Source organism: Dendropsophus ebraccatus, chromosome 10, assembly GCF_027789765.1.
Source record: "Dendropsophus ebraccatus isolate aDenEbr1 chromosome 10, aDenEbr1.pat, whole genome shotgun sequence".
NCBI classification, from domain to species: Eukaryota; Metazoa; Chordata; class Amphibia; order Anura; family Hylidae; genus Dendropsophus; species Dendropsophus ebraccatus.
This window is the reverse complement of record NC_091463.1, coordinates 45,577,484-45,686,440: the sequence shown is the minus strand read 5'-3', so window position 1 is coordinate 45,686,440 and position 108,957 is coordinate 45,577,484. Positions and strand designations below refer to the sequence as shown.

At 43.8% G+C, this 108,957-nt stretch overlaps 1 protein-coding gene across 4 annotated transcripts; it reads left to right on the top strand.

The window, feature by feature from the left end:
* Positions 1 to 7,908: 7,908 nt before the first annotated feature.
* SHROOM4 (shroom family member 4) lies at positions 7,909 to 83,054 on the top strand. 4 transcript variants are annotated; one of them, XM_069986622.1, is made up of 10 exons: positions 7,909 to 8,189; positions 36,879 to 37,030; positions 50,095 to 50,226; positions 52,041 to 54,888; positions 61,049 to 61,113; positions 65,545 to 66,132; positions 68,452 to 68,655; positions 70,145 to 70,334; positions 73,322 to 73,594; positions 81,822 to 83,054. In XM_069986622.1, exons 1-10 carry the CDS (start codon positions 8,058 to 8,060, stop codon positions 82,068 to 82,070), a joined length of 4,833 nt encoding a protein of 1,610 aa, XP_069842723.1. In that variant the 5' UTR covers positions 7,909 to 8,057; the 3' UTR covers positions 82,071 to 83,054. The 4 variants fall into 4 exon arrangements, with proteins under 4 accessions (XP_069842723.1, XP_069842722.1, XP_069842725.1 ...); XM_069986621.1 differs by having other exon boundaries at positions 68,449 to 68,655; XM_069986624.1 differs by lacking the exon at positions 36,879 to 37,030 and having other exon boundaries at positions 8,127 to 8,189; positions 68,449 to 68,655.
* The last annotated feature ends 25,903 nt before the right edge of the window (positions 83,055 to 108,957 follow it).

Below are 108,957 nucleotides of genomic sequence, written 5' to 3'. Positions count from 1 at the left end.
TACTCCGGGGACCACGCTGCCAACCTACCGCCATACAGAGACACAGGCCCAGAGGGGTGAAAGCACATGGATTTAGATGCAGCTTTCTATTGACGTTTAGCAGCCTTTTCTGGCACCCACTGAAAGCAATGTGACATTAAAGTGATTACTGTCGGCCGATAATCACTTTGTACAAAGAAAGAAAAAACAAAAAAAATGGCGCTGCATGTACAGATCAATATGACAGAGCATTCGTATCTTTGCAATCACAAATGCACGCTCACCTGTTGTGGTCGTACATGCTCAGGTACGACTCTAATGTGCGCACAATGTATTAAATCAGGGTCTGTTGCTGTCCACCTCCCGAGGGTCCTTTCTGGTTCCCGGTGTAGAAATCACAAATTTGTAGAATAATGCTGGATCACATGTAGGCGCGAAAACCCTTTTTGAAAGCCAGGTTCAGATCTCCCAATTCAGAAGAAGACGATGTCTGGCTTTTTGCAGATTAGTAATCTTCTTTATTGTATAAGGGTGCCTTCACACCTACCGGATCTGCAGCGGATCTCATTTCTGCAGATTCGAAGCGAGATCAGCTGCGGATCCAGTATCATTCACCCCTATGATAGCACATACTCGCAGCAGGATTGACATCCCGCTGTGAATATGTGCTTCAACCCCCCCGCTGTCTGCAGCCCCGCCGCCGCATCCCCCATCCCCGGCCACATCAGCCTATCCCTGGACGCATCCTGCAGCCTGCATCCCCCATCCCCGGCCGCATCCCCGCATCCCCCCATCTCCGGCTGCATCCTGCAGCCCGCCGCCGAGAGCATACACTACCTGCTCGGCGGCGCGGCTGCAGTGAGGCTGCCGGCTCCGATCCCGCTCCCCCTTGAGGAAGGCCCCCTTGCACTTGGCGGCCGAAACGGTTTTCCATGGGGATTCCCATAGAAAATATCTCCTGCTCTGGACAGTTCCTGTCTCAGCCGGAGATGTCAGCAGAGAACACTGTGTCAGACTGAAAATAAAAAAAACAACATTTCCTGCATGACATACAGCAGCTAATAAGTATGGAAAGACTTGAGATTTTTTAATAGAAGTAAATTAAAAATCTATATGACTTTCAGACACCAGTTGATTTGAAAGAAAAATATTTTTACTGGACAACCCCTCTAAAGCCTGAATTACAGATTCACTTTGAGGCTATCTTCACTGACGTCCTTTTCATAGTCAGATGCGTCACACACTGTATTGAACAACGTTAGTTCAATTATTTCAGGCTGTTGTGAATTAATTTCAATGCAATTTAAAATTATTGACACTCAATATAACGCCTGTTAGTTTTGAGTGTCAAACAATGGCAATTGTCACTCTAAGTCTATGTTACTGCACAGTATTTTTGCTCAGTATTTTACAACCAAAACCACAGAAAGGCTATGTTCACACACTGTTGAAATTTAGCGGATGGCCTTATTTAACGGCGAATAACGGCTGTTATTTCAAAAACACAGTTGTTGTTTAAAAATGATGGTAATTATTTTTCATTAAGTGGCGGCCATCCACTAAATTTCAACGGTGTGTGAACATAGCCTTTCTGTGTTTTCAATCCAATCCTAGTTTGGTTGAAAAATACTGAGCAAAAAAACTTTGTGGGAACATAGCCTAAAGTTGCAACAAGTAATTAAGAAGGGTAACTGGAAGGCACAGAAATGGGAGCTGCTGGTGACCAAGGTAGGGAAGTATCCTTTTGTTTTTACTGCTCCCCTAACAAAATCTAAAAATCTTAGGGCACTAGAATATCCCAAATATGTTCCCACACAATTTTTTAAACCTTCTTGTCAACTGTTCAGAATGAGGCTCCCGAAATGGTGTGTGAGTGTGAACATAGCCTAAGGGCCCTATTCCATGGGACGATTATCGTTCGCATAATCGTTAACGATAAACGATCCAAATGACCGCTATTGCGAAAGACCTGAAATCGTTCACCCATTTACATGGAACGATAATCGTTACTTATGATCGTTCTTGCGGTCGTCTTGTCGTCGCTATTGCGTTCGTCACTACTGCGAACGACCGAACAACATCTTATTCAATGCGAATTCAATAAAAATAGGTCCAGGTCTTATTGAACGATCAACAATTTCTCGTTCAGTCATTAATGGTTAACTGCTATTCAAACAAACGATTATCGTTTAGATTCGAACGATTTAACGATAATCTGAACGATAATCGTCCGGTGGAATAGGGCCCTAAGAGTTGTGACTGACAGATATCTGTCTCTTCATCACTCTGCCGCAAAGAAGTTCCTTTTAATATGGAAGTTGAGTCTGATGTCCCTAATGGGAATCCCACAACAGGAGGCGGCCATGTAGCTCTAAGCTTTGCACACTACCCACCTTCAGGGAGAGGTAGCTGGAAACTGAATTTGCTTTCAGGAAGTTCCCTTCTGCAGCTCCAGGAGGCAGCATTTGGGCTGATAGATATTTTACTCCTGCACTTTGTCATCCTCCCCAATTTGTGAAGGGGGGCGCTGTTTCACATCTTCTCTCAGAGGCAAAGGACTGTAAGATGCCTGTTGTAACATCAGACAGAACAAGTGGTTGCCTAGCTGTAACCTCAGAAATGGCTGTACACTTGAGGGAATGTGTGACACCGAGCTCTCAGGCACTCGCCCCTTTCTAAGCTTGTCAGTCTGTATTCACAATAACCAATTAAACATCCTATAAAGCAAGGACACCCCGAGACAATAAGGGTCAGAAGAGCCAGCCATCAGTCTCATGGAGACAACCTGCAGCACGCACGTCCTGGAAGCTGCAAATCTCCATGAAAGTGTATGAAAGACATCATGAGGAAAAGACGCGTCCCGGGTACTGTGCACTATACACATGCCATGTCTATATAAGCGCAGACCTGTTACATTACTCCTATACACCTACATACCTCCGTGGGTGGATTTCTCTACGACTTGCCTCTGTTAGCTCGGAAAGCAGTCGTCCACTATGGATCCCCTTCGCCTCTTGCAGTCTACCACATCCCGCCGTCAACCTTGTGCTCGTCAGGAATCACGCTGCTGCAACAAGCACTGATGACTGTGATAGGGAGCTTCTCATTGATCTGTGCAGGTGTCACTGTCCGCTCCTGGGGTCTGTCTCCTGTGCATTCATGTAGCTGTCACATACAAATCCTCTATTGCATAGGAGAATCCATTATTTGAAGGCAATGCTCCAGGTAAATCCAGCTGTGCTGCTGACTAATCATCAGAGAGCCGCAAGGATTCCCTCATAGATCCATTCTTATATCTAGGGAGATTTACATAAATCGTGTAAATGATTTATGGAGTATGGCCTCTGTGTCTATTTCGTCAAACGAAGCGTTTTCCAGCTGTAGGAGGGAGGGTGGGCAGGCTGACATCAGATGGAGACAGAAAGACCCCCTCCTCCTGCCCTCCTCTTTCTGCTTCCCCAGCACACCCCCTTTCTGTTCCTATTATTGCCATTCCTAGCATCCACTACACCATTTAAACACAATGAGGTCACATGTCAATTTATGGTGAACAAAAAGGAGGGCATACTAAAAGGGAGGGCATACTAAAAGGAAGGGCATCTCCAGTCTGCTAATAGGAATCCCTGCAGAATAGCACCAGGGGAGTGTGGATATTCCCAAAAATATCAGTCCAGTGTATGATTCTTGTATATACTGGAGACTGAAATGATTTGTTATATTATGTACAGTACATGCAAATGAAGTAAAAAAAAAAGTATAGGAGTCCCATAGTGCCCACAGCGATAATGCAATCTCAACGTAAAGAAACCAAATTTATTTAAAAGTCACATATATATATATATATAATGCTTTTCGGAAATGCATTCCCTTTATCAGATAGGTGTGCATACAGATTACAGTACAGGCAAGGTTTACATACAGAAAAAAGGCGCCAACTCGATCCTTTGTGGGGGGGCGGTGGCATATGTTAAATAATAGACAATTAGACAATGCACTATATAAAATAAGGGATAGACAATCGGCAGATCAAAGTGTACAAGTAAAATACATAGACAATGTCATAGATATGTAATATAATCAAAATACTCAAGAGAGAGCACTTCTGGATGAATCCCCATATTGCTGTAGTGTTGTATAAGAGAGGGGGAGACACATCACACTGTTATAGAGGAGATAGCTCAGGACCCAGTGGTCACATGACCATGAGCATTGGGGCGTGTGGTCAGGGGAAAAGCATATACAAGCAGAAAAACAGGCAACATAATAGACAGATAATGCCCATATGAACCCTAGTTTTGCAATAACACAAAACATGATACGATAAAATGTAGACAGTTCATATAAAACTATATATTGCACAAACCCAAAGGTGAAAATGCATAAATGGAAATAAATAACTATTCATTCATGCATAAATTGATAAGTGAACAATCCATATACAAGCATAGCATATATGAAAAATCAATGATCATCATAAAATTAAAAAAGAGTATTATTCATATAAGAATAGTAATAATAATACTAAATACTAATATTACCCCACACTCCTACAAAACACCAGTGACTGTCTGTCTGTGGTCTCTAACATTATGTACTACCTAGTCCTAAAAAAACTCCTAGATAGCAAACTCGCTTGTGGTGTGGTACTACCAGTCACGCACTGAGGTGGTAGCGGTGACGCCACTTCTATGGTGGTTGGTAGTGTAGTACAGCTTAGCTAGTGATGGAAATGGTGTTACATCAGTGCTAGTTCAACACACAGGTTAGGTGGTATACCTGCTTTGATGTTAGGGCTACTATAATCTGCTGGCCCTTACACTCAGCCAGTCACACTGCTGTATATTAAGTTTCTGTCACTGTCCTCCTGCACAGCTCTGTGATTCTCACTTCCTGGTCCATGCTGAACACACAAACCCTTCCCCATTGCTGTCATGTGACCACACAGACCCTGTTTTTCTATTCTAGCCTGTTGTACTACGCTACTGCATTATGGGGATCTGCAGTTCTATCCTGTATCTACAAACTGCTGCTGTTTTTTTCAGGTTTGTGCACTTACTATACTTCACGTGCTGATTGCTATACCATACAGTAACTTTTATTCAGAATAAAAATTTCATTATTTTTGGGGTGTGGAACCAATTGTCTGCATATCAATTTTTTAGGGTTTAAGAGTGATTTGGATTACAAGCATGGTCCCGGAACAAATTATGTTCGTAATCCAAGGCACTACTGCATACTCTCTCAGACCCTGGGGACACAAAGTCTTTAATATGTAAATCCAATAGTTTTCTCTTTTACATAGTGTTTGAAATTTTTGACCCCCATTTTTAGAAATTTATTCAGTTGGTAGCAGATTTATTGCATTCTATGACATATCAAGAAGCAGAAAACCCTTGGTAACATTAGCTTGGTTTATTTATTCTATTGTGGAGTGTCTGGATGGTGCGTCCTACGTTCTGGAGGCCACAGTAGCAGTCCAGCAGGTATATGACATAAGTAGAGCTGCAGCTGACAAAACTCTTGATGAGAAATTGTTCACCAGTGATGTTGGATTTAAAGCTTGCGGTTTGTGTATGTGATGTTATCACAACATTTGCATCCTTTGACTCCTCATTTGAAAGTTGCCAGGATCTCGTATAGGGGGTGTGTGGTTGTTTGGTCCTTATGTTTGAATTTGCGGAGTTAGCTGGGGCCAAGATATTTTTGAGCGAACTGGCTCTTCTAAATGCTACCAGAGGTTTGACCAGAAGAGTATCCCTGAGAAAGTTGGTAGAAGTACCTTTTTTTGCCAATTCGTAAAAGATACCTTGGTCCGGGAGTCATTGACCATAAAAAGGTCCCCATACACCTAAGACTTTGGCCATTCGATCTGTAACCCTACCATTCACCAACAGATGATGTTGGCCGAGATAGGGAATGGGCGAGATGGAAAATCGGCCACGCTGAACTTTCCTCTGTTTGGGGAGGGTCATCATAATAACTGATGGTCAAACGATAGTCAGTTATTAAAGGTGTATGGGGACCTTATATTTCTCATTCCCCCACTTTCCCATTTCCACAAAAAAAACTGTTACTCTATGACTTCTTGTCACAACATGTCGGGAGAAGCACCAATATGGCGCCATTGCCAGGCTCAGCTATGCCGCAGCAGGGAGCACCAAGATGATGCCATACATGTGCACCCCATAGAGAGCCACAAGTGGTGGAAATAAACCACAGAACAATGTCTCCCTTCCTCCATACACTAAATCCGGGGGAATCCTGAACCTGCATCCTAAACCATAAATTGGAAGGAAATTAGCAGGAAAAGAAGAATGTCATCCTGCATCCCAGTTAACACAAAAAACTCACTGGACTCAGGGTTGTATCTATTATACATTTTGTGGGGTAGGCACACAGCAGGTGATATTACAGCAGTATATAGGGCACATAGCAGGGGATATTATGGCATTATGCAGGCACACAACAGGTGATATTATGGCAGTGTACAGTATACAGGCACACAGCAGATGATATTATGGCAGTATACAGGCAGATAGCAAGTGATATTATGGCAGTGTACAGTGCCCCGCCCCCTGCCTGCCCATCTGGTGATCGGGGTATTCAGCTGGCTCGTGCCAGGGTATGTCTTGATATATCCCCCACTTTATTTTTAAAGATTCATGTTAGTTAATTTAAATTTCACCTTTAAAGGGGTATGGGGTATTCCACTCAAATATAACTTTTGATATGTTGCTGCCTACGATTAAATTAACAATTTATTCCATAATTGTTATTATCTGTTCAGTTTTCTCACAGTTCTGAGCTGCTGCTTTCTGCCTAAGACACACAAATCTGTGTGTGAGCTTTTCACTCTGTCTTCCCCTCCTCCCCCTCCCTTCTGAGACTGCTGATGTAAACAAGTCCCTGACTGGCTTTATCTGCAACTTTGCATTCAAGCCCCATTGACTTCTATACGATTTCTCTAGTGGAATCAGCCCAAAGAATTAATATGTCAATTCTTCGGATCTGCAGCGGAAAATTCTGCTTTAAAATTCTGCTGTGTGAACAAAACAGTGGAAATCCCATTGAACACAATGGGACATTTCTCTGTTCATATTTTAGGGGAGCAATATCAAGCAAAATCCGCAGGAAATTAAGCGCGGATTCTGCTTCAAAGTCCTCGCCTATTCCTCATTGTGCACATACCCTAAGAGATTTGTTTACATAAACTGTCTCAGAAGGGAGGAAGGAGACAGATTACAAACAGATTTTTGTGTTTTCAGCAGAAAGCAGCAGCTGAGAACTGGGGGAAGGAAACTGAATAGATAATAACAAGTCTGGGAGGAATTGTTAGTCTCACCATGGGCAGCAACATTTCCAAAGTTATGTCTGAGTGGAGTACCCCTTTACAAGTGTACAAAAAAGTGGGTATGGCTCACTGGCTAAAAGGAAGACATAGTTACAACATACTTTTTTTTAAAGTGATCTTCCAGAAAGCGGTGCCTGAAGAAAAATGATGGCCTCCTTACATAGAAAAGAACATCAACTTACATAATCTGAACCACAAGCAGTAGTTATGACCCTCACAGGCTAATACAGACCATCCAACAGATATCCAGCTCCATGTCATTTCTAGCTGCCTAGTCCCCAATCTGAGGGGCTGCCTGTGACATATCAGTGGGGGGACACTAGTAATTTGGGGGTACATAAATGGCAGCCGTTCTCTCTGATCGCACATGGGTCTAAGCAGTTCTTGGATTGTGACAATTGATTATTGGAAACCAAAGCAAACAAGAGATGTGAAACATTGTTCCATCTTAGAAGTCTGTCTGGAAGGTCCTCTTCTCCCTCAGAGCTGTAATCCCGCCCTCCCCTCCTTAGTGTAGCTCCTGGCAGTGCACTCCCTGCTCCCACCCCCTCCACTTCCCTATTTCCGTGTCATTAGGAAGAAAGTCTATGGACTCCCGGTTGTGGAATGCCGTCTGCTTTGTTTGCATTACCCCGGCACATTTTATTGCTTTTTATCCTTAAGAGCCCGGAGTGGGGAAAGTTCTTCGTGATAAAGTAAACAAGGGCCGGCGCGGAGTACAATCTGTATGGAGCCTGAAGTGGCCAAAGGGCTCCTGGAGCCATTGCAGTATATCCATGTGCAGTTACAGGGGGGAGCACCTTGGGGATTTACCCTTCAAGGGGGTCTGGAGCACGGAGGTCCTCTGATCATCTCCAAGGTATGAAGCTGACCATTACTTAGGGTGTGTTTTGTGTGGTATTTGCTGTATTTTGCCTCTCTGATTTGTATTGTTTTGCAGTATCTACTATCTCCACTTCTCTGGGTATAAATACTATTCTTTCTGTTTAATGATCCATTGATCATAGGTAATATTTATGTGATTGGGTGTTATAGGTGATCTGTATCATGAGAATGATATACAGAGACTTAAAAGTTTTTGCTTTTATACAAAACTAATAGCTACACTTTTCTGTCCAAGAAAAGTGTGAACAATTTTGAAATGTTTTCTGCAGTTTATTTTTTAAGAGAATCCTATTGTTCCTGGTCGTACATAATAGAGCAATGGGACAGAAGAGTTTACCTAGCAGTCTCAAAGAAACGCCATAGCATTGTATATTACCCATAGTTTATTAGTAGTGCCCAGGGAGGAATGATCCTGGGAAACCTTTTGTCCTTTTGGAAGGGGGAAGGGTATTTCTTAACTGTGTTTTTTTTTGTTTTTTTTTTCTTTGGGTCCTAGTTTGCGAAGCTTTATGTTACTAGTTGTAGTAGGAAAGACTTACTTTTTTTCTCCAGGACAAATAAATAAAGGCGATAGACTTGGCACGCTCACAAAGCGTTTTCTGAGGCCATTTATGCTGAATATATGTATTGTACGCTTTGTGTGACCCCCAAATTATCATACACAAATAATTCCTTATACATTGTAAGGCCCCACTTTAAGGGCCCTATATCACAGGGACGATTATCGTTCGCATAATCGTTAACGATAAACGATCCTAAAGACCTGAAATCGTTTACCCATTTACATGGAACGATAATCATTACTTATGATCGTTCTTGCGGTCATCTTGTTGTAGCTATTGTGTTCGTCACTACTGCGAACGACCGAACGACATCTTATTCAATGCGAACGAGCAACGATAAAAATAGGTCCAGGTCTTATTAAAGGGGTTATCCAGCGTGGGGGCACTTTTTTGGGGGGATCGGGGAGGAGGTGGCTGAAATACAAGACGTCCACTTACCTCCCTGGTTCTAGCGGCGGGTCCCGCATCACGGCGCTCCGGTGCCCGGTCCCCGGCCGCTTCCGGGTGTCTGACGCCACCCGAGACGCTACGTCTCAGGGCCGCTCAGCCACTCATTGAAGGAGGCGGGATCCGAACGGACATTAAACGGATCCTACCTCCTTCACTGAGCGGCCCTAAGGCGTAGCGTCTCGGGCTGCGTCAGACACCCCGAAGCGGCTGGGAACCAGGGACTGGAGCGCCGTGATGCGGGACCCGACGCTGGAACCGGGGAGGTAAGTGGACGTCTTTTATTTCAGCCACCTCCTCCCCGGTCCCCCCAAAAAAGTGCCCCCACGCTGGAGCACCCCTTTAAACAATTAACGATTTTTCGTTCGGTCCTTAATCATTAACTGCTATTCAAACGAACGATTATCGTTTAGATTCGAACTATTTAACGATAATCTCAACGATAATCGTCCTGTGGAATAGGGCCCTAAGACGCAGCCTTTCACTAATGGGTATCTAAAATATATATATTTTTATACCATCATACCTTTTAAAGCAGAGGTAGGGAACCGTGGCTCTCCAGCTCTTGCAAAACTACAATTCCCATCATGCTTTTGCTATCCAGGCATGATGGGAGTTGTAGTTTTGCTTTGCAACAGCTGGAGAGCCAAGGTACCCTACCCCTGCTTTAAAGTATTACACTAGTCCAAAAAGGGAAATTAGGGACGCTAGGTGGTTAAAACACTTAGCCCTGTATACAGTATAGCGCACAATTGTGGAGCGAACAGTTCGCATCTAGATGGGTCCCTCTGACAAGTTGTGCCATTAATACAGCATCATTAAGTTTATGGGACACAACAACGGCAAAGGTGGCCGAAATGTCAGGCATTAGAGATTATGTGCCGCCTGCTCTGCATATAAGTCTCAGTACACTACACAGGTACACAGATATGGCACCAGACCCATGGCTTTTGGGGGATGTGTCAGACGTTTTCTGCTACTATATCTGCAGGCAGTGTACAGTAGTGACAGGGACACTGGTTTAAGTGTGGTGTCTCTTTGTTTCTTGCATTCCTTCTCCTATAATCCTGTTTCTGAGCTGCAGGGTGCACTGATCCAACCAATGATATGAATATGCTCTGCAGGCTAGTGTATCTGTGAGCGGCGGCTGCCTGGCCATTATAGGCAGAAAGCCATCAAATGGCAGCTTATGAATAAGTCACACTAGAGAGCATGGGCACATCACTGGTAGAATGAGCAACAAGTTTCCTTTAAGAGACCCAGCAATGCAGCTGGAAGAAGCAAAGGCCAGGGTTGGCGCTGTGTATTTGTACAGAGGTGGAAGAGGGGGGCCTTAAACTCTGCTTTTGTAACAAGGCCCAACTACGTCTCTGATTGCATATACTTTTATATTTATGACATATTGCTTTTAGTTAAAAAGACTTGTGACAGAAACACCTCGGAACTTTTAATTGCTTGGGCTATGTTTTATTTTTTTGTGCCCATTTACTCTATTGTCTGAATTGTTTGTCAGATTATCTGTATGTTTCATGGTTACTATAAAAAGTCAGGTTAATAAATCATTTATTATCAATCTGTTTCTTTCATTTGAAATCCAAAAAAAGAATCTGTTAATAATCTACATGTCTATAATTGTTGTTTTTTTCATACTGTTTCTCTGTTTATTTCCCACCTCAGCTATTGAGTTAAAATAATACTAATGCAAAATACACAAGAAAGCAATAGTAAAATTGAATCTAATGAAACATTTCGAGGATTATAGTTTTGTGGGATTTGCAAGTACTTACTAAAATAGACATGTAAGGACTAGTGATGAGCGGATTCGTGCCCGATCCTGCGTGTTCGGTATTACAATCCTGATCACAAACGGTGAAAAGTTCGCAGTTCGAGCAGTAAAGTTTTTTGAAAGGCTGCTAAGCTGAAAGCTTGGCAGCCAATCAGCAAACTTGAAGAGGATGTACCACCAGAGAATTCCCTCCCCTGTATGACGCGGCTCCATTAGAATGAATGGAGCCGTGTCATAGAGGGGAGGGAATTCCCTCCCACTGGGGGCTGACCAGTGCTTGGGCACCGTCCGGCTCCGGTGCACGGCGCCGTGCACGAGAACTGGGCCGCGGTCCGAGAAACGGACCGCGGCATCGGCTTCCCCGTGACGGCGCTGTTTGATCCGTTGGTTCAGATTAAAGAGGATGTACCTGGTGGTACATCCTCTAACTTCTGCTGTGTTGCTCTAGCAATCAGGTGGAACATATCACCTCGCTGTATAAGGGTCTATGCACACAGAGTAATTCTCACGGAAAACTGCATGCGGAATCTGCCGCTCGCTCCCACTTGATGTTCCCCCATCACATAGGCTCTATTATATGCTCCGGCTGATTCTGTCGTCTGCCCTAAGAAATGACATGTCATTACTTTGGGTGGACAGCGGAATCTGCCCGACCATAGAATGGAGTCTATAAAGCCGTCGTAGAGGGAAGCTGGAGCGCGCAGGGGTGAGCGGTGGATTCTGCATGGAGTTTTCTGTGAGAATTACTCAGTGTGCATATACCCTAACAGGGCTCCAGATGGCGACCAAAATGGTCGCCAATGCGACTGACATTTTGCAAATGGCGCCCAGATTTATTAATCTGGGCGCCATTTGCGACTGGCCCCGGCGGCGGCGCTCTGTCTCTTTAAGTCCGGGCCCCCGGCTGATGCGCGGCTGCCGGGGGTGTCCCGTCCTATCCCCGGCAGCGCGGCGCATCAGTGAGCTGCCTGGGGCCCTGACTTCCGGCACAGGAAGCGCACGTCAGAGACGCTTCCTGTGTCAGAAGTCACAGCCCCGGCGTACAGGGAGCTCACTGACGCGCCGCGCTGCCGGGGATAGGACGGGACACTCCTGGCAGCCGCGCATCAGCCGGGGACAGCGCCTGAAGAAGAAGAGGATCGCCGGGGGAGTCGGTTGTCAGGTGAGTTTGTGTGTTTGTTTTTTTTAAATACTGCTTAGCATAGAGGAAAGGGGGGGGGGCATCTATAATGGGGGGGGGGGAAGAGAAGGGGGGGCATCTATAATGGGGGGAGAAGAGGGGCCATCTTCAAGGGGGAGAGAGGGGGCATCTATAAGGGGAGGGGGTATCTTATAAGGGGGGGAGAAGAGGGGGCATCTATAATGGGGGGGAGGAGGGGGCATCTATAATGGGGGTAGAGGGGGTCATCTATAAGTGTAGGGCAAACTGGCTGCAGACACTGGGAGATAGATATATGCACAATTATTATTATCAGGGCCCCTCAGGTGTCTGTATTGTAGGGGGTCACTTGCATTAGTCACTAGGTGAGAGATATATCTATTTATATACATCTTGTGGGGGGTCACTATGGCTGCAGTCATAAGTCTAGCTCAGTATGTATAGACTATTGCAAGCTTTTAAAGGGAACCTGTCACCCCCGGTGACGGGGTGACAGGCTTCCAACCCCCCGTTAGAACCTATACTCACCTTATCGCGCCGGGTCCCGCTTCTGAAGATGGTCGGGTCACGGAAATCTCAGCCGCTGCAGCCCGACGCGCACACTGAGAGATGAGTCCAACGCTCATAGAGAATGACGGAGCGCTGGACTCTCCCCGTCATTCTCTGAGCGTTGGACTCATCTCTCAGTGTGCACGCCGGGCTGCAGCGGCTGAGATCTCCGTGACCCGGCCATCTTCAGAAGCGGGACCCGGCGCGATGAGGTGAGTATAGGGGGGTTGGGAGCCTGTCACCCCGGCACGGGAGTCGACAGGTTCCCTTTAAGTTCAAGTTCAAAAGAGTAAGCCTCATTAAAAGGCTAGCCAAGTGAAGCTGAAGTACTGAGTCAGACTGTATATGGTTGTCAAGTTGCAAGTTTCCATGTTGAACGTTTTCAAACTAAGAAAAGAAAGAATCTAAAGGAGGAGGATGCTGCCGTGGCCTCTGCACACAGTAAGTCCCATTTAACATAACATTAATTTTACATGGTTTAAAATGTTGGCAACCAAATATTCTATTTGGCGCCTAAATTTTTCAGGTTAGGAGCCAATGGCTCCCAGGTAAATTTTTTAGTCTGGAGCCCTGCCTAATAGTGACTGTTAGGTGTCCTGACGCCATTTTTCTGCTGGTTGGTGTTGCAGGCAAGGAGAGACAGGTAGGCCGGAAAAAATGTACTAACTGCCCTTTTCCGGGCACAACAGTGCAATTGTTTGTGCTGTGGTCAAGGGGGTTTCGTAATGTCTGTGAGAGGGTGGGGGGAAACATCCGTACCCTAACATTCACGTGTCCATAGAATTCCATCTGTACATGGACGGTGTTCTGGACCTGGGAACTCCCACCATCGTGATTAATTATGATGTAGTTTGCAAAACAGGAGTCTGTGGAGCCTCTGTTGCTAGTCTCAAAACACGGGATAGCCAGATATCACTAGCCTGTTGCCACGGGGTGCCTCCATGATAGGGAGAGCACCACACCACCCTGATAAATAGCCCCTTAAGTCCCACTCGGTTGCGAGTATTGGAACATAAATAGGGAAACACCAGGGGCCACCCTGGTGTTTTGTAGGGAGCTCCTCTTATACTGACACAGCCGCACATCTTTATCACTACACTAGTGTGAACTTTAAAACTGTTAAGGAGATCCCAACATCATACATAATTATGATGCTGGGAGTTCTCAGGTTCGGTTCAAAGAACACCGTCAGTGTACAGAGGGAATTCTACGCGACACGTGAATGATTCCTAGAGTGCTGTGCGGGTCACAATGTCCGTTGATCAGCAGTTGCGGGCCTAGAACGTTCATGCATTAGGGGCTTGGGGACCAATAGCTTCTGAGTTACATGCAATCCAAGAGGGAAGGGTGTGGATACAGCACATCCAAAAAATCTAAAATCTGTTAAAATATTAACCTTTATTTCATGTTCCGATTAAAAACATGAGCTCCTGTAACAGGAGTGTGATAGCTAGACTAGCTATCACACTCCTGTTACAGGAGCTCACGTTTTTAGTAGGAACATGAAATAAAGGTTAATATTTTAACAGACTTGATTTTTTGGATGTGCTGTATCCACACCCTTCCCTCTTGGATTGCATGTTACAAGCGGGCTGGCTACCCGGGATCCGTGCACCTACAATAACAATCCGGGACATCAGACAGGTGAGCCGAGACTACCCATGATTTTTGTGTTAGCTCCTGAGTTAGCCAATAATTAGTATGGCCTATGGTGCGTTTACACAGAGATTTATCTGACAGATTTTTGAAGCCAAAGCCAGGAATGGATTTAAAAAGAGGATAGATCCCTGTCTTTCCTGTATGACCTGTTTCATGTTTATAGTCTGTTCCTGGCTTTGGCTTCAAAGATCTGTCAGGTAAATCTGTCTGTGTAAACGCACCATTAGTGCGTGGGTAATGGATAAGGGCCCGTTCACACTACGGAATTGGTGCAGAGATTCGGCTCGGAACCCCTGCCCACACCAAATGCCGTCTGCTATGTCTTTCAATGGAAGGCCTCACGTGCCTCTACTCAAAGAATTGACATGTCAATTCTTTCAGTGGAAAGATGCGGAGAGTGGAGGTGCTCGAGGCCTCCCATTGAAAGACATAGCAGCCACCGTAGCTGTGAGGCTGCCGGCCTCAGGGACGGGGCTATGTTCTTGCTTTGCATAGCCCAGATTATGGACACAAAGAGAACTCTCTCTGTCCTGCCCTATAGATCCTTCGATCGCATTGATTGCAACATCTATAGAGTTAACTGCTGCGATCCAAGCCTGGCTTGGGTCTTCGCAGTTGCAGCAGGTTCTTGACTATCACTGACAGCCAGGACCTGCTGTGAATGGAACGGGAACAGAATCCGCTCCAATTTTATTCAAGGATGGTAGACTAGCGGTAAGGGTTAAAATGGTCATCTTTGCCTAATTGTTTTCTATCATTTTCATCATTCATCATTTAACATGTTTTCACAGACCACTAAAAATATTTTATTATTTTCTGGATCTGGAGTAGTTTTGCCAAATTGTCATTTGTGTCGTACAGCAAGAAGGATGTGTGCTAATGCCACTCCCCATATTGATGTGCTTTATCCTTTTTGTCTGAAAGATTTACCAGTTGACAGTACTGCCTCATCAGTTGCATTCGAGATAAATGTGTCCAAGCATTTTAAAGGCAGCAGATAATTCTATGTGTCTGCATTGAACAACTGGAGTATCTGTGTGCCATTTAGAGGGGTTTGCATGTTATTATCCCCCCCCCCTCCCGTAACAGTGTCTCCTCTGTTACCCTTAAAAATGCCCACACCCCCTCTGGCTGAGGAAGTCATTATTTGTCCAAGCAGGCTTCTCTAAGCCATTCCCCAGCAGGCATCAAAGTCTGTGTCCCCCCTCTCCCCCTCCCCCACATTTTTGGTTTTTTTTAAGGGAAAATTTTAAAATGCTGATTACTGCTGCTTGTGATCCTGTTCTTTCGCTCTCCGGTTCTCTCGCCGTTTGTATCTTTAGGCCCTGCCTCATCCGGCTGTCAATAATTCTGGAGGAGGCGGCAGTGTGAAGCTCCAGCAGTGGCCAGAGGACTGGAGAACCAGAAGATGGATCACAAGCAGCATGGCTAGTATGTATAGACTGCTACTTGTTATCTGGAAACTGACAGCATGGATATACAGTGGTAGCTTGGTTTAAGAGTAACTTGGATTGAGAGCGCTTTGCAAAAAGAGCTCACAGTTTTTCAAAATTTTAACTTGGTTTAAGAGCATTGCTTTGGTTTAAGAGCTCCCTGTACTGGGTAGGAGGAGTAGCGGAGGAGGGGCATGGTTTGCATAGCGGAGTCTACAGCCCTGTACTCCGACCCAGGAAGTCTCCCTCACCTTCCAAATCATGGCAGATCCACTTAAAGGGGTTATCCAGCGCTACAAAAACATGGCCACTTTCTTCCAGAGACAGCCCCACTCTTGTCTCCAACTTGGGTGGGTTTTGCTGCTCCGTTCCATTGAAGTGAATGGAGCTTAATTGCAAACCGCACCTGAACTGAAGACAAGAGTCGTGTTGTCTCTGAAAGAAAGTGGCCATGTTTTTGTAGCACTGGATAACCCCTTTAAGGCTGGGGCTTGCATCACAGGAAAGGACTGTGGAAGTAATCTCTTCATAGCTGTAAGCCCGCTCTGCAGTTATGTGCCCACATCTGCCCTACTAATTCCTTCATGCTCCCTGCAGTCTCTGTCAGCCCTTGTGTTTCCCATCCCCTTATTCCTGCTATAATGTGCCTGCACTCACATTCAGCCATACACACTTCTGCTATAATGTGCCTGCACTTACACCTAGCTATACACATTGCAGCTATAATGTGCCTGCACTCACTCACACTCAGCTAGACACAGTAATGCTAATCTGCCTGCACTCGCACTCCATTCACACTACTGTATAGAAAAGTTTCTGTCACTGTCCTAATGCAGAGCTCTGTGATTCTCATTTCCTGATTGGTCCATGCTGAACACCCCCCCCCCCTTGTGATCATGTGACCACACAGATCTCTGACAGCAGTCCTGCTTCTCTATTCTAGCCTGTTGTACTACGCTACTGCATTATAGGGATCTGCAGCTCCATCCTGTATCTACAAACTGCTGCTGTTTTTTCATTCTTGTGCACTTATACATTATACACAACATGCTGCTTGGCTTAACTCTACAGTAATTTATAATATGAAATATCCAGCTTTCTAAATATTTGTTTTACCTGATATTCAGAACAAAAAAATCATTATTTTGGGGGTGTGGAACCATTTGTCTGCATTTCAATGCTTTGGTTTAAGAGTGGATTTTAATTAGAAGCACGGTCCCAGAACGAATTATGCTCGTAATCCATGTAATCCACTGTGTATCTCCATGCTGCCAGTTTCCCTTTATCTTTCTCGGACGCACAAAACCCTGTCTACACAGGGAGATGTGGAGCTGATAAAGATAACTTTTTGAGCAGGTCATAAGATATAATCAGCATTTACCCGGTCTAAAGCTGATTGCTGCCTTCTTTCTACTAATCGATTATCGGCTGCAGAAGCATCTTTAGTGATGCTCTTTGCCAATAATCAGCCTGTGTAAGAGGACCCTTAGTCTGCCAATGACTATGTTCAGATTTGTACTTTACAAATACACATTTCTTTTATCCTGCCCTCATGGCCTGCTAAAACCTGAGTGGTTTCAATTTCAATTAAAAATTTTTTTTCTAATAAAGTGTACCTGTCATTTGTAAAAACTTTTGACATGTTATAGAGCCTCTCTGACTGTCAATCATGCCCTCCAAGTGCACAGGGGAATAAAACTTCATTTTCTCCTGTATAAAGCTTTAAACGGTACCCGTACGCCCTGGGCCGCCTAGGGGTGTTCAGAGCGGAGCCGCACTACCGCGGTCCCACGTGCCGCTTGTAGCCCGGGACCTCGGCTATTAGCGGGCAAGGTCCAATTGCCGTGACCGCTAATAAAGTAATCAGATGCAGCTGTCAAAGTTGACAGCTGCATCTGATTACTACTTGCAGCCGATTCCCTGGTGTCTAGTGGGGGGAACGCCCCCCGCCATACGATCGTGGAGGGGCGAACCTCGTGTCTTTACCCGTCCGGGGTCTGCGCCGTAATGGCGCTGATCCCAGCTCGGCACTCGGTTGTTTTCGGCTGCAGCAGCCGAAAGCAATAGAGTGCCGATCTCATTGATCTATGCAGTATAACTATACTGCATAGATCTCAATGAGAGATCAGTGTGCTTATACTAGTATAAGTGTAAAAAAGTGTTATTATTAATAAAAAAAAGCCCCCTCCCCTAATAAGTTTGAATCACCCCCCCTTTTCCCATGTTATAAATAAACATGTTTGGTATCCCCGCGTGCGTAATCGCCCAAAATATATTTTATCACATTCCTGATCTCGCACAGTAAAGGGCGTAAGCGCCAAAAAATCCCAAAGTGCAAAATTGCGCATTTTTGGTCGCATCAAATCCAGAAAAATGGTAATAAAAAGCGATCAAAAACTCGCACATGCGCAATCAAGGTACTGATAGAAAGTACATATCATGGCGCAAAAAATGACATCTCACACAGCCCCATACACCAAAGAATAAAAGCATGGGAATAGAGCGATTTTAAGGAACGTATATTTGTTAACAATTGTTTTAATTTTTTTTACAAGCCATCACATAAAATAAAAGTTATACATATTACATATTGTTGTAATCGTAATGACTTGAGGAACTTATATAACAAGTCAGTTTTACCCCAGGGCAAACGGCGTACAAACAAAAACCCCTCAAAATAAAAAAAATGTGGTTTTTTTTGGGTTTTTTTTCAATTTCACCACACATTTAATTTTTTCCTGTTTTTTGCAGTGCACTTTATGAACAAATTCAGCCTGTCATTGCAAAGTACAATTAGTGGAGCAAAAAATAAGGGCTCATGTGGGTTTCTAGGTGAAAAAATGCAACTGCTATGGACTTTTAAGCACAAGGAGGAAAAAATGAAAAAGCAAGAATTGAAATTGGCCCGGTCCTCTAAGGGTTAAAGGGGAACTCTAGGTAGAGGTAAAAAAATAAACCTGCTGCAGAAGCATATAGCATTGCTTACCTGTCAAACCCAGTTTTATAACTACCAAAAATCCATTTGCTTTGGGTGTTTTTATTTTGTAGCTGTACTTCCTGGTTGAGCAGTTGTGCACAGTATGGTTGGGTTCATACTGAGGAATTCTCGCGGATAAACTCCGCGGAATTCCGCAGTATGTCCGCACGCACGGCTGTGCGCCTTTCCGCCGGCTCCATTCTATGGGCCGGTGTATCCCACTATCCACCGAAAGAAGTGACATGTCAGTTTATTTGGCGGATAGCGAAATACGCCGGCCCATAGAATGGTGTCTATGGAGCCAGCGGAAAGGCGCGCAGCCGTACACGCGGACAGCCGACGGAATTCCGCGGAGTTTATCTGCGAGAATTCCGTAGTGTAAACCCACCCTATTGCTGCATTGCATTTCCTTATCAGTCCCCCACCCTGCCTATGCCCGTTTCATTGTGTTGCTGAATTATTTGCAGTATTTTATAATTTCATTGTCCCCCCCCCCTCCGCACAGCATGCTGTATTCTCTACCTGTAACACCATGCATCACTGTATTCTCTACCTGTAACCCCACCGCACACTGTTACTACCTATCACGCTGATATTGGAATAAGGTAAAGAACTTTTTTAATTAATTTTTTTTGATCAAGCATCTTTTGTTTTTGACCTTGAGCCCCACAATAAGGGCTTTATCCAATATTTATTATCTTACAAGGGATATACTATGTATGCCTTGTTTTTTGTCCAGGTGGGATTAGCAGTGCTGGCTCTGACCCTCCTGTGCCGTTTAGCATCATTTCATTGTGTTACTGCACCATTTTTGTGAAGATGCTGTAGTACTGCAATGAAAAATATGTTAATAATTTCACTGAAGACTTTTGCACAGTGAAGTTGCAGCAGTTGCTTCTTTCGCTCCTTGCCTGCTCAGATGTATGCTAAAGGCTAAAGAGGCTGGTCAGAGATGTTGAATTACTTAGAGGATTAGGGGATCCAGCCAAGCCGCCTGTGACATGCCCTGCCCTGTCTGCATTATCAGCCTGTGCTCAGCAAACACACACAATGTGAGACAGAGGTATGTAATCTGTCTCCTAAGGTGGGAGAGCAGTGGTGCAGGAGACAATGTGGATTGGCACAGAGGCCATTTTCTTCACTTCCTGGATTTCTATCAGCTACCAGCGTGGCAGAACCGCACAGATATGGTAATACATTATATAGACACATCCATATAACTTTTAATGTACTTTTAAGAGAAAAAAGTTTTCCTTATCTGGAGTTCCCCCTTTGTGGGGGGGGGGGAAAACATAAAGAATGTATACGCACCCAACCCTGTTCCCCCACAGTTCTGCTTTCCCAATCCCTAACAGTGGCTGTGATATTGCAGCTGCAGGAGCCAGGGCAGTGACATACCAGGAAGCCAGGAGAAAATTCCATCTGGAGGCTGTCAGAGAGTGGAGAGCACGGGGATGGGTAACTATACATTCTTTATGTTCCTGCACCCCATGCCTGCCAGAGATTTTTTTTTTTTAATTATTTTTATTTTCATTGGACTTCTCCTTTAGGCTGTCTGTATAAATCTGACTAAGATTTAATATACAGTGGTGCCTTGGATTACGAGCATAATTTGTTCCGGACCGTGCTTGTAATCCAAATCCACTCTTAAACCAAAGCAAATTTTCCCATAAGAAATCAGTGATATGTAGACAATTGGTTCCACACCCCAAAAATAATGATTTATTATTCTGAATAACATGTAAAACAGTTGAAACAAATATTCAGAAACAGCAAAATATGTGATATTATAAGTTACTGTACAGTAATGGACATGATGGGGAAACACAAGGGCTGACAGAGACTGCAGGGAGCATGAAGGAATGAGCAGGGCAGATGTGGGCACATACATGCAGCACTCTCTGTCCGGGGAGAGAGAGGTAACAGCTATGAAGAGATTACCTCCACAGTCCTGTCCCCTGATGTAAGCCCCAGCCTGAAGTGGATCTGATATGATTTAGAAGGTGAGGAAGACTTCCTGGGTCAGAGTACAGGGCTGTAGACCCCTTTATGCAGACCATGCCCCTCCCTCGCTACCCCTCCCACCCAGTACAGGGAGCTCTTAAACCAAAGCAATGCTCTTAAACCAAGTCACAATTTTGAAAAACTGTGAGCTTTTAAACCAAAACGCTCTTAAACCAAAGTACCACTGTACTCCCTAGAGCCCAGAAAGGAATCTAATTTACCATTCTTTTCAAGTTGCAAAAAAATTTCTTACTCGGCTCTAGCAACGGTTACAGCTGGTAATATCTGATGCGGGGGTAGGTAAAACTTTTCCCTGAGTTAGCCCCAGCCTGCTGCTGCATGAACTGCTATTGATGTCTTTAAATGCCTTTAGATATTTAGATAAGGAGAAGGGTAATTTAAATAGTTTTGTAATGGATTTCCGGGCTGCTATGGTATCTCGTAGAGTCTGACTTTTGCATATACTTCAGGGTAAATGGGCAGTTACCCTGAATGTAGTAATGTAGTAATGCAGAGAGCAGGCTAAGAGCCCTATAACATGGAGACTGAATCTGCCAAATATTGCTGAGTATTGCTCAGAGTAATAAAGACAAAGATCAGCCGAAGAAACAATTGACTGCTGGCCGTACATTGCTGCATGTAATAGTGATGCACGTCCAGCGGCTTAAGCTAGCGTAAAGAAAAAAATAAACTTATCTGTCCTGCTGCCTTGTTCCTGTGTTCTCCCCTCAATGCTGCTGCTTAAGGCACTTCCAAACCCGTCTCTGAAGTGGCAGGCTGCCTTTGCACCTTGGCAGAAGTCCATGAGGTAGCTGCGGTTATTAGAAAACACAGGAACAAGACTGAAGGGCCCCTTGGGATCCTGAACAGGTAAGTACATCTCTTAATTACGACATGGAGAGAAAGGAGCTGCTGCACCTCACACCTATGCACCTATGGCTGACACTAAAGCCTCTCGGCTATTTTTAAAAACCAACGCCAGGATGTTGGTATATAATTTGATCAAACCATATTGCCCCATGTATGTGATGGTCTCCTGGTTCACACAGGTCCCTACGCTAACTCCAAACTGTGTCGGTCAGCGACTGCCAACCCTGCAAAGCGTGCACATGCAGGGAAGGGAGGCCATGGAATGGCCCTGCAACCCCAATGTCACAGGACCAAACCCAAAACCCAGCCAGCACCACCAGCGGAGAAGGCTGACCCCAAACAACACAAGTATGAATGTGGTATTGCACTCACCACCACTGCTGCAGACAGAATGGGAAAGACATGAGGTACTGACATGTGAGCACAGGTATATCCTGCTAATTTGGGTCACATGGGTCTTATGAAGGGGAGTGCCAGCTGCCCAGAAAAGGGAGAAAAATAAAATGTGACATTTCATAATTATTTTACATCTAAACAAGGACTGCACAATTATCAAGCTGTGTATAGCTTGGTAACCAAGATCTAGCACCTTGATGGAAATGCAGATTGCAAAGTCGTGATGTGGACAATATCCAATCTCTAATGTGCCTAAACAATACCATCAAATTATACAAGCTAATATTACGCTGTGTGGGGCCATTCCCCGTGCCACAAAACTTTAGTAATAGCCGCCTGTAATTGGGAAACATCAGCATTTCATAGTAAGTTGGGCATTGTCTGCAAGGGGTACAAGAGGTAAATAGGCCTAGGAAAACTGACGCATTCCACAGCCTCATGGTGACCGCCATCCCTTTTGCCGTTGTGCTGTCCCAGCCTTACACCAGAATGTGACATGTAACATCACCCATGCCCTGAAAAACATAGTTATTTACATATAGTTAGTATGGTTGAAAAAAGACACATGTTTATCAAGATTGAACCCTTTTTCTCCAGGCGGAGGCAGTGCCCTCTTGTCTTTTGAAGGCTTTTTACCTGGAAAATCTTTACCCTGTATTTCTTGTAGGGGCCATTTATATATTTAAATAAATTATATCTCCTCTTATACGTCTTTTCTCCAGACTAAACAAATGTAATTCTTTTAATCTCTCCTCATAACTAAGATCCTCCATTCCCCTTATTAGTTTAGTTGCCCGTCTTTGTACCCTCTCCAGCTCTAGAACATCCTTTTTATGAATCGGGTTCCAGAACTGGACAGCATACTCCAGATGAGGCCACACCAAAGCTTTATAAAGCGGTAATATTATATCCCTGTCCCGAGAGTCCATGCCTGTTTTAATGCATGACAATATCCTGCTGGCCTTAGAAGCAGCTGACTGACATTGTGTGCCATTCTGTAGTCTATTATCTATATAAGTACACCCAGATCCCTCTCTAAGAGCAAATCTACTTGGCAGAACCACTTAACCACCAACACATGGATAAGTGCTTGTGGCCAGGGATGCTGGCCCTGACTCATGCTGGGTGAACATTGTGGAGGCCGGGATCAAGTTTCAGGTGTGGATCCTCTGGCATATCCACCAGGACCTGCGCAGGCTGTTTCAGGTTCTGCTGCTGAGAGATGAGGTTCCAGGGGCAATACACCCGGCCTGGTGATTGCAGCAGCCCAACATCCGCGTGGGGGTGTAGGGGTGTACTCCACCTCCTCACTGGGTACAATCAATGGGACGTTAAAAAAGACTTTTTGCAGTTTTGCATTTAGTCCTACTGTAGTAGCTGCCATCATTAAGGTGTTTCCGTGCGGGTTTTTAAATATTTGCTCCTCTCTCAGTGAAGTTAAAGGCCTAAATAAGAAAGTTATTATTATATATATATATTTTTTTTTTATATATAAGGGTAGCTTCACGTGTAGCGTATCCGCAGCAGATTTCTTGCTGCGGATACTTGCCCATTCACTTCAATGGGCTGACATACCCACTGCGAGTATGTCAAACTCGGTGCCATTAACCCCTGCGGCCTGGGAACATACTGTACCGGGTCCCTGCTCCGGCAGGGTGAACCCAGGGGTTACCGGTGGTATGTTTGACATACTGGCAGCAGGAAGACAATCCCACTGTGCGTATGTCAGCTCACTGAAGTGAATGGGCAAGTATCCGCAGCAGATTTTGCTGCGAAATTATCTGCTGTGGATACGTTTTGTGTGAAGTTACCCCAAGAAACTAAACACAAGAACTTGGGATACAGTCTGAAGTTAGTTGAGGGAAAGATCGGAAAAAAAATTCTTTGCTAAAAAAAGTAGTAAATGCTTGAAATAAACTTTCAGTAAATATGGTTGGTAAATCTACAGTTTCAGTTGAAAAGTGTGATGTAGCAGAAAAGTTGCATCTTTTTGTTTGGCATTTGATGGAATAAATCACAGGTTTTTTTGCCCCATTTTATCTGGGAGTGCAAAAGTGTATTTTTCATTTAGCTGGAGAGTGGACCATGATCAAAATCCCAAGTCTACATGCAAACATCTCTGGAATAAAACTTTATCCTTTGTGTTGTGCTACCCACATTGCTCATTAGATAGATATTCTAAAGTGGCACATCCAAATTCAAGTCAAAAGTAGTGTGTAGCCTTGATCAGAGGCCTATCAGTTAGGTATTGAAAGATTACTGCGGCTCACATCTTGTGTACTGTAAAAAAAAATAAATTAATCCAACAAACCAATGTTTTCAAGATAAGATGTCTCTTTCAAAGAAAGATAGTAAACGTTTACAAATGGCGATCAGTTTATATTTTCCCATCACTTGTCTGCCAAAATCTGCAGGTATGTTAATGCATATTGCATTGCGGATTTCCTACTTTGGATTTGATGCTGTTGATTTAATTAATATTAATACCTAAAATATGCAGAATCAAATCCACAGAGGATTAAAGAGGTTATCCAGGATTAGAAAATGCACAGCTGCTTTCCTGCTAAAACAGCACCTCCCCTGTCTTCAGGCTGTGTGTGATATTACAATTCAACTCTATTCACTTTATACCCTGTTTCCCCGAAAATAAGACAGTGTCTTATATTAATTTTTGCTCGTAGTTACATAGTACCGTTGAAAACCCCCCCACATGTCCTTTATGTTCAACCAAGGAGGGGACGGATGATGGGTAGATTCTATACATATGCATTTATGTTATTTTGTTCTAAGAACATAACCTAAGCCTGTTGTGAAGCCTCCACTGTTTTGCTGTGACCAGATCCAGGGGTAGACTGTTCCACAGATTCACTATTCTCATGGTAAAGAAGGCTTGTCACCTCTGGAGATTAAGCCTTTTTTTCCTCCAGGCGGAGGCAGTGCTCCCTTGTCTTTTAAGGGGGTTTTACTTGGAACATCTTGTCCAGCACCTGGGCAAAAATTTTTGGGCTGGGAGAACATAAAAAAGAAGTCCTATTCACCTATCCCGAACGATATTACAATTTTTCGCACGATAATTATCCAGTGTAATAGGGCCCTTAACCAGAACCTTGGAGGTGACAGCCTGCGGGGTCTGGGAGCTCTTTGAATGCTACTCATCGGTTCGTGCTGTGTGCTTGCCCCCCCCCCCTCCAACAGAAAGGCAAAGATATATAGCATATTCTCGTGTGTGTGTGCGCAGTGGATGTAGCTAGTCTTCAGCCACCATGTCCTAAACAACTCAAAACTAGACTAGATGGTGATTTCAGTGATTTCTTATGGGAAAATTTGCCTTTGTTTAAGAGTGGATTTGGATTTTTCAGTGTTGCCCAGAATACCCCTAAAATACGTCTCTCTTTCTCCTTAACACATATGCATGCAGCTTGCTGCAGCCATAGCGCAGACACACACATTCAGGCTGCTGCGGCCATAGCGCGCACACACACACATTCAGCCTGCTGCAGCCATAGCGCAGAAACATACAGCCTGCTGTAGCCATAGCGCACACACAAACACACACACACAGCCTGCTGCAGTTATAGCACACTGAAGAAAAACACACAATCTTCTCCCAGAGCGAAAACACCACATGGAGGACAGAGTTTCCTGCTACACTAAATATGACTTGTCCTCCTCCTCTATATTACACAGGATATCTTCACATTACACTGCTGCTCATATATAATCATCCAGCATACAGTAAAAAAACAGCACAGATTCTCTACCCCCCCCCCCCCCTTACTGCCAAATAGGGATCGCCAACTTCTCCCCGACCGCTGGCCCAATCTAATAGGGCCAGTGCTTTATTACTGATATATGGAGGAGACTAAATGTATGTGAGAAAATGTTTTTCTGGTTGTTATAAATAAGGGGCTTAGATTGATGGAACATAAGCTACATTAATGAGAAACATATATAAAATTCATATGAAAATTCAATTATAATATTAATTTTTTTAAGGGTGGAGTTAAAGTCGGCGCATTTTGCTAAATCTACGTATGTGTGATTGCAGCCTTAGGCATGTTCACACTACGTAACTTGTGTATTAATCACGGCCGTTGTTGCTGATGTGCAACAACGGCTGTGATTAATATACAACCTATGTGTTTATAAACTAAACATAACTTTTTTTTCCCAACAATTTGTAGGGCAGTGGGGGACTTCTGTGAATAACAACTTGATTGCTTACAGAGATCAATGCAGTACTTATGTACTGCATTGATCCCTCATCTGGGGACTCAATTGCTTTAGTCTGCTGTAGGCAGGCTAAATCAATCACTCGGTCAGACCGCTCCCGTAGGTCTAGCAGAGGCTTTGGGCTGCACTGACAATGGATCCAACCCACAGTACCTGTGTATGATCAAAAACACCTAAACCCACTTTGAGAAATTACACGACTTGCTAAAATATCATAAACTACTCTTTATTAATACATAATAAAGACATAAATAACAACCAATATTAAAACATAGATAAGATATGGGTAGGCACTGGTAAGGAGCAAAAATTGTATGGATGTAGAAAAAGTTTAAGTGCAATGCCTAACTAGCTACAAACATGAGAAATGGTACAATAGCACCACCTAGTGACCAGAAAATGTATGGCCATGCCCAACTACATGTGTTATGCTGCAAAAAACTTCTTACTGTACAATAGACCTAAACCTGCATATTATTCCATCATGTTGTGCAAGTTGGATCCTAAAATTGTTATAGTCAGATGAATCATGTGACATTACTGCTCCTTTAACAGATACAGACTTTGGATCCATTTGGAGACATGATCCATGCTGCAACAAAATGATTAAGCCATTGTGCGTCCGTAATTACAGACAAGGTTACTGATGTGTGACTGGGACCTAAGGATGCATCCACACATACAAGATCTGCTTCAGATTTGCAGATATCGATGTAACTAAATGCATCAATCTGCAGCAGATCCTGGATGTGTGAATGCACCCTTGAATGAAAAAGAAATGTCTGTAAAATTTTCTAGAATAAACCACAAGTGTCCCTCTTTGGCCGTCCAAAATGTTGGGAGGTAAGATTTTGCACCTGCTTCATCAGGAGATGATTGACATACTGTGAAGATGAGATGTATATACACACTACTGAGGCCCTAAAGTCCAATCAGTTACAGTAGGTGGTTGCAGCATGCCAGAAAAAATACTCCTGCCAGATCGTTATCCATGCACCTGCACGGCTGCTTCCCGGGCTAAATGGATGTAGCGCATTGGGTGTGACACAATATCATTGACATATGTGACATGCACAGGATCAAGATACAGAAAGACAGGTGCTAGAGTGCTATGCCTATGCATACAAATATCAAACTTCACCAAACAAAGAGACAGCATATGCACATATCTGTTGCACATCAAAGTGATCTTTCTTGAAAATGATGCAATACAAAAGATACAGTTGGGAGGGAGACAAGACTCCTGAAAAGACCACCAACAGACAATGAAAATTACTTAAAGAGGTTATTCAGCTAAAATAATTTTTCTTTCAAATCAGCTGATTTCAGAAAGTTATATAGATTTGTAACTTACTTCCATTTAAAATTCTCAAATCTTTCCATACTTAGCAGCTGCTGTATGTCCTGCAGGAAGTGGTGTATTCTTTTCAGTCAGAGTACTCTCTGCTGTCACCTCTCCTGCTCTGGACAGTTCCTGTCTCGGACAGGGATGGCAGCAGAGAGCACAGTGTCAGACTGGAAAGAATACACCACTTCCTGCAGGACATACATTAGCTGATAAGTACTGGTAGACTGGAGATTTTTAAATCGTTACAAATCTATATAATTTTCTAAAACCAGTTCATTTGAAAGAAAAAGATTTTTGCTGGAGTACTCTTTTAACCCCTAGACGACCCTGGACGTACAGTTACGTCATGGAAGTCTGTCACCAGACGACCCTGGACGTAACTGTACGTCCTGGGTGTTTCTCCCGCTATGAAGCGCGCTCCGGAGCGGAGCGCACTTCATAGCAGGTGGGGGCCAGCTGCAATCAGCAGCCGGCACCTTACCGTTAATGACAGGCTGCAGCGATCGCGCTGCAGCGTGTCATTAAATCCTTGAACGCCGCGATCGTGGCGCGGCCGCAGCGTTTAAGTGTAAGTGACAGGGGGAGTCCCCTGTCACTTACCGATCGGGACCCCTGCAGTGTGACTGCGGGGGTCCTGATAGTTGAAACAGACCGCCGGAGGTCTCTCACCTTCCTCCGTGTGGTCCGACCAGCGATCTGCTTCACTGAGCCTGCACAACATATAATATACCTTAGCGTGCGTAATTGTCCGATCTATTAAAATATAACAAGCGTTATTGTGAACGGCGTAGACGAAAAGTGGGAACAATGTGCGCGGATTACCGATTTTATGTTACATTATCCATAAAAAAAAAAAATTAATAAGTGATCAAAACGTCCGATATTCACAAATATGGTATTAATAAAAACTAGAGATCATGGCGGAAAAAATGACATCTCATACAGCCCCATAGGTAAAAAATAAAACCATTATAAGCGTCACAATAGGCTCATTTTATTAATAATTGCCAAAAAAAGGGATTTCATAAAAAAAAAAATATAACATTAGAGAATCTGTGTAACCTGCATATGATCACACAGAATGGAAGGGAAAGGAGCGCACTCACCCTGTAAAATCGAATTCTTCTTTATTCTTGCATCACAAATTAAAAGCCATCCATGAATACATCGGGTGGTAGGAACGCCAAAACACTCAAATCACTGAAGACGTGACAGCTGCTTCGCGCCTTACTGGCGTTTCTATCAGACGTCGCGATGTGAGTCATCTTTGAGTCATCTTTCAGGTTGCTTTAGGTGGCCTGTCCTAAAACCATGTCTGGCAGCAGAATAAGTGTCATTGTCAATTAGATTTATTCTGCTGCCAGACACTGTTTAAGGGCCTGTTCACACTACGGAATTGGCACCAAAAATCCTGCTTGGAATCACTGCCTGCAGACTCCGCGCCAAATCCCTCCTGCTATCTCTTTCAATGGGAGGCCTTGCGCGCCTCCGCCCTCTGCGCCTCTTTGCTCAAAGCATTGACATGTCAATTATGTTAATTCATTGAATGGAGACGCACGAGCCCTTCCATTAAAATAGATAGCAGGTGGGATTCCAAATGGAATTTGGAAATGATGAAGAGGGTGGGGAGGAGGGACTGAGGGGTGGTGCAAAGTTAGGGCACCGATATTCTATGGTGCTTTCTCTGGAAGAAAGTGACCATGTTTTTGTGGCACTGGATAACCCTTTAACTTCCTTTTCCTCTTTACAACATGATTTGCTCTTTACAATATGATGTTCCTTTGTCTCTCCTTTGTTCGCATTGGGACTTTGTGTACCAGGATCATCCTCCCTGTTACCCATCTCCTCACTTGTCTTTGTGAACTCTTTTTATTATGGGTGGAGATTTTCTCCTCATGCTCAATGCTGTCAATCTCCTGCTGCAGTGAATGATCTTTTGGCTTCCTCCCAGGTCTGTACACCATAGATATATTTCCTGATGTCTTATATTTGTCTCTAGACTGTAAACACCAGACCCTAGATATATTGATAGATTTCTCGCGAAAGAGTTATTCTTGTAGTGTAATCTACATTACATTGATTTACCGTTGGGTACGGAAAAATTGGCATAATCCTAAAACATGTCTGGACATCTATAAACAGTTTAATTCAGGGGCAGATAACTATTACAGAACATTACTGGATCATCACCTTGCCTAAACTTAGACCTCCTTAAAGGGCTTATCCAGTGCTAAAAAACACGACCACTTTCTTTCAGAGACAACACGACTCTTGTCTCCAGTTCTGGTGCGGTTTGCAATTAAGCTCCATTCACTTCAATGGAACTGAGCAGCAAAATCCTGCCCTAGCTGGAGACAAGAGTGTGGCTGTCTCTGGAAGAAAGTGGCAATGTTTTGTAGCACTGGATAACCCCTTTAAAACATTTTCACCTCTAGTGTCTCGGTCCCCTAAGATATGCTGTAGTTCTTTGATTCTTAATTCTGCACCTTAATAATTGTCATTTATGTATGCCAATATTAACCCCTTAGCGTCCCATGACGTACCTGGTACGTCATGGTGCCGCAGGGGGGGGTTCAGAGCGGGATCCCAGCAGGCCATAGCAATCTATCACCGATTACAATGATCTTTGCTGTGTATATACACAGCATTGATCTCTATGAGAGATCAGTGCTGTCTATATACAAGTCCCCCAGGGGGGATTCTAGTTTATGTAAAAAAAAAAAAAGTAAAAATGTGTTTTAATTAATAAAAAATCCCCTCCCCTAATAAAAGTCCAAATCACCCCCCTTTTCCCATTTTATAAATATAAATTAATAAATAAACATATTTGGTATCGCCGCGCACGTAATCGCCCGAACTATTAATTAATCACATTCCTGATCTCGCACGGTAATCGGCGCCAGCGCAAAAAAATTCCAAAGTGCAAAATTGCGCATTTTTGGTCGCATCAAATCCAGAAAAAATGTAATAAAAAGCGATCAAAAAGTCGTATTTGTGCAATCAAGGTACCAATAGAAAGAGCGCATCATGGCGTAAAAAATGACACCTCACACAGCCCCATAGACCAAAGGATAAAAGCGCTATAAGCCTGGGAATAGAGCGATTTTAAGTAACGTATATTTGTTACCAATGGTTTGAATTTTTTACAGGCCATCACATAATATAAAAGTTATACATGTTACATATCGTTTTAATCGGAACCACTTGAGGAACATGCATAACCAGTCAGTTTTACCATAGGGCGAACGGCGTAAATGCAAAACTCCCCGAAATCAAAACAAATTTGTTTTATTTTTCAATTTGACAGCGCAAATGATTTTTTCCGGTTTCGCTGCATATTTTATGGAAAAATAATGCCTGTCATTACAAAGTACAATTGGTTTCGCAAAAAATAAGCGCTCATATATGTCTCTAGGTGAAAAAATGCAAGCGCTATGGACTTTTAAACATAAAATGGAAAAAGCAAAAGCGCAAAAATGAAAATTGGCTTTGACCTTAAGGGGTTAATAACTGTGCTGTGAGTGGCACTGGGAGCTAAGCTTGGCACAGAGACCAGGAATCTCTGGTATTCAATTGATATTGCTTCACTTCAGAGTGTGATCGATTAGACAAAATTATTGGTGACTTCTTGTAACACTCTCCAATAACTTTGCACAACTGAAGCCTGTCCTGGACAATGAGTGCTGGAGGGCAATCGCATAAAGCCACAGTGTCTATCACACCACCCCCATCAATAGATGAGACCCTGCTGACATTTGTCACTTCACACCTACACTTTATGTGAAGTGAGCGAGCGACAGGATGTGATGCTCCTTTCTAAACCACTGGGATTTTGCCGCTCCAGTTTAGCTGCTCTCTAAATATATTATACTATATGGGCCCTGTTTGAGCCAGCCTTTAGCTCACATCTCTCTACTATTTTAATGAGCATAGATATTTCATTCAATTCAATATCTCTAATTTCTTTGCTAGCTTTGTACAATCCATTTTTTCCATTGTACATTTAGCATTGTGTTAAAGGGGAACTCCAGGTAGAGGTAAAAAAAAATGAACCTGCTACAGAAGCATATAGCATTGCTTAACGGTCTATCCCAGTTTTGAAACTGCCAAAAACCCATTTGTTTTTGGGGTCTTTGTTCTTTATTGTGTTTCTGTACTTCCTGGTTGAGCAGTTGCACTCAGTACTGCAGGTTCCAGAATGCATTGCTTTCCCTCAGCTGTTCATCACAGTCCTCCACCCTTCCCATTCCCTGCCCAAATCTGTTGCAGAACATCTAGGCTGTGTTCACACATTGTAGTTTCATTGTGTTACTGAATTATTTGCAGTAATTTATAATTTCATTGTGGTCCCACCCACACAGCACGCTGTACTCTCTACATGTAACACCACAAGGTGCACTGTATTCTCTACCTGTAACACCACACAGCGCACTGTATTCTCTACCTGTAACACCACACAGCACGCTGTATTCTCTACCTGTAACGCTGATATTGGAATAAAGTAAATAACTTTTTGAATTACATTTTTTTTTCTTTTTATTTCCACGCACAGATTTTGATCAAGCATCTTTTGTCTTTGACATTGAGCCCCATAATAAGGACTTTATCCCATATTATCTTACATGGGCTATACTGTGTATGCCTTGTTTTTTGTCCAGGTGGGATTGGCAGGGCCAGATCGGATACTCTGTGCTGTGTAGCATTATTTAATTGTGTTACTGCACCATTTTTGTGCAGATGCTGCAGTACTGCAATGACACTCCAAGATGTGTGAACATAGCCCTAATTTCAATGCAGACTTTTGCATTAGTGAAGTAGCAGCCGCTGCTTCTGGCTGGTCAGAGATGGTGAATCACTCAGGGGATTGGGGGATCCAGCCAAGCCTCCTGTGACATCACACCCTGCCCCCTGTCTGCATCATCAGCCTGTGCTTAGCAAACACAATGTGAGTCAGAGGCATGGAATCCTGAGGGGGGAGAGCAGAGAGAGCAGGAGACAATGTGGATTGGCACAGAGGCCATTTTTCTTCACTTCCTGGATTTTAATTAGCTACCAGTGTGGCAGAACTGCACAGATAACGGTAATACATTATATAGACACATCTAAATAACTTTTAGGGTAAATTCACACAGGCGGATCCGACGGGAGTCTCACGCACAAAATCCGCAGCTAATCCGCAATACATGTAGTATTCTTATTATTATTAATACGTGTATTGGGGATTAGCTGCGGATTTCGTATGCGAGACTCCCAGTGGATCCGCTCGTGTGAATTTACCCTTAATGTACTTTTAAGAGAAAAACAGTCCATCAGCCCAAGAGCAGTCTCTCAACTGTCAAGCGGCTCAGCCAATCACCGGCCTCAGCTCTGTACTGTCTAATTCATTGATTGGCTGATCAGCCTGTTATTTTAGAGAGGGCCTCAGAAGCTTCAGCGGAGGCTTTCATTAGCGGGGAACATGGGAAAAGGCAGCAGGATACTGGGGTAGCATATACAGGTAAGTATAATCTTTATTATTTTCTTTATAAAGCAAGAGCTGCACAAACATTGTTAACGATTAATGATTCTTGAGCTGTTTAATAGGCTCTGTAAGCGAGCGCCGATCTAGCTTACAATGATCATTGGGCTGTATAATACCACCCAAGACTAGGCGTAACCTAATCAGTATCTGCCCTAGTATGCAGGACACACACAAAACACACCCAACCTATTCAAATGGAAAACTCTTCTAAAGACACAATCTTTCATACAGTACTTCCTCCACCACTATAGGTGACATCCAGCAGTACAGTGTTCATAGCTATAAACAAAGCTTGCTAGGCTTATAACACAAACAACTTGGCACCTTACACTTACCAAAATGTATTTTTATCCAAGATCTAGACTCCTCAACCCCTTGATCTTTGCCTCTTCAGATATTTGGATAAAAGCAGATTAGTTTTTTAATGATTCTCTGTGGAATTTGTGGAAGTGTGCAGCAGGGGGCGCAGTATACATTGAAATTACATGTAAAAAGAAAATGTTTTCATTTTTTACATGAAATTTCTACATATACTGTACCCCTGCTAGACACTTAAGGTACATACACCCGAGTCGTGGCATCACTTTTTTTTTTAGAGAAATTTAAGACTGCCTGATCTACTAAATTGAGGAAAATAGCGATACATGTGTATTTCCCATAATTGGTGTACATTAGGAATTTCTCTAACTTTGCTTATGTAATAACATATTTAAAAATACATTTTGGCCAAGTTGTCTTTGAAGTTTTTTTTTTAAAAATGTATCTTTTAAAAATGTCTTAACATTTTTTATTTCATTATTACACTTTTTAAACCGACTCTGTACCCACAATCTGACCCCTCCAAACCACTTGTACCTTCGGATAGCTGCTTTTAATCCAAGATCTGTCCTGAGGTCCGTTCACCAGGGGATGCAGTTATAGTCATAAAAATAACTTTTAATGCAGCAACGCTGTGTCTAACGGCCGGGGATTACATTTGTATATGCATTCGGCTGGCACCACCTCTGTGTCCCTCCTCCCCACCCTCCTCAGCATTAGGAATGCTCCAGGCAGATTGCTCCCTATAATGGTGCGTTTACACAGACAGATTTATCTGACAGATCTTTGAAGCCAAAACCAGGTACAGACTATAAACAGGGATCAGGTCATAAAGGAAAGAATGGGATCTATCCTCTTTTCAAATCCATTCCTGGCTTTGGCTTCCAAAATCTGTCAGATAAATCTTTCTGTGTAAACGCACCCTTAGGCTGCATTCCCACGTTCCGTGATCCTGACTGATCACGGACGTGGAATGCATGTACCGGAGTCCCCCTGCGCCCGGACAGCATCTGTAATTAGATGCTGGGAGCGGGGGAGACTGTATTCATAAGCGCTGCGCTGTAGTAACAGCACCGCGCGGCTGATTCATTACAGCGCGGCCCTTATTAATACAGTCTCCCCCGCTCCCAGCATCTAATTACAGATGCTGTCCGGGAGCGGGGGGACTCCGATACATGCATTCCACGTCCGTGATCCGTCAGGATCACGGAACGTGGGAATGCAGCCTTACTCACCTGTTTGTATAATGAACATGGGCTGGATCGTTAATACACCTGTGCAAAGCTCAAACAGCAGTAAATGTTGAGGAGGGTGGAAAGGAAGGACAGACAGGGTGTGCCAGCCTAATGCATATACAAATGTAAGCCCCGGCCGTTAGACACAGCCATGGGTGATTCTAGCCTCTCTGCTGCCCGAGGCGAACTATAGGATGACGCCCCCCCCCCCCGTCAATCCGCCCACATTATAATCCACTACTGCGCCCCCCCCCCCCCACTGCTGTCCCCAATAAACATAATGTTTGGTCCCTTGCTGCACAGAGGATGTCAGGAGAGGAGGGGACTGATCGTATAGGGGAGGTCACAGCAGCACAGAGGAGGTCAGGAGAGGAGGGTGCTGATCTTTTAGGAGATGGTCCCCCTCTTCCCCCCCCCCCTTATAGATGTTCCCCCTCTTCCCCCCCTTATAGATGGTCCCCCTCTTCCCTCCCTTATAGATGGTCCCCCCCCTGCACAGCAGATAAAACAAAAACAGCACATAACTCACCTGCCATCCGTTCCCCCGTCGAGCCTCTCTGGTCTGGTCCCGGCTGATGTGCGGCTGCCCGGGGTGTCCCATCCTGTCCCCGGCAGCGCGTGCATCAGAGAGCTCCCCGTGCGACTGTGGCTTTGACTTCCAGCGCACGGGGAGCTCTCTGATGCGCGCGCTGCCGGGGACAGGACGGGACACCCCCGGCAGCCGCACATCAGCCGGGGGACTAAGGCTGCGTTCCCACGTTCCGTGATCCTGACTGATCACGGATGTGGAATGCTGGTACTGGAGACCCCCGCGCCCGGACAGCATCTGTAATTAGATGCTGGGACGGGGGAGACTGTATTCATAAGCGCCGCGCTGTAGTAACAGCACCGCGCGGCTGATTCATTACAGCGCGGCGCTTATGAATACAGTCTCCCCCCGCTCCCAGCATCTAATTACAGATGCTGTCCGGGCGCGGGGGTCTCCGGTAAATGGTACAATCAGTGGCGGATTATAATGTGGGCGGCCGCCCGAACCGCCCATATTATAATCTGCCACTGAATGCCGCCCCAATGATGACATCTGGTGGCGCCGCCTGAGGCAGACGACTCAGGTCGCCTCATCATTGCGGCGCCACTGGACACAGCGCTACTGGATTAAAAGTTATTTTTATGACAATAACTGCATCCCCTGCCGAACGGACCCCAGGACAGATCTTGGATTAAAATCAGCTATCCAAAGGTACAAGTGGTTTGGGGGGGACAGAATGTGGGTACAGAGTCGCTTTAAGTGTCTTTAGGGGACTCTCTGACTGGACTGCTAATGGGATTGCACGCTGTTAAGTATTGTACCTCCTGCAGTCAATGAAAAGGATAGTCACACTGCGGGGGTGCAGATTGGTCAGTGACAGCTCCTGTCACTGACTTTTATATGGCACAATAGCGGTGTTTAAGTAATTAATGGTGGGCAGCAGGGCGATTGCTGCAGATAACAGTCGGTCCTCCAGCTTCTATAAAGCAAGCTCCGCTTCTGAGCACTCTTCATAGAGCCCCTACTTATTATGGTGTACCCGTGTGGCATAATGCAGGAAGTCACTGGTAAACACCATCTGTAAGTAGCATCCTTTGGATAGAATAAATATCCTTTGGATAGTCCTTTCCTTTTGATTACTACATTGGGCCTATTATCCCAAAACAGTAAAACCTGCTCATCTACATGTGGTGGTAAGTATGCTTTGAAGTACACAGCAGGGGCTGGTTTATGTCTAATTTATGGCTCTCCATGCCATTATCTTCAAAGCACATCCTTTAACATTTCTCGATTCATTCATTCATTTACATCTTTTTGCTCTGTCCCATTTGAGTCCATCAATGTTTATCACATTATACGTGGTATTGTCCATGGTGGCTTCCAACAACCACAGCCAGTCTGTGGTGTTTACTAGACGCATAATCGGCTTATCAATTTGAAAAGAAAATATATATGATTTTGTTTGGAACCACATTTACATATATTTGCTTTTCTGTAGTTGACCACTAACTTTTGGGACAATGCACTTTAACAAACCAACTGTGAAATGAATTATATATATATATATATATATATATATATATATATATATATATATATATATATATATATAATTTTTTTTTTTTTTTTTGGACAGGTTGAAGATGGAGGAAAAGCTGAAAAGTGTGAAAAAATCGAAGTGGGTGATGAGTTAGTAAATATTAATGGAATACCTTTACATGGTTCCCGACAAGAAGCTTTGATCTTGATCAAGGGTTCATACAAGATTCTCCGAATGATTGTCAGGAGGTAATTACATTTTTCTTTTTCAAATATTTAATATTAAATGCCACAAATGTCAAAGCAGCATGAACTAATCAAATTTAAATACAGTTTGGGGTCATTGCTGAGGTTCGGATTTGCCTCAAATAATTCGGTCCATGTAAACTAAAAAAAAGTTTGCCTGTCTCTTGTCTTAACCATTCACCTAAGCTTGTTGAACGACACATTGCAAAAAATGGGCAGACTTTTCAAAACTTTAGTTTGGTATGTTTACACAATTTTGACAAAAAGTTTGGTTTGCACCAGATTGTTTGAGGCGAATCTGAACCTCAGCAATAACCCTAAACCTGTGTATGGCACTAATAGCCCTTAAAGCCCCGTATGACACTCACACATCATCAATGAGTCCAGGTACTTTTGAGCGGTTGTTAAGGTTACCATATGTTAATGTAAAAGTTACAGCAACATGTATAGCTAATGGTAAACAGATGGTATCCATGGTAACTAGCCGCTTGTTTGAAAACACACTGGACATCAGAGTTTATATAATTTTTCAAGTTGCAAAATGTCAAAAATGTTTCATTTTTGGTACCAGGTGCCTGCCAGTGGTAATATGCACATGAGGGTATCGGAAGAATTATTCTTTCCAAGTTCTCCCAATTTGGGGAATAACAGAATGGAAGTCCTACAAATTGAATAGGAAAATACTTAATTACAAATGAAAAGCCAAAAAAATTCTCTATCCCAGAAAAGAATCTTATTGTATAGCAAAGATGGTGGACAGGCTGTTGTTCTTAAACCCTTCAAGACAGAGCCCACTGATGCCCAGATATCTGGGTCAAATTAATGCAATGTTCCTCCCCACCTTCTAAGAGCCATAGTACTTTTATTTTTCCACCTACAGGGCTGGTTGGGGTGTAATTTTTTTTTTGCGCCATGATCTCTAGTTTTTATTAATATCATATTGATGTAAAAGAGAAGTTTTGATCGTTTTTTAATAAATTTTTTCTGATTATATAATTTTAAAAAATTAGCAATACTGGTGTTTGTGTGTTGTTTTTTTCCTTTTACGACCTTCACCGTGCGGGAACAATAATGTTCTATTTTAATAGATCAGACAATTCTGCACGCTACGATATACAGTATTATATGTTTCGTTTCTTTTTTTAAATTGTTTTATTTTTATAATGGGCAAGGAGGTAGTTTTAGACTTTTATTGAGGAGGTATAAGGGTTTTTTAATACTTTTAAAAACGTATTACTTTTTTTTTTTTTTACACTATTATTTTTCAGTATAATATGCAATCATTAGACTGCATATACTGATCTGTGGACTGCCGGGACACTGATGTGTGTGAGGCCGCTCTCACTGCAGCAGTCCCGCACACATCAAACTCCTCACAGTCAGGAACGTATATGAACATTCCTTCTGCACGTGAAGGGGTTAATTAGCAAGTAAACAGCAGGGGTGGTGGACTGGTTATGGAAAATAGGTAGGGCACCAATTTATTCTTTAAAATAAATAAATGAAGCATGGGGGTCTCTTCTGTTTTTTTATAACCATCCTGATACAGATGATGTAGTAATAGCCTGACAAATGGTGAGAATAGCCACTTATGTTGGCCCTCCCCAGTCTAATAATAATAGCCTGTTACTGTCCCAGGCACAGACCACTATTTATGAGCTTTGTATCGCGTCAAGGATGATGTTAACAAAGCCTACATCTGTACCCACCATTGCACTATTAGGAGATCACTGTAGTGATGTGTTAGTGACTGCAATGCTACCTTGGGAACTACAGCAGCTTCTTGGTTAAACTACCCAAAGCTGAAGATTCTTCCCTCCCAGGTAGTTCCAGTGGGAGATCAGCTGTCATACTGACAACTTATCCCCTGCGATGCTGGCACAGGAGTGCGTCCAATTCTTATTCTGATCACACCGTAAAAAGGTGTATGTATCCTAATAAGGCCCATTTGTGTCCGATGTGAAAAGTTTTATTGGTGGTCACTAATGGATTAAATTCCGGGCTCTGAAATGTATCCTTCTGTACAATACCTTTCACATTGGAGGAGACTTTAATACCCAACCCAGGATCACTGCAACGTGGCTCAGGCCATGCCCAGTTATGCCAAATTCTTTATGGGTTTAAGTATCAGTACATCAAGTGGTCCCCCTGGTAGGGTGCAGGTGATCAAATGAAGCCTTTGTTTTGTTGCATCTCAACAGGAAAAACTGGGGACGAACTATTAGGCCTGGTGTGGATAAAGACAGAGCCCCCCCCGAGCCACTCCATATGCAGCAGAAGTCTGCTGTATATGGAGCGGCCCCCACTGCTAATGACTGCAGCCCGCGATATTACGGGTGGCAGTTATTTAACTATTCCCCCGCCGCGGCTGCGTCCTTCCAGTCCTGCCCCCCATTGTCAGCCCCGGCAGCCACCTCTGCACCGCCAGTCCAGCCCTTCATCCACCCCTCCCCTCCGTCCCCCGGGACCTGCCGCTGCACTTTGCGGTCCCTCACGCCGGCCAGTCCCCTCCCAGCATACCTGCTTGTGCACAAGAAGGTATGCTAGGAGTTGTAGTGCACGGAGGTATGCTGGGATCGGGAGGCTGCTGCTGCACAACTACAACTCTCACCATACCTTCTAGTGCACTACAACTCTCAGCATACCTCTTTGCACAAAGAGGTATGCTGGGGGTTCTAGTGCACAAGAAGATGTTGGGAGTTGCAGTTGTGCAGCAGCAGCCTTCCGACACAACTCCCAGCATATCTCCTTGTCCACTACAACTCCCAGCATACCTTCTTGTGCACTACAACTCCCAGCATATCTTCTTGTGCACAAGGAGGTATGCTGGGGGTTGTAGTGCACAAGAAGGTATGCTGGGAGTTATAACAAACAAGGAAATATGTTGGGAGTTGTAGTTGTGCAGCAGCAGCCTCCCATCACAACAACTCCCAGCATACCTCTTTGTGCATTACAACCCCCAGCATACCTCTTTGTGCACAAGAAGATATGTTGGGAGTTGTAGTGCACAAGAAGGTATGCTGAGAGTTGCAGTTGTGCAGCAGCAGCCTCCTAACACCACAACAACCCCCAGGATACCTCTGTGCACTACAACTCCCAGCATACCTTCTTGTGCACAAAGATGTATGCTGGGAGTTGTTGTGCTGAGAGGCTGCTGCTGCACCACTGTACCTCCCAGCATACCTTCTTGTGTACTACAACCCCACCATACCTCTTTGTGGACAAGGAGGTATGCTGGGAGTTGTAGTGCACAAGAAGGTATGCTGGGAGGTACAAGGGAATTAAAAAGTGTAAAGAAAAACCTAGGGAAATCCTACTGTGCTGATCCAGGGGAAGGCGAAAACCCCTATGAGGCAGATGACAATTAAAAAAAATTTCAGAATAATCCCCGCCTTTCCCTTTTATTCATGTAAAAAAATAAACATTTGGCATCATTGCATGCGGAATTGTCCGAACCATTAAAAGTAACAAAAAAAGGGATCAAAAAGTCACATAAATAAAAATGTGGTGCATGGGGGCATCATACCCACAGTCTGGGTGAGGGGGGGGGGATGTCATTATATTTGTATTTTAAGTGCTTTTTTTCAAAAGTATCGAAATGGTATTGAGTATCGGAAAAAAAAAGATGGTATCGGTATCGAACTCAAAATTCTGATATCGTGACATCCCTATGGAGGAGTGCATGGAAGAAAGAGGCTGTCGGAACTGATGTAGCTTAATGCATTGAGCCTGCATACTAATCTTCTAGGCCTCTACCTGCCATGTCCTACATGGTTCCATGTAAGCTCAAGTGTCTGTCTGCAGGGAGAGCATTGTGAGGAGCAGCACTGATTAGGAAGACGATGATAGAATCTCGCTCTTGCTCCGCAGACTCACTCACTGTTTTGAATTCCTTCTCTGATGGAACTACTACTGGTCCTGTGAACAGTGGGAGAAGAAAACTGGGGGATTAGTAGTGATCAGTGAGATTCCATTTAAAAAAAAAAGTTTTCCCAAATAAAAAAAAAAATCAGATCCAATTCTTTCTGGGTCATAAGTAAACTATATGTCCCATATGGGGTATACTTGATGCTATTTTTTGGCCCACTTAATGGTTCTGTTCCAAAATAAGGGGATAATATGAAGAGATTTTTGATCTCCATGAGAGTTCCCTTTTGAGACACTCTAATATGACGGACATTCTTGGTAGTGTTTTAGATCTAAAAACTAGTCCACATAACAAATGTAGTAGTGGGAACTCATGTTAGACTTCCACCCTGCCATGACAAGGACACAGTGGTGCTCAGCCCACATTTCTTTTCAGGTTGATGACTGATTGTTTTTTTGTTTTTCATCACTGAGGGATATTGCTTATTATACAGTAAGGGGGCAATACACTGGGGCACATGTGCTATATTATAGTAGAGAAAGTTGTCATCTGTTTCGGCCGATAATTGTAGGATGTAATAGGTCATATTAAATTCACGTTGTCAGCTGATGGTTGTCTTTAAAATATGACCTATCAAAATACCGACAACAATAGTGACGGTCTGCAGGCCATCAGTCCGTGTAACAGTAGGAGCAGCGGCAGCAGACTGCCCATGCTCCTCCCTACTGGGTGACTTTGCATGTAATAGCACAGGCAGCGAGCAGGGAATGAGGAGCAAGCGAGCGCTGTCTTGACAGGTCAGCGCTCGCTCACTTAATACTTAAAGCGAATCTGTACCCACAATCTGTCCACCCCAAACCACTTGTACCTTTCAATAGCTGTTTTTACTCCAAGATCTGTCCTGGGGTCCGTTCGGCAGGTGATGCAGTTATTGTCCTAAAAAAACAAGTTTTAAACTTGCAGCCCTGTTTTAAACAGCCGTGGCCTAGAGTATCCATGCCCTAACTTTGCACCACCCCTCCGTCCCTCCTCCCCACCGTCTTCATCATTAGGAATGCTACTGGCAGGATATTTCCTATTCCTCTTCAGTTAACACTGCACAGGTGCCTTAACGATCCAGCCCATGTGCCGTGCTGACACAGGTGATTAATAGTAGAAAATTTGCCTGCGGCATTCCTAATGATGAGAAGGTCGGGAAGGAGGAGGGACAGAGAGGTTGTGCCAGACTAATGCATAGTCACTCTAGGCCATGGCCAGGGCTGCAAGTTTAAGGGTAGCTTCACATGTACCGTATTGCAGCTTATTTTCTGCTGCAGATCCGCTGCAGATTTGACTAAATGAATGAACACAGCATCGAATCTGCAGCAGATTTTACAGTGCGGATTTAAAGCTGTGTTCATTCATTTAGTCAAATCTGCTGCGGATCTGCAGCAGAAAATGAGCTGTGATACGGTACGTGTAAAGCTACCCTTAGGGTGCGTTCACACCTACAGGATCTGCAGCAGATCTGCAGCAGATTTGATGCTGTGTTCAGTTATTTAAATAAAATCTGCTGCAGAAAATCTGCTGCAGATCCTGTAGGTGTGAACGCACCATTAAAGTTGTTTTTTAGGACAATAACTGCCAAAGGGACCCCAGGACAGATCTTGGATTAAAAGCAGCTATCTGAAGGTACAAGCGATTTTGGGGGGGGGGTTCAGATTGTGGGTACAGAGTCGCTTTAATATCGCTTTATGTGGCATGTCAGGAGTTATTTTTATTTTGTGTAGCCACTGTATTTTCAAGGCATGTTGCTATAAGTTTTTTATCCTGACAATTTGATGAATTCTTAGTGAAGGTGAGGCTTTGAGAATACTGATGGGTATTTGCCAGTGGCAGTTATGGACTATTACAGCTATATTTTGTTTATAGCTTAGCACTGTCCAGGCTCCCACAATCATCTAGGTGTGGTAAGGCTCTGTATTGTTCCATGACTTTTTTCCCCTTAGAGTTCTCTGTAAAAATAAACGTTGTATTATTTGTTGGACTGGCTCGCTTCCTGTCTGCTTGAATAATTGCTAGTGATTTCCTATGCTGGGGAGATGAGGGAGAGCCAATGGAATGTATCCTTTGAAATTGAAGTTTATGGGAATGGAGATCGAATAGGCATAATGCTTTTATCTAGTGGCAAACATATTTATTAGTATATTCTCATCATGTGTATCATATTTTCATGCAAATATATTGCGACTTCCAGTGGATGGATAAAACCTACATGTGTTAGTTAATATCCCACTCTTATCTCTAATTCTCCTTTGTTTCCTTTGCTTTTCCTGAAAGGTTGAGGAATGTCTGGGAGGGGTTTATATGCTTTATAGGCCACATCTTCAGCATCCCTTTTTGTGGAGTTAAACAGAAGCCTACCTCATTCTTCCTCTTAGTCACTGGAAAAATTCCTCTCATAAAAAGGCGTTTTACATTTGTTAGTTGCATATATTATTTCTTTGGAATATTTTTTTATTTAAAATGAAATTGAGTTAATAGCTCTGAATTTCCTACCTTTTTCTTATTTGCTAGGTGAGTAATAAACAAATGTTATGTTTATATCATGCCTGTTGAGAAAACATCTAAGTATTTATGTCATTTCTGTTTTACTTTTTACTGGACTATTCAACTGTTTTTAATGACTGTAACGATGATTTTTTATCGTATTTATATTATTTTATTGTATTATTATATTATATTAGGATCGGTATATTTCATAATATGATAAAGCACCTCTTACAGTCCACTAATGTTTTGTTACAATTTGTTCTCGTAAATTTTTTTGTTTGTAGAAACCAACTCTAAAAGATAGGAACATAGTCCTGTTTGTTGCTATTAGCTGCTTGAGCTACTTTTTTACCCTGAATCCATCTGAGTATTTTCACCCATGGCAGATTTATTATAGAAATTTCTGTGGGCAGAAAGTTTGCTTAAATCTATGCATGTTCTGCATAAGCAACAGGTTTTTGAATGCAATAAAGGTGTGATTATACTGTCTAGAAGACGACAGGCACTGTGTATTGAACAGTATGTTGTTACACAGTTATGGAGGGATTCTATAGCATTATTTTTGTTTTGTATCAATACTAGAGGCATTAGACTGTGTCAGTTTAAAGAATTATGTACATAGAGGGAGATGAATTTATTGGACTTTGGATATAGTCCAGCATAGATTTGTGTGAGTTAGTTTCTCCTGTGCTGCTAATTGTCTGCAGTTTCCATTTGGTGTTTATACAACTTGTGTGACATTTGAGGAACCCAGCTGCCAGCACTGGCACTACCACAGGGGATATCTTTGTAATGCCAAGGACTGTAGAAACGCCCTACAAAGGAAAAGGACTTAAGGATGACTTTGTCATGATGATCTGGTGCAAATAGAATAATGGTAATTGGGAGAATTTATTAAGACTGGTGTGTTATATGTAGTCTTAAAAGGGGTTGTGTCATGAAGCAAAGTTGGTAATATTCAGATATGTACCACATACGTGTATATAAAGGAGTACAAATCAGCTGATTCCAGTAAAGTAACTTACATCCCTTTACTGTTGTTCTCCCCTTGGGTTCAATCGCTTACCGCTTTTCTCTTTAAAGCGACTCTGTCCCCCCCCAAACCACTTGTACCTTCGGATAGTTGCTTTTAATCCAAGATCTGTCCTAGGGTCTGTTCGGCAGGGGATGCAGTTATTTAAAAAACAACAACTTTTAATCCGGCAGCGCTGTGTCTAACGGCCGGGGCTTATATTTGTATATGCATTAGGCTGGCACCACCTCTCCGTCCTTCCTCCTTACCTTTCTCATCATTAGGAATGATCCAGGAACATTTACTGCTGTTTGAGCTTTGCACAGGTGTATTAACGATCCAGCCCATGCATTCATTATGCACACAGGTGGGGAATAGGAAGCAATCTGCCTGGAGCATTCCTAATGATGAGGAGGGTGGGGAGGAAGGACAGAGAGGGTGTGCCAGCCTAATGCATATACAAATGTAAGCCCCGGCCATTAGACACAGCGATGCTGGATTAAAAGTTGTTTTTATGACAATAACTGCATCCCCTGCGGACGGACCCCAGGACAGATCTTAGATTAAAAGCAGCTATCCGAAGGTACAAGTGGTTTGGGGGGTCAGATTGTGGGTACAGAGTCGCTTTAAACCACAGGTGTTAAACTTGAGGCCCTCCAGCTGTTGCAAAACTATAGTTCCCACCATACCTTGACTTCCAAAGCCAGAGATGGAACTGTAAATATGCAACAGCTGGAAGGCCACAAGTGTGACACCACTACTTTAATCCCTGAACGACCCTTGCCATACAGGTATGGCATGGGTACCTGTCACCAGATGACCCATGCTGTACCCATACACCAATAGTTTGTACAGTGCTATGAAGTGACCTCAGAAACTGACTTTAAAAAAAAAAATTTGTGTAATTGGCTGATATATTAAAATAAAACAATGGTGTTCCTGTAGAGTTAACAGTGTAAATGCGAAGGGGGTGGGGGGGGTGGAGGTCAGGATTGCTGGGTTTTTTTTGGTTAAAATTTTTTTATACAAAGTGATCAAAATGTCCGATTTACACATATATGATAGTTATAAAAACTAGAGATCATGGTGCAAAAAAATGACATCCCATATAGCCATACCATAGGTGAAAAAATAAAACTTATAGGATTTTAAAAGTACTCTGCTGGGAACCTAATCAGTACAATTGTGCTGATTTGGTTCCTTTAATGGTCATATTCCTGTTGTTCTCCTTTCTGAGATCATGTCCATTAATGGCAATGTTCTTTTTAACAATGCCAATATGCTGATATAGAGTCAATTGAGCCACGTCACAGGGGGGAGGGGAAATCATCCCACTGGGGTGGCTGGCCTGGACGGTGCATTGCCAAAGAAAAGCCAAGCATGGGAACCAGGTAGAGTTTAAAAAAAAAAAGGAATGCACCTAGGGGATGCTTTCTCCGATCTACTACTGTATTAAAAAAAAATATTGCCTTATGGTACATTGGCTTTAAATTAAGGACAGAGCCAATTTCGATTTTTGCGTTTTCGTTTTTTTTCCTCCTTGTGCATCAAAGGCAATAGCACTTGCATTTTTCCACCTAGAAACCCATATGAGCCCTTATTTTTTGCGTCACTAATTGTACTTTGCAATGACAGGCTGAATTTTTGCATAAAGTATACTGCGAAACCAGAAAAAAATTCAAAGTGTGGTGAAATTGAAAAAAAAAAACGCATTTTGTTTATTTGGGGTAAATGTGTTTTTACGCCATACGCCCTGGGGTAAAATTGACTTGTTATGCACGTTCCTCAAGTCGTTATGATTAAAACGATATATAACATGTATAACTTATATTGTATCGGATGGCCTGTAAAAAATTCAAACCCTTGTCAACAAATATACGTCACTTAAAACCGCTCCATTCCCAGGCTTATAGCGCTTTTATCCTTTGGTCTATGGGGCTGTGTCAGGTGTCATTTTTTGCGCCATGATGTGTTCTTTCTATCGGTACCTTGATTGCGCATATACGACTTTTTGATCTCTCCTCCGGGATAACATCACGGGGGAGCGATCTCCGCCACTAGACACCAGGGAGACGCTGGATCCGGTAATCGGATGCAGCTGTCATGTTTGAAAGCTGCATCTGATTACTGTATTAGCGGGCATGGCGATCAGACCGTGCCCGCTAATGCCTACGGTCCCGTGCTACAAGCGGCACCCGGGACCGCCGCGGTTCAGAGCGCCCTTACCGGCAATAGGGCGTACCTATACGCCCTTTGTCGTTAAGGGGTTAAAGAGGTAGTGCGGCGGTAAAGAATTATTGACAGAATAACACACATTACAAAGTTATACAACTTTGTAATGTATGTTATGTCTGTGAATGACCGCCTTCCCCGTGTCCCTACACCCCCACCCGTGTACCCGGAAGTGTGGTGCGCTATACATACCTGTCACGTGCCGACTCGTCTCCGATCTTCAGTCAGCGATGTCGTCTTCGGGCAGCCGGGCCGAATCCCTCCGAGCGTCCTGAGTGCCGGCTGCCCTCTTCAGCGTCATCAGCTGCTCAGCCGCGATTGGCTGAGCATAACTGTTCTCAGCTAATCACAGTTGAGCAGCTGGTGATGCGGCATGAGGGACGGATGGAGCGTTTCGGCCGGTCTCCCAAAGACAACGTCACTGTCACAAGATGGCGGACGGTGGTCGACACGAATGCGGTAAGTATAATGCACCAACACTTCCAGGTCTAGCGTGGGTGGGGGGAAACACGGGGAAGGGGGCCATTCACATACATAACACACATTACAAAGTTGTATAACTTTGTAATATATGTAATTTTGTGAACAAATGTTTAGCGCCGCACTACCCCTTTAACCCCTTAACCCATAGCTGCACCAGGACGTTACTGAACGTCCTCGTGCCGCTATGGGAGTTCAGAGGGGGGTCGCACGGCGACCCCCCCTCTGAACTGCCGCGATCCCGGGTGCTGCATGTAGCCCGGGATCGCGGCTATTAGTGGGCACGGTCCGATCGCCGTGCCCGCTAATTAAGTACTTAGAAGCAGCTGTCAAAGTTGACAGCTGCTTCTAAATACTTGCTCATATCCATCCCTGGTGGTCTAGTGCGGCGCGATTGCGGGGGGGCCATCCCCGCATCCATCCCGGGCCAGGGTCTGCGCCGTAATGGCGCTGATCCCGGCTCGGCATTCTATTGCTTTTGGCTGCAGCAGCCAAAAGCAATAGAACACCGATCTCATGGATTCATGCAGTATAACTATACTGCATGGATCTCTATGAGAGATCAGAGTGCATATACTAGAAGTCCCCCAGGGGGGCTTCTAGTATATGTGTAAAGTAAAAGAAAAATGTATTTTTAATAACACAAAATCCCCTCCCCTAATAAAAGTCTGAATCACCCCTCTTTCCCAATTTTATAAATAAAAATAAATAAATAAATTAATAAACAAACATGTTTGCTATCGCCGCGTGCGTAATCGGCCGAACTATTAATTAATCACTATCCTGATCTCACACGGTAAACGGCGTCAGCGCAAAAAAATCCCAAAGTGCAAAATTGCGCATTTTTGGTCGCATCAAATCCAGAATAATTGTAATAAAAAGCGATCAAAAAGTCATATATGCGCAATCAAGGTACCGATAGAAAGATCACATCATGGCGCAAAAAATGACACCTCACTCAGACCCATAGACCAAAGGATAAAAGCGCTATAAGCCTGGAAATGGAGCGATTTGAAGGAACATATATTTTCTTTAAAAGGTTTTAATTTCTTACAAGCCATCAAATAAAAGTTATACATGTTACATATCGTTGTAATCGTAACAACTTAAGGTACATATATAACGAGTCAGTTTTACCCCAGGGTGAACGGAGTAAAAACAACCCCCCCCCCCCAAATAAAAAAAAAAAACATTTTTTTTTCAATTTCACCACACATATAATTTTTTTCTGGTTTCCCGGCACATTTTAGCCAAAAATTACATCTGCCATAGCAAAGTACAATTAGTTGCGCAAAAAATAAGGGCTCATTTGGGTCTCTAGGTGGAAAAATGCAGGCGCTATGGCCTTATATACACGAGGAGGGAAAAACGAAAACGCAAAAATGAAAACTGGCTGTGTCCCCTAAGGGTTAAACGCCGCGATATACAGCAATCGCGGCGTTTAAGGTGCTCAGTGACGCCGTGCTGCGGGAGTCCCGATCGCATGTTCCGATAGGCGCGGGTAAGCTCCTACGTCCATCCTGTCGAATTGGCGATCTATGTGTAGAGCCTGCTCTCAGGCAGGCTCTATACATAGATCGCCGATAACACTGATCTATGCTATGCTATGGCATAGCATAGATCAGTATATGCAATCTAATGATTGCATATATTACAGTGTTAAAAGTGTTTTAAAAACTTTTTTTAAGTATTAAAAAAAAAACCCTTATAAACACCCTACCAATAAAAGTTTAAAATACCCCCTTGCCCATTATAAAAATATAAATTAAATAAATATATTACATATCGTAGCGAGCGGAATTGTCGCACCAGGGTTGCTGATTTTATTAAATTATATATCACAAAAAAATTCCTAAAGAGCAATCAAAATTTTTCTGCTTCACCAATATGATATTAATAAAAACTAGAGATCATGGTGCAAAAAATGACACCCCCGACCAGCCCTATAAGTAGAAAAATAAAAGCGCTATGGCTCTTAGAAGGCGAGGCGGAACATTGCATTAATCTGACTTTGTGCATCAAAGGGCTCTGTCTTGAAGGGGTTAAAGAGAATCTGTCAGTAGGTTTATACTGTCCTATCTAAGGGTAGCCTAAACTAGTGACAGAGAATCGCAAAAGAATGATGTATTACCTATTATTCTGTGCAGCTTATTCAGGGATATCCTCCTGAATAACTGTCAACTGTCAATCAGCAGCTGGATGGCGGGGATTTGGGGGGGGGGGGTGTTGTTGTCAGGGCAAGAATCACAGTCTCCTGCATATTAGGAGAACGGCTGAACAAAATGATGGAAGTAATACACTGATCTGTTCAGCATTTCTGTCATTAGTTTTTGCTGCCCTCATTTAAGCCATTTTTGTTTACCTTCAGACGCTTTATGTTATAACTGTAGCAGAGAATATTTATTACCTTCACATGTGTAACTGTCTTGTATTTTATTTTCTCTTTCAAGGTACATTCACTTGAACAGGATCTGAAGCATATTTAAAGTGTCACTGTCGTTACAACTTTCAAAATGTAAATCAACAGCAGATGTATTTAGTATACATTCATTTTTTTTTATTTTTTTTTTGTTATCATGCAGTAAAACAAAGCTGAACTTCCAGAGATCTAGTTTTAGCTTTCTGTAGGCGGCTTTTTAGTCTTCTTGAAAAAAAAGAGACTGAATACATGAAGTCTGACCAATACAGTGTCCCGGCTCAGTGCATCCATCAGTCACATGACTGCATTCTCTGAGAGCTTTATATCACATCTACTGTTGATTTAAAAGTTATAACGACAGGTAGAGTTTTAAAGTTGTAGATTTGATAACAATTTAGTTACATTGATATCTGTAGCATGAAATCTGTATATGTGAATGTAACCTTTTAGGATTTGGCTGATTTTGTTTTTATACGGTAATGGTTTGTATAGTAACCTGTTAATTCAATCTTTGTGTTGTTTAGGAGGCGTACTTTAGTAATCAGGCCCCATTCATGGCACCTTGCCAAGCTCTCCGAGGTCCACCCAGACGTTGCAAACATGCAGTACCCATCAGATGCTTTCAGTATATCCTGGCACTCTGGCAGTGAAATTAGGTGAGTTTATGAGCTCCCAGGTAACTTCAGAAGCCTAGTGATTAATATGCAGGGCCAGGACAAGGTATATTTGTGCCCTAGGTTAGAATTGGCATGCACATGCTTTTAGTCACTGACAAATATATGCTACTACTAGACAAACATCCCTGTAAACTATTATATTGCTGCAAGGCGTTAGGTCTACACATGAGATCTGCAGACAGTATCATTACACAGACAGACTATACAAAAGAATACTGCACTTATCAGATGCAGTCGCAGGTAAAATAGGCAGCATATACCTTTGGTGGCTCACAAGTTGTCTTTTCTAAATTTATATATTCCCTTTTTCCCATCTTCATCATCTGGCCCAGATTCAGGTATGCTATTATGCATTAACGTCCTGGCCTATGCCTGGGATACATTAATGATTGCCCTAGTCCTGCCTATTCTGTAACTTAAATAGAATGTATCACTTAGTCAGTTGCTAAATGTTGGTGTTTTTTTTTTTTTATACCTGTTTTTATTTTCTGACTGTATTTTTTGTACATTGTTATGGGGGTGCCATTTTGCCTGATCTGTTTTTAACAGCATTTAGTGATCTGAACATAGTGGGAAGCCCTGTGGATATAGATGCCTATAGACAGGCTTTGTCCTCTTGAGATAAATGTGAAACATTACTGAGCGTACTCTGTGATGTTTGAAGAGGTAATTCCACAAGGAGCTGGTATTGTCTTAGACCTCCTTCACACTTCAGTAAATTCTATCCAGATTTTTTAACACACAATCTGTATCGATTTCCTGATCCATAGGGTTGTATTGGGCACAGACAAACTTTAGGATTTTTCCTAAAGGGTGTTTGTTCCGGAATTCCATAGTGCATGCCCCATAAAACTCCAGAATTTTGGATACATCGCTTGGCAGCCTGAGCCAGCACCCGGGCACCCACAAGGTGCTGATGCTGGCCCTTTAACATGTACGTGATCCTAATCAGGAGTGCATATAGTTAAATGCAGCACTGTCATAGGGCTTTATTAGAGGGGCCAATGACCGCCCGATCAATAATGTAAACGATCTCCGATGTCCATGCAGCCCATGGCTTAAACTGTTATACATTACCTGTCCACGCTCCCGGTCTTCTCCTGTCCTTGCTTCCTGGTGGCTGCAGTTTCAGAGCGGCTTATGTGAGCTGACAGGCTGCTCAGCCAATCACTGGCCGGGTCTACCGTGGATAGTGATTGGCTGAGCAGCCAGTCAGCTCAGAGCCCATTTAAAAGCTGCAGTCGCCAGGAAGCAACCAGGGGGCAGGAAAAGACCGGGAGCATAGAGAGGTAATGTATAAAAGGGATCGTAGTCACTATTGTTACAAAGAGTGATAATCGGACGGATTCTGGCAATTTATTGCTCTGTATAATAGGGCCCTTAATCACTCTTCTCGCCAGAGACTACTCCAGAGTGAAAAAAATTTATCCATGTTAATTTCATCACAACAAAAATCACAGCATACGTGCTGCACACAAAATACACAATGTTTTGGTTAATGAGAATAGTGATGTGAGATCACCCAAACAACCAAAATGTGTATTTCACTAGCTACAGGCTTGCTGTGATTTGTCGTAATTTTTTTTTCACTTAAACGGAGTGCTGTGGAATATCAGATAGATAGATAGAAATAATAGCTTTTTTGCTCTACTGTGGGTGAGGCCAGAACATGGCAAGTGAGATAGGTAGAGGAGCCTTAGGGCCAGTATATGTGTTTTGGAAAGGGTCAAACTGCTGGGGCAAGAGTGGTTAGATGGAGTCTAAAATCTTGTGCTGTTGTTTTTTTGTTACAGTGAACATCCTTTACAGTGGAATATTCTCTCAAGACACTGTAGTACGGATAAAAGTAGCTCAATAGGTAGCATGGACAGTCTTGATCAGCCAGGACAGAATTACTATGAAGGAACAATTTCACCCCTTGACCCAGGCATGCACCAAAACAAAAGGGATTCTGCATATAGCTCTTTCTCTGCCAGCTCTAACATCTCTGATTATACAGTGTCAGCGAGAATGGATGTATCATCTCCTATCAACTGCTTTCTGGGTTCAAATAAACAAGAAGATAGTCGATATCTCCAAACAGGACAAGGTGCTGTAGAGTCGCAGGTGGATATTTCTGGGCAATCAATAAATGAACATTTTCAAAAAGTTTCAATATTTCCCTATGCAAATTTGGACAATATAAATTCTCCACCTCGACCTCCTATACGCAGGGATAGCTTAAGGGAAAACAAAAATCAATTTTGCAACCATGATAGAAGGGCCTCAGCTCCAGATGACTCATATCATATGCCTGGAATATGGTCAACAAAAGATGGTCAGTTTAATAGTCCTGAAATGACTTTTTGCCACTGTACAAATGGGCGTTGTACTGTACATTTACCAGAGAATGTGTCATCTGACCAATATTATATGCTGAGCTCGCAGACTGATCGGGTCCATGAGATCAATACATGTGCAAAACATGAGGAGAGGCGACCTAACCAGCACAATGAATTAAAAATGAAATGGTCTGAAGATGAAAGGGAAACAAAAGGATTTAATTGCAAAAATATCAGAGCGGTTTCATGTAGCATTGATCACGTGGCAACAGAAACCAATAAAGATTCCGATTGTGAACACTGGAAGCCTTTAGGCCGTTTTTCTACTCAAGCAAATATGTTCAGTTTACAAGCAAGAGATGATGTGCAATTAAAATCTTCTGAAGACTGCTGCCACTTTACTTCAGATAAATCCAAAGACGAGAGTGAAAAAAAATGCAGTGCTAAAAAAACTTTCAAAATACCGCACCAGAAAACAGAGCAGCTCACACATACTAGTGGTGTAGATCTTTGTTCCTCCTCAGACAAATCAGCTAGAATGCCAAATGAAGAAAAAGATGCTCTAATTTCACAGTCAAATAATTATGTAGGTGCAGTGACCTCAAACTGCATTACTAACACATTAATACAGAATGAACCTGGGCAGATAGAATCTGTGGCTCCAATTAAAAAACCTGGTTCATCTCGTAATCGTTCAGCACAGATGAGAAGGAAAAGTGACCGCTTTGCTACAAACCTAAGAAATGAGATCCAGAGGCGAAAAGCTCAGCTTCAGAAGAATAAAGATTCTAAAGTGCTGCTGTCTGTTGAAGACTCTGTTACTGAGGAAGACAAAGTATTTGAAAGTTGTTCTGAGGTAATCCCTCCTCCACCACCACCGAAAAACAAGGCACTTTGTTTAGAAGTGAAAAGATTCAATTCTGGAATGCGTAGAAACTCCAAAGATTACACACACCATAAAGATGAATATACTGATGATAAAAAGGAAACTCACAAACATACAATTAAAGAAAATATAGAGCCTTTTATAGAAGATAGGGAAGTATTGCTTTCAGAAAACAAAACATGCAGTGAATGGCGGAAGTCCAGTGGTCCAGATACACATGAACAAGAATCTGCCTTTCGAAAAAGAAATGAAGGTGATCATAAAAATAAAATTCAACGGAAATACTCTGCAAAAAATATTCAACATTCAATATATAGAGCACCAAAATCTGAAAGATTACTCAATGAGTGGGTACCAGTTTCAACCAGTATGCCTAGTAGTCCAGATAGGTGTAGTACTGAAGATGAACTCAGCATAGGCAGCCTACAAATACCAGTAGAATGCATAGACTCTTCAAGTTTAGAAGATAAACTACCTAGTGAAGTATGCAGTGTCGGTACTTTAGGAAACTCATGTGAGTCACGTCAAACTCCAGCTGAATCTCTTGATAAACAAATCTATGAGGACAATACTTGTTATAATAATTATCAGTCTTTTGATTCCGAAAAGAATTGGAATTCGATGCAGAATATGAGTGACCGTCCTGTTACAGAAAAAGCAAATTTAGGGCAAAATAAAAAAGTTCATGAGGAAAAAAAATTTGATTTTCCTTCTGCCGCCCGTCTGTCTCCACACCAATTTTCAGATTTGGAAAACAATACTTTTAATTACAGTCACAATAGTGGTTCCAAATGGACATGGTCTCCTGAGCACAAACTGAATACAGATTCTTACATTGGGAGGGAGAATGGACGAAAAGGGAATGGAGTGAAGGTGGAAGAAACACTTCCACTTATAACAAAACTGAATAACGAAGATACTCTAATACCTTTTGCAGATAGAAGAATGTTTTTTGAAAATGTAAGTAAAGGGCCCACATCATACTCCACTGTGAATGATAAACCAAATAAAAAAAATTGTCCAAGTATACCTGACAATCCTCTTTCTCAGACCATGGTTCCAGATCTAAGGAGACATTCTGTCGACCATACACACCATTTTGCCTCCGCTAGAAGACAAGACAGCTGTTACAATCATTATGACTTTTGTATGAATCATACAGAAGACCCTCAAATGTGCTGCAATCATGACAAACACCCTGACTACCTACCTTCTTTGACATATGGATGCAGAGCATGTATATTTTGCTCTAATGACTTGTGCCCTGCTTTACTTAAAAGAAACATACCTCCAAGTTGTCACTGCCAACACCTTCACCAGCACTACCATCATAGGTGGACACAATGTGCAGATTGCTTGTGTCCCACCCAGTATAATTTTTCAGAGGAAGGTGGCCCTCTTGACCAATGGCATTTGAGGAAACCCTGTTCACAGGTAAGTAATTCTAATTTAATATATGACATTGTCCTATTTTAAAGAGTTGGGTGTTTTGTTTGTGAAACGTACACACCTATGTATTCATTGCTGTTATTCTTTACCTATGTATTTGCCGCTCAAATTGATCCAAATTTGATGTTTAAAGTTGATTTTTAATGTTAAAAACTTGGCTTGGTTCTGAAGGGGTTATAAAATGAAATAAAAACTAAACTTTGTATTTTCTATTTGATGAGGTTGTGTTTGTAAGGGCTTTTTTTATGGGAGATCATGTCAGGCAGCCTGCTAGTTCTTGCAGTAACTTGTATATCAGTGACTGGTGTCGCCAGGGTGCCCCCCTCAGGAGCCTGATCCAAACTTATACCAGAGGAACATGCCAGAAGATAAAAGCATGGTCAGCACACAGACATATAACAAGCTGATCATGTCTCTTGACTGATTGCCTCCAACTAGAGAGATGCCCCTGGACCCTGGAAACAGGAACAATTCTTTCCAGGGCTAAGAATTTTCAATTCTTTATTTAGTATTCATACAACACCAATGCGTTTCATAGCCCACCGGGCCCTTAGTCATGGTTTCTATACAAACAGAAATAGACAAACGATTATTACCTACACAGCAAGTTAGTTACATATATATACATATATTAGTGACATTATAAACATGAAACACACGTAAATATCCATGTATATACAAGCGAACATATATAGCTACATATACTATTTTCATAATTGCATTATAGTTGTTTATGATGTGGCTAGATAATACACCTTCCATAATGTTAGTAAGAGTAAAATATAACCCTAGTTACTCAGAAAACTCCAAGGCCGGTTGCTCCAAAAACTCATTTAAGTCCATACATAATTACTAGTGCATTAGTTATGTTATTACAGGGCAAAGCAAGTATAATAAATGAAATTACCTTTCAATGATTAAGTCCTCTTAAAATCAATCTATATGAATGGCACAAAACGGCAAAGTGTCAGATTTGTTGATGTAGGAACCTTCAATAACTGCTTCTGTCAAAGGCTTTTTCTGGCCTTATGGCCTCAATGTGTAGCTGGTCGCCACATATTAGACGGAGTGGTGATGATGGCAGTCACTGCTGGTACTGTTGATGGATGCTCTGATTTTTAACTGTTATACTCTGATTTTTACGGTTTCATCCAGGAATCCTGCTGCTGGGATGCACAACAACACAACTACAGGTCTCACATAGCTGTGACAAATAACGTCCAGTGCTCCTCCCCCTCCAACTCGCAGGGAACAGGAGGGGTACGAAGGATGGACATATATGATGCTGTTGTCACATTGTCTGGTCACAGTATTCGCACTGGAGAAAAAAAGGTTCAATCTCCGGAGGCGACAACCCTTCTTTACAACTGTGAATCTGTGAAACAGTCTACCCCAGGATCTGGTCACAGCAAAAACAGTGGAGGGCTTCACAACAGGCTTAGACAAGTCCTTAGACTAAAATAATATAAATGCATATGTATAGAACCATCATCTGTCCCCTTCCCTGCATCCATCCCCTCCTTGGTTGAACTTGATGGACATGTGTTTTTCTTCAAACGTATTAACTATTAAGTGTATATAGTTAATAATATATGTATTTCTAGACTGAGCCCCCCCAGAGCTCTGCTCTCCTAGCGTACAATTGTTGCATATTGAGGTCCTGAACCCCCCTGCCAGCATACCACTACACACTCTGCTATTCGCCATTCGCTGAGGCCCTGCCGGACTGGTACTTAACCCTCCATGACTCTGTCCTGGTCCGTCGATTGGTGCATAGGGAACTTTAGCTTAAAGCTTAAGAACCAGCAAACAACTGATAGGAACACCTTTAAACCCATGTGGCAACTGCTGTGTGCCACGGGGGACGTCTGATAGTAGGATCACTGAGGCTCCGTCCAGGTCCTTGCCTCTTGCCGCCTTTGTGACTTTGTCCTTTTCTTTATAAAAGGGAACTCTGTTTATTACATCTGTAGGTGGTGCATTATCCGGTAGTTTTGCCACTAGTGAGTGATGAATTATGCCTCTTTCTATGGAGGAAGAGTCTTCACAGCCTTGTAGAGTAGAAAAGCTCAACTGAGTGGTTCAATCCAGGTCTTGAGAAAACAGTCTCCGCCATTGGCAAGTCACACCCCTCCAAGATTGCGTTCTTTTTTTCATTTCACCTAACTTTTTCTCCCTGTTTCACAGTACAATTTATGGTAAAATGAAAGGTGTCATTATAAAGTAATGGCAGAAAAAAAATATATATAAAAAAAATGGGTACTTGAATTTACCGTTTGGTCAGCTCTCCTAAAACACCATTCACACATTGCTATGGCTGAAATTGTAAACACAAAAACACAAAAAAAACAGCTCACTGCAGATACAGACATGAAAATAGTTAAAAGCAGCCCCCCCCCAACTGTTAAGCCTCATATCGGGGCAGACCCTACACTGTACTATGGCCTCTCCATGGCATATAATACGCCTATGCTCTGGGCATGCAAGATCCTATACCTGCAAAAATAATTGCACCGCCTGGGTGGGATGGGTGGAGTGCACGACCAAGTAGAGGCAGCCACTCCCCCCATCTGGAACACAGAAAAAAAAGACACTTTTGGTCAGCTCTTCTAGAACACCATTCACACTAGGCAGGAGCACGTTGCTATGGCTGAAGTGGGTCTGTACCTTGCCATTGCGGTGGGCTGTTACAATTTCAGCCATAGAACATGCTCCTGCCTAGTGTGAATTGTGTTCTAGGAGAGCTTATAATAAGCTTGAGAGATCGAAGTCATCTAATTATCTTTTCTGATAACAGTACAATGAAAAATTAAACTGCTATTACAAAGCTGAAGGGAAATAACCCAGGATCCACTATTTACATTAGTTGGTCTACTATCTTGCCATCTTCTACACTCTCAGGGACCTCTGCTTAGGTCACAAAGCATGACTAGAACACTTGCTCACAGAATCTGTTAAAGGGAATCTGTCAGGTTTATACCAAACACAGAGCTGCTGACAGAGGCAATTGCCTTTGCATATAGCCATTTGCAGAATTGTAAAATTCCATTTTACCCTGGAAGCTGAAGTGCCACAGAAGTGATGCTGAGCCACAGCATGCATGCCTCATCCACCTCTTCCTTCATTGACTAATTGACACACAGAGATGGAGGCTGTGCTCTCTACATCAATCAGACAAAACAGGAAGGGTGAGGGAGGAATAGGGCATGCATGCTGTGGCTCATCATCACTTGTATGGCACTTCAGCTTCAAAGGTAAAATGCTTTTTTTATAACTCAAATAGCAATGGCCATGAACAAAGACACAGGCGTCATTTGTTTTATCCCCCTCTCAACTATCTACCTGTGTCTGCAGTAAATATCTTCAGACTATAAATACCTATGGTCCACATGGTTGCTGTAAGGCACATCTCTGAATATTAACAGTAGCAAGATCCTTGCCCACACACTTGTGCAGAAAATAGGTTAGAAATATAAATAAAATGATGCAATAGTATCATAATTACATGTTGTGTGAACATAGCTGTAAAGGGATTCATCCATAATGGCCCTTTGCTCTGAGGATTGTTGCAGATAGCAGCTATCTGGAGTAGAATCATCAGCACACAGACATTTGTGGAAGTACTGTATATTTATTGTGTTCTTTACGCGAGATACACAGTAACCATTACATGCTTAACCTGTGTTCTTACAACATGGAGGATAAAAGTGATAAAGTAACAGAGAGGACATGAAGGCTAACAGAGCAATGCAAATGAAACACATTAACATTAACTGCCTGTATGACATAAGTCCTCCAACATAAGCTGAAGCTGTTGCATATTGCTGGAGGCACGTATGCTAGAACTTGCTCAATGAGGTTGTGTGCGGTTTCCATCAGTCTCATAGACCGGCTAGTGAGGCACCATATGTTCTTTACTGTCCAATTAGAGTGGTGGAATGCATGGACTCCATCCTCCTTTTAAGTAATTGTTGGAGACCCCAGCAAACAGAGTACTCTGACGGAAATCTTTTTCTTTCAAATCAATTGGTTTCAGAAAGTGCCAGAGATTTGTAATTTACATAGTTACATAGTTAATACGGTTTAAAAAAGACACATGTCCATCAAGTTCAACCAAGGAGGGGATGGGTACAGGGAAGGGGATAGATGATGATAGGTTCTATACATATGCATTTAAGTTATTCTGGTCTAAGAACTTCTCTACGCCGGTTTTGAAGCCCTGTACTGTTTTTGCTGTGACCAGATCCTGTGGTAGACTGTTCCACAGATTCACAGTTCTCATGGTAAAGAAGGCTTGTCACCTCCAGAGACTGAACCTTTTTTTCTCCAGGCGGAGGCAGTGCCCCCTTGTCCTTTGAGGGGGTTTTACCTGGAACATCTTTTCCCCATATTTCTTGTAGGGGCCATTTATATATTTAAATAAATTAATCATATCTCCCCTTAAAATTCTCTTCTCCAGACTAAACACATTTCATTCTTTTAATCTTTCCTCATAACTAAGATGCTCCATTCCCCTTATTAGTTTAGTTGCCCGTCTTTGTACCCTCTCCAGCTCTAGAACATCCTTTTTATGAATCTGATTCCAAAACTGGACAGCATACTCCAGATGGGGCCGCACCAAAGCTTTATAAAGCGGTAATATTATATCCCTGTCCCGAGAGGTCATGCCTGTTTTGATGCATGACAATATCCTGCTGGCCTTAGAAGCAGCTGACTGACATTGTGTGCTGTTCTGTAGTCTATTATCTACAAGTACACCCAGATCCTTCTCTACCAGCAACTCTCCCAACATAACTTCACCTAGGACATATGATGTATGTGGGTTATTAGTACCCAAGTGCATAACTTTACATTTATCCACATTGAACCTTATTTGCCAAGTGGACGCCCAAACACTCATGTGTCTAAGTCAGCGTGTAACATCTGCACATCCTCCATAGACTGTACTGTACTACAAAGCTTGGTGTCATCTGCAAAGATAGAAACATTGCTGTTAATTCCATTCTCAATATCATTAATAAACAAGTTAAACAGAAGGGGGCCCAGTACTGACCCTTGAGGTACACCACTTAGTACCGGGGACCTCAGTACTGACCCTTGAGGTACACTACTTAGTACCGGGGACCATTCGGAGTAGGAATCATTGACCACCACTCTCTTGGTACGATTATTAAGCCAGTTTTCAATCCAGTTACAGATTAAACTTCCCAAACCTATAGACTTTAACTTACCCATCAGATGGCCATGAGGGACTGTGTCAAACGCTTTTGCAAAATCCAGGTACACTATATCCATTGCCGCTCCCCTATCCAGGCTTCTACTCACCTCTTCATAGAAACATATTAGGTTGGTTTGACAGCTTCTATCCTTAGTAAAACCATGCTGGTTATCACTTATAATACTATTAGCCACTACATATTCCTGGATGTAGTCCCTTACAAGCCCCTCAAATAGTTTGCCCACAATGGACGTTAAGCTTATGGGTCTATAGTTACCTGGGGAAGTCCTAGAGCCCTTTTTGAAGATCGGCACTACATTTGCCTTATGCCAGTCCCTCGGCACAATACCAGTCAGCAAAGAATCACTGAATATTTCATACAATGGTAAAGAAATTACAGAACTGAGTTCCCTAAGAACTCTGGGGTGCAATCCATCAGGCCCTAGAGCTTTGGTTACATTGAGTTTATTTAAAGGGAATCTGTCAGCGCCTATGGAGGGGGAGTGGTGATGGCTTTGCACTTTGGCCCACCTCAACACTACCTCCTCCTAGCTTGTATTGAATATTCATGGCGCCTGTCCCCCGGCCTCCTGGCGACAGCATCTGATTCGGCGTGATTCGCGCATGTGTCATGCGTCGGAGTGGCAGTGAGCGAAGCCATTGAGGGCATAGGCTTTGGCCCTCAGTGCGTCTGCCCCGCTCCGACACACTACGGCGCATGCGCGAATCACGACGTGGGAGTGTGCGCGCACTACACTGAACTAGGAAGCTACAGATGCTGTCGCTAGGAGGCCGGGGGACAGGCGCAATGTTGCTAGTTCTAGAACTTAGAAAATTAGAAAATGGTTTTACAGTACATGGAAGTCTCTGTATTGACTGAATTTCCTTTTTGTTTTTCTTCATTGTACCATGGAATGTTGAAAACAGGATATATCATTGAAGGAGTGGCAGCAGCACATGAAAATCAACAGGAAGTGCAGCCAGTCTGTGAGGTGAGATGTTTGTATCTTTTAAAGGAGAAGTCCGGCGAAATTGAAACTTGTCCAGCAGGGAGGAACACAATAAACGAGCTCTACTTACCCATGCCTCCACAGTGCTGCCTTCTCACCCCAGGACTCCTGCCAGGCTCCTTTATCTCCTTCTCCAGTGACGTCATAATCCGGCTGAGGGATTGTCCGACCAGCCAGTCAGTGATTGGGGCAGGACACTGGTGCACTCACTAATTGGCTAAGCAGGCAATCTATTAGCTGGGTTGGGTATTTCAATGGGAGGCCTCGCACATCTCCGTTCTTTGAGCCTTTCCGCTCAAAGAATTGACATAATTGACCAAATTGGCGTAAAGGGGCAGAGAGCGGAGGCGCGCAAGACCTCCCATTAAAAGACACAGCAGACAGGATTCCGCGGGCAGGATTTCCGAGCGAAATCTCCATGCCAATTGCATAGTGTGAGTTTTTGCAGCTGATCTTCAGCATAAAACACAATTCATGTGACCTGGTCTGCAGAAAAGTTTAACTGCTTAAAGCGAATGTACCATCAGTAGTTTTGCACATGAATAGAACGGCGCCGGCACGTGGAAGCTGGTCTTGCGGTACTTATTTCGAACCACAGGCTGGTTATTGTGCATGGCGCAGTATTATTACTGGGCACCACCCCGGTTTGAAGCACTGGAGGCAGGCTAGCCCACCCCCAGTGGGAGTAAATCCCAGCCTCTCTTACGCGGATCAATTAGAATCAATGGAGCCGCATCATAGAGGGGCAGACGTTTCCTCACACTGGGGGCAGGCAGGCCTGCCTTCAGTGCTTCAGCCCAGGCCGGTGCCCGGTAATAGACCTTTGCCGTGCTCAGCAACTGGGCCGCGGTTCAAAAAGACCGCGCCACTGGCTTCGATGTGCAAAACTGAAAGCGAATGTACTGATGGTATATTTGCTTTAAAGTGACGCTGTACCCACAATCTGACCCCACCAATACACTTGTACCTTCAGATAGCTGCTTTTAATCCAAGATCTGTCATGCGGTCCGTGCGGCAGGTGATGCAGTTATTATCCTAAAAGATACTTTTAAATTTGAAGCCCATGCCAAACGGGAGTATCTGTGCCCTAACTTTGCACCACCCCTCAGTCCCTCTTCCCCATCCTCTTCATAATTAGGAATCCCACTGAAACATTTTCTCCATGCTGAACATTGCACAGGTCCTTAACGATCCAGCCCATGTGCCGGGCTGCCACAGGTGGGAAATAGGAGGCAATCTGCCTGGAGCATTCCTAATGATGAGGAGGGTGGGGAGGAGGGACAGAGAGGTTGTGCAAAGTTAGGGCACAGATACTCCTGTTTGGCACGGGGCTTCAAGTTTAAAAAGTACTTTTTTAGGACAATAACTGCATCACCTGCCGAACGGACCGCAGGACAGATCTTGGATTAAAAGCAGCTATCCGAAGGTGCAAGTGGTTTGGGGGGGTCAGATTGTGGGTACAGAGTCGCTTTAAGATCTCAATGGGCCTCATCAATGCCATTGCTAAATCTGCAGCTACAAAATGCTACATTGTACAGATACTGAGCACACCCTGCCACCACACATCTGGTATATATGGAAAGGAATGAATTACTCATCCTAAGTGATCTTCACTAATTGCAAAATGTAAATCCTCATCTAAAGAGAAGCCATAATACAACTATTACAAGGCTCTGTTAAATGGTATTCTGAATAGACCAATCTGTTGGGTCAGCTTCACAGTGGTGTACAGTGTCGGAATGGCCCACCAGAGGACTGGAGGATCCTCCAGTGGGCCCCCAGCTTTAGAACCTGCACTAACACTGACTGACATGTTTTTTCTCACTGGTTCTTCATTGGTGAGCCCCAGATACCTCAGTACGACACTGATTGTAATTGTATTATGTCATCAACTGGATCTATCAGTATAGAGCATTACCCAAACTATTTAGAGGGACAGGGACTTCTGTTAAATGTCCCAGCCACCATACTGTACAGTCAGAGTCGGATTGGCCCACAAGGGGACCAGAGGATCCTGCAGTCCAGACTGACATGTCGTTTCTCACTGGTCCTTCATTGGTGGTCTCCCAGGATCATTTCCTGTGGTGGGCCCCTGTGGTATTATCATTTATTTATTTTTATTTTTTTTAATCCTTTTTTTTTTTATATATTATGGAAGTTAATGGAAAAACAAATAGAAATGGATGCATACAAATGCATCCGTTTTTTGCAAAAAAATAAAACAAACTGGTTACAAAAAGGAAGTGTGAACCCAGCCTTATTTGCTCAAAAATTTCCAACTATCTTGTGTTGTACACAAATATTTTAGAGGATTGTGCAAAAATTTGCAACTTTTTAACCCTGGTTATCTGGTGACAAATTTGATAAAGTATCCACTCTACCTCTAAATTATAGTCACGCAGTTACCAAATAATACCAGTATACAGGAAACAAATATTTTCACAATACATGTACCATAATACCACCTATCCTTCCTGTGACACGACCCTCCTCCCTCCATTGCCAACATGCCAATGGAGTAAATGTCTGAATCAGAAATAATCCATGCAGGTAAACAACACTTAAAGAGGTTCTCCACTTTAAACTAATGCTACGTTTACACGGAACGATTATCGGGCGAATTTTTGCGATACCGATCGAATTCGAACGATTATCGTACGTGTAAACGCGGCGAACGATCTATAAATCATTCATTTTGATCTTTTAACATGTTCTTAAATCGTCGTTCGCAAAAAATTCGCCGATCGTTCCGTGTAAACAGTCGTTCACTGATTTTACCTATGTGTGAGATAGGCTTAAGCAATCGCAAAACGAATTTTCTGTACGATATATCGTTCCATCTAAACGCTGATCGTTATAAAAAAAATTGTTACTTTGAAATCGTACAATCGGGCAAATTATCGCTCCGTGTAAACTTAGCATAACTTTAAGAGATTGCAGTGTGTGCGTGTGTGTATTACTTAGTTTTGAATACAGCCATGGGTATTCACTCTCTGTGGAACGCTGGCGGCTCCATACACAGCATATATATATATATAATATTCTGACCAGTAGATGGAGCCAGAGTACTATGTATGACTATACATAATATTGTGAACTAAATTCGGTTACAAGAAACAGTATATGGTTTGATATTGTTGCCTAGCTTCTGTACCAGGATCCAGGGCTTGTTCCCTGGTTCCTTTTCTTGTCTGTGTAGTGTTACCAGTGATGTATGTATTTTATAGGGAGTTTTAATTTTATTTATATCCAATAATAAAGATAATTCTTTTCATGAATTTTGTTTAGTGTTAATTACTTAGGTTGTTTAATTTTGGGTTTTTGATTGACACTGATGTTTTTGTACAGCTATATGTTAGGAGGGTATGCGTTAAAAAAAAAAAAAAAACTTAAAAAAAAAAAATGTTTAAAGTTGCTCTATTCTGATTCATGTAACAATTTTTTTTTGTCTATGGGGCTATTTGAGGTGTCATTTTTTTGTGCCCCCTTAGGGACTCCCATCAGCAATACTACTATTGCTTATAGGCTCAATGCAGTACATCAGTGCCGAACCACAACAGTTCAGCAAGTCTGCCCAACACTAATCAGCATCGGGTAGTGTTTTTTGACAGCCTTAAAATTAGTTAACAGTGCAGCTAGGCGGTAGGAAAAGCAAATTGTGTGCTAGGCTGTATAGATAGAGGTATAACCAGTGGGAATAGAGTAATTGTGATGCTTCTGTATAAAGCATGGGTCCCCAAACTGCTGCCCTCCAGCTGTTGCAAAACTACATTTCCCATCATGGCTGGACAACCAAATCCAAAGCTTTAGCTGTCCAGGCATGATGGGAGTTGTAGTTTCACAACAGCTGGAGGGCCGCAGTTTGGATACCCATGATATAAAGCCTGAGTGAGGCCACATCTGGAATACTGTGTCCAGTTCCTCGCCTACAAAAAGATATTGACAAAATAAAACTGGTCCAAAGATGGGCTATAAAAATGGTTGAGGGTCTGAAGGATCTCAATCTGTATAGTCTGGAAGAAAGAAAAGAAATATGGGGACATAATCAAAACCTTTAAATATGTTTAAAGGTCTAAATAAGGTTCAGGAGAAAAGTGTTTGTTTGTTTTTTTAATAAAAAACTGAACAAGCGGACACAGTCTGAGGTTAATTGGGGGAAAGATCAGAAGCAATATAATTAACTAAAAGAGTAGTAGATAATTGGAACAAACTTCCAACATATGTGGTTGGTAAATGTACAGTAACCAAATTTCAACATGCCTGGGATAAACCTATATCTATCCTATGGTAATAAGAATGGGGAATACTAAGAGGGCAAACTAGATGGACCAAGTGTTATTTTTCTGCCGGCAAACTTCTATGTGAAAACTGTGGACTGCATTTAATTATATGTTCTCTTATTTTATCCTACAGTGACTTATGTCATTATTCATCTGGCATTCAGCACCCTAGCTCATTAAGACTATTCTGTGAGGAGAACAAACATGATTGGTCTCAATGTCACAAGACAACATCTTCGTATGATATTTCTTGCCGAAATTTCCCCAGGCCAGGAGATTTTTCATCATATGAGGATGGTCATCCAGGGCCATCCATATCACGAAATAGAGCTTGCTCTGTAAGTCAACTTAACCTTGAATATTTAGCTCTAAGAGACAGGATAGAGTCTCCTACAACCAAACTAGAAGAAAGAAATCCATCTGTTCGACCAAAGAAACAAGGGCCTCCTCGTCCACCACCTCCTAAATGGGAAAAGTACAAAGAGCACCAAGCATCTAAACAAACTAGTAATTCTGGATTCTTCCATTGCACAGAGTCACAACTTAACAGTGATATCAAGAATGTGATACAAAATTCCCAGAGTCTGCCTGTGGATAGGACCTATTTCAGTAATTTGCCTCCCTGCACCAATCATGGGTTTAATAATAAAGAATTCTCTGAGATGCCATGTACTGCGGAAGGATCTCAGGAGTCTTTATCTGCATGCCAGAATACTTTAGGGTAGGTTTTTTGTTTCATTTGTCTGTCTATATTACTTAACCAAGGTGGTTGTTGTTCCTGATAGTACTGCTCCTATACTGTGTATGTGGCTGTATGTGGTCGATTATTGTGCGTTATGGACTATAATCACCTTGGGTAGTGTTAAAAGGCAATGATTAGCTGACATGCACAATGTCGGCTGATCATTGTCTTTTAACACGTTAAAAGAAAACGATGCTGATAGCAACGGTCTGCTAGCTGATGCTCTGCGTAGTAGTAGTGGCGGCAGCAGACCGCTGCTATTACCTATGGGCCACCTGGGTGATCTAACGATTGATCGGGCAGCCTAGGTGGCCTGTTCTAAAACACTGTCTGGAAGCAGAATAAGTCTCATTGTGATTGATACTTATTTTACTGCTAGACACAGTTGTAGAACAGAGAGATCTACCACAGTTGGTGGTTGGTGTTGGTGCATTGATGGATCTTGTAGTTTCCCTTAGGGTCAGCTCCTTAGTACTGTTGTCTGAGATGACCACAGGGACACCTTTTTGTGTTGGTGAGGTGCAGTATAAATAAGCCAAGAGAGAGACAAGGTATTAGGGTTTAACAGGGACTTCACTTAAACATCAGGTACAATATGTTACAGACTTATAGCCATGGAGTGGCCTCCAACCAGAGATGGGTCACTTAAAATGGCCCATCTCTTGTATACAATCAAGTAAAAATACATCAGCATACACATAAATATGTAACACAGGTTCTATGCTAGGTCCATCCTTAAGAACTTAACTTCAGTATACTGCAAGTACCCCCTCTTGAAATTAGTTGTCCTTAGTGACTGGCTGGAATGACTATGGATCCCGGAACCTAACATATTTTTATAAATAAAAAATATTATACATAAATACTAACAGCAATAAGTGAGAATTTATATCTTAAATGCAACACATATACAGTATGTGTTATAAAATAATATAACTTATAGCTTAAAGCGTAACTGTCATGTTTTTTTTTTAATTGCAGAAATCAGTAGTATAAGCGATTTTAAGAAACTCTGTAATAGGTTTCATCAGCCAAAAAAGCCTCCTTCTGTACTCAAGAAGCAGTTTCCCAGCCTCCCCCCCCCCCCTGACTTCTTATCTGTGCATCAGGCAAACACGTCTTCATTACAGAGAAGCCAGTGAAGACGGGCTCTGCTCTCTCCATTGTAAGCCTATGAAGGGGGGAGGGGCTGAGGAAGATGAGGGAGCAGGAAGAGGTGACATGAAGGTCAGCTGTTTGTAGACTCTCTGGGCACCTAAAAGGCTAAATTCAGGTGTCAGGTCAGTGCTTATCTATGAACTTACTGAGAGAAGATTGCAGGGTGTTGTGCTTTGCAGAAATCCTCGGTGCTCAGTCACTCCTAACAGCCCCTCCCCTCTCCATAGCCACGTAATGGAGACAGAAATCCTGCTTCATCTGATGTAAGGGGGGAGGCTGGGAGATTGCTTTTTCAGTACAGAAGGAAACTCTTTTAGTACATAAAACCTATTACAGAGTTTCTTAAAATCGCTTGTACTGTTGATATTTAATGTTTTCAGAAAAATGACCCTGAAATGACAGTTACGCTTTAAGTGAATATTCAGAAATATATTGCAATAGACCTATATATCACAATAAATAGAAACATAACTTAGTAGGATGATCTGCCTAATGGGGAAACAATCTTTCCTTAATAAGGCACTTGTAATCAGCGCTCATTAGGGTACAGATTACCCCTTTAACTTTTAATAGCCACATGACACAGTGTCTATATTAAGGTTTCCTACAAACACCTGTTAAAAGAATTTGGTGACTGATATAGTGGTGACAAGATAAAATAAGGCTTCTGGCACTGTAAATCTGTATAATGTCCATTGAATAAGAAGTCCCTTTTTGTAGATAGAGATCCTCTAGCACATAGCAGATAGTGTCCATTAGAGTCTCCACATAAAATAGTCAGCAAACATGATTCTTTATGAAAGATGGCAGTAGCTGTCACAGTAGTAGTGTCATCAGAACATGCTGTCCACAGCTCTCCTGGCTGAAGTTAATCCTGTGAGTCACCTGCCAGGTTACTGTGTTTAGCAGCAGAATAAAACGGACCACCTAACGTAACCTGACAGGTGACTCGCTGGGTTAACTTTAACCCGGGAGAGCTGTGGACAGCGTGTACTAACAAACAAAGTGACAGGATAGGAGCCATTTTACATAACAGTATTGTATAACAGTAACATCAGTTTACATATTTTATTACTTTATATTGGTTTTCAAGAGTCAGCACAAACTTTGATCCGCTATGCCACCATATTCTTCCAGCAGTGCGTCCGAATCTAAAGAAGCTGATGAACATGACGTTATTGAGCCTTTATCCTGTTCAGAATCTAAAACAATGGAGCCATTGTCTACATATGTCCAAGGAAGGGAGTGTTCTCCAGCTTTGGAGGACATTTTTGAAGGCGAACATAGATATTCTGAAGATGAATGGTCAACTGACAGAGAATCTGAAGTTTCTATTCCAGAAAGGTTTGTGAATTATCTTTCACTAAATTCTTTTTTTCAGTTAAAGTGCACAGATTTGGGTTACATATTATAGCTCTGTATTCTCATTTTTCTTATTGCCAAAAAATATATCACACAGAGGAAAGACTGTGTGGCTTTTAAGTAAGATTTTGTTTGAAGTGTATTATTACATGGTGTCATGAATTTGGCAGATGGTATGGGTGAGTTAAAAGACAACTCAAATATCAAAAAATATCCCAAACACAATTTGTATACTTACCGTCACTGTTGAGGGTGTCTCCGTTTGAAATCCTGCTAAATCTTGCTAAGAGAAGCACAATATTCTCCTGGCTCTGTGTCACGTGATGGCTCAGTCAGGCTCCTAATAAAAGTCTATGGAGCCTGACTATTTCACCGACACGGAGCGGGGCCCACGGCTGTATTCATAACAAAGAAGCCGGGAGACCAATATGGAGATCGGCAGGGGTACGGAGGTCAGACGCTGGCTTAACCCCCAATGTTTTCCCTAGTATTTTAGTTAACCCCTATAATGCCCCGAGTGTGTACCAAAAGATGTGCACCACCCTGGCATACAGGAGCCATCATGCATGGCACCCTCCTGTGTCTGGTGACTGCCGCAATGACTATTATACTTTACGCATCTCCAGCTAGAGCATTGCACACACATCTGTGGGACGCATCAGAAGATTTGAATGGGCTGGGTTCCCCGTCCCTGTTTTAGGTGATCAAATATCTTTCGCTTTTCCTCCTACAAATGTCAAGCTACCTGGCCTATAGGTACTGCTCTATTTATTCTTCCTATTTTTATAGTTTCTTTTTTCTTTTATTTTTGCAAATTTCTCATACATATATTTGTCTTGGCCTATATGGCAATTTAAAGAAGCAGTTCACAAAAATTTTTTATTGGCCTCCCCGCTAGGCGCTGGCGCGTATACTTACCACAGGTGATCATTGTCCCGCGTCATGGTGCCAATGAAATCCGACGCACACTCACTTCATCCGCTGCTGTGACCCCTCTTCTATCTGCTGTGGGGTCACAGCAGCGATGACGTGAGCGCGCGACGGATTTCAACGGCACCAAGGGACACCGATCACCTGTGGTGAGTAAATGTGCCATCGCCTGGGTGAGGGGTGGGCAATAAACATTTTTTGTGAACTGCTTCTTTAAGTACTTCCCACCTAGCACTCATTGGAGCAGCGATTCCCTTTGGCCATTGAACTCATCTCTGCTCATTTGCATATTAATCAGATCTCCGCGGTGGGACCGCACATCTTCCTCGGTAAATAGGAATGTGCAGCAGACCATGAAGATGTAAAAAGGCCACAAATGATAAAGTAATTAATTGATTGAACTCATTTATGGTAATGAATCGAGCCATATAAAAGGGTCCTAAAATCAGATTTGAAAAATGAGGTTGTGCCCTGAGGGTCACTATATACAGTATATTTTGAAAATTTTTAAGGTTTAATATAATTTATCTTTCTTCTAAAGGCATGATGAATTCCAGCCAATCTCTCCTACTCCTTCGTGTGGGACTGTAAGTCCTACTATGTGTGCTACTTACCAGAATGCATCCTTAGCCAAAGCTGGTCTGCTCAGCAGTATGACAGAAATGACCCAGGAGAAAGCTGGAAATGTGACTGAAGCTGAGCATGAAGAAAATGAATTTACCTTTAAGAAGGTGAGGCTGATATGCATCTGTATACATGTAGTCATATGCACAGGACGTCATTCACACATCATTTTTACTTCTGGGACCCCAGAAATCAAAATCAGTGATGCTGATCCACAAAAACGGTTAGGAAGGTTATAAATGGTCACTGGGAGGGCCTGTCTACGGGATACCAGGCAATGCTTCAGTAAAAAGAGACAGATGGCGAATCTGTATGTCATCCTTTAAAGCGGACACATAGGGGGAGATTTATCAACAATTTACGCATTTTTCTTGGAGTCGCACATGTAGTCACACATGCAATAGTCGCACATGTGTCGCAAACTCACTCCACACTAGAGGTGGTGTATTTCACCACCTATAATGTGGAGCCAGTATGCTCCGTGGGTCGGGTGCAGTGCACCCGGTCCACAGAGTGCAAAGGGTTAAGTAGTGATGCAGCAGCATCACTACTAACCCCCTGGTGCTGTACAGTAAGGAGAGGTGCTTAGCGCACCCCTCCTTGCAGTACAGGAGCAGGGAATCCCTTAATTAAGCCGGGATTCCCTGCCTACAGGGTTTCCCACCCAAAAGCAAAAAGCAGTCTGCTTCTGGGTGGGAAATTTAAAATCCCGGCACAGAAGTTACAGTCTGTCTCCCAGGGCCTTAAGCCCTTGGGAGCTAGACTGTAACTCCCATGCTCATGCTGGAGGTCACCCAGCTTTCCCAGCATCCTGTAAGGTTAACCCTTACAGGATGCTGGGAAAGCTGGGTGACCTCCAATCAGACAAGCAATTGCCTCCTTCAAATATATTTTAGCTTCTTGCTGGTTCAACACAGATAGGAATAGACAAACTCTTTACAAGAATCCCTGAACTGAATACTTGGGTTATGGAGTATGATACTTTCTTTTTACAGCTTTTCCCCTGAAGGATAATGGTTTATTTAGTCTCAGCTTCTTGCTGGAGGGATAATAGTTTATAGTACTTCAAAAGTCTCTGTGTTACATTAGCTTGGATTAGTTGACAGGAATTTGGTTGGATAGGCTGACTTGAGGAGGAGAGAAGTGGGCTGAGGGCTACTTCAGGGTTATTAGGGGCTCTACCTAGACCCTAAGGTACTCAGCTGTGGGGACTTTAGAGGAAAAGTACCTACGCCCACAGGTATGGCCTTCTGCCTATTGCTGTCTATGGGCACGGATTAACATAGAAACGGGAACATAGGCCCCACCTTGTGGGTAGAGCTAGCCGTCAGGGGCAGTAGTGGATCATAATAGGGGCGTTCCGGGTGGCAGCCCGGGGCCCTGAGCTCCTGGGGGGCCCATGACCACCCAAAAAGACTTATACTTTCAGTGGTGTACTGTCTCCTGGCTACACTTCCGCCATGATTTGCAAAAAATCCGTTTTTTTTTATGGCAATTTTGCACAAATCAGGACATCATGACATTATCTATACTGTACTATGACGCCAGGCTAGTGCTGCCATAGTTACAGTGGGGTGGGGGGGCCCAAGCTTGGTGAACAGCCCGGGGCCTATGGTAAAGTTAGGGGGGACCCCTAAGGAAATCTAGCAATAGCAGTGGAGTATTTCTGCTTTCCATGCTTAACTGGGATGATAGGAGGGATCTTGGAATTGGTTGGGGGAAATCACCCCATAGAACAGTAGCATAGACACAAGTAATCATAGGGTCCTATTAAACGGAGCAATTTTTAATGACTAACGATAAACGATCGCAAATGAGATTGTTTATCGTTAACCATATTACACAGAACAATGGTTGTTAGTTATGATCGATACTACCATCGCTTACGCCTTCTGATCACCGCAAAACAATGAACAATGTGCAATTACACTGAACGATTAGTGAACGAATGTGGAATTACAGCGAATGATTTGCAAACAATTAACAATAATTTTCGTTTCAGATCTAAACGATCAACGACACACAAACGATTTTTCGATCAATGCCTGCAATTGCACAGAACGATTATCATTTAAATTAGAACGATATAACGATTTTTCGCATGATAATCATCCCGTGTAATAGGTCTTTGTTTTCCTGGAGCAATGGAATGCAATGTAAATGCATGTCCACTGCAGCCAACCACTGGCCTCAACACTTATAGTATTATGTACTAATGTGGAATGCATGAGTTGTTGGCCATCTTAATTCCACAAATAAACAGTGGTACCTTGGTTTAAGAGTAACTTGGTTTAAGAGCGTTTTGGTTTAAGAGCTCCCTGTACTGGGTGGGAGCGCGAGTGGAGGAGGGGTATGGTCATAGCGGGGTCTACAGCCCTGTACTCTGACCCAGGAAGTCTCCCTCACCTTCCAAATCATAGCAGATCCACTTCAGGCTGGGGCTCACATCAGGGGACAAGACTGTGGAGGTAATCTCTCCATAGCTGTAACCCCTCTCTCCCCGGACAGAGAGTGCTGCGTGTATGTGCCCACATCTGCCTCTGTCAGTCCTTGTGTTTCCCATCCTCTCCATTACTGTACAGTAACTTATAATATCACATATTCTGCTGTTTCTGAATGCTTGTTTCATCTATTTTACATGTTATTCAGAATAATAAATCATTATTTTTGGGGTGTGGAACCAATTGTTTACATTTCTATGATTTCTTATGGGAAAATTTGCTTTGGTTTAAGAGTGGATTTGGATTACAAGCATGGTCCCGGAACGAATTGTGCTCGTAATCAAAGGCACCACTGTATATATATATTTTTTTTTTTTTTCAATGATGCCTACATTTTCTGTAATACCTCTGCGCCCCATGCCACAGGGCCATTTCAAGTTTTGATTTGTTGGGGTGTCAATACAGCAAGGGAAAGCACATGGTAGCATGATAGTATCAATCATCTCTGTTCTGTAGCCCGACAGTCTTAAAAAGATCAGAAGAATTTTCTAAATGTATAGATTTGATTGTCTGTTGTAGTAAACACTGGCTTTAAAATAATTTAGCATTATTCTGTAAATTTATGATTTTGTTTACTTTATTTTTTTTAACAGGTGCAGTTAATAGAAAGCATTAGTAGAAAGCTGTCTGTCCTCCGTGAAGCCCAGCAAGGACTTCAAGAGGACATAAATGCCAATGCAACTCTTGGTAGTGAGTTGGAGAATTTATTAAGAAGTGTTTGCAAACCCAATGAGTATGATAAGTTTCGACTCTTCATTGGGGACCTGGACAAGGTGGTCAGCTTACTGTTATCCCTATCTGGACGGCTGAGTAGAGTGGAAAATGCTTTGAACTGTGAAGACCCAGTGCCCACCATGGAAGAAAAGGTATAGCTAATTTTTAAAAATCACATGCTTTTGGCAAAAAAATTATAAAAAAAATCTGTGTAGTGTTATTTTTTTATTTATTTATTTATTTTACTGCACATTGTATATCTATGACTGAAATGACACACCAGGCCTTAAACCGTATGTGCTTTGAGGAACACATACCGTTAAATGTGGTGCTATGATTGACAGGGCGAAAATCCACTTGCTTCCTGCCCTGCCAATCAATCTTGTCAAAGTTGACAGCTGCATCCGATTACTTGATGCAGTCGTTCCCTGGTGTCTAGTGGGGTGGATCGCTCCTCCAGGACATTGTCCCGGAGGAGCGATCCACACATCCTACTCCTTTCGTGGTCAGTGCCGTAATGGCGCTGATCTCGGCTCGGCACTCGATTGCTTCCGGCTGCAGCAGCCGGAAGCAATCAATGTGCCTATCTCATCGATCTATGCTGCATATCTATGCAGCATAGATCTCAATGAGAGATCAGTGTATTTATACTAGAAGTGCCCCAGTGTCATTATTAATAAAAAGCCCCCTCCCCTAATAAAAGTCAGAATCACCCCCCTTTTCCCATGTCATAATGAAAAATAAATAAATATGTTTGGTATCGCCGCGTGCGTAATCGCTCAAACTATTAATTAATCACATTCCTGATCTCGCACGGTAAATGGCGTAAGCGCAAAAAATCCCAAAGTGCAAAATTCCGCATTTTTGGTCGCATCAAATCCAGAAAAAGTTTAATAAAAAGCGATCAAAAATTGCATATGCGCAATCAAGGTAACGATAGAAAGACCTTATCATGGCGCAAAAAAAATGACACCTCACACAGACCCATAGACCAAATGATAAAAGCTCTATAAGCATGGGAATGGAGCGATTTTAAGGAACATATATTTGTTAACAATGGTTTGAATTTTTTACAGGCCATCAGATACAATTAAACTACTTAAGGAACATATACAGCGGCGCAAAAAATAAGGGCTCATGTGGGTTTCTAGGTGAAAAAAATGCAAGTGCTATGGCCTTTTAAGCACAAGAAGGGAAAAACGAAAATGCAAAAATTTAAATTGGCCTGGTTCTCTAAGGGTTAAAACGCAACTATAATTTTTTTTATTATTTTTTTTTTTAGTTAGCCTAGGCCATGATGATAATTTTTGCAATTTATAGTAATAAGCAAAAGTGAACCATTTTTGAAATACATGCAGATGAATGTCCCCTCAGAGCTGTGTTTGGCTCTGAGTTACTTGTTCAATCCTGTTCAGCACTCCTGGAAATCCGTACACTGCCTAAGCAGCAGCTTTGTACGGATTCTCAAATAGGTCCGCCCATGTCCCGCCCCCCTCCCACTTCACTGGACAGTGGGAACCATAGCAGCATGGGAACGTCTCCTGTCACCTGGTCAGTGTTGTTCTCCTCACTGGCCCTCTGTATTGTGGCTCATATGCAGGCTTCTGTGGGCACATAGTGGGTAGGTAAGTGGGCACATACTTTTTCTGCTCCCACCAGAACCGACCAATCGCTGCCGTCTCCTCATGCCCACTGACAGAGTTGCTGCCGTCACCCCCCCCCCCCCCCCCATCCCCCTTCTAAGATGACTGCTGTCTCATTCCCCGGATCACTGTCCACTTAACTGCCCCTGCTGTTACCCGCCCGCCCTGATCGCTGCCCATGTGTCTGCCCCCAGCTGTTGCCCGCTCGGATGGCTGCAAATGTGTTTCCCCCACTGTTTCCTGCCCGTGTGTCACCTCCGACTTCCCACTTCACAAAACGGCTAGCGGCAGTGACAGGAGGGGGATGGGGCAGAGCGGTCACCTGAGTAGCTGGGGTCCGGTCTGTACTGCGTGCGCTGCCTGGGAGAGAGGCAGCTCTCCCTGGGCTCAGTGTCCGCGTCTTGGGAGACTCCCCCTGGTCATCAGATTAGCTGCAGCCATGTCTTGCCCGGCTCCTCCCCCGACTGACGGGCAAACCTGCGCGGTGCTCGGCACCCTCCTGCACCCTGCAGCTAACCTGTTGACCGGAGTTTCCCCCCTCCTGTCAAGTGGCAGGGATAAGCTCAATAAGACACTACAGCCTGGGGCCCCACCGCCCCCAAGACGCAGACACTGAGCCCAGGGAGCGCTGGCTCTCTCCCGGGCAGCGCATGCAGTACAGACCGGACTCCAGCTACTCAGGTGACCGCTCTGCCCCATCCCTCTTCTGTCACTGCCGGGACCCGTTTTGTGAAGTGGGAGGTTGGAGGTGACACACGGGCAGCGATCATGGCGCGCTCCAGCAGCCTGTGACCCTACCCCGCCCCTTACATACAGCGTCCTGGCCACACTCAGAGGTCCCCGGTCTCTGGAGGAGACATCAGGGACTGCAGGGTGATAGGGTCGTTGCGGGTCCTGAAGCTGTATAGTGGGACTGGATTCCACTGTACAGCTTTAGTAATCACCCAATCCTGCAGTCCCTGCTGCCTCCTTTAGAGACAGAGGACCTCTGTGTGTCTGGTTGAGAGGAGAAGAGCTATGTGCACTCCTGCCAAAGTCACCCGTTGTCTGCCCCAGTTACCCCCAGCTCCCTTCAGTCACCCCCAGCTACCCAAACCCCCCTCAGTCACCCCCAGCTACCCTTAATCACCCCCAGCAATTATTGTTCAAAAAACAACTTTTAAACTTGCAACACTGTGTCAAATTGGCGTGGCCTAGAGTGTGTGTGCCCTAGGCTTGTACCACTTCTCCTTCCCTCCTCCCCGCCCACTTCATCATTAGAAATGCTCCCGGGAAGGATTTTTCCTATACATCAACTGTCAGAACAGTGAACAGGGGCCTCAGCAATCCAGCACATGTGCAGTGTTCAGACAGGTGATGAATAGGAGAAATTGTTCTAGGGGCATTCCTAATGATAAGGAGTGCACAAAGGAGAGCAATGGGCATAGTTCAAAATTCAAATTCCATCTTTTTTATTAGCATGATTTATAAAACATACATGATTAAAATAGTATATATATATTACATATATTACAAACAAATCTATATAAAAGAATGACTGTGAGATAAAATAACAGTAAAAAAAAATTGTGTACACAAATTATGAGTTGGTTTACTGAGGACTAGTATAAACTACATGTATTGCTGTTTGCAAAAATCTCCATTTTGGCAACAATATTGATTTATTTTATACATACTTTATTAGTATATAGAGCTTGGGAGACAGGTGAAAGGTAGCCCTAGCATTATTTTCAGCTTTTAAATGGACTTTCACTGCAGATGGTGAGGCCCAGGCACCCTCTTGGTCAGTCTGGTGAGGCCCAGGCATTGCCTTAGTCTGTTGGGTGAGGCTCCAGCAGAAATAGTTTGAGAAGCGCTGCTTTAGACCTCTAGAGACGGTTAGAATCCCTATATGATTATCCTCCTATGAGCAATACATGTAGTTTATACTAGTCCTCAGTAACCTGTTATTTTATCTCATGGTCATTCTTTTATATAAATTTTTTTGTAATATATGATATACTATTTTATTCATGTATGTTTTATAAATCATGTTCGTAAAAAAGTTGGAATTTGGATTGTGAACTATGCTCATTACTCTCCTTAGTGTTTACAAAGTTTAAGTGGGTCATTCATTTAAAGCAGGGGTCCTAAACTGGCGGACCGCAGTCCGAACCCGGACCGCGGAGGCCAGCTGTCCGGATCCCTGGTCAGACCTCCCAACCTCCCCGGCTCCCATGTGTCCCTCTCCCCACCGCACTGCCTCCCGCCCCATAGGCGTACTGTCCTTAGATGTCAGTACGCCTGTGGGGCTGGGGGCAGTGTCGGTCCGGCCCCCGGCTTATTCGCGCTCTCTGGGGATGTCCCGGGGATTTCCCAGCAGAGCGCGCACCTGTGAGCTCAGTGTATGCCGCCGGCCTGAACTTCCCGGAAGTACAGGCCAGCGGCATACACTGAGGTCTCTAGTGCGCGCTCTGCTGGGGAATCCCCGGGACATCCCCAGAGAGCGCGAATAAGCCGGGGGCCAGACCGACATGAGAAAAGAAGAAGACAGGTGCGACGGGGGAGCAAGGTGCTAGGTGAGTTGTGATTTGTTTGTTTTTTTGCCTCGGGGCTATATACTACTGGGGGGGGGGTCTATATACTACAGGGGAGAGCGCATGGGGGGCTATATACTATAAGGGGGAGAGCGCACTGGGGGGTATATACTACAGGGGGGAGAGGTCACAGGGGGGCTATATACTACAGGGGGGAGAGGTCACAGGTGGGCTATATACTACAGGGGGGAGAGGTCACGGGGGCTATATACTACAGGGGGAGAGCACACAGGTGGGCTATATACTACTGGGGAGAGCACACAGGTGGGCTATATACTCCTAGGGGGATCTCACAGGGGGCTATATACTACTGGGGGGAGCTCACAGGGGGCTATATACTACAGGGGAAGAGGTCACAGGGCGGCTATATACTACAGGGGGAGAGCACACGGGGACTATATACTACTGGGGGGAGCTCAGAGGGGGCTATATACTACAGGAGGAGAGGTCACAGGGGGGCTATATACTACTGGGAGGAGCTCACAGGGGGCTATATACTACAGGGGGAGAGTGCACGGGGCTATATATAACTGGGGGGAGATCACAGGGGGCTATATACTACAGGGGGAGAGGTCACAGGGGGGCTATATACTACAGGGGGAGAGGTCACAGGGGGGCTATATACTACACGGGTGAGCACAGAGGGCTATATACTACAGGGGGAGAGGTCACAGGGGGGCTATATACTACAGGGGTGAGCACAGGGGGCTATATACTATAGGGGGAGAGGTTACAGGGGGGCTATAAACTACAGGGGGACAGCGCACGGGGGCTATATACTACAGGGGGAGAGCTCACAGGGAGGCTATATACTACTGGGGGAGCAACAGGGGGGCCAGTTTTCCCAGTAATAAGCATCAATTCTGTATGTAAATAGTTGAACGTTTGTGAAAAGTAACAAAACACGTTTCTTACTGATGCTCAGCTCAGACCTTTACCTGACAATAGACCCCGGTAAGTGGACCTTCACTAAAAGTTGTTGAGTGCCCCTCATTTAAAGGTTAGGAGGGACACCTAGTGGCGCAGTTTTATACTGCAGCCCAGTTTGTTTGGAACACCCAATTCACCCTATATCTCGAACCTTTTTTGTGTAAATTTAAATGATGTAGATGGCTGGGAGGAAGGGTGTTGAAATCCTATGGCATGGGTACTCTAGGCCACACCAATTTGACACAGGGCTGCAGATTTAAAAGTAGTTTTTAGGACAATAACTGCACCACCTGCCAAACGGACCCCAGGACAGATCTTGGATTAAAAGCAGCTATCTAATGGTACAAGTGGTTTGGGGGGGCAGGTTGTGGGTGCAGAGTTGCTTTAAAGAAAAAGTACTGCTTGTACATTCGCTTTAAGGACCCATGGCAGGTACTTTATGCAGTCACTATGTGTAGTGACATGGTGATCGGGTAAATATGGCTGCTGTTACAACAGAAAACTATCTTTACTAGTCTCCTATGGGGTAGTTTTACTCCCTCCGTAACGACAATCACTGTGATTCGTTGTTTTTGACCAGCCAATTGCAGCATTGCAGGTGGATTCCAAGGCCTGGTGAACCTGGTGACCCCCAAATTGAACAGTGATTGGTGCTGTCCAAGATGGCAACAATAACTATTGTGTCTTAGAGGGAGGTGGCGATGGTGCCACCTGCCCAATTGGCCAGTCGCCACTGACTGGTCAATCACGACCAAAGCGGGCAATTTAAAATAACTATTCCCGCTCATTCCATTTAGGAGGTATCCATGTGCCATCCTGCATGCCAGATTACCCCGTTGGTGATATAGTGAAGTGTGATCCAGCCAGTGACGTTTTGTGTGCCGCCTTGCTGATCCCCTGTCTTGATCCTTTTGCCTCCCTCCATCTGCCTCCAGTGTTGGCAGCGCAGGGTGATCCATCTCGCAGTGCTGCTTGATTGATCCCCTGTGTGGTCTGGTCCTCAGCAGCAGCTGCTGCTCCCTCCACCTCCTACCCTCTGTGCTGATCAGGTACAGATTTGTAGGTAATCATGGATTAGCTAGTGTTTGTTCCACCAGCAACCATAGGCCTCTGTGTGGCTGGACCTGACTGCTAATCAGTCAGTTTTTTTGTGCAGAATTTTTTTTTTTTTTTTAATCTGTGTTCTGCTACCACTGAGCGCTGATCAGGCTTGAGGTTGAATCAAGTAGCACAAAGGGCCACATAAGGCATATTTATATAAACTGCAGAATTGATGCAATAGATATTGTGGTGAAGTTATCTGTTAATAGGTTTAGTGTTATGAAAGTGCATTACAATAGAATATCTGCAAAGAAAATGGAAATTTTCAATTTTCTAACACTTTGTTTTTATTTCTGTGACTACTTTGTGGATGTCATTTTGAACAGTTTAAGGGTTGCAGGTTCTGAAATGTGGTGATTTATAGGGTTTTCTAACATACAGTCCCCACAAATAGACTTCAAACCTTAACTGGTCCCTAAAAAAAAAATTCTGATTTCTGTCAAAATGTAAAAATTTGCTGCTAAACTTTTAAGCTTTTTTGTTTTAAAATCTAAAGCATGTTTAACAAATAGTTCCAAAATAAAGTAGACATATTGTTGTTGCTATTTAATGTCTAATTTATGTGTGATAACTATTTCCCTTGCAGAAAAGTTAGATAAATGCAATTTTTTTGAATGTTTTGCATGATTGGATGTTTTTCATAAAAATCTATATATTGCTATTACTATTGTAAAAAATATTATTTACATACAATACAGGGCTATCTATGAAACAATATATTCCTACAAAAAATCGATGGCTCGCACAACAATTAAATTAATAATGTAAACTTTTTATTGGAAATTGATATAACATAAATAAAAACACATACTTTTAATTAAAAATCTAGAGTGGTATTTACAGATTTGCACGGATGACACAGGCGGGCCACAGAGATCACCAGAACATATGTAAAGTTTTTAAGAAAGCATGGTATAATGGCTCTAGTAGCCAAACAAGAAGTAAATAAAGTGCACAGTGCCGCAGGACTAGTGTCCAGTCTATATATTATAGCAGCAGCCGAGGTCCAGACTAAAGTGCACAGTGCTAGATAAATTCTCAGAGTCCCCAACACAATAGCAGCAAAAATAAGTATGCACAATGCAAGTATACCTAAGATCTGATGACGGCGTGGACCTCCTCCTCCCCCCAACGTACATTTCGCGTTAGCTTGATCACACCCCGTGATCAAGCGAACGTGAAATGTGCGTTGGGGGAGGAGGAGGTCCACGCTGTCATCAGATCTTAGGTATACTTTGTGCATTGTGCATACTTATTTTTCGGAAGCTGGCCCGGCACCTATCCGTTTTTTTGGCATGTTTACAACCTACATTGCTGCTATTGTGTTGGGGACTCTGTACTGAGAATTTATCTAGCACTGTGCACTTTAGTCTGGACCTCGGCTGCTGCTATAATATATAGACTGGACACTAGTCCTGCGGCACTGTGCACTTTATTTACTTCCTGTTTGGCTACTAGAGCCATTATACCATGCTTCCTTAAAAACTGTTAACGTATGTTCTGGTGATCTCTGTGGCCCGCCTGTGTCATCCGTGCAAATCTGTAAATACCACTCTAGATTTTTAATTAAAAGTATGTGTTTTTATGTATGTTATATCAATTTCCAGTAAAGTTTACATTATTAATTTAATAAATGTGCGAGCTATCAATTTTTTGTAGGAATATATTGTAAAAAATATTGTATAGTTTTTTAAAAAGATACCTTAAAAGAGAAGTTCGGCAATTTTTTTAATTAAAGTATTATATTGCCCTCCTAAAGTTATACAAATTACCAATATACACTTATTACGGAAAGTTATTTTTTTCCTGCACTTACTACTGCATCAAGGCTTCACTTCCTGGATAAAATGATGATGTCACAACCCGACTCCCAGAGCTGTGCGGGCTGTGGCTGCTGGAGAGTATGATGGCAGGGGGACACTGAGGGACACAGAGCACTGGAGGGACATATATATATATATATATATATATATATATATATGCTGTGGCTGCTGGAGAGTATGATGGCAGGGGGACACTGAGGGACACAGAGCACTGGAGGGACATATATATATATATATATATATATATATATATATATATATATATATAGGATACATAAATTAATGTATATATTCTTTCATGTACAGCTGAATCTAATGGAAAAGAAAAAACAACTGACTGACCAAATGGAGGACGCTAAAGAACTGAAAGCAAATGTAACACGAAGAGAAAAAAATGTTCTAGAGACATTATCTAAGTATCTAAATGATGAGCAACTTCAAGACTATCAGCACTATGTCAAAATGACTTCTGCACTTATTGTGGAACAGCGAGAACTGGAAGATAAAATCCGATTAGGAGAAGAACAACTGAGGTGCCTGCGAGAAAGTCTTTAAACTCTTTTTAAATTAAGTTGTAGAAGAGGTATCATACTTCAAGGTCTACTACATCAATTTTACCAAAGATTAATTTATAAATTTAGTACATAAGACTTCCTCAAGAATATTTTTATATTCTGAATAATTCTTCCTACATTTTGGTTTTGTTTTTCACTATTCGCTGTCCGTATCTGATGGCTGCACAAATTCCTGTTACTGGATCTTTAAAATCATCCGTGCAATATTAGCCAGCAAATATTGGGCATTTCAGACGTGCCTTTTCTGTTTATTTGTAAGACATGCTTGAAGGGATTTTCTAGGACTTTTTACTTCATGGCCTATCATTAGGATAAGCCATAAATATCTGATCAGTGAGGTGCAGACTTTTTCCATGGTTCAGACAGCATAAAATATTTTAATAGTCATATGGACCAATGTTAATTCTTAAAGGGGACCCATCATTATAATATATACATATATCTCACAATTGCTCTTTTTTTGTGATTTAAATATCAGCATACTTTTATTACTCTGCTGGCATTGTTTATTTGAGGCTGTATAAATTGTAATTTCTCGACATTTCAGCGTTCATATTTTACATATGTACTGTACATTATTATATGCAGCCAAAACTTTTTTAATTTTTACGTCTGTAGTTCAAAAAGTTAGAGCCAGCCCAACAAGTTGGATTATTATAAATAATTTACCTAAAAGTATACAGTTAATACTAACAATCATACATGGTCTTAATATACATGTATTTTGCACATATTAAATTATTTGTAATCGTTTCCATCTGCGTGTGTGTGTGTGTGTGTGTGTGTGTATGTATATGTGTGGATATATATATATATATATATATATATATATATATATATATATATATAATAGTACTGTGCTCTGCAAAACCCTCTTAAAACCCCACTAAAAGGTCTCTTATACTATATAAACCCTCCCCAGTACCTTTAAAGAGAACCTGTCACGTGGTGTGCCGGGGCAGAGACCCCCCAACCCCCCCCCCCGGTAGAGCCCTGGATACTCTGACTGACTCAGAGATCGCCGTCTGAAGCCGTGCGCCCATAGAAAATGAGTGCTATGGACGTTGGAGTCATCTCTGGTAATTAGCATACACCGCGCGCTCAGCTTCTGACGGCAATGTCTCCATCCTGGGACTACGTCCAGGAGCGGGACTTCCAGGAAAGAGTAAGTATCCAGGGCTCCACCAGGGGGTCGGGCGGGCTCTGCCCCGGCACACCACAAGATCGGTTCCCTTTAAGCTGTTGACCACATCCTCCTCCCAGCCACCTAATGTTAAACAGGCAAGGAAAATCAACTAGTCGAATGTCTGGGCAAAAAACTGCAGAGCAAAACTGATGAAAACATTTCAAATGGCCATGCAATTCTTTTGCTGGTAAAGATGGCACTGCTGCCAATATCAAAACTACCGCATGCCATGATAGGGCTTGTTCAAGCAGCAATTGTATAACTACTCCAGGCGGTAATTTACCTTTTAACACAAAAATGGTATGTCAGAATACTGTATGTGAAACCAGCTTAAAGGGGTAGTGCGGCGGTAAACAATTATTCACAGAATAACAAACATTACAAAGTTATACAACTTTGTAATGTATGTTATGTCTATGAATGGCCCCCTTCCCCGTGTCCCACCACCCCCACCCGTGTACCCGGAAGTGTGGTGCACTATACATACCTGTCACGTGCTGACTCGTCTCCCATCTTCAGTCTGCGATGTCGTCTTCGGACGGCCCGGCCGAATCCCTCCCGAGTGTCCTGAGTGCCGGCCGCCCTCTGCTGCGTCATCGGCTGCTCAGCCGCGATTGGCTGAGCATAACTGTGCTCAGCCAATCGCGGCTAAGCAGCCGATGACGCAGCCGCGTCATCAGCTGCTCAGCCAATCGCGGCTGAGCATCTGATGACGCTGAAGAGGGCGGCCGGCACTCAGGACGCTCGGAGGGATTCGGCCGGGCCGTCCGAAGACGACATCGCAGACTGAAGATGGGAGACGAGTCAGCACGTGACAGGTATGTATAGTGCACCACACTTCCGGGTACACGGGTGGGGGTGGTGGGACACAGGGAAGGGGGCCATTCACAGACATAACATACATTACAAAGTTGTATAACTTTGTAATGTGTGTTATTCTGTGAATAATTGTTTACCGCCGCACTACCCCTTTAAGGCTTTAAGTGATTCTTTAAGGGAATCTGTCATCTGCAATGCATGTTCCAAATTGCTGGTGCTTTTTCTATATCATGGAAGGTACCATGATATATATGATATATGAAAGGTACCATATATCTCTGATGTCAATGGGTTGGATCATGAATTGCATCTAAGAAAAATTTCTATTTTTCGTAGGTTTTCTATTGATGGATTGGGGGGAAAAACATCATAACCTCCCTTTTAAAATTCTAAGAGGAAAAAACACCAATGTTTCTGTGGAAAACGCATAGCCTGCTGTGCTTTCACAATGGCATAGCCAATGCAAAATGCCTTATGCATTCATATTTCCCCATAGATTTTTTAGCTAACGTCTGGCCACAGCATTTTGACCCCGTCCCCCATTAAATGTAATGCATCTATTTCAGCATTTTTAGGTTTTTAGTTTTTTTTAAATGTATAGTTTGAGTACAGGTCGTCTGCAATATGGACTAATTCAATAGAGAATTCATGTACTAGGACCTGCCTGGAACGTTTGAACGGGGCCATTTAAATGAATTGGCCCATTGTTCTGTCTGCAATTGAGGGCAACCTAGGGAATGTGTGAATGAGGCCTGAGGCTGGAATTGCACCTGCAACTGTGTCAGTATTTACTTCTGTATTTTTAACCAAATTCATCATATCCAAAAAGAAGGAAAATATGCCACAAAAACAACATGGTTCCAGTCTAAGGAAGAAAGCCTTTTATAGGAGAGGATTAATTTTTTTAGCCAGTACCTTTATCAATTTTCTCATGTTTTTGTCTTGGTTGGGCCTGTATACAATTTATCTAGATCCATGTGCTTGTGTAAAAAACTTGGATTGGTCATGTGATTTGAAAAATACCAATTAATGTAAAAAAACTGACATTTTATAAATAAATATTTATGTCCTAAAAAAATTGCCTAAAGTGAAGACTATGCTGTTGAAAATGAAGGCTTATATAATTTATACTTTTAATAAATGTTCTGGAAAATTTTATCATTAAATGTAATGGTATCTGATTAGTGCTGATTCTGTGTTTTTTCTCTGTTTAATTTACCACCTTCTGCAACCGCTCAGTCCAGGAGCGCCCCAGTCGGCTACCATCCAGACCATTAGCATAATTTTGGACACTCCAAGACTAACGATACCTGGCTCTTCCAGTACCCCTGTCACAGTGGGTACTGGGGTAATAATTGGAGGGTTAGTGTTAGCAATTTTGGATGCCGTCTGTCAGACAGCTTCCACTACTAAGCCTGTAAGGGCATAAAAAAGACAATACACAATTTTTTAGTATTAAAGTGAAAAAACACCCCCACACAACTCATTTTATTAATATCCACTGGTCATTATTGTAGTTTATTGAATCTGACGTAGTCCTCAGGATACTGATATCTGAAAAACAAAATATTTTTTACAGATGCTCTGCTCTTTTACAGTATGCAGCATCTGTAGAGATAGCTGCTTACTGTCTGGCAGTAAGCAGTGATCCACAGTTTAGCTGTCTTCACCAGAAGGTTACTGCTTCAGCCCCGCAGCGCCTGCACTCCTCTTCTCTCCTACATATGACAGTATGCAGCTGACATCACTTGTCTGGAGCCAAGCAAGAGAAAAGAGCTCCAGTGCAGTCAGCTGAGCTGTGTATTGGGCTGCCTGCATCGGAAGCTCTCTGTACTTGCAAGTGGCAACTACAGGGATTGAAGCTTCAGGAGGGGAGAGACACTGCAGTGGAGCGATGTGAGAGCTTTGTATCCTTTTGGTTTTTATTTTTCACATGGAAACTGCTAACACAGGGGGGACTATAGTGTATGTTGGGGTAGTTGTAAAGGTGGGGGGGGCTCTACTATTTTGGGACCGCTGCACAGGATGAGGGCCTATATGATATGGGCGGTGGCTATGCAGGGGCTTATATTATATGGGGACTGCTGCACAGGGGGACCTATGCTATATAAGGGCTGCTATACAGGGGTACCTATACTATATAGAGACTGCTAAACTATAGGGGGACTGCTGCACTATATGAAGGCTAATACTATGGTGGGGGTAGAAAGGAGGCCTATACTAAATGTAAGCACAGAGAGGGCATATAAAGAACAAATGGTGTCAAACTACTGTAGGGAAGCACAAGGTAGGAACTCTCACAAACCTACATGATTCAGGATGGTATGGTGAAAGACTGGGACTCCCTGAAAGTTCAATTTGAGCTTGCTGATTCCAGCTGGTGGGACACATTCCAGCTGGGGATACATTAGGCTTAAAGGACAAGTGCCATGAAAAACTTTTTCCCAGTAATTGAAGCACATTACAAAGTTATATAACTGTGTAATATGCTGCAATCACCTATCTGCCTCCCTTCCGTCTTTTCCCCCCTCCACCCCCCACCAGGAAGTGTCCTAACTCACACAGACCTCGTCACCGTCACCAGGCAGCTCCTTCTTGTGAGGATGAGTCATCAGCAGGAGGGCTGCTCTAGGTCCTGTTACAGCAGCCCCCCCCCTCCCCAGTCCAAGTGATGGCTTGCAGTTGTTTAGCCAATGGGAGCTGAGCAAGCTGAGTCACCTGACAAGGCAGGGGAGGGGGAGGCTGGTGTAACAGGAGAAGGAGCTGAGAGAAGAGCTTGGTGACGGTGACGACAGTAATTAGGTCTGTGTGAGTTTCTTATACTTCCTGGTGGGGGGTGGAGGGGGGAAAAGACAGGGAAGGGAGGCAGATAGGTGATTGAAAAGCACATTACAGAGTTATATAACTTTGTAATGTGCTTCAATTACTGGAAAAAAGTTTTTCATGGCACTTGTCCTTTAAGCATGCCTTAAAATCCAAAGGAGGTTTCTTTCTTCCTAGTAAACCAACCGGTATTACTAAGACAGTAATGGAAGCTAAGGAGAAAGAAACATCTGCAGTATCGGCCAGATCATCCTCATTTGTGCTGACAATACGGACAAGGAGAGAAAGGAGCGCTGCACCTCACACCTATGGCTGACACTAATGCCTCTCGGCTACATTTAAAAACAAACGCCAGGATGTTGGTATATAATTTGATCAAACCATATTGCCCCATGTTAACGCTAACTCACCACCGTGTCAGTCAGCGACCGCCAACGCCGCAAAGTGAGCACAAACAGGGAAGGGAGGCCATAGAACGGCCCTGCAACCCCACTGTCACAGGACCGATCCCCAAGGGCAGCACGGATATCACGAACAATGTCCATGCAGTCCTTGCTAAACGATTATCGGGACGTGTAATAGGTGCTTGTTTACAGTATTGATCGGGCCTTTTTCGGCCTGTGTAATAGGACCCTTAGTCTGCCGCAGCTCCTTTTTTGACAAAATCCAGTCCCCTGCTGATCCCACTGCTGCCTACTTCCAAGACATGCTTACTAAGGACCTGCTCTTTCAATCAATGACTGTCCCAGTTGAAATGGTTATCTGCCAATCACTAAGGCAGTTCACTGCGTCCTGGTTTAGTAATCAACGGATTACATCTTCAACAGTGCAATGTTTAAAGGCGTTGCCTGTTCTGCTCACTTTTGCCACTGCATTGTATTTTCCCAAGGTGGTAGAGGGCCATTCCCAGTTGTGATGATCATGTTTGGGTAAAAGCTTGCTTGCACACGAATGACTACTTTGGCAACATCATGAACTGTTAGTCATTGTGTGTATGGGGGTGTGGGTTTTCCTGCACATGATGATCATGGCTGCACCTATTCCTTCTTTTCTGGAAAGAAATACTTCAAAGAAATGCAGAGGGTTTCAGAAATTACCATTTCTCATCCCAGAATAACCCCTTTAATAATTCAGTTGCTCCTTCAGACGTGAGAGTAGGCAACTGAAGAGTATACCGTTGTTATTCTTTCCCCTCTGCTTTGTACTAAAGTGTTTGTAGCTTCAAGGTTGTATGGAATTGAGTAGTAATCAGTAAAGACTGGGACTTACTGTCTATAGTTAGGACAGTATGCATAAAATATGGTGTAGCATGTAGTTCTTGTTTTATTTTTTTATGGACTTTTTTTTTTTTTTTTTATAGCGTAGAGATTTTAGCCAGAATTGAGTCAGTCTCCTTGTTGCTATGTTTTTTGACCTTCATGCCTAGAGAAGTAAATAATCCTCTTATAAAGGCTTTATGCTCCTCCCATACATATGTAGTTGAAAATACTGTGATTGTTTCTTCCAAAGTAGGTTTTGATCCATTCTGACAGTTGTGTGACATGTGTGATCATTAAGCAAAATGTCATTTAGATGTCCATCTCATTCCCTTTTGGATAGATTAGCCAGGACCAAACAAGCTACAACTGGGGAAATGTGCACAGTTTTGGGATCAAAGGTTAAAGACACCAAGAATATTGTCATGCATAAAGTCTGTGGTAAGACCCCAGGCATAATGCACAAAATTAGGGAGAGCAGAGGGTGGGGGAACATAACAATTAAAGGATTCTTACCCATCCCGATGTCCCTGCAGCGATGTCACAGGACTGGGAGATCCACAAGACCAGTAAGGGCCCTGAGCGTTAGTGCTGCACTGTGGGGGGGCAAGGATGGGTAAATATCCTTTGATTGTTATGTTCCCACCACCCCCTGCCCTCCCTAATTTTGTGCTTTTGTAATTTTTAACAATATGCCCAGAGTTGTTCTTTAAAGATAAAATATAAATATCACAGAGGGGTGAAATGAGTATTCCAGAGAAATATACGTGTATGTATTTTATTTTTAAATCAACTGGGGCCCGAATAATAGCCGTCATCCAAAAAAAACAGCTGTCAAATGGCCGAAAAAGGCGTTTTGTGATTGTGGCCCTTATATCTGCTATATGCCTTGCAGGTAGTCATGTATTTTATGTAGTCTGAGAGTGCTCTCTTGCTGCTATGTCAAGAACTGCACAAAGAAATATCAAATCCCCAGAGTAAGGGTATGTTCACACTGAGTAAATTAGAAGGAATTTACAAAGAAGTGACATGTCACTTCTTTGAGTGAAGAGTTTTGGCACCGTAGGAGCGTGGACTCTCCCATAGACAGGAAAGACATAGACATAGAAAGTTTAGCCACGGAATTCTGCCTAATTTACTCAGTGTGAACATCCCCTAACCTCTTCTGCTGTGAACAATTCCTGATACAAACAGAGGTGGCATCAGGCAGCATTATGACAGACTGGAAATAATAAACTACTTCCTGCAAGGCATTCAGCTTAGGAATAAGTTTTTTTTTTTTAAATAAAATTCACAAATAACCTTCTGGCACCAGTTGTTTTTTCTCTGGAGTGGGGTTGCAGGCCATTCTGTGGCCCCCCGCTCCCTCCCCTCCTGTTGGCATTTGCTTGGCGAGGTTGGTGGTTGCTGACCTGATCAGTGTTGTTTTTAGTGTGGGGACTCATGTGGGCCAGGAGACCTGCATGCATGTTTAATCAAATTATATTCCAACATTCTGGCGTTGCTTTTTTAAATGTAGCCGAGAGGCATTGGTGTCAGCCATGGGTGTGAGGTGCAGCCACTTCTCTTTCTCTCTAGGTTTGCATTTTACATGTTCTCTCTTCTCTATGTGGCTTGCACTTCTCCCTTGTAAGGCCCATGTGACCCCAATCAGCAGGAAGCACCTGTGCACATATGGTAAGTACCTCCTCTTTTTCCCATTCTACCTGCTGGTGCATTGGTGAGTAGTAACTTCTTGTTTACACTTGTGTGGCTTGGCGGCCGCCTTCTCCGGCGGCGTCTGCGGGAAATGGGGAGGCCCATGGGGTTTGGTCCTTTGACAGTGGGGTTGCAGGGCCATTCTGTGGCCCTCCCTGTGGGGTTGGCGGTCGCTCACCGACACAGTGTTGTTTTTAGTGTAGGGACTCATGTGGGCCAGAAGACCTGCACGTGGTACATGAGGCAATATGGTTTGATCAAATTATATACCAACATCTGGCGTTGGTTTTTAAATGTAGCCGAGAGGCATTAGTGTCAGCCATGAGTGTGAGGTACAGCCACTTCTCTTTCTTTCTAGGTTTGCAAAGCTAAGGATATATTTTGCCAGGAAAGAGAAAGCAATGGGGGAGATTTATCAAACTGGTGTAAAATAGAATTGTCTTAGTTGCCCCTAACAATCAATCAGATTCCACCTTTCATTTTTCAGTGAATCTGTGAAGAATGAAAAGTGGAATCTGATTGGTTGCTAGGGGCAACTAAGACAATTCTAGATAACACCAGTTTGATAAATCTCCCCCAATGTTCCTAAGTGAATTTAAAATCTTAAAGGGTATATGTCAGCTGCAATTTATGTTTCAAACTAGTGTTGGTTCAAGGAGACACACTGTACCTTTGATATATCTGTCTGTGCTCCTACAAGGTAGAAAAATGCTTTTATTTTATAGTATAATGTGTCAAAAGGGCTTTTACAAGCTCCTGAATTGCAGCAAGCTGTAATACCTGCTCACAACGCCTCCCATACCTGCTTGGGACTCTAGGTGTCAATCAAACAGGGAGAGGTAATCTGGACAGGCTCTGAGGATTAGCTGATGACTTTCTACCAAAACGGTAACAAGTTCCATTCTGCCTTTAAATTCACCCTCACTTTCTCCCAATCTCAGGTACATTTCCTGGACACCATGTGTCATACAGGACATCAGTGTACCACAAACCTACAGGCCGCCCCACATTCCTGAAATGGAACAGCTTCCACCTGAACCACACAAAGAAATCCATCATATACAGCCAGGTCGGATTAATTCTGCAGTGGAGGATAGAAAACAACACCTGCTATCTCTAAGACACATATTTTTACAACTGGGTTTCCATCCAAGGGTTATTGAGTAACAAATCGAAAGAGCCACCAGGATCCCAAGAAGACACCTTCTGGGGTAGAAACAGAAGGAGAAGGGTAGAGTAGAAGCAGGGTGTCTTTAGTTGTCACATATAACCCTAATATGAACACCTTAAAAGGAACTTTTCATCAGATAATGGCTTATTGTTTAAATAATGGTTTTTATGCTAAGCATATTTTAAAGACTTTTTGTTGATGTTTATTTCAGATTTTCATTTTACTATCTGATAAACTAATCATGAAATCTTACAGTTTCTACTCTCACCACTGGGTCTAAAGATGGCCATACACCTTATACTTTCACGATATTAGGTGTATGGCCGCTTATGGTGGATTCAGCCGTTAGTCTATGGTGTGTGGACCCCTCTGATCAACCACTGACAGATAATGTCACGGTGATTGGCGGTCATCCGTGATGGAAAATCACGACTGATCTTTGTTGAGAAAGAAAGAAGCCACAGCAAGAGCCTTCCCACTACGGCTTACACATCCCAATACAGAACACAAGCCACAATTTTTATAGTGCCTCCATTATATTACTTCTCAAAAATTAGCCAGTATGTTTATGTGCCATGTCACTATAGGCGCCTGCTCTGACACATTTCATGGTGGTTTAGTGTCTAAATAAAATGTGACGATTGCTTTTTTGACTTTTATTTGCACCCAAACCAACCTGACACATAACATGGAATGCACTCTTTGGGACCCTTTGGGACTCTTTCCCCTTAGCCCAAAGCCAACTGTAAGGCTCTGTGCACACAGAGCAAAAGCGGTGGTATTGTCCGCCGCGGAATGATGCCAGCCTCCGTGTCATAATGACACTCTATGGGAGGCACACGCGGCTCCTCTCTCCACGCTGAAGAATGAACATGCGGCACGCAAGCCTCCCATAGAGTGTCATTATGACATGGAGGCTGGCGGCATTGCGCGGCGGACAATTTCGCCGCTCTTGCTCTGTGTGCATGGGGCCTATTGAAACTTTAGTTTAGTTAGGAGAGAGACATTTTGAGATGTATTTTTGCAATTGTTGAGGCTGTAATATCATGGTACAGAGATGTTAAGTGTTCTTAAAGGTAATGTTTTTGCTGTTGCCTGTTACCTTTCTGAATTGCATTCATATCAACAAAGATTGTAGGCCCACATATTACATCTCTCAGTGGTTTTGAGCATGGGCCTTGACCTCAGTTCAGTGACAATTTGTTCTTTATCCAGTAGAGCAGTGTGTTGGGAATAGATGGCTCCTTCTTTACCAATACAGCAAAGCTTACATACAAAAAATTATTACACCAAACCTAATACCTTTCACAAGCAAATACACAAATAATTACATTGTCCTTGATACAACAAAATTCATACCCTTGTGTCCTGTCCCACACCAGATTTATCACCTGGAGGTGTAAATCATGGTCATCCACCCATCAGGTGAGTAGGGTATTGATCGGCTAAAAGTTTTTAGCCCAATTTTTTTTTACTTATTTCTAGAGCATGTTAGGCACAAGGATAATAGATCAAACATCACCATAATGTTCTGGTCTAATTCTAAAGTGATTACTTGAAGGTCCACTGTATAACTTAAAAATCTAAACCAACAGTAGATGTGTAATAAAGCATGTTTGCAGTTTACATTAAGGCAGCTTTTTAGTCTTGTGCCGATTGAAAAAAATAAACTAAACACATTAAGTCTGTCCAGTACAGAGTGTCACAGCTCAATGTGTCCATCAATCAAATCACTGGGTAGATAACCTGGGAAACACAGGACTTTCGTATTTAGGCTCTTTTTCCTTCAAAGAGTCTAAACACAGGAAAGGGTGTGTTTTCTATGATAACCAAAAAATAATTTATATTGCAAACATGGTTTCTTTCACATCTACTGTTGGTTTAGATTTTAAAAGTTATAATGACAGTGACACTTTGGGGGAGATTGATCAACAGGGGATTTTTCTAGGTGTGGTCTATTTCTGCTTTGGCATGAATAGACTGGTCTTTTTAAAGTACAATTTACTATCAGGGATAAGCCTGGTCTATTTTCTGTGGTGCTGATTTATTTGTCTCAGAATTGTCTCTAAATAGTCTCATTGGCCCTGATTTGCCTCCTCGGATTCGTTTGGACTACGTCGATGACCAGCGGACTTTAATGTTCAATAAAATGGTCAACAAGGGGTGTGGGGGTGTTTTTATTTGAATAAAAAAAATTCTAGGTGTGTTTTGTTTTTTTTCATTCATTTACAGGCTTAGAAGTGAAAGCTGTCTGATAGATGGAATCCATATAAGTCGGGACCTAGTGTTAGCTGGTATAAAATGGCTAACACTAACCCCCCCATTATGACCAGAGTATCCAATGCCACCAGGAGTACTGGGAAGAGCCTGGTGCCAGTAGTCCCGGAGAATTGGGGCGGCAGTGATGTAGCAGAGTTAAGATAGAAGGTAGTGACGTAGCAGCGCTGAGGTAGTAAGGTAGTGACGTAGCAGAGTTGGGGTAGTAAGTAGAGATGAGAGAACCGGTTCGGCTTCGGATTTTTGGAAGTTCGCTCCGATTTTTTTTTTCTTGCTTTCTAAAATGGCAGCCACCATTTTAGAAAGCAGAAAGTGTTGCGGGCAGGAAAAGTGCTTTCTTTTGATGCCCGGAACACATGCAATCAGCAGGGATCTTGCACTAACCCACCCCCTGTGACGTCGGTATTAAAGAGGAATGGTCACATGACCGCACGACGCAGTCTGCACAGAGAGAGAGAGAGGAAGCATACTGTTAGCAGTGCACAGAGTTCGTCATTGACAAAACGCTGCTGGTGCTGCTGTACTGACTACTGAGAAGCAATTGTATAAAAGCAAATACCAAAAGATTAGGAAAGCGGAGATGAGAAAGATCTAGTGATTGAGAGAGAAATATAGAGAGGGCGAAAGATAGTTTAGGCATAGGAGAGCAAAGGGTGGACGGAACAAAAACATGCTCTACAGATATATAACTTGTAATACTGTCTATCACATACGTGTTATCCTGAGAGACAAATATACCTGGTGCATGTGTGTAGCATAAAACTCTAAAAAAAAAAAAAAGTGGTATACAAATAGACTTGTCCTATAGTTGGACCCTTGTGATACTGTCTACTACATATGTGTTATCCTGAGAGACAAATTTACTTGGTGCATGTGTGTAGCATAAAAAAAAAATAGTGCTATACAAATAGACTTGTCCTATTGTTGGACCCTTGTGATACTGTCTATCACATATGTGTTATCCTGAGAGACAAATATACCTGGTGCATGTGTGTAGCATAAAACTATAAAAAAAAAGTGCTATACAGATAGACAAGTACTAAAGTGGGACGCCTGCTAGACTGTATTACAGAAAATACTGTTCTCATCTACCAAGTGTACAAATCCTAATTTGAATATAAAGTCATGGCACAGCGGCAGCAGGAAACCTCACAAAGCGTTTCAGGCAGAGGGCAGGGCAGAGAGTCTGGCTCAAGGGGCAGAAGAGAAAGTAGCGCAGAAGGAGGGTCCAGTGGCAAGCCTGAGCTTCCTTTGTCACACCAGGGTCGTGTCCACATGTCTAATTCCACAGTCCTGGAGTGGCTGGCTCACACTTCGACGTCCACAAGGATGAGTAGTGAGACAGACAGCCAGGTATCTGTGGGTACCTCGGACACAACCCTGACTTGGCACGGGCACGCAGCAATTCCCCCACCTCCTCCATCTGACATCATCAGCAACAACCCGCTAACTTTTGACCCGCCTCCTGCAAGGGAACTGGTGGCCCCTGTGTTGCTAGCAGCCTGTGATCATGGAGTCCCTATACCGGAGGCAGACATATGCACCCAGCAATCCTGCAGCAGTCAAGCTGAACGCCCACCTGGCCAAGTTGCTGGTGCTCCAGGCTCTGCCATTTAAAGTTGTCGACTCGACACTACTTTTCCAACACAGCTATACCAGCCATGTATAGGTATGTTCGCGAAAAGGTTGCTGACTCGCTGAGCCATTCATTGAGCAGACATGTACATTTAACCACAGACATCTGGAGCTGTAATTACGGGCAAGGGCAGTATATGTCCATTCAGAATACGTAATAGTAAAAGAGGCGGTCACTCTCCACGGATTATCCGATGCAGTCTTTAATCGTGATCACACTGTGAACATGAGCAGGGAAGGGGGAAGATGGAACAGCGGAAGGTAACAGACAAACGTTTTCTTGCTTCAACAGCGCATCATCAGGTCTTACTATTACGTATTCTGATTTGATTTCTACCTGTTCTGGCGAGGAGCACCTCCACTAACCTACTTGCACACACTGTGTATGTGGACGTATAGACGCTTAGCCCGAATTCCTCATTGCCTGATGTCTGCATTATAGTGCCGACCGCACACCTGTATACTTGCCAGTATATGTCCGTTACTGCTCAGTGGGTAAATGTAATATGGCCGGCGGACCCCCAGCAACTTGGCCAGGGAAGGGCAATGACACCACCCCGTTGTCACAGCAGGGTTCCTGTGTCGCGGCCTTACTCCACCTCCTCCAGTAGGTCCAAAGCCTCCTCAACCGCCAGTGTTCCTCCCTTGTACCACTTGGGTGTAGCACGGAGCCTGGCTGGGGGAAAGGAGACACACAGTGGAAGAGCAGCATAGTGGCTCAGTGGTTAGCACTGTAGCCTTGCAGCGCTTGAGTCAACAACATCTGCAAAAAGTTTTATGTTCTCTCCGTGTTTGCGTGGGTTTCCTCCGGGTACTCCGGTTTCCGCTCACACCCAAAAACATACAGATAGGTGAAGTGCTGCGGAATCTGTGTGCGCTATACAAATGAAAAAAAAAAAAAAGAGCTGCACCGCCTGCTCGAGACATAAATCCTCTCGTGGCTGACTCCTTAAAGTTGGAGCGGTGTGAGTGACAATGGGAGCAACATTCTCTCCGCGCTGTGTCGAGGAGGTATGAGGCACGCCCTGTGTAGGGCACGTTTTAAACCTAATAGTTACACACTTTTTAAAGTCTTCATCCCATTTACAGACTGTGCTGTCAATGGCTCAAAACCTTTGTAACCATTTCAGCCATATAAGTCGCTCTCACCACATCCTCCTAGACCTGCAGCGGAGTAATGGTCTTCCCAACCATCGTCTCATTTGCGATGTAGCCACGTGGTGGAACTCCACCCTCCACATGCTGGACCGGCTCTATGAGCAGAGGAAGGCCTTGACTGATTTCCTCTTGATGGAGGTGGACACGGCGACCCCCCTTTTTAACCTGAAGCTCGGGCAGTGGCAGCTCATGCGTGACACCTGCCGCTTGCTACGACCCTTTGAGGAGGCCACCTTTCTGGTCAGTGGGCAAGACACAGGACTGAGTGCCATCATACCCATGCTTCATGTACTGGAGCTGATGCTGATGCGACTCAGTTGCAAGGGGGAACAGGCCTTGCCACTGTCGCAGCCTGGATTGCTGGAGGAAGGCTTGGCGGAGGAGGAGGACCTGTACGCACAGGAACTCTTAGGGGAGACGGGTGGAGGAGAAGGAGATGAGCCTTCCTGCCAGACCAGAGGGGGGGCCAGAGAAGGATATGCAGGGCTATGTGGAGGATGGAGGCAGTACCCATTGGCAGTATGCTGTGGAGACAGAGACGGGATCTCCTTCCCACTCCCTGGTGGAAATGGCTAAGCGCATGTTGATATGCTTTCGGGCTGACCCACGCTTGCAACGGATTCATCAACAGGCTGGCAACACTACTGGATCTGGGTGCACAGTTAGTGGCAGCCTTTGGAACACGGCGCTCTCATTCACGCCATTCCCACCAGGGCCACACCAATAGAACTGCCTCCTCCACATCCTCCTCTAGCAGATTGGGTGGCATGAGCAGCGGCACCAGTCTAAGCCTGATGTCCATCATACACTCTTTTATGCAGCCACAGGTCGGGGTAACAGGGGAACCCACACAGCAGCAGGACATGGCGGCACACCTCAAACAGCAAGTCCAGGTGTTTTTGGACTCTACATTGCCACCTAACGTCCCTGAATCCCTGGACTACTAGGTGGGAAAATTAGATGTCTGGCCACAACTCGCTGAATTTGCTTTCGACATACTCTCCTGTCCGGCCAGCAGTGTGTCATCCGAGCAAGTTTTCAGCTCAGCAGGTCATATTGTCAGTCCCAGGAGAACCAGATTGTCCTGTGATAGTGTGGAGCGTCTGACTTTCATCAAAATGAATGCCACATGGATAGATAAGGACTTTGTGACACCTGCTCCTGATACCACAGAGTAGGATTTGGTCCTGTTGTCACCAAGATGTAGGACCTTTTCTGCTTCTATTCTGGCCTATATGTGAACTAGACCTTACTGGTCATTCCACCATTCCTGCTGCTGCTGCCCTGCTACCTCTCGCCTGTCCATGGACCTCATTATTCTGCTTCCGCTGTTCATGTCACCCCATTACAACTGCTACTCCTACCCTGGCCTCCATGTTGACTACTGCTGGGAATTCACTGGCCTATATGTTGACTACTGCCGCTCCTGTACTGGCCTCTATGTTGACTACTGCTGCTCCTGCCCTGGCCTCCATGTTGGCTACTGCTGGGCCTTTACTGGCCTCTATGTTGACTACTGCCGCTCCTCTACTGGCCTTTATGTTGACTTCTGCTGCTCCTGCCCTGGCCTCCATGTTGGCCACTGCTGGGCCTTCACTGGCCTCTATGTTGACTACTGCCGCTCCTGTACTGGCCTCTATGTTGACTACTGCTGCTCCTGCCCTGGCCTCCATGTTGGCTACTGCTGGGCCTTCGCTGGCATCCATGTTGACTACTGCTGGGCCTTAACTGGCATCAATGTTGACTACTGCTGTGCCTGCCCTTGCCTCCATGTTGGCTACTGCTGGGCCTTAACTGGCATCCAGGTTGACTACTGCTGGGCCTTAACTGGCATCCATGTTGACTCCTACTGTGCCTGTCCTTGCCTCCATGTTGGCTACTGCTGGGCCTTAACTGGCATCCATGTTGACTACTGCTGTGCCTGCCCTTGCCTCCATGTTGGCTACTGCTGGGACTTAACTGGCATCCATGTTGACTACTGCTGGGCCTTAACTGGCATCAATGTTGACTACTGCTGTGCCTGCCCTTGCCTCCATGTTGGCTACTGCTGGGCCTTAACTGGCATCCATGTTGACTACTGCTGTGCCTGTCCTTGCCTCCATGTTGGCTACTGCTGGGCCTTAACTGGCATCTATGTTGACTACTGCTGGGCCTTAACTGGCATCAATGTTGACTACTGCTGTGCCTGCCCTTGCCTCCATGTTGGCTACTGCTGGGACTTAACTGGCATCCATGTTGACTACTGCTGGGCCTTAACTGGCATCCATGTTGATGACTGCCGTGTCTGCCCTTGCCTCCATGCTGGCTACTGCTGAGCCTTAATTGGCATCCATGTTGACTACTGCTGGGCCTTAACTGGCATACATGTTGACTACTGCTGCACCTGCCTGGCCTCCATGTTGGCTACTGCTGCTCCTGCCTGGCCTCCATGTTGGCTACTGCTGCTCCTGCCTGACCTCCATGTTGGCTACTGCTGCTCCTGCCTGGCCTCCATGTTGGCTACTGCTGCTCCTGCCTGCCCTCCATGTTGACTACTGTTGCTCCTGCCTGGCCTCCATGTTGGCTACTGCTGCTCCTGCCTGGCCTCCATGTTGGCTACTGCTGCTCCTGCCGGACCTCCATGTTGACTACTGCTGCTCCTGCCTGGCCTCCATGTTGGCTACTGCTGCTCCTGCCTGGCCTCCATGTTGGCTACTGCTGCTCCTGCCTGACCTCCATGTTGGCTACTGCTGCTCCTGCCTGGCCTCCATGTTGGCTACTGCTGCTCCTGCCTGCCCTCCATGTTGACTACTGTTGCTCCTGCCTGGCCTCCATGTTGGCTACTGCTGCTCCTGCCTGGCCTCCATGTTGGCTACTGCTGCTCCTGCCGGACCTCCATGTTGGCTACTGCTGATCCAGCCTGCCCTCCATTTTGGCTACTGTTGCTCCTGCCTGGCCTCTATGTTGGCTACTGCTGGTCCTGCCTGGCCTTTATGTTGGCTACTGCTGCTCCTGCCTGGCCTCCATGTTGGCTACTACTGCTCCTGCCTGCCCTCCATGTTGACTAATGTTGCTCCTGCCTGGCCTCCATGTTGGCTGCTGCTGCTCCTGCCTGGCCTCCATGTGTGCTACTGCTGCTCCTGCCTGGCCTCCATGTTGGCTACTGCTGTTCCTGCCTGCCCTCCATGTTGACTACTGTTGCCCCTGCCTGGCCTCCATGTTAGCTACTGCTTCTCCTGCCTGGCCTCCATGTTGGCTGCTGCTGATCCTGCCTGGCCTCCATGTTGGCTGCTGCTGATCCTGCCTGGCCTCCATGTTGGCTACTGCTGCTCCTGCCTGGCCTCCATGTTGGCTACTGCTGCTCCTGTACTGGCCTCAAATTGTATAGTAGTCAGTATAAGGTCACTCAGCTTTGATATGGGAAAGATAGTCTGTTCACAGTGATCAAAAAAGAAAAATGAATGAAAGCCCCATGCTCTCCGCCACCGGAGGTAGCGGAGAGCATGGGGCAGTCATCGGGACCCCCCCTGTGGGGTCCCGGTACAAGCGATCAGCGGTATATACTATATACCGCTGATCGCTTGTGCCATGTGCCGCCGGCACTTTTTATCCCCTGTCACCATGAATGATTGGTGACAGGGGATAAAAAGTGATGTCCCCCCACCCCCCAAGTCGCCCCCCACCCCCCCTTTCAACCCCCCCCCCCCCCCCCCAGTCACCCCCCCCCTTCCCCATATACTCACCTGCTCCTGGAGCTCCTTCCTCTTCCGTGTCCTGGCTGGTTATGAAGTGCGCATGCGCTCCACAACCAGCCAAGCTCTGAAAATTTAAAGTGACAGAGACCAATTTGGTCTCTGTCACTGAACTATGAATACTGTGATAGAAAATATCACAGTAATCATAGTAATACAGTGAACATGAATGTATAAAGTACAAAAATTGCAGTTTACTCCCAAATTACCCCTAACCCCCCCCAGATTACCCGTAACCACCGCAGGTTGCCCGTAACCACCGCACGTTGCCCATAACCACCCCAGGTTGTCCGTAATCACGTCAGATTGCACGTAACCCCCCAGATTACCCGTAACCACCGCACGTTGCCCATAACCACCGCACGTTGCCCGTAACCACCGCACGTTGCCCGTAACCACCGCACGTTGCCAGTAACCACCGCACGTTGCCAGTAACCACCGCACGTTGCCAGTGACCCCCTCCAGATTGTCCGTAATCACCCCAGATTGCCTGTAACCACCCCAAATTACATGTAACCACCCCAGATTAGCTATAAGCACTTCACTCTATCCGTAACAATTCTAGATTGTCTGTAACCCCCCCAGGTTGCCCGTAACCACCCCAGGTTGCCCGTAATCATGCCAGATTACATGTAACCCCCCAGATTGCATGCAACCACCACAGGTTGCCTCTGACCACCGCAGGTTGCCTCTGACCACCCCACGTCGCCTCTGACCACCGCACGTCGCCTCTGACCACCGCACGTCGCCTCTGACCACCGCACGTCGCCTCTGACCACCGCACGTCGCCTTTGACCACCGCACGTCGCCTATGACCACCGCACGTCGCCTATGACCACCGCACCTTGCATCTGACCACCGCACCTTGCCTCTGAACACTGCACCTTGCCTCTAACCACCCCAAATTGCCAGTGACCCCCTCCAGATTGCCCGTAACCACGCCAGATTACAGGTACCCACCTCTGATTACCTATTAGCACTTCAGTTTATCCGTAACCACAGCAGGTTGCCTGTAACCACCCCAGATTGTCTGTAACCACCCCAGATTGTCCGTAACCACCCCAGATTGTCCGTAACCACCCCAGATTGTCCGTAACCACCCCACGCTGCCTGTAACCACAGCAGGTTGCCTGTAACCACCCTAGATTGTCTGTAACCACAGCAGGTTGCCCGTAACCACCCCAGGTTGCCCGTAACCACCCCAGATTGTCCGTAACCACCCCAGATTGTCCGTAACCACCCCAGATTGTCCGCAACCACCCCAGATTGTCCGCAACCACCCCAGATTGTCCGTAACCACAGCAGGTTGCCTGTAACCATACCAGATTGTCTGTAACCACAGCAGGTTGTCCGTATTCACCCCACGTTGCCCGTAACCACCCCAGGTTGCCTCTAACCACCCCAGGTTGCCTCTAACCACACCAGGTTGCCTGTAACCACCCCAGGTTGTCGTAACCACAGCAGGTTGCCTGTGACCACCCCATGTTGACCGTATCCACCCCAGATTATCCGTAACCACCCCAGATTACCCGTAACCACCTCAGACTGCCCGTAACCACCCCAGATTACCCGTGACCACCCCAGACTGCCCGTAACCACCTCAGACTGCCCGTAACCACCTCAGACTGCCCGTAACCACCTCAGACTGCCCGTAACCACCTCTAGATTACCCGGAACCACCCCAGACTGTCCGTAACCACCCCACATTACCTGTAATCTAATTTTTTTTATTGTATTTTAGTAACTGCGCTATTCTAATAACTGTTACTAGCTGCGGTTTTGCTCCAGCAAATTGGCGCTCCTTCCCTTCTGAGCCCTGCTGTGTGCCCATACAGTGGTTTATGCCCACATATGGGGTACTGTTGTACTCAGGAGAACCTGCGTTACAGATTTTGGGGTACATTTTTTCTCCTGTTCCTTGTGAAATTTAGAAATTTCAAACTAAACCAACATATTTTTGGAAAAATTCAAGTTTTTCATTTTTACTGGCCAATTTTGAATACTTTCCTCTAATACCTGTGGGGCCAAAATGCTCATCCTACCCCAAGATGAATTCTTTGAGGGGTGTACTTTCCGAAATGGGGTGACTTATGGGGGGATTCTATTCTGTAGACATTACAGGGGCTCTGCAAACGCACCTGGTGCTCAGAAACTTCTTCAGAAAAATCTGCAGAGGAAATGCTAATTGGCGCTCCTTCCCTTCTGAGCCCCGCTGTGTGCCCATACAGTGGTTTATGCCCACATATGGGGTACCGTTCTACTCAGGAGAACCTGCGTTACAGATTTGGGGGTGAATTTTCTCTCCTGTTCCTTGTGAAATTGAGAAATTTCAAACTAAAGGAACATATTATTGGAAAAATTCGAGTTTTTCATTTTTACTGTCTACTTTTGAATATTTTCTTCTAATACCTGTTGGGTCAAAATGCTCACCACACACCAAGATGAATTCTTTGAGGGGTGCACTTTCAAAAATGGGGTGACTTATGGCGAGATTTTACTCCGCTGGCACTACAGGGGCACTGCAAACCCACCTGGCGCTCAGAAACTTCTTCAGCAAAATCTGCATTGAAAAAGCTAATTGGCGCTCCTTCCCTTCTGAGCCCTGTTGTGTGCCCATACAGTGGTTTATACCGACATATGAGGTACCTTTTTACTCAGGAGAACCTGCGTTACAAATTTTGGGGTACTTTTTTTCTCTTGTTCCTCGTGAAATTGAGAAATTTCAAACTAAAGGAACATATTATTGGAAAAATTCGAGTTTTTCATTTTTACTGTCTAATTTTGAATACTTTCCTCTAATACCTGTGGGGTCAAAATGCTCACCACACCCCAAAATGAATTCTTTGGGGGTGCACTTTCCAAAATGGGGTGACTTATGGCGAGATTTTACTCCGCTGGCACTACAGGGGCTCTGCAAACACACCTGGCGCTCAGAAACTTCTTCAGCAAAATCTGCATTGAAAAAGCTAATTGGCGCTCCTTTCCTTCTGAGCCCTGCTGTGTGCCCATGCAGTGGTTTACGCCCACATATGAGGTACCTTTTTACTCAGGAGAACCTGCGTTACAAATTTTGGGGTACTTTTTTTCTCTTTTTCCTCGTGAAATTGAAAAATTTCAAACTAAACGAACATATTATTGGAAAAAATTTGAGTTTTTCATTTTTACTGTCTAATTTTAAATACTTTCCTCTAACACCTGTGGGGTCAAATTGCTCATCCTACCCGAAGATGAATTCTTTGAGGGGTGTACTTTCCAAAATGGGGTGACTTATGGGGTTTTTTCTCTCTGCTGACACTACAGGGGCTCTGCAAATGCACCTGGCGCTCGGAAACTTCTTCAGCAAAATCTGCAATGGAAAAGCTAATTGGCGCTCCTTCCCTTCTGAGCCCCGCTGTGTGCCCATGCAGTGGTTTACGCCCACATATGGGGTACCGTAGTACTCAAGAGAACCCGTGTTACAAATTTTGGGGTGCTTTTTCTCTCATGTTCCTTTTGAAAATGAGAAACTTTAATCTAAATGTATATATTATTGGAAAATTTTAATTTTTCATTTTTTTCTGCTTAATGGTGAATACTTTCCTCCAGCCCCTGTAGGGTTAAAATGCTCATTATACCCCTAGATTAATTCTTTAAGGTGTCTAGTTTCCAAAATGGGGTCACTTATTGGGGTTTCCAGTATACAAATCTCCTAAATCAACTTAAAATAAGAACTGGTCCCTAAAAAAATCAGTTTTGGAAACTTTCACGAAAATGTGGTAATTTGCTGATAAATTTCTAAGCCCCGTAACACCCTAAAAAAGTAAAATATGTTTATGAAATGAAGCCAGAATAAAGAGGACATATTGGTAATGTGACTTAGTAACTAATTTATGTAATACAACTTTCTTTTTTTAGAAGCAGAGAATTTCAAAGTTCATAAAATGCTAATTTTTTTTTCAATTTTTCATGATATTTTGATGTTTTTCACAAAAAACACACAAAGTAGTGACCAAATTTTGCCACTAATATAAAGTGCCATATGTGACGAAAAAACAATCTCAGAATCGCTAGCATACGTTAAAGCATCACTGAGCTATAAGCGCATAAAATGAGATAGGTCAGATTTTGAAAAATGAGCCTGGTCTTTTAGGTGCAAATAGGCTTGGTCTTGAAGGGGTTAATATTGTATGAAATTAATCACTTGGAATGTTAAGGGACTACGTTCCCCATCTAAGAGGACTTCTATACTGAAACACCTTAAGAGACTTAGGGCCGATATAGTATTATTGCAAGAAACACATTTAACTGAAATGGATTATTTCAGACTCAAACGTTTTTGGGTGGGTGCAGTTTATGGTTCACCAGCTATTAACCGTAAAGGCGGGGTAGTTATTCTTACACATAAAAATTTAGCCTGTACGGTATTATCTCAATATCAAGATGATGAAGGCAGGCTATGTCATCTTCTTATTGACACTCCAGCGGGCAACTATAGCATATATAACGTTTATGGTTGCAACACTCAGAGGCCTGATTTTTTTAAAAAATTGGAAAACCTCATTCTGCAAGATGACAATAATCTTAAAATAGTTGGTGGAGACCTAAATACTGTTCTTAATACAACTGAAGATAGAAAAAGAACTAAGACCCCTACTGTACATACTTCATCAGATAATATTTTATCCAACTTCCTTAATTCTACCTCCCTATCTGATTCTTGGCGTCATCTACACCCAGATGGTAGAGAATACTCTTTTTACTCTCACTCCCAAACTGCCTGGCCAAGAATAGACTACTGTTTAGTGTCACCGGACTCTCTTGGCAGAGTAGAAGACTCTGAAATTCATGATATAGTAATTTCGGATCACTCCCCTGTTAGTTTACAATTAAGAGATATTTTTCAGAAAGGATCCGATATTATTTGGAGATTTCCTTCTCATTTAGCTAATGATGAATAATTTATCAAACTATTAAAAAAATGGTGGTCAGACTATTATTCTAACAATGCTGAACATACACAATCCCCAATACTTTTCTGGGAGACTGCAAAAGCAGTTCTAAGGGGCCAAATAATTTCTTATGTGGCTGCCCAGAAACGTGAAGCACGTAAAAACTATCTTCAACTTTCCCAAGATCTGCGCTCTACATACACTCTTTTCCTGTCTTCCCCTACAGATGACAATAAATCTAAATGGACAGCAGCAAGACAAGCTTTCGAAATTGCACAGGAAAAACTCAATGCTGTATATAGAGATCAATACATATCCCGTTTATTCCGCTATGGTAATAAATCAGGGAAAATGTTAGCTAACCTTGCTAAAGGACGTAGACCTACTACACATATCCCTGCTCTCAAAGATACAGCAGGTAATGTACAAAAAGATCCTAAAGTCATATCACAACTTTTACAAAAATTTTACCGCTCACTATATTCCAAAGATAGGCTTGATCTAGCTGCTGGTAAGAACTTTCTAGAGTCATTAACTCTACCTTCTCTTGATACACCTTCTCTTGATTCTCTCAACGCCCCAGTCACATTGGAGGAAATTACTGCCACTATCTCTACACTTAAAAATAACAAAGCTCCAGGCCCTGATGGCTATAGTGCGGAATTTTATAAATCTATGTCTTCTGTCATCTCCCCTACCCTTCTTTCTACTTTCCAAACTATTCTGACTGACCATCACATGCTCCCCTCGGGAGATACTGCATATATCAAAATACTACATAAACAGGGGAAGGATCCGACATCTCCTAATTCATACAGGCCAATCTCTTTAATAAATGTAGACCTAAAATCGTTGGCAAAGATTATGACCAATAGATTGGCAGACATCCTACCATCACTAATAGGCAGCCATCAAGTTGGCTTTATAAAAGGACGTTCTGGTGTCACTGATATAAGAACGGTACTAGCGGCCCAGTCTGGTGTCCAATCTGGGGGTCGTTCCAGCCACTCTGCAGGTCTGTTGGCAATTGACGCCGAAAAGGCTTTTGATAATATCAGCTGGGAGTGGCTGGACATGACCTTAACAAAATTTGGTATCACAGGTCAATTCAAAGATTTTATTTCCACAATATACACATCTCCGAAAGCTAGAATTCATACCCCGGGTTTCCTTTCAGATAGCTTTCCCTTACAAAAAGGTACCAGACAGATTTGCCCCCTATCCCCTCTATTGTTCAATTTGGCGATGGAGCCTCTTGCTAGATATCTTATTTCTTCTGACTTTTTCTCAGGCATACGGGTTGGTTCCCAAATCATCAAAGTTACATGCTTTGCTGATGATACTTTAATATATTTAGATAACCCAGATCTACATGTTCCGGCAGTATTAGATGCCTTAAAATTTTTTGGTTCCTTTTCTGGGTATAGAATCAATATACATAAAAGTCAACTTCTTTACCTAACTCCACATAAGAGGTCTACTTCGGGTCCTGCAGGGGTCTCCATCGCTAAATCCTATATTACTTATCTTGGAATCCAGATTGGCAGAACTCCCTCCTCACTATATTCCCTGAACTATCGCCCTATAATTAAGAGAATAAAACAAGATCTCCAGAGATGGGAATCTCTACCATTGTCAATTCTAGGACGTACCCACTTAATCAAAATGATGTGTTTTGGAAAACTGTTATATCCAATGCAAACAATACCCCTTTTACGCAAACATTCTGGCGTTTCCCTACTCCAATCATATTTCACTAAATTTATTTGGCAATCAAAGAGACCTCGTATTGCCTATTCCACTCTCTGTCTCCCTACTTCTAAAGGTGGCGCTCAATGCCCAGATATTAGATTATATAATTTAGCCGCTCTCTTTCGCCATGCTAAAGATTGGATTATGGACACGTCATATTTCTCCAATATCTTAATTGAGAAAGCTTTAGCAGCACCTTGGCCTTTACCCACCCTGCTACATGCTAAATTACCAGAACTACCCCCAGAAATTAAGAGAAGTGTTATCTTTTGTCACGGCCGCGGCGGCGTCCCGTGTTCCGGGCCGCCGCCACGACCTCCTCCTGCCCCATGCAGCCGCCGGGGTCCTTGTGCAGGGACCCGGCACTGCTGCTAGTTCGGCCCCTGGGGGCGCCTCACCTCTCCTCCGCTCCTGTCTCCGTCTGTGCCGGCCGGCGCGCGCGTCCCCGCCTCCTGGGGCGCGCGCGCTCCGGCTGTTTCAGATTTAAAGGGCCAGTCCGCCCTTAATTGGTTAGTTGCACCAATCACTCCCTATAAATCCCAGCATGCCCTGTCCCTTGTGTTGGAGCCTCTTCATGCTTCCCATAGCGTTTGGCCCAGCCCCCTGTTGTTCCTGATTCCTATCCGCTACCTGGTCCCAAGTCCTTGTTCCTGATACCTATCCGCTACCTGGTCCCTAGTCCTTGTTCATGGTTCCTGCTCCCCTGTCACTCCATTGCTCCTGTGTTCAGCCTGTCACCTACGCCTACAGACCTCTGCCAGCACTATCTCCTGCCTACTGCTCCTGCCACGCCTCGCCTGCCGTCACTAGCAACCAAGCCAGGGGTAGCGACCTGGGGGTCGCCTGCCGCAGCAAGTCCATCCCGCCTTACGGCGGGCTCTGGTGAATACCAGCGGCCCCTTAGACTCCGCTCCCTGGTGAGGTTAGTGCCATCGCTGGTGACGGTCCAGTGGATCCACTACTCCAGGCGTTATAGTAGGCTCCAACCATGGATCCCGGCGAGGTGCCTGATATCCGTGAAGTAGCCCGAGTGGTCGCCCTACAGGCGCAACAAATCCAGAAACAGTCGCAGCAGATCCAGCAACTCACTGCCGCCTTACAGCAGCATACTACAGCCCAGCGCACACCACCTCCTGCTGCTTTTTCTACACTCCGACTGGCTCTCCCAAGCAAATACTCTGGTGACTCCAAATTGTGTAGAGGATTCCTGACTCCATGCACCATGCATATTGAACTTTTAAGTAGTCAGTTTCCCACCGAGCGCTCTAAAGTGGCTTTCATCATCAGCCTATTGGAGGGTAGAGCTCTGGCCTGGGCCACGCCGCTGTGGGAACAAGATGATCCTGTTGCTGTCAATCTCCGAACCTTCCTAGTCGAGTTTCGCTCCGTCTTTGAGGAACCTGCCCGTGCCTCTTCAGCTGAAACTGCTCTCCTCAACCTCTCTCAAGGGAGCTCCTCTGTTGGTGACTACGCCATCCAGTTCCGCACCCTGGCGGCAGAATTAGACTGGAATGAGGCCGCTCTAATAGCCACCTTCAAGAGGGGCCTGTCCAGTCGGGTGAGAGACGTGCTTTCCGCCCGAGACCTACCTACCTCCCTGAACGAACTCATCCTACTGGCCACCAGGGTCGATACTCGTTTTTCTGAGAGAGAGGAGGAGGTCTGGCATGAACGGCGACTAGGCCTGTCCCGTCGCCATCACCAGCTGGCACCGGTCTTCCAGAATCCTGACGTTCCGGAGTCCCAGTCGACTCCTGAGATTCCTATGCAGGTGGAACGGGCTCACCTGACGCCTGATGAAAGACTTTGTCGTCTGGAGCTGAATCTCTGCCTCTACTGTGGTGGTACGAATCACTTTCGGCTGAGATGTCCCCAACGTCCTCAAGCGTCCGGGAAACTCCAGCACCTAGGTCCGGTGGGAGAGGTCTCCCTTAGTGTGAATGCCACCTCTCCAAGTTTGTCTGTGCCAGTTTCCATCCAGACACCCTCAGGACAAACTCACCAGACTACTGCCTTTCTCGATTCTGGGTCAGCAGGCAATTTTATTGCAGCTACATTGGTCTAGAGATGGCGGCTACCCGTGACCCCACTAGCCAGACCCCTGACTATCTCCTCGGTCACGGGCGAGATTCTTACCGACCATGTGCACTACCAGACCGCACCTCTAGTCCTCCAGGTGGGCACTTCACATCTGGAAAAGATCTCCTTCTACGTCCTGCCCCATTCTTCTTCCACCATCCTCCTGGGACTCCCTTGGCTGCAATTACATGCCCCTAAACTGGACTGGAGAACCGGGAGAATTCTCAGTTGGGGTCAGGACTGTTCCAACCAGTGTCTGAGGTCACCTCAGCCCAAGCACTCTATGTTGTCACCCGAGCCCGCCAAGCCTTTGTCCGGCCTACCGGCGGAATACCAAGATTTGCCTGATGCCTC

What these genes read in the sequence shown, in the direction of transcription:
- SHROOM4 (XM_069986621.1), top strand. Translation starts at nt 8,058, where the DNA reads ATGGAGCCTGAAGTGGCCAAAGGGCTCCTGGAGCCATTGCAGTATATC. An exon ending in GTCCTCTGATCATCTCCAAG is followed by an intron (nt 8,190 to 36,878) that starts GTATGAAGCTGA and finishes TTTTTTGGACAG; the next exon opens with GTTGAAGATGGAGGAAAAGC. An exon ending in GAAGTTTCTATTCCAGAAAG is followed by an intron (nt 68,656 to 70,144) that starts GTTTGTGAATTA and finishes TTTCTTCTAAAG; the next exon opens with GCATGATGAATTCCAGCCAA.